This window comes from Muscardinus avellanarius, assembly GCF_963383645.1.
Source record: "Muscardinus avellanarius genome assembly, chromosome: 1".
In the NCBI taxonomy this organism is placed as follows: domain Eukaryota; kingdom Metazoa; phylum Chordata; class Mammalia; order Rodentia; family Gliridae; genus Muscardinus; species Muscardinus avellanarius.
Window position 1 is genome coordinate 232,337,153 of NC_137786.1, and position 101,599 is coordinate 232,438,751.

At 56.9% G+C, this 101,599-nt stretch overlaps 7 protein-coding genes and 1 pseudogene across 23 annotated transcripts; 4 read left to right on the plus strand and 4 right to left on the minus strand.

Annotated features, from left to right (window-relative positions):
* Window positions 1-7,207: 7,207 nt before the first annotated feature.
* SCYL1 (SCY1 like pseudokinase 1) lies at window positions 7,208-22,940 on the plus strand (the record flags this gene model as incomplete). Of its 14 annotated transcripts, none has more annotated exons than XM_080711399.1 (17): window positions 7,208-7,318; window positions 7,666-7,806; window positions 7,980-8,329; window positions 8,736-8,826; window positions 8,920-9,075; window positions 16,276-16,434; window positions 17,242-17,349; window positions 17,702-17,815; window positions 19,862-20,017; window positions 20,491-20,679; window positions 20,789-20,868; window positions 21,242-21,267; window positions 21,499-21,638; window positions 22,192-22,263; window positions 22,350-22,556; window positions 22,636-22,696; window positions 22,775-22,940. In XM_080711399.1, 17 exons carry the CDS (start codon window positions 7,208-7,210, stop codon window positions 22,897-22,899), a joined length of 2,286 nt encoding a protein of 761 aa, XP_080567525.1. In that variant the 3' UTR covers window positions 22,900-22,940. The 14 variants fall into 14 exon arrangements, with proteins under 14 accessions (XP_080567525.1, XP_080567529.1, XP_080567530.1 ...); XM_080711403.1 differs by having other exon boundaries at window positions 20,789-20,864; window positions 21,100-21,286; window positions 21,548-21,638; XM_080711404.1 differs by having other exon boundaries at window positions 20,789-20,864; window positions 21,100-21,286; window positions 21,548-21,638; window positions 22,195-22,263.
* A 365-nt stretch (window positions 22,941-23,305) lies between these two features.
* LTBP3 (latent transforming growth factor beta binding protein 3) lies at window positions 23,306-40,811 on the minus strand (the record flags this gene model as incomplete). The annotated part of the gene is made up of 27 exons (XM_080715975.1): window positions 23,306-23,526; window positions 23,605-23,736; window positions 23,821-23,901; window positions 23,975-24,136; window positions 24,329-24,466; window positions 24,549-24,677; window positions 25,453-25,536; window positions 25,678-25,845; window positions 26,121-26,249; window positions 28,232-28,351; window positions 28,529-28,651; window positions 30,217-30,339; window positions 30,448-30,570; window positions 30,766-30,894; window positions 30,999-31,130; window positions 31,207-31,332; window positions 33,741-33,839; window positions 33,982-34,054; window positions 34,129-34,145; window positions 34,484-34,669; window positions 34,759-34,917; window positions 35,502-35,624; window positions 35,782-35,874; window positions 36,026-36,131; window positions 36,647-36,849; window positions 36,981-37,310; window positions 40,484-40,811. The coding sequence occupies 27 exons, from the start codon at window positions 40,809-40,811 to the stop codon at window positions 23,375-23,377; spliced, it is 3,768 nt and encodes a 1,255-aa protein (XP_080572101.1). The 3' UTR covers window positions 23,306-23,374.
* Window positions 40,812-43,411: 2,600 nt separating this feature from the next.
* Window positions 43,412-44,320, minus strand: LOC308267038 (large ribosomal subunit protein eL8-like; annotated as a pseudogene). Its single transcript has one exon. The product of its transcript is annotated as a large ribosomal subunit protein eL8-like (transcript).
* Window positions 44,321-55,587: 11,267 nt separating this feature from the next.
* Window positions 55,588-57,102, plus strand: ZNRD2 (zinc ribbon domain containing 2; the record flags this gene model as incomplete). The annotated part of the gene is made up of 3 exons (XM_080701461.1): window positions 55,588-55,851; window positions 55,955-56,039; window positions 56,759-57,102. 3 exons carry the CDS (start codon window positions 55,588-55,590, stop codon window positions 57,100-57,102), a joined length of 693 nt encoding a protein of 230 aa, XP_080557587.1.
* A 747-nt stretch (window positions 57,103-57,849) lies between these two features.
* On the plus strand, window positions 57,850-58,673 carry FAM89B (family with sequence similarity 89 member B; the record flags this gene model as incomplete). 2 transcript variants are annotated; one of them, XM_080704078.1, is made up of 2 exons in its annotated part: window positions 57,850-58,131; window positions 58,395-58,673. In XM_080704078.1, 2 exons carry the CDS (start codon window positions 57,850-57,852, stop codon window positions 58,671-58,673), a joined length of 561 nt encoding a protein of 186 aa, XP_080560204.1. The 2 variants fall into 2 exon arrangements, with proteins under 2 accessions (XP_080560204.1, XP_080560205.1); XM_080704079.1 differs by having other exon boundaries at window positions 58,434-58,673.
* Window positions 58,674-61,340: 2,667 nt separating this feature from the next.
* Window positions 61,341-77,607, plus strand: EHBP1L1 (EH domain binding protein 1 like 1; the record flags this gene model as incomplete). The annotated part of the gene is made up of 20 exons (XM_080701714.1): window positions 61,341-61,444; window positions 63,862-63,919; window positions 64,113-64,208; window positions 64,511-64,564; window positions 64,659-64,837; window positions 64,911-65,053; window positions 65,412-65,447; window positions 65,536-65,604; window positions 65,688-65,841; window positions 65,963-66,182; window positions 68,790-68,947; window positions 69,039-69,087; window positions 70,290-71,003; window positions 75,150-75,207; window positions 75,320-75,375; window positions 75,515-75,638; window positions 75,922-76,021; window positions 77,140-77,213; window positions 77,291-77,405; window positions 77,508-77,607. 20 exons carry the CDS (start codon window positions 61,341-61,343, stop codon window positions 77,605-77,607), a joined length of 2,661 nt encoding a protein of 886 aa, XP_080557840.1.
* Window positions 77,608-78,257: 650 nt separating this feature from the next.
* On the minus strand, window positions 78,258-81,101 carry KCNK7 (potassium two pore domain channel subfamily K member 7; the record flags this gene model as incomplete). The annotated part of the gene is made up of 3 exons (XM_080714898.1): window positions 78,258-78,463; window positions 78,681-79,079; window positions 80,783-81,101. The coding sequence occupies 3 exons, from the start codon at window positions 81,099-81,101 to the stop codon at window positions 78,258-78,260; spliced, it is 924 nt and encodes a 307-aa protein (XP_080571024.1).
* A 1,653-nt stretch (window positions 81,102-82,754) lies between these two features.
* MAP3K11 (mitogen-activated protein kinase kinase kinase 11) lies at window positions 82,755-100,195 on the minus strand (the record flags this gene model as incomplete). Of its 2 annotated transcripts, none has more annotated exons than XM_080703262.1 (10): window positions 82,755-83,092; window positions 84,020-84,400; window positions 88,284-88,375; window positions 88,460-88,595; window positions 91,963-92,076; window positions 92,525-92,768; window positions 92,888-93,063; window positions 93,170-93,318; window positions 93,479-93,659; window positions 99,460-100,195. In XM_080703262.1, 10 exons carry the CDS (start codon window positions 100,193-100,195, stop codon window positions 82,755-82,757), a joined length of 2,547 nt encoding a protein of 848 aa, XP_080559388.1. The 2 variants fall into 2 exon arrangements, with proteins under 2 accessions (XP_080559388.1, XP_080559387.1); XM_080703261.1 differs by having other exon boundaries at window positions 93,479-93,715; window positions 99,456-100,195.
* Between the last annotated feature and the right edge of the window lie 1,404 nt (window positions 100,196-101,599).

The window sequence follows — 101,599 nt, forward strand, 5'->3', positions numbered from 1 at the left end:
CGGGAGATCAGCAGAGAGCGGGCGCAGGGGCCTGCGCCATCTGGCAGACAGGGGCGGGCGGGTTTAAGTACGCCAGGTGCAGAGAAGGCATGTGCGGCACAGGCTGGACTTGGCGGGTCGGTGGGGCTGGCGCGGCAGTCCGCGGGGCCGCGGGCCTGCCCCGGTGATGGGAGCGGTGCGCGCGCCGGCAGCTCAGGCCCCTCCTGGGTCCACGGGCGCAGCGGCGCGGTCGGGCGCCCAGAGTGGCGTGGGCGCGGCGCCAGGCGCAGAGAAAGCACAGGCGCGAGGGGCGGGGGTCCGCGGGCAGCGCGGTCTTGTCCCGGTGGTGGCGGGAGTGGCGTGTGGCGGCGCAGTCCGTCCCAGCAGCGGGCGGCGCGGGCGCCCATTCCAGCAGAAGCGGCTCAAGCCGCGGCGTGCTGCGGGCGGGCGGGCGCCGCATATCTTTTTTCAGCTTTTTGCAGAAGTCTGCGGGCTGGGCGGGCGCGCAGAGAGGGGATGGAAAGTCCGAGTCCAGTAAGCGCAGATTCAAGCCAGGTCCCATAAGTCTGGTATGAGTTTCGACACCAAATATAAGATTGAATGAGCGTGTGTGTCCCCCAGTCGCATAGAGACACGCCGAGATCTATAACTGGTCTTACGGATATCTTTATTCGTGGGAGATCGGCCTCCAGCCCCCGCGTGGCCGCGGGGGCTGGTGGCGGGGGAGAGCGTGCGTCCCTCCTCTCTGAACTCTGCACTCTCTTCTTCCGGACCCCGAGGCCTGGTTCCCTCCCGAATCACAAAGCTCCACCTCCTAGCTTCCGGCCCTGCCCCCTGTGGGCCAGGGGGGGCGACTCACACCTTACACTAGTGAGAACCTGTTTCAAAATAAAGAATAAAAAAAGAAATAGGGCAGGGGATGTAACTCAGAGGTTGAATGCCCCTGGGTTCCATCCCCAGACCCTCAAAAAAAAAAAAAAAAGAAAGAAAGAAACAGGGTCTCACTAAGTTGTGGAGGCTGGTCTTGAATCTGTAATCCTTATGAATCAGCCTCGTAGGTACTGGGATTACAAGCATGTGCCACCACACCCGGCTTTTATTTTTTATAGGCTCCTCATTAAGTTGTTGAGGCTGGCCTTGAACATTCGATCCCCTTGTCTCAGCCTCTCAAGGACTGGAAATAGTCATTTACCACCAAGCCTATCTTACTTTTATTTATTTTGTTTATGTATTTGTTTACTTATTGGTGCTGGGGATTGAGCCCAGGGACATTCTACCTCCTAGCTACACCCTCAGCCCTATTTTTTTTTTTTTTAATTTGGAAACAGGGCCTCACTAAATTGCTTAGGCTGGCTTCAAATAGGTAATCTACCTTTCTTGGCCCCCAAATACTGGGATTATAGGTCTGTACCACCATGCTCAGTTATCTTTTTTTTTTTTTTTTTTTTTTTGCAGTACTGGGGTGGAACCCAGGGGCATTCTACCTCTGAGCAACAACCCCGGTTCTATACTTTAAAATAGGGTTTTGCTGATTTGCTGAGGCTGGTCTAAAACCTATGATCCTCTTGTCTTACCCTCCCAAGTCCTGGGATTACAAGTGTGCATCACCACGCCTAGCTTGAATTACTCTACTTTTTTTTTTTTTTTAGGTATGGGAATGGAACCCAAAAGAATTCTACCTCTGAGCTACACCCCCAGCCCTATTTTTTTTTTGTGTGTGTGTGTGTGTGTGGTACTGGCAGGTGGAACCCAGGGCTTTCTACTTCGGGGCTATGCCCCAGCCCTACTTTTTATAATTTATTTGCAAATAGGGTCTCACTAAGTTGCTGAGAGCCTCACTAAGTAGCTGAGGCTGGCTTCGAACTTGTGCGATCCTCCTGTCTCAGCCTCCCAAACTCTGGGATTACAAGTGTGCACCACTACGCCCAGCTTTTTATTTATTATTTTGAAACAGGGTCTCACTGAATTGCAAAGGGCCTCACTAAGTAGCTGAGGCTGGCTGTGAACCTGGTTCCTCCCATCTCAGCCTCCCAAATGCTGGGATTACAAACGTGCGCCACCACGACTGGCTGTGTGTGTGTGTGTGTGTGTGTGTGTGTGAGTGTGTGTGTGGTACTTGGGGGTTGAACTAAATCTCCAGCTGTCACAGACTAATCTCAGTCGGTTTGTAATTGTCCGTTCCCGGTCAAATCCTCAGAAAGATGGGGCAAAAGGCAGGTGGAGTTCTGCAGCCTCTTGTCTGCAGCGATTCTTTCTCCTTTAGGGACTGAATTTTCTTTAGGTCCCTAAATGACGACGCTTTGGAAAGAATCTGAGGTGGACAAAGGCTTCTTGAGCCAATGACACTTTATTACAAAAACCCCAAGAAATTTATACCCTTTACCAGTAAAGTTAAGAAAAAAAAGGGGGGGGGGTCTTTCAGCTGGCTGTTGGCCCTCGAAGAATTAACTCCTGTTCCTCTCCAAGGTCCCAAGGTCTTGTAGATAAGCAGTTCCAGGTGGCAGCCTCCCAGAATAGTCAAGGCTTGGGAGCTTCTCGGGGAATCTTCTTTAACTTTTCCTGGAACTTTTCCATCTTTTGGGCTCAGTTCATATAGCAAGTGTGGGGAAATGTGGTGATTTAGGTGGATGTGATGGAGTTTCTTCAGGTGTTGGTACCTTATCTTCTAAGTCTGAAAGCTTAAGCAAACTCACAACACAGTTTGGCAGACAAAATACCACAAACAACACCACAAGGTTCTTAGTTCTAATTGTCAGATGTATTTCCTTAACTGCTGAGTACTCTTCTTTAAACAACAAACCTATTAAAAGAATCCACTTCCCTGTCACAAACTCTCTGCAGCCTGCTTCTAACTTTCTAATTCCTTTCTTTCCCAGTTGGGACTTTTTTTTTTTTGATAAGCTCTTCTTTATGCAAAAATGCTTTTCTTACTCTTACGGTATTTCCTTTCCTTCATACATATATTTTTAGAACGTCTGTCCTTTATTTAGTCATATTCATTTCTAACTATGCGGTCAGTCAACAGTCTTTTTCTTTGGGTCTATTGTATTTGGGCAGCTAAGTTGTTTCTTTAAGGTCACACACACAAGGTTTCTCTCTGTCTCTAGGCAGGATTTCAAGGGTAAATAATTACTTTGAACTGAGCTACTTTGCCGGAGTTAATAGATAGTGATGAAGGTCAGAGGCCATTTGTGATTGCTGCAGCTGGGGTGCTTATCACAGTACCTGAATTCTGGCCAGTTTCTCGTTATTGTTGAGCAGAGCCAAGGACGTTTAGACAAATTATTAGAAAGTTTTATTTCCACGGACTCGATTTCTTTTTATAGTCCTAATTTCACATCACTGGAGCAATTCGTGTAGAAAGGAATAATAGTGAAGGGTATCTAAAAGTGGGGGGTACTTTGGCCAGAGACGATACCTCCTTCTCGGGGCGTTTTTGCCGATTTAACTATGTGGAGTGGGGTCTCAACACATAGATGCCGAGGCAGCAGGATGTCTTGGCACCCAGCCCTATTTGTTTCTTTGTTTTTTTTGTACTGGAAATTAGACCCAGAAGCATTCTACTTTCACATTATACCCCCAGACTGATTTTATTTCTTATTTGGAAAGAGTCTCACTAGGTTGCTGAGAGCCTTGCTAAATTGTGGAGGCTGGCTTTGAACCTGCGATCTCCTGTCTCAGCCTCCCAAGTCCTGGGATGACAAGCGTGCGGCACCACACATAGCGTCTGAGGGTTTTATGTTCTGTCTTTGTGGATCATTTTCATGGTGCACGGCACCTTCTGATGACTTCTAGGCTTTTTAAAAATTTCTTTCTTCTGATACTGGGGGTTGAACCCAGGGACATGCTACTTCTGCATGAGACAGCCCTGTTCTGTTTTTTATTTTGACACAGTATTTCATAAATCACTGAGGGTCTCCTAACTTGCTTAGGCTGAACCTGCAGTCCACCTGTCTCAGCCCCCCGGGTGCTGGGACTACAGGCATGCGCCACCGCCTGCCGAGGGGCTCTAGGCACCCGGCCAGTCCACGTGGAGCCTGTCCTAACCTCCCTCTTCATTTTGCTTGCATGCCACGAGTCTCTTGCAAGTTCGTTTTCAAAGCCTTTCATTTTCTGTCCCAGTGTGCAATTCTTCTGGGGCTGAATATATTTCCTGACCACAATAGTGAACACCTACATGGTTACTTTTGTGTGTGTGTGTATGTGTGTGTGTGTGTGTGTGTGCGCGCGCGCGTGTGTGGTACTGGGATGGAACCCAGGGGCATTCTACCTTCAAGCTACACCCCCAGGCCTATTTTTTTTATTCTTTATTGTTTATTCTTTATTCTTTATTTATTTATTTTTGCGGTTATGGGGATAGAACCCAGGGGCATTTGACCTCCGAGTTACACCCCCTGCCCTATTTTTTATTCTTTATTTTGAAACAGGGTCTCACTAAGTTGCAGAGGGCCTCACTAAGTAGCTGAGGTTGTCCACGAACCGTGATCTTCTGGTCTCAGCCTCCCAAATGCTGGGATTACAAGCATGTGCCACCACGCTCGGCTTGCTTTTTATTTATTATTATTATTATTTATTATTATTATTATTATTATTATTATTATTATTGTAGTACTGGGGTTCCTGGAAGCCCTTCTACATCCAGGCTACACTCCCAGACCTATTTTTACATTTTTATTTGGAAACAGGGTCTCCTGAGCCAGCGTGCACGGCTGGCTTTGAACCTGCGCGATCCTCCTGTCTCTGCCTCCCAGGCGTGGGGATGACAAGCGTGCGCCACCACGCCTGGCTTGCTTTTTATTTTTTTAGGTGCTGGGGATTGAACTCAGGGCTTTGTGCATGCTAAACAATCACCCTACTACTGAGCTATACCCCCAGCCCGGCTTATTTTTTTTTCCTTATGGTATTAGGGGCAGAGTTCAGGGACATTCTGCCTTTGAGCTACTCCCCAGTCTGCTGTTTTGTTCTTTCTTTCTTTCTTTCTTTCTTTCTTTCTTTTTTTCTTTCTTTCTTTCTTTTTGTTCTGCTGGGATTGAACCCAGGGGCATTTTACCTTTGAGCTACACTGCTGGGCTAATTTTGTTGTTGTTGTTGTTGTTTTTTGCAGTACTGGGGATGGAACCCAGTACTGCATTCTACCTCTGAGCAGCAACCCCAGCCCTATTTTTTATTCTTTTTTTTTTTTTTTTTTTGGTGGTACTGGGTTGGAACCTTTCTTCCTCCGGGCTACACTCTCAGACCTATTTTATATTTTTATTTGGAAGCAGGGTCTCTTAAGCCAGCGGGGCAGGCTTTGAACCTGTGCGATCCTCCTGTCTCCGCCTCCCAAGCGCGGGGATTACAAGTGTGCGCCACCGCGCCCAGCTTATTCTTCATTTTTGAAACAGGGTCTCACTGAGTTGCAAAGGGCCTCACTAAGTAGTAGCTGAGGCTGTCTGCGAATCACGATCCTCCTGTCTCAGCCTCCCAAATGCTGGGATTATAAACATGCGCCACCACACCCAGCTATTCTTTATTTTGAAACAGGATCTCATTAAGTTGCAGAGGGCCTCACTAAGTATCTGAGGCAGGCCTCAAACCTGCGATCCTCCTGTCTCAGCGTCTCAAGTACTGGGATTACAAGTGTGCGCCACCACGCCAGGCAGACCTCACTAGATTGCTAACGCTGTCCTTGCATCTGGGATCCTGGCCTCCCAAGTACTGGACTTGTGGATCCTGAGCACTGAGTGCTCATTTGACCCCCTCTGTCTGACTGTCCCACACAGGTAGCTGGACAAGGAAAGAAAGAATTTAAGCATTTCTTGATGGCTGTCTGTGTCAGGTATGGCTCAGGCTACCATTCATCCCACTTTAGAGATGTGGAAACTGAGACTCCCAGACGGTACTGGATCTGTGTGAATTCCCACAGCCAATGAAGGGCAGAGCTGGAATTTGAACCAGCTTTGCTTTTTTTTTTTTTTTTTTCTGGTTGTGGTGGAGATTAAACCCCAGGCATTCATTCTACCTCCATGCTACACTCCCAGCCATACTTTATTTTTGTGGTACTGGGGATGGAACCCAGGGGCATTCTAACTCCGAGCGCAACCCCCTGCCCTATTTTTAATTCTTTATTTTGAAACCGGGTCCAACTGAGTTGCAAAGGGCTTCACTAAGTAGCTGAGGCTGTCCTTGAACCGCGCTCCTCCTGTTTCAGCCTCCCAAATGCTGGTATTACAAGCATGTGCCACCATGCCTGGCTTTATTCTTTATTTTTTTATTTATTTTTTTATTTTTATTTTTTTTTAATTCTTTATTTTGAAACAGGGTCTCACAAGTTGCTGAGGCTGGCCATGAACCTGCAATCCTTCTGTCTCAGCCTCCCAACTACTGAGATTACAAGCCTGCGCCAACACATTCATAGCTCCTATTTTATTTTATTGTTGTTATTGTTTTGAAACAGGGACTCACTAAGTTACTTAGGGACCTCGCTAAATTGCTGAGGCTGGCTTTGACCTGTGTTTCTTTGGTCTGAACCTCCCAAATACTGGGATTACATGTGTGCACGACCATGCACCAACCTGCAGAAGAGCAATTGCTGGCCTAGCCCCTCCTGCACGGGCTACCCTGCTGGGTTCCCACCAGTGTAGTGGGCAGATCCAGCTTCTAACAGAAGCCCTATTTTTTTATTCTTTATTTTGAAGCAGGGTCTCACTGAGTTGCAAAGGCCTCACTAAGTAGCTAAGGCTGTCAGCGAACCTCGATCCTCCCGTCTCAGCCTTCCAAATGCTGGGATTACAAGCGTGTGCCACCACGCCTGGCTATACGCCCCTTTTATATATAAGGACACAGGTTCGGAGAGTTGGGGCGACCTGACCGGATCGACTCCGCAGCTGCAACGAAGGTCTGGTTCTGATGCCGCCCGCAGCCCTGTTTCCTGCCCTGGCCCCCTGGGGACCCGCTCTTCCACCAACCCCTGCCTGGCCCCGCCCCCATCTCGACAAAGCCCCGCCCAGTTCCTCCTTCAGCTCCGCCCCCATCCGGCCCCGGGCCCCGGCCCAGCGGCCTTCCGCCCCGCCCCGTCCCCGCTAGGCCCGCCCCATCCGTCCAGGCCCCGCCCACCACACCCACTTCCCGTCCCGCCCACACCCAATCAGGCGCGGCCCCGCCCACCTCGGCCCCGCCCCCGCCCCGGCTCCGGCGGCCGGAGGACCCGGAGCACAGGCGCCAGGGCCGGCGGCCCGGAGCGGGCGCGATGTGGTTCTTTGCCCGGGACCCGGTGCGGGATTTCCCGTTCGAGCTCAGCCCGGAGCCTCCCGAAGGCAGCCCGCCCGGGCCCTGGGTCCTGCACCGCGGCCGCAAGAAGGTGAGTGCGGCCCGGCTCCGCAGGCCGCGGCCGACCTCGGCCTCGCCTGGCTGGCGCCGCCGCCGCGGTCGCCTTGCGCCCGGCCTGACGTGGCGACCGAGGCTCCGGGCCGACAGGCGGGAGGGGGTGGGCAGTGCCGACGTGGCGGGCGGAAGGACCAAGGGACCGACGGCCGGACGCTGTGGGCTCACAGGGGCCGGGCTAAGCTCCTAAGGGCTGACCTGGGGAGAGACCTGGCCGGCAGCCCCGGTTTCCACTTTGGGGACCATCTCCGGACCTGCGAGATCCAGGCCGGGCGGCATGGTCAGCCCGGCCCCCACCCGTCAGGCCGATCGGTTCTCCCCCAGGCCACAGGCAGCCCGGTGTCCATCTTCGTATATGATGTGAAGCCCTGTGCTGACGAGCAGACTCAGGTGGCCAAAGCCGCTTTCAAGCGCCTCAAAACTCTCCGACACCCCAACATCCTGGCATACATCGACGGGCTGGAGGTACCTGTCTTTTGCTCCGGTCTCCACTCTGCTGTCCCTCGGTTTCCACACCCCCCCCGGCCTTAGCACCCCCAAACTTGAGTTTTGCTTCTCCACTACCTCTATCCCCATCCTGTCCCTCAGTTCCCCTTCCTCTCCCTGACCTGTCTGGACACCCCTGTCTCCCTCCCCAGACAGAAAAGTGCCTCCATGTAGTGACAGAAGCGGTGACCCCACTGGGCGCATACCTCAAGGCCCGCGTGGACGCTGGTGGCCTGAAGGAGCAGGAGCTGTCCTGGGGGCTGCACCAGATCGTGAAAGCCCTCAGCTTCCTGGTCAACGACTGCAGCCTCATCCACAACAATGTGTGCACTGCCGCTGTGTTCGTGGACCGAGCCGGCGAGTGGAAACTTGGGGGCCTAGACTACATGTACTCAGCCCAGGGCAATGGTGGGGGACCCCCCCGCAAGGGGATCCCTGAGCTCGAGCAGTACGACCCCCCGGAGTTGGCTGACAGCAGTGGCAGAGTGGTCAAAGAAAAGTGGTGGGTGACTGGGGGTGGCATGCCTCAGTCTGCTCTGTTCTGGTGGCTCCTGCAGCTTGGGGACCCTAGACTAGGTGTCATCCCCTGTCCCTTGCTGCCTGGCTGGGTAGCAAACCAGGGTCTTAGGAATGGGTTCTGCTTCGGGGTGCTAGGGCAAGATGGACACAGGCTTAGGTTTTGAGTGGTTCTGAATTTAAAAGCTGTGTGGCCAGGGGCAGATGTCCTTGCTTTTCTGCACCTCAGTTTTATTATCTGTTAAATGGGGCTAATGAAGACAGCTGCTTGAGCTGATGGGTCAGCTGAGGGACACATTGGGGCCTGCCTTGCAGTGGTGCCTGTGGCCCGGCTAGGTTGGAGGCCTGGCACTAGGTGGTAGGGCCCTGAGCAGTTCTGGTTACTGCCACAGGTCCGCAGACATGTGGCGCTTGGGCTGCCTCATCTGGGAAGTCTTTAACGGGCCCTTACCTCGGGCAGCTGCCCTGCGCAATCCTGGGAAGGTAAGTGTCCAGCCCCCAGCTGTCTGCCCCGGCCCAGCCACTCCTTCCCTGCTGGCCACCACCCCTTTCCTGACCCCGAGCCTGTCCCCACAGATCCCCAAATCGCTGGTGCCCCATTACTGCGAATTGGTGGGAGCTAACCCCAAGGTGCGTCCCAACCCAGCCCGCTTCCTGCAGAACTGCCGGGCGCCCGGCGGCTTCATGAACAACCGCTTTGTGGACACCAACCTCTTCTTGGAAGAGATTCAGGTGAGCCCCCCTCTGACCTGGGCTGTGGTCCTGCATTCCTCACCGTCACCCCCAGTCCATTTTTTGGGGGTTTTCTTACAATTGTACTCTGATGACAGGCAAGGATACAGAGTTAGGCCCTGAGGATGCAAACACCAGTTCTCACTCACTGTGTGACTTCTCATGGTGCAAGCTCAGCCCTAAACATAGTGCCCACTTCACAGGAGCATGGGAGGAGTTGGTGAATTTAAAATGCACAGCACAGCTGGGCGTGGTGGTGCGCGCTTGTAATCCCAGCATTTGGGAGGCTGAGACTGGAAGATCGCAGTTCATGGACAGCCTCAGCTTCTTAGTGAGGCCCTTTGCAACTCAATGAGACCCAGTTTCAAAATAAAAAATTAAAAAATAGGGCTAGGGGTGCAGCTCAGAGGTAGAATGCCCCTGGGTTCCATCCCCAGTTCCACCAAAAAAAAAAAAAAATACACACCATAAGCCAGGCATGGTGGTAATCCCAGCATTTGGGAGACTAGCCTCAGCTACTTAGTGAGGCCCTTTGCAACTCAGTGAGACCCTGTGTCAAAATAAAGAGTAAAAAAATAGGGCTGGGGGTGCAGCTCGGAGGTAGAACGCCCCTGGGCTCCATACCTAGTGTCTCAAAAAAAAAAAAAAAAAAAAAGCACAGTCATCTCTGGTATCAGTGAGAGGCTGGCTCCAGGACCCCAGAGAACAGCAGACTCTGATGGTCCTCAGCACCTTATATAAGATGCCACGGTGTTGCCGGCACAGTGGCACATGCCTGTTGTCTTAGCACTTGGGAAGCTGAGACAGGAGCCAAGCCCAGCAGCTTAGCAAGGCCTTCAGCAACTTAGGGAGACCCTGTTTCAAACTAAAGAAATAGAATAGGGCTGGGCGTAGCAGTGTTTTGGAAACTAGAAGAGATTTTATGTGGAACCTAGTTGAGTGATAGTTCAATAGCTCGGAGACAGGACGGGAGCCCCGGCACCAGGAGAGAGAAGCCATGGCACTGAGCAGGTTTACGGGAAGCCTGCTGTGGAGGCAGTCAGTGGTGCCTGGAAAACAACTAGATGTAGGAACTGAGGGAAGGAGAGGAAAGCTAAGGAGATGAGGAGGAGATGATGGTAATAGAATTTTTTGTGCGTGCGTGCGTGTTGCTAGGCATTGAATCCAGAGGTGTACTACCTCTGAACTCTCTCTTTTAATTTTTTTTTATTTTTGCGGGTCTGGGGGTAGAACCCAGGGGCATTTGACCTCCGAGCTACACCCCCTGCCCTGTTTTTTATTCTTTATTTTGAAACAGGTCCTCACTAAGTTGTGGAGGGTCTCACTAAGTAGCTGAGGCTGGCCGTGAACCACGATCCTCCTGTCTCAGCCTCCCTAATGCTGGGATTACAAGCATGTGCCACCATGCCTGGCCTGAACTCTATTTATTTATTTATTTATTTATTTATTTATTTTGCAGGTCTGGGGACAGAACCCAGGGGCGTTCAACTTTCAAGCTACACCCCCTGCCCTTTTTTTTATTCTTTATTTTGAAGCAGGGTCTCACTGAGTTGCGGAGGGCCTCACTAAGTAGCTGGGGCTGTCCGCGAACCGCGATCCTCCAGTCTCAGCCTCCCGAATGCTGGATTACAAGCGTGCGCCACCACGCCCGGCTCTATTTTATTTTTTACTTGGAAACAGGGTCTTGCTAAGCTGATGCAAGACTCACTGAGTTGCTAAGGTTGGTTTCGAACTTGTGACCTTCCTGTCTCAGCCTCCCAAGTACTAGGATTATAGGCATGTGCTACCATGCTTGGCTAATATCAGAATTTGAAAATTGGAAATGTAACAATTTTGGAAATGATTGCTATGTCAAGATGATGAGTTTAGAGCCGGGCGTGGTGGCGCACGCTTGTAATCTCAGTATTCAGAGGCTGAGACCAGAGGATTGCGGTTCGCGGACAGCCTCAGCTACTTAGTGAAGCCGTCCGCAAATTAGTGAGACCCAGTTTCAAAATAAAGAATAAAAAAAAATAGGGCAGGAAGTGTAGCTCAGAGGTCGAATGCCCCTGGGTTCCATCCCCAGACCCGCAAAAAAAAAAAAAAAAAAAAAAAAAAAAGGATGATGAGTTTAATTTTCATTCATACTCTTAAATATTTGTTCTTTTTTTTGATACCGGGGAGTGTGTGTGTGTGTGTGTGTGTGTGTGTGTGTGTGTGTGTGTGTTACTGGGTATTGAACCCAGGGGCTTTCTACCTCTGAACTATACCCCCAGCCCTATTTTATTCCTTTATTTTGAAACAGGGTCTAAGTTGTGGAGGGCCTCACTAAATAGCTGAGGCTGCCTCAAACCCATGGTCCTCCTGTCTCTGCTTCCTATATACTGAGATCACTAGCATGTACTACCACTCCTGGCTGGTACTAGGGATTGAACCCAGGGGTGTTCTACCTCTGAAATACAACCCCAGTCCTGTTTTAAGTTTTTGTTTGAAACAGGGTCTTGTTAGGTTGCTAATAGTCTTGCTAAATAACTGAGGCTGTCTTCAAACCTGTAATCCTCTTTTCTCTGCCGTGTAAATATTGACATTACAGGTGTGTACCACTATGCCTGGCTTATTACTATTTTTTTGGGGGGGCACAAGGGATGGAAGCCAGAGGCATTTAACTCCAAGCTATACCCCTCAGCCCAATTTTTAAAATTTATTTATATATTTATTTATGCGGTACTGGGGATGAAACCCAGGGGCATTCTACCTCCGAGCTATACCCCCAGCCCTATTTTTATTTTATTATTATTATTATTATTATTATTATTATTATTATTATTATTAATTTTTTTGTGGTATTGGGTTTCCTGGAAGCCCTTCTACCTCCGGGCTACACTCCTAGACCTATTTTATACTTTTATTTGGAAACAGGGTCTCTTAAGCCAGCGAGGCTGGCTTCGAACCTGCGTGACCCTCCTGTCTCCGCCTCCCAAGCGCAGAGATTACAAACTTGCACCACCAGGCCTGGCTATTTATTATTATTATTATTATTATTATTTTTTTTTTTTTTTTTTTTTTGCGGGTTTGGGTATGGAACCCAGGGGCATTTGACCTCCAAGCTACACCCTCGCCCTATTTTTTTATTCTTTATTTTGAAACAGGGTCTCACTGAGTTGCAGAGGGCCTCACTAAGTAGCTGAGGCTGTCCGCGAACTGGGAACCTCCAGTCTCAGCCTCCCGAATGCTGGGATTACAAGCGTGCGCCACCACACCTGGCTTGTTTTTTATTTTGAGACAGTGTCACTGAGTTGCAAACAGCCTCACTAAGTAGGTGTGGCTGTCCATGAACCGTGATCCTCTGGTCTCAGCCTCCCGAATGCTGGGATTACAAGTGCGCACCACCCGGGTGTGGAAAGCCTCAGCTACTTAGTGAGACCCTCTGCAAATTAGTGAGACTGTTTCAAAATAAAGAATAAAAAATAGGGCAGGGGCGTAGCTCAACGGTAAAATCCCCCTGGGTTCCATCCTCAGACCTGAAAAAAAAACAAGCAAGCATGCACCAGCCAGGCGTAGTGGCACACGCTTGTAATCCCAGCATTTGGGAGGCTGAGACAGGAAGATCGCAGTTCATGGCCAGCCTCAGCTAGTTAGGCACTTTGCAACTCAGTGAGACCCTGCTTCAAAAAATAAAGAAGAAAAAGTAGGGCTGGGGAGTATAGCTCAGAGGTAGAATGCCCCTGGCTTCCATCATTAGTACTGCTAAAAAAAAAAAAAAAAAAAAAAAAAAGGGCTGGGAGTGAAGCAGCTTGGAGGCAGAACATCCCTGGACTCAGTTCCCAGCACCAAAAACACATACACACACATGAGTTAGTTAGTTAATTAATTTTTTAAAAGGGCTGGGGTGTAGCTCAGAGGTAGAACGTTCCTTGGTTCAATTCCTACTATAAATAATAAGTAGATAAATAAATTCAAGCAAGGAAGCAGGGGCTACAGCTCAGAGGTAGAATGCCCGGTTCCATCCGCGGCGCCACCACACGCACACATAATGGCGCAGTATTGCGTAGAACCTCTGCATCCGCCACAGTCTGCTTCTTCACTCTATCACTGTGCTAGTGCTTTGCAGTTATCCCTCATAGTGAGGCTGAGTGTGATAAAGACAACACACAGCTCTTGGTGCGTCAACCCCACATGCTACCTGTTCCCCGGCCCGAATCCCGTAAGTCATCGTGAAATGACTTAACACCTAGTACGATGCACGTGCCGTGTAAAAGTTATCGTATTGTGTGGTTTAGGGGCTCCAACAAGAAAAATGTGTCTGTACGTGTTCAGTACGACACAGTATTTTCCGCCCTCCTTTTATCCGCTGCTGGAGAATCGCCACTGTGGAACACACGGCCGCCGTCGGGGCTAGCTCACCGCAGTGCTCGGTGACGGACCCTGCTTCTCTAGCCGCTCTCCACCTGTCCTGGCTCTGGTCCCCACGGGTGCCCTGCCCTGCCCTGGGTTGGGAAGGAGCTGGACCTGCCCTCTAGGAGCCAGCAGGGAGTGGCAGGCCCGGTCCCCGCCTTTGGGTGCTCTCGTGAGAGAGACAGAGACATGAGAATATCTGTGCTCCCTGGGTAACTGCTGGCAGGGTCATAGAGGGGCAGGGGCTCAGGAGAGGGCTGTCTAGAGGGTGACATTTGAGGTGGGGCCTGAAGAGCTCCACGCGGGAGCCTGGGGCTGGTCTCGGGCAGCGGTCCGGGCGGAGGGCGCAGCGGGTGGGGAGGTGTGAGGAACCCCTGCTCCCCTGAACCTCAGCGTCCAGGTCTGTCTTGGGGAGCCGCAGCGTCTGCCTGCTCTGACCCTTGTGGAGCACAGAGAGATGGCTGGGAATCAGGGGTGGAGGAGGCAGGCGACAGACACTTCCCCAGACCTCCAGGGAGCAGAGGGGAAGCCTGTTCAGGGCAGGACCGGGAGGGGTGTGGAGGGTGGGGAGCCTGAGATGCACCTTGAAGAAGCCACCGGAAGTGCCGGTACTGGGGGCAGCAGGAACCGTTATGTGGCATTCCCCTCACATGGCTGGCTGGCTCCTCTGGGCCGCCCCGCCCTTAAAGCAGCACAAAGGCCGCGCTGGCCAGTCCCCAGGAGGACAGGGCAGGCCAGGGCCCATCTTCCTGTTTGGGGTAGAGAGAACCCAGTTGTCTCAGTTGTGGTTTGGTCTCCCCTGACCCTGCCTCCCAAACTTGACTGAGCTGCTCGAGGCTACCCAGGTGTCCTTTGCCCCTAGCCAGAGGTCCCCTGTCCTGGGATAAGCAGTACCTATGGCCAGCAGCAGAGGGCACAGGGACTTTTAGGGTACAGAGCTACCCGGCTACTCTTAGTTGGTAACCTTGAGCCCCAGCCTCATCTTTTATTTTGGTACTTGGAATTGAACCCATGGGGATCTACCGTCAAGCTATGTGCCCAGTGTTTTTTGCTTTTATTTTTATTTTTATTTATTCATTTTTTATTTTTTTGGTGGTACTGGGGGAGGAACCCAGGGACTTTTCTACTTCTGGGCTATACTCTGAGACCTATTTTATTTATTTTGAAACAGGGCCTCACTAAGTTGCTGAGAGCCTCACTAAGTAGCTGAGGCTGGCTGTGAGCCATGATTCTCCTGTCTCAGCCTCCCAAATACTGGGAGTACAAGCGTGCGCTACTATGCCCGGTTTATTTTTATTTTGAAGCAGGGTCTTGCTAGTTTCATGAGGGTCTCACTACTTGCTGAGGCTGTCCTTGAACTTGTAGTCCTCCTGTCTCAGCCTCCCTAATCCTGGGATTACAAGCACGTGCCACCATGCCCGGCATGACAGTATCATTTGAATGGTGCAGTGCAGCAGGGGTCTCTGCTTGCTTCTTAATTGTGTGTGTGTGTGGATAAGCTCCTTGCCCTCTCTGTGTCTCAGCTTCCTAGTAGGTAAAAGGTGAATTGCATTAGAACTGCCTCAATAAACTGTGGAGAGAATTATTTGAAAAAAAATATGTGTACGCCAGGTGTGGTGGCGCACGCTTGTAATCCCAGCACTTGGGAGGCTGAGACTGGAGGATCACGGTTCGCAGACAGCCTCAGCTACTTAGTGAGGCCCTTTACAACTCAGTGGGACCCTGTTTCAAAATAAAGAATAAAAAATAGGACAGGGGATGTAGCTCTGAGGTGAATGCCCCTGGGTTCCATCCCCAGACCCGCAAAAAAAAAGTGTAAAGATCTTGCCAGGCATGATGGCACATACTTGTAATCCCAGTACTTGGGAGGCTGAGACAGGAGGATCGCAGGTTGGAAGCAATTTAGTGAGGCCCTCCACAATTTAGTGAGACCCAAATTCTAAATAAGAATAAAAAATCGGGCTGAGGGTATAACTTAGAGGTAGAATGCCCCTGGGTTCAATCCCAGGTACCCCCAGAAAAGATCTTAGCATGTAATTTGTGCTCAGGAAATGTGAGGTGTGGCACATCCTCGGGGAGGTGTGGAGACCAAAGGAGACTGCTGAGCTGACAGCCCAGCCCATGGTAGCATCGGGTGTGGGGTAACCTGGCTTGTAGTCCTCCATGGCTTGTAGGAGTCCACCCAGCCAGGACCAGGGGGCCGACAAGGCCCCACCTCTCAGCCTCATCTGGGCTACTGTGGGCAGCAGAGGCCGTGCAGGTAAAGGTTCGACCCCCAGGGCTGCTCTACCAGCTGGCCAGGCGGCAGATCCAGGACAGTCACAGACAGCCCCCTGCTGGGCGCCAGGCTCCGTGTCAGCAGCATTTTTTTTGGGGGGGGAAATTGGGGATTGAACTAAATGGTATTCTACCTCTGATACAGCCCCAGCCCTTTTTAGTTTTTGCAAAACCAGGGTCTCACTAGGTTGTTGAGAGTCTAAGTAGCTGAAGCTGTCTGGAACCTGCGATCCTTCTGTCTCAGCCTTCCAAGTGCTGGGATTACAGATGTGTGCCCCACGCCCAGCCATGCTGGCAGCTTTTATGTACATTTTTGGGTCGGATCCTCAGAACTACCCCATAAGGGGTAGAGTTATTGTCTCATCTTACACATGGAGGAACTTACCCCAGCCACGTGGCATTGGAGAGAACTGGGCTTTGGACCAGGCAGGCGGGCCCTGGAGCCCACAGCCCCAGGCCTGCTCCTTGAGGCCGGGCAAGCCCTGCCCTCACCCGTGCTGGGGTGTGTATGACTGGTGTTCTCCCTGGGCCCCGTTCTCGCTCCCCCAGATCAAAGAGCCGGCCGAGAAGCAGAAGTTCTTTCAGGAGCTGAGCAAGAGCCTGGACTCGTTCCCCGAGGACTTCTGTCGGCACAAGGTTCTGCCCCAGCTGCTCACCGCCTTCGAGTTCGGCAATGCTGGCGCTGTGGTGCTCACGCCCCTCTTCAAGGTAAGCAGGCCAGATGCCCCCATGAGGGGGCGCCTAGAGTCTCGGGAGCTGAGGGGCCAGAGAGTTGGCAGGGCACATCCCAGCCACCAGAGAGGCGGGCTGGTACTGTAGGGCGTCGGGGTCAGGGCAGACCCCAGGCCACGTGAAGAGGAGCTTCCTGGCCGTTCAGCCAGGGCCACCTGGCTGGCTGACAGAGGCTGTGGGGCTCGTGCCTTGGGGAGGAGAGACTCGGTGCCTTCACGTTCCTTCGTCCTCAGACCCCTTGGCCCTTCCTCCATTTCCCCAAGACATCCTCCCTTGTCTGATCTGTGCCCCCTGGTTCCCAGAGCCCGGGCTCTCCCTGCCCACCAACCCATTCCCTCTCCTTCCCCCTGACCACTCAGGTCCCTGACTTTTGGGGCTTGGATCCCCCTTCCTCCTTAGGCCTCAGCCCACCTTTACCTGGGCACCTGCCCACCCTCCCACCCCAGGGGACCCTGGTCTCTGAAGAGACTTACTGGAGGGGGAAGACAGTCCTCAAATCCCGTGTAGGTAGACTCCCTAGAAATTGTAGGCAGAATTCTCCGTACATGAGACACAGCGGTGACTGTATAGAGAGGGACACAGAGCTCTCGTCATCCCGCTAAGAGGCCTTGACCCTGAGCAGCTAAGGGCCGGCTGTGGTCAGAGGGGCTGCTGGGGAAATGCCTGCCCCCACCCCACCGTCGCCCCATTTCCACGCTGGGAAACGGCGGGCTTGAGCAAGTCACGAGAGCCGAGACTCTGGCCTCCTGTGGCCGTGGCTGAGTCCCTCCCGCTCCTTCTCAGGTGGGCAAGTTCCTCAGCGCCGAGGAGTATCAGCAGAAGATCATCCCCGTGGTGGTCAAGATGTTCTCATCCACCGACCGCGCCATGCGCATCCGCCTCCTCCAGCAGGTGGGGCGCCCGCCAGCCCCTCACCTGAGCCCCAGGCGTGACTCCCAGGAGCCCCGCCGGGGGCCCAGGCTCCCCGGATCCCTGGGCTCATTGGCAGGCCACAAGGCTTAGCGGGCCTCATCTCCTGGGCCCCTAGAATCGAGTACAGTCCCTCCTGCCAACCCCAGGGCAGCTGGAGGCGTCAGACAGGATTGATGGGAGCTAGGGTGAGGATCCTTGTGACCCAGGGAAAAGCTGTGACTCCCAGGTGCCTAGCATAGGCCAGGGAGAGGTGCTCAGGCAGCCCACCTGGCCGGCCAGTGCCGCATGAGAGGAGGGAGGGCGCAGAGTTCTCACGCCCCTGCCCCCGCAGATGGAGCAGTTCATCCAGTACCTCGACGAGCCAACCGTCAACACCCAGATCTTCCCTCACGTTGTGCACGGCTTCCTGGACACCAACCCTGCCATCCGGGAACAGACGGTCAAGGTGGGTGGGCCGGGCCCAGAGTGGCCACCCTCGTTTTCCGAGGCCTGGAGGGGCTCACTCCAGGACATAGAGGCCGTGGTTTGGGCTTGTGAGTGTGAACAGATTATGAGAGGGACGCAAACACATGCTTGTCCAGGTTGTGGGTGTAACCTTGTAGCCAGCCGGGCACAGGGTAGGCTCACAGTTGTCTCAGCAAACACTCACTGTATCCCTCTCTGCGTGGCCTGTGCCCCATGCGGGGATGCCGTATGTGCAAGACAGCCCAAACTCCCTGCCTTGGAGGGCACAGAGAGTGTGCCTGGCAAACAATAAGCAGAATTAGGAAATACATGTTAACACCGAAAAGTGAGAAAGAGCCGGGCATGGTGGCGCACGCCTATAATTCCAGTCCTTGGGAGGCTGAGGCAGGAGGATTGCAAGTTCAAGACAGCCTCAGCAACTTAGCAAGGCCCCCAACAACTTAGTAGTGAGACCCTGTTTCACAATAAAAATAAACCAGGCATGATGGTGCATGCTTATAATCCCAGAATTTGGGAGGCTTAGACAGGAGGATCATAGGTTCAAAGCCAGCCTCACAACTTAATGAGGCTGTCAGCAACATAGTGAGACCCTGTTTCCAAATAAAATATAAAATAGTGTAGCTTGGAGGTAGAAGGGCCCTGGGTTCAATTCCTAGCACCACAATAAATAAAAGATTTTGGGGATTCAGCTTAGAGATAGGATGCCCCTGGGTTCAATGCCCAGAACCACACGTAAAAAAAGAAGAGTACGGAAAGGAGGGTTTGCAGATTTATTTTTACATTTTTTTATGGTACTGGGGATTGAACTCAGGGGCATGCTACCTCTGAGCTACACACCCCATCCTATTCTCTGTGTTCAAACAGGATCTCACTAAGTTGCTGAGGCTGGCTGTGAACCTGAGATTCTCCTGTCTCAGCCTCCAAGTACGGGGATTAATGTGCCTCACCACACCTGGCTCAAAGGGTTTGTTGTTTTATCTTTTTTTTTTTTTTTTTGGTGGTACTGGGGGTGGGACCTAGGGGCTTTTCTACCTCCGGGCCATACTCCCAGACCTATTTTCTATTTTATTTGGAAACAGGGTCTCACTAAGTTGCTGAGAGCCTCACTAAGTAGCTGAGGCCGGCTTCGAACCTGTGCCATCCTCCTGTCTCAGCCTCCCAAGCGCGGGGATTACAAGCGTGCGCCACCACGCCCAGCTAAGGGTTTGTTGTTTTAAAAGGAGAACTACTAAAAGGGGGAGGGACTGCTTTGTGAAAGAGGTGTCCCTTTAAGGAAAGGGGTAAAGGACTGATCTGTGAGGAGATGAGGAAGAATTGTGTTCCCTATGCAGAAGTAATAGCAGGTGCAAAAGCCCTGAGGCTTGAAAGTGCCTGCAGCAGAGGTGGCTCCCAGAGGTCTAGCAGGGCTGAAAGGAAATGTGTGTGGGGATGGAGTCAGAGGGGTAATGGCTGAAAGGAAATGTGTGTGGGGATGGAGTCAGAGGGGTAATGGCTTTGCTCCAGGGCCTGTTGGCGCTCTCATTGGGAGTGAGCCCAGAGCCACATAAGGAGTAGAGGTAGACCTCAGAGGTAGAATGCCCCTGTGTTCAGTCCTGGATCGATATCTCTCTCTCTCTTACACACACACACACACACACACACACACACACACACACACACACACACGTTTGGTGAGGACAGAGAATTAACCATTGAATTAAGGCTCTTGGCGACCTGAACCCAAGCCAGTCTGGTAGTGTGGGGACTGTTCATGCAGAAGTCTGAGTGGAATGCAGGCAGAGAACAGAGCAGAGAAATGGGAGACAGGCACAGAGAAACTCCTGAGATCTTGCTGTAAAGGACACAGGAAAAAGGCGGCGGGGGGGGGGTGTCCTTCCTCAACATGCCGGCAGGGGCCAGGACCAGGCTCGGTGGGCTTCCAGGGCTTTGGCAGATCTGCTTGGAGCTGAGGGCCAGTGGCCTCTGCGCTCTCCCAGGGGGCCCTTCGTGCCCGGGCTCACAGCGCCCGCTGTCCCTCCACCCACAGTCCATGCTGCTCCTGGCCCCAAAGCTGAATGAGACCAACCTCAACGTGGAGCTGATGAAGCACTTCGCTCGGCTGCAGGCCAAGGACGAGCAGGGCCCCATCCGCTGCAACACCACAGTCTGCCTGGGCAAAATCGGCTCCTACCTCAGCGCCAGCGTGAGTGTTCTTCACAGCTGCCACGGCCGCCTCTGGCCGGGAGCCTGGACACGCAGGCCCTCGTCCTGCCAGGCTCCCAGGCCCCGGGCTCTGTTAGCTCATGCCCGGGCTCCAGATGGAGTGGGCTGTGCCTGTAGGGGTGGATCCGGAATCGAATACCCAGGTTTGCTTGGCCCCAAGCCTGCATGTGTCCCCCAACCTCATCAATGTAGACACCTGCTGCTTAATAGGAATGAAGGACTCGGGCAGCAGGGCCTGGAGGAGGGGGGCACCTGCTCTGTCACCCCAAGGCAGCCTGGGGCCAGGGCTCAGGCAGGAGAAGCCTGGATCCAGAGTTTTAGGTCAGTTTATCTAAGTTGTGATACATTCACATTTTCACACTGGGGCCCTCTGTTCTGGGATAAGACCTGGAGGTTCTGGCCCCCACTTTTGACCCTAGTACACTCAGGGGTCCTCTCTCCTGCCCCACCCAGACCAGACACAGGGTTCTCACCTCTGCCTTCAGTCGGGCCACCAAGGACCCATTTGCGCCATCCCGAGTGGCTGGAGTCCTGGGCTTCGCTGCCACCCACAACCTCTACTCAATGAACGACTGCGCCCACAAGATCCTGCCTGTGCTTTGCGGCCTCACTGTGGATCCTGAGAAATCCGTGCGGGACCAGGTGAGGCCCAGCTGGCTGAGCCCCGGGGTCACGGCGGTGTCTGGGCCCGGAAGCCTGGCAAGCGCTCGGAAACTCCAGAGACACAAGCTTGGCCCCGTACTACCCACAGGCTTTCAGGGCCATCCGAAGCTTTCTGTCCAAGCTGGAGTCTGTGTCAGAGGATCCCACCCAGCTGGCAGAAGTGGGTGAGTGGCCCTCTCCCTGCTGCCTGTCCTCTGTCACCTGACCTGTCCCACCCCCTGGAGTGTCAGAGCTAGAAACCCCAAGGAGCAAACTTGGCAGCCTCCCCCACTCATCAAGAGGGGACCAGCCTGGAGAAGGGAGGGGTGGTTACAGGGCATGGTGTCTGCGCATGCCCTCTTGAGCTAAGCCATGGAACCCAGGGCACCCACACCTGCCTCTCTCCTCCATGCTGCCCAGAGAAGGATGTCCACGCGGCGGCCTCCAGCCCCGGGATGGGAGGAGCTGCAGCCAGCTGGGCCGGCTGGGCCGTGACGGGGGTCTCCTCACTTACCTCTAAGCTGATCCGTGCACATCCCACGGCCACACCCACCGAGGCCAGCGCACCCCCGAGACCCACGCCCGAGGGTGAGCCAAGTGTCCCAGCGTAGCCACATTGGGCTGCCAGGCCCGGAGGTGCTGGTGACCAGGGCTGCTGCTGCTGCCTGGTCCTGGGGCGGCAACTAGCACATGGGACAGAGTGGGCTCTCGTCTCCTTGCGGTTTTCCTGTGCCCTTCCCTCTCCTCGAACCCTTTCCCCTCTGCAACCTTTGCCCTGTTCCAAGACTGCCCTGAGAGGTCAGGGGCCTCTGTTCCCAGGACATCCTGCCCCCGCCCCCACACCTGCGCCTGCGCCCCCCACCTCAAGCCACTGGGAGACGCAGGAGGAGGACAAGGACGCAGCAGAGGACAGCAGTGCTGCCGACAGATGGGACGATGAGGACTGGGGCAGCTTGGAGGTGAGCGGAGCTGAGGAGAGCCCCAGACCGGCTCAAAGCTGTGGGCCTGGCGAGCTGGGCCCATTCCTCTGTCAGGTAGGCCTCGGTGGAGGCCATTGCAGGCTAGAGCTAGCAGCTGAGCCCACTCAACCCCAGAGGCCGCAGCAGCAGCAGCGTGGGAATGAGGTGGGGCAGGAGGGGCGGCTGTGCCTAGTCTCCCGTGTGCTGTCTCAGCCCAGCTGGCAAGGACAGGCTACCCGTGTCCGGAACCACACGGGCCGCTGGGGGGTGGCCAAGGATGGAGAGGGCTGCCCTGAAGCAGAGATGGCAGAGCTCTCGGCCGCTCCCCTCTGGCTGGCAGCCATCTCTGGCCCCGTGGGATGTGAGGCTGCGAGCCACGCAGCAGCTTGACCTGGCGCCATGGGGGTGACAGGAGGGCCCGAATGCCCGCTTTACAGACAGGCAAGTGGAAGGGAAGCGAAGGGGAGCAGAGCCCAGCCTGACCAGGCTGCCGCTCCCTTGCCTTCCGGGACTGGGATGCCACTGGCTAAACACCCTCCTTTCCGCACTGCAGCAGGAGGCCGAGTCCGTGTTGGCCCAGCAGGAAGACTGGAGTGCCCGGGGCCAGGCAGGCCAAGCTGGGCAGGTGAGCGGGCAGGTAGGCTGTGTGCCTGGGGGACAGGATCCGGCCCCCACCTGGCCATCCCTACCTCCCCCTGCTGCCTTCTGCAGGTCAGCCACCCAGAACACAAACCCCCTGAGTCAGACTGGAGCAGCTGGGAGGTGGAGGGCTCCTGGGAGCAGGGCTGGCAGGAGCCCAGCTCCCCAGAGCCACCCCCTGAAGGTACGCGGCTGGCCAGCGAGTATAACTGGGGCGGCCCAGAGCCCAGCGACAAGGGTGACCCCTTCGCTGCCCTGTCCATGCGTCCCAGCGCCCAGGTATGGGGCCACTGAGGGTGCAGGCTGGGATGGACCTCAGCCGAAGCCTGCTCCTGTATCACCGCACTTCCCTTTGCAGCCCAGGCCAGACCCAGACTCTTGGGGCGAGGACAGCTGGGAGGGTTTGGAGACTGAGAGCCGTAAGTTCTTCCCCTGGAGGGCTGTCCCTCGGGGCCCAGTGGGTCAGCTCAGCCCCAGCTCACTCCCCCCACCCCCAGGTCAGGCAAAGGCCGAGTTGGCCCGGAAAAAGCGCGAGGAGCGCCGCCGGGAGATGGAGGCCAAGCGCGCAGAGAAGAAAGCAGCCAGGGGCCCCATGAAGCTTGGGGCCCGGAAGCTGGACTGAACCCGGGGTGGACCTTCCAGCCACGGGCGCCCCGCGGATGTATTTATTGTACAAACCATGTGAGCCCGGCCGCAGGCCAGGCACATCTCACGTGTACATAATCAGCCACAATAAATTCTATTTCACACCTCCTGTCCTGGGCTCAGCCAGCCTCTCCCAGGTGGCTGGGATCTGGCGCTGCCCTGTGCGGCCCCTGCCAACCGCAGGTGTGAAGAATTTGCTTTGAAAGCTGCGAGTAAATTGAAGAGGCACGATCTGACTTATCAGTATCTAGGAATTGTCTTCAGGGAAGAGGGCTGACTGCCCTGCCGACCCAGCACCCATCAACTGGGAGGGCCACTGTGGGCACCTGGACTCTCCGGATGCAGAGAAGTCTGTGGGCCCCAGAGGGTCCCTGGGTCCAAGTCCCGGCCAGGGGCGGAGCGAGAGGAGACCGAGCTGGTCCCAAAGTCAGAGGCGACAGCCAGAGGCGGCGTCAGCGGTGGCGCTGGGGCACGCAGGCGCCGTGCGGGCGGCTGCGCGCGAAGCCGGCTTTGCAGACGCAGCGGAAGGACCCGCTGGTGTTCACGCAGCGCTCGCTCTTGCACAGCAGCCCGCGCTGGTTCAACTCGCGGCACTCGTCGATGTCTGCAGGTGGTACACGTGTGGGCTCTTTAGTCCCAGCCAGGGGCCGCCCCGCCCCTCAGTCCCTGCTGCCCTGCTCACCGACGCAGCGGGCACGGGAGGCGTCGAGCTGGAAGCCGCCTGGGCACTCGCAAACCGCACCGCCGGGTCGCTGCACGCACCGACCGTTCACGCAGCGGCACTCATCCGAGTCCTCCTCCGAGCTGTCCTCATCTGTGCCAGCAGGGGGAATGCGGACATCAACACGACCCCCAGCCGACGGCGGCGACCCCCTGCTGGCCCCGGGGGCGCACTCACCTCGTGGGGGCTTCCCCAGCAGCAGGGGGCTAGTGTCCCAGAAGGAATTGCTCTCACTCTGCGACGTCGGGCACTGGGACCCTGGGGGGGGGGCAGGGCGGGGTCAGCTGTGTGGCCGGCCCCACCTCGCCCCGCCTCCAGCCCGCCCGCTCACCAGCGCCGCGCGGCGGGCACGGGCGGCACTGGGCGCCCCAGCCGCGGCCCTGGCGGCAGCAGCAGTCTTCGAAAGTGAGGGCAGGTCCGGCCAGGGGCCCCGCGCACAGGCCATCCTCTCCACGCTGGCCCCAGCACACGTCGCGTCGCTCCGGGGCGCGCTCTGCGGAGGGGACCGGGCGTCGGGGAGGGCAGGGGCGGGACCGTCCACCTCGACCGCACCCACCCCTCCCGGGCGGGGCTCGCCGCCCTGGGCGCTATTCGAGGCAGGCCGGGAGTCGGCCCAGTCCGCTCCGCTCTCCGCGGCCTAGGTCTCCGCGCAGCGAGGGGCCGGGTGGCCGCCGGCCGGGCTCACCCATCTCCTCCGGGCTCAGGCACTGGCGCTCCGCCGGGCTGTACTCGGCCGGGGGCGTGCAGGCGCAGCGGTAGCCCCCGCGCGTGTTCTCGCACACTCCGTTGCGGCAGTTGGACTCATCCAGGCACTCGTCCACGTCTGCGAGGAGGAAGAGTGAGGGTGGCGGGGGCTTCGCGTCCCCCCGCCCCCGCCCCGGCCGCCGGCGGCCAGCTGCGCTCACCCACACACTCCAGCAGGTTCCCGTCGTAGTAGAAGCCCTGCTTGCAGTAGCACTCGTACCCCGGCTGTGTGTTCACGCACTTGCCCTCCTTGCAGATCTCCGCCCCGAACAGCATGCACTCGTCAATGTCTGCGTGGTAACAAGCCGTGGGCACCCAGCGCCCTGCCTACCCGCGGCGGGCGCTGCGCCAGGCTGGGCGGGCTCACCGTTAGGGCGCCACCCCAACTGAGAGCGATTGGGCCGCGCGCCCGGGGGCGGGGCAGAGAGCGCAGTGGGCGGGGCTTATGGTTAGGGCGCCACCCCAACTGAGAGCGATTGGGCCGCGCGCCCGGGGGCGGGGCAGAGGGCGTAGTGGGCGGGGCTGACAGGGCGCCACCCCAACTGAGAGCGATTGGGCCACGCGCCCGGGGGCGGGGCAGAGGGCGCAGTGGGCGGGGCTGACGGCACCACCCCAACTGAGAGCGATTGGGTCGCGCGCCCGGGGCGGGGCAAAGAGCGCGGTGGGTGGGGCTGAGGGTTAGGGTGCTACCCTAACAGAGCGATTGGGCCGCGCGCCCGAGGGCGGGGCAGAGAGCGCAGTGGGCGGGGCTTATGATTAGGGTGCCACCCCAACTGAGAGCGATTGGGCCGCGCGCCCGAGGGCGGGGCAGAGAACGCAGTGGGTGGGACTGAGGGTTAGGGCGCCACCCTAACAGAGCGATTGGGCCGCGCGCCTGGGGGCGGGGCAGAGAGCGCGGTGGGCGGGGCTCAAGGTTAGGGCGCCACGCCAATCAGAGCGATCTGGCTTTGCGCTCGGGGCGGGGCCGGCAGCACAGGGGGCGGGGCCTACTCAGCAGCTGCTGGACCGAGCCGGAACCTGCCCGCCAATCTTAGACACCGGGGGCGGAGCCTTGTCAGGACTTACCACGATGGGCTGGGATGCCGTAATTGACAATGTTGTTGTCCTGCGTGTAGCCCTTTCCGTCAGGGCAGAGGCTGTGGAACTCAGCTGCGGGGAGAGCACGGCCACCGAGAGGGAAAGAAGCAGGACTGAGCATGCGCCTGCTTGCCGGTAGGGTGAGAGCCTACCCAGTGAGGAGCCATGCCCCCATTCAATTTGCTCTGGGAAGGGGCCTGGCCGGCTCCTGACCTGAGCTGTAGACTGGACAAGGGTAGATTTCGCAGTGGTCGCCCCATCCGGCCCCCAGCGAACAGCAGCACTCCTGCTGGGTGACATTGGTGGCCAATACGCTGTCGCAGAACACGGTGTCGTCGAAATTAAGGTAACACTCCTTCTTGTGGTGGGGCTGTTCTACCTCTGAGGGGAGGCAGCGCGAGGTCACGTGGACACACTGCCTTCCCCGGGCTGCTCAGTCTACCCTGCCCACCAACCACATCGCTCTGTCCCCCATTTCCCTGCCACCCCCCTAGAGCCTCCACAAGACCATCAGGGCCCTCAGAGGTCTGGCCCTACCAGACTCTCCCAAGCAAGAGCGATGTCTCTGTTCCCCAAATTCAGGAGGGCGGGAACAAGACACGTCTCTGAACACCAGAGCAGCTGGGGCCAGGTGTCCAGTCGGAGGTGATGCTCACCCTCGCAGCCATGCTCGTCTTGGGTGGGTGTGAAGCCCTCATCGCAGACACAGACATAGGAGCCCTGCAGGTTCTCGCAGGCCCCGTGGGGCAGGCACAGACCAGGGTCCTGGCTGCATTCGTCTATGTCTGGAGGAGCAACAAGGGCAAGAGTGGCTCTGATGAGACCCAGGCCCTCTCCCTGGAGTGTGCCCCAAGGGCCTCACACAAGTTCAGAAGCGGGATTTCCGCTTTAACTTCAAAGTACACACAACCGAAGTCCCTTGAGGCCCTGCAGGTGGGTAGGTGTGTGCACATTCTCTGCCAGCAACCCTCCTAAAGCCCTCAGTGCCTCCACTGACAACTGAGGAGTCTGAACTCTCAGCTCCGCATTGCAGGACCTTCAGCTTGGTCTCACAGCACCCTTTGCCTCAGCCCCCTCCAACCCTATGCTCAGGGCATATTATCCACTCTCCTCTAAAAACACACTTCCACTTGGGAGGCTGAGACAGGAAGATCACAGGTTCAAGGCCAGCCTCAGCACCTTAGCAAGGCCCTCAGCAATTTAGTGAGATCCTGTTTTATTTTTATTTTTATTTTTATTTTTTGATGGACTGGGAACAGAACCCAGGGGCCTTCTACCTCCGGGCTACACTCCCAGACCTATTTTATATTTTATTTGGAAACAGGGTCTCTTAAACCAGCTGAGGCTGGCTTTGAGCCTGTGTGATCCTCCTGTCTCTGCCTCCCAAGCGCGGGGATTACAAGCGTGCGCCACCACGCCCGGCTGAGATCCTGTTTTAAAGTAAATAAGAGCCGGATGTGATGGTGCACACTTGTAATCCCAATATTTGAAAGGGTGAAAGAGGAGGACTGTAGGTTCTGGGCCAACCTCTGCTACTAGTGAGGCCCTCTGCAACTTAGTGAGATCCTGTTTCAAAATAAAGAATAAGAGCCGGGCGTGGTGGCGCAGGCTTGTAATCCCCGCGCTTAGGAGGCTGAGACAGGAGGATCGCACGGGTTTGAAGCCAGCCTCAGCTACTTAGTGAGGCTCTCAGCAACTTAGTGAGACCCTGTTTCCAAATAAAATATAAAAAAGGTCTGGGAGTATAGCCAGGAGGTAGAAAGCCTCTGGGTTCCACCCCCAGTACCACCAAAAAATAAAAAATAAAATAAAATAAAGAATAAAAAATAGGGCTGTGGAGCTGGGCGTGGTGGTGCACGCTTGTAATCCCCGCGCTTGGGAGGCTGAGACAGGAGGATGGCGCAGGTTTGAAGCCAACCTCAGCTACTTAGTGAGGCTCTCAGCAACTTAGGGAGACCCTGTTTCCAAATAAAAATATAAAATAGGTCTAGGAGTATAGACCGGAGGTAGAAAGCCTCTGGGTTCCACCCCTAGTACCACTAAAAAAAAAAATTAAAAAAAATAGGGCTTTGGTGGGGATGTAGCTCGGAGGTAGAATGCCCTTGGGTTTAATCCTCAGTATGGCAAAGAAAAAAATAAATAAATAAATGAGAGCTGGGTATGGTGGCACGTGCCTGTAATCTCAGGACTAGGGAGACTGAGACAGGAGTATCAGGTTTGAGGACCACCTCAGCAACACACCAAGATTCTCAGCAACTTAGCGAGGCTATTTCAAAACCAAAAAATAAAATAGGGCTGAGTGTGTATCTCTGAGGTAGTAGGCCCCTGGGTCCAATCCCAGTACAATAAATAAAAAGAAATTAAAAAGTAAAAACACAACTGCCAGCCTTCCAGGGGTAGAATACCATTCGGTACCTTTCCCTGCCCAGGGAACCCATGTCGTGCTTCAAGACCCAGTTCAACAGTCACCTCCCCCATTAATCACTAGTCCAGAACCTCCTTGACACCCTGCACACTGAGCCCTGGGATGCCATTACTGATATGTACACCACCCCCACCCCAGGGGGAGGGCCGGTCACAGAACCTGGTGAGTACTAGGTGCTCAGGAAGCACCACAACAATACTGTCGTTATTATCGTTATCTTTGTTATTCTGATGAGAGTGGAAGGACGAGTGTAAGATGGACAGACGGAAAGACAGGCCAGCGTGTCTAGGGGATCACTGGGCCTGCCACTCCCCTCAGGAGCCCTTGGCCAGTCCCCCGTACCTTGACACTTCCTGCCGCCCACCAGCCGATGCCCCTGGGGGCAGAGACATCGGTAGGAGCCATTGGTGTTGACGCAGTCGCCCCCAATGCAGGCCGCAGGGAAGTCACATTCATCGATGTCTGCAGGGTACGAGGGGGCAAAGACTCTCAGGGCCCAGTCCCGTAGACACAGCCCGGAGTTGTCCCCACACGCCCGCAGCCCGCACCACATCTGGGATCTGGATGGGGACTAGACCTGGGCAGCAGGGGTCCTGGGATAGGGAGGACAGGCCAGCGCCCCGCTCTAGGACCCCTCACCCTCGCAGTGGCTGCGGTCCCTCGACAGATGGTAGCCGGAGAGGCACTGACACTGGAAAGACCCTGGCGTGTTGGTGCAGATGCCGCCGTTGCACATGTCCCCAGCTTCACACTCGTCAACATCTGTAAGGCACAGGGGTCAGAAGGCCAGGCTGCAGGTGGTCTGCGGCTTCGGCCACACTCTGCCTCATGGGCGGGGCCACCCCGCTCGGGCCAGGGCTGGGCTCTCTCCCCAGGCCGCTCTGGGCTTCCCCAGCTTTTCAGATGATACTGCACAGGCTGCCGGCCGCCTCCCCATGGGCTGAGCCCACGGGGACGACCCCTCACCTCGTCCAAAATGGAGCTCAGCATCTTTCCTCCCAAGTGCCCAGCCCTGGGGAGCCTTTACCAACGTGGAGGCCTTCCTACTGACTCACCAAACCCACACCGGAGAAGCCCTCACTCCCTCGCCCTTCACCATGACGCCAGCCCACCCGGCCAGTGGAGCTAATGTTTCCCTAATGCCACGCCCTCTCCTGGCCACCCTGAGGCCACTGCTCCAGCTCCGTCCACCTCGGTCGGTGCTGTGCCCTGTCAGCCTTCTCTGCTCAGCTCATTTCCTCTTGGTCCTTTAAGACCAAACTCAGTCCCCTTCCTCCCGGTCCTGCTGCTGTTTCCAAGGAGCATCTCGGACCCCACCCTGTGCTCCAGTCTGCTCCCAGTTCTCGGAATCCTAGGCCTCAGCTGACCTCTTAGTGCAGAATAAATATCACCATATGAGGGAGCGACTAACACCATCTATCTATCATCTATCTAGGTATTGGAGAGCAAACCCAGGAACAGTCTACCTCTAAAGTATACCTCTGGCCCTGTTTTATTTATTTTATTGTGCTGGTGATTGAACCCAGGGGCATTCTACCTTTGGACTTTACCGCCAGCCCTATTTTTTATTCTTTATTGTGAAATAGGGTTTCAATAGGCAGCTGTGGTGGCACATGCTTGTAATCTTAGTACTTGGTGGGCTGAGACAGGAGGATCACGCCGGTTCGAAGCCAGCTCGAGCTATTTAGTGAGGCTCTCAAAAACTGAGTAAGACCCTGTTTCCAAATAAAAATATAAAGTAGGTCTGGGAGTGTAGCCCAGAGGTAGAAGGCCCCTGGCTTCCATCCCCAGTACCACACAAAAAATAAAGAAAGAAGAAAAAGAAATAAAAAGAGTTTCACTAAGTTGTGGAGGGCCTCACTAGCTGAGGCTGGCTGTGAACCTCCAATCAATCCTTCTGTCTCAGCCTCCCAAGTACTGGGATTACCACTATACTCGACTTTTATTTATTTTATATTCTGAAACATGGTCCCTAAAGTGTGAGGGTTCGCTAAAATTTCCCAGACTGGCCTTTAACCCGTGATCCTCCGGTGTCAGCCCCCCCCCCCCAAGTACTGGGATCACAGGCGTGCGCCATCGTGCCCAGCTCTTTTTCCCTTCAAATTTAAGTAACCTGCTTTGCAAAGGCAGATTCAAGCTCCACCTCCCAAGACCCTTCTTATATAGAAACTGCAGCCCCTTCGCTGAGAAAATGAGCGACCGGATCAGTGAGCCGGGGGGTGCGTTAGTCACCTCTCACCCACTCGTTTCGCTGACGGGACGACCCACTCCCCGGCCAGCGCCACAAGGCTGGCGGGTGGCACCCGGGGGCCGGGGCTGGAGCTCACCCGCGCAGCTGCGGCCGTCCGGCGCGGGCGCGTAGCCCTGGGCGCAAGTGCAGCGGAAGGAGCCCGGGAGGTTCTCGCACCAGCCGGGCGAGCAGGGGCTGCCCTCCGAGCACTCGTTGACGTCTGCGGCGGAGAGAGGACGCCTCAGCCGCGGCCCGGAACCCCGAGGCGCGCCCGAGCCCCGCCCACCTCAGGCCCCGCCCACTCCGCGCCGGAGCGCCCCGCCCTCACCGCGGCAGGCCCCGCCCCCCTGGCTGCGGTAGCCGGGCTGACAGGCGATGCACTTGAAGCTCCCGGGTTTGTTCTCGCATTTGCCATCTGGGCAGGAGCTGGGGTCCCGGCACTCGTCAATGTCTGCACAGGAGGGAGGAGGAGGAGGAGGAGGACCCGTCTGGGGACAACGTGGCTGCCCTGTGCTCAGAGTCCTCCCTGTGTCACCATCAACAGGACGCACAGGGTCCCGGGCCCCCACCGAGCGCCTCCGAGCTGGGCGGAGACGAGTGGGACCTCCCGCCCCCACCCCAAGTCGAGGGAGCGCCGCGCCCCCACCTTCGCACACGGGCGGCCGGGAGGCTTTGAGCCGGTAGCCGGGGTAGCAGTTGCACTTGTAGTGACCGGGGAAGTTGAGGCAGAAGCCGCCGTCGCCGCACAGGTGGGGCTTGGCGCACTCGTTCAGGTCTGAGCCGGAGAAGGGGCGCCGAGGGGGAGGGGGGAGGGGTGACGCCGGGGCGGGGAGGGAGGCCCGCCCGCCCCCCACGCCGCGGGGCCCGGCGGAGCCTCACCGACGCACGAGCGCCCCCCGGCGCCCACGTGCAGGCGGTACCCGCGGTTGCAGTGGCAGTTGTAGGAGCCGCCGGTGTTCATGCAGATGCCCCTCCCGGGGCCGCACGGCTCCGCCTCGCACTCGTTCACGTCTGGAAGGACCCGCGGCCGAGACGTCAAAGGGAGCGTGAGCCCGGCGGCCCCACCCCGTGTCCCCGCCGCGCTCACCCACGCAGTAGCGGTGCTGCGGGTGGGACCGGTAGCCGGGGTTGCAATGGCAGGAGTAGTCCGAGGGCCCCGGGACGCACTCTCCGTGGCCGCAGATGTTCTGGTTCAGCCGGCACTCGTCCGTCTCTGCGGGAAGCGGCGGGTCGGGTCAGGGAGCCAAGCAAGGGGCCTTCTACCCGTGCCGCCGCTGACACCCCAGACCCACGGCCCCCACACCTGAGCCAGGTCACAGGGGCCTTCAGGTTCCTGCATACCCATACTGCAGATCCTAGGGCTTCCCACACTCCACCCTGATAGCCTGGATGTTATGATCCCAGTAATCCCACACCAGGATCCTACGTCCCTGCCATCCCATCATCTCCACACCGGAAGCCTTGACACTTCCACTCCCACTCCGAGAGCCCGACCCCCCGGCCACCTCACACCAAACCATGCCCAGGGGCCCGGTCATCTCAATGCCCTTTCCCAAGGGTTCTGAAATCCCATCCTCCCTAGTCACCTCAATACCTTAAACCCTGCAGCCTAGCCAGGCGTGGTGGCCCACGCTTGTTATCCCAGCATTTGGGAGGCTGAGACAGGAGGATCTGGGTTCACAGACAGCCTCAGCTACTACTTAGGTCCTTTGCAGATCAGTGAGACCCTGTTTCAAAAATAAAGAATAAAAAATAGGGCTGGAGGTGTCACTCGGAGGCAGAATGCCCCTGGGTTCCATCCCCAGTATTGGAAAATAAATAAATAAATAAATAAATAAATAAATAAATAAAGCAGCCTCAGCCAGTGATTCCAAACCCTCTTGCCCCAGGGACCTAGGACCCCCATTCCAGAGTGATGGGCTACCGCCCCCTCTGGAGGCAGGCAGGAGCCTTTTCCTGGGAGTGGGTTTCAGTCACTACTGCAGGCAGCCAGGAAGCCCACATGCCCACCGGCTTGCATCTGGCCCAGCTGTGTGATCTGGGGCACGAGACTGAGCCTCTCTGACCCACAGTTTTCTTAGCTGGAAAATGAGGCAAGCTAACTCACTCCACAGAGGATGAGAAGGTTCAGTGAGAGTTGATATGTAAACTCTTTAGACACTGCCTGGCACACAGGGCTTTCTCAGTCAGAGCTAGCAATTCCTATCATGCCTAAATCCTTTTAGACATGTCTCACAGCCTCTGGTGTCAAGCCTCTTTTGTTTGTTTATTAATTTATTCGTACTGGGGATTGAACCCAGCCCCCTGGGTTCAATTCTACCTCCAAACTACACCCCTAGCCCTTATTTATTTATTTGTGGTACTGGGGATGGAACCCAGGGACATTCTATTTACCAGCTATACCCCCAGCCCATTTTTTTTATTCTTTATTTTGAAACAGGGTCTCACTAAGTTACTAAGAGTCTTGCTAGCTGGGTGTGGTGGCCCACGCTTGTAATCCCAGCATTCGGGAGGCTGAGACTGGAGGATCGTGGTTCATGGACAGCCTCAGCTACTTAGTGAGGCCCTCTGCAACTCAGTGAGACCCGGTTCAATCCTCAGTACCAGGGGAAAAAAAAAATCCTGTCCTTGCAGACAGACACACACACACACACAAATCGATAAAAATCTAGTACATTTATAAATGCTATGAAAAGTAAATAGGGAAGGAAAGAAGGAAGTCTGGGGGTTGTGCTAATATGTAGGGCAGCAATAAGAGACTTACTGAGCTGGGATTGATTTTTGTGATTCTGGAGGGTGAATTCTACCTCTGAGCTACACCCCACCCCTCTTTTCTTTTCTCTTTTTGTTTTGAAACAGGCTAGCATCAAACCTGTGATTCTCCTGTCTCAGCTTCTACCTCCGAAGCTGTCTGGCACATTCTACCTCCAATCTACACTCCTATCCCTATTTTTTATTCTATATTTTGAAACAGGGCGTCACTAAGTTGCAGAGGGCGGCAAACCTGTGATACTTCTGTCTCAGCCTCCCAAATACTGAGATTACAAGCACGGACCACCACGCCCGGCTAGGACAGGAAGTTTTCTTTTTTTTTTTTTTTTTTTTGTGGTACTGGGGGGTGGAACCCAGAGGCTATCTACCTCCAGGCTATACTCCCAGACCTATTTTTTATATTTTATTTGGAAACAGGGTCTCACTAAGTTGCTGAGAGCCTCACTAAATAGCTGAGGCTGGCTTCGAACCTGTGCGATCCTCCTGTCTCAGCCTCCCAAGCGCAGGGATTACAAGCGTGCGCCACCACGCCCGGCTAAGTTTTCATTTTTTTATTAACTGCCAAATCTCCAGAACCTCATCAGTGCCTAGTAAGGTAGGTGCTCAGTACGTAGATGTCGAAAGCCCCGAAGCTGGGCCGACCACCACCTTGCTGCCTGGGTCTCTGGAGGGCAGGGCGGGGCCCCTGCTGCTCCCCGGGACTTCCTCAACACCCAGCCCGGGGCAAGTGTTAGCCTGTTAGCTCTGGGGAATGTTTCAAGGGTGGAGAGGAGGAGAAAAAAAAATAAACAACAACCTGAAGCCGGGGCGTGGCCTGTCCCCGGTGCCGCCTTGCTGGGCGGGCCTTACCTGTGCCGTGAGTCGGGGCGATCTCCACCGCGCTGCGGGACGGGGCCAGGTCCGGCTGGAACCAGCGCATGGTCGGTGGCGAGGGCCGAGATATCAGCTCTGCAGACAGCAGCACAGGGTCGTGGGCGACTGAGTCCGCCCACAGGTCACACCCCAGCTTCAGTGCCCCCTCAGTCCTGAGTCCCTCCACCCCCACCCCGACTTGGGCCCTGAGGATGTCTCCCTGCAGGGCCCAGCTTACCCGGGTAGGGCCGCGCAGGCGACGTGGTGACCGGGGCTTGGCTCTGGGACACCAGCCGCTCCTCGCTCACTGGCTGGGGGTGACAACTGCATGAGCCCTCCCTGAACCCCACCTCCCCTGCCCCTCCCACCTGGATGGCATACTCACTGGGTCCGTGGTCACCCCTAAAAGGGAAAACAGATGGGGATAGTAAGTGCTGGCAAAGGAGAGTCTGACCTGATCTGGGGTCAGCAGCTGAGCCCTGCGGGCAGTGTGGTTAGGATCTCTGAGTTCAGCAGCCTTGTCTCTGGGTCAAGGGTCTAGGGAGTGTTGGCTTAGTTCAGGGACCAGATCTGGGGGGCAGTGGTTAAACAAGGTCCTTGGCTACAGATGACAGCTTAGGAGGTCCTATCCCGGGGTCGAGTTTCTGGGTCAGGTCTGGGGGCCAGCGGTTGGATAAGGATTTAGGAGTTGGGGGTTCCTCTGCGAGGCTGTATCTAGGGGCCAAGGGGGTAAGCAGGACCTCTCTCTTCCTCTGTGTCTTCAGCTGGCGGCGCCCTGCTGGGGCTCTCAGGGAGCTGCTGGGGCTTGGGTGGCCCGTCAGGGTGCAGGAAAAGGGAAAAGTCACTTTCGCCCTGAATGGTGAGCGTCTGGTGGGAGGTGAGGATGTGGTACCCCTTCCCAGCTGGGCAGATCTCCTTGAAGGCAGCTGTGGTGGCGGGAGCAGACACAGGAGGGGTGAGTGAGGCTTGGACCGGCCACCGGCCCCGCCCCTCCCGCCCTGCCGCCCCTGCTTACCCGTGCCATCTGCCGGGCAGCGCTGACACCGAGCTCCCCAGGCCTTGCCCACGCTGCAGCAGCAGAGCTGGCGGGTGAGGCGCGTGGTCAGGGGGTGCTGGCACTGGTGCTCAGGGCTCACCAGGCGGAAACACAGGCTCTTCTCCTCTGGCTTGTCCGCTGCAGGGGGGAGTGGGGGGCGTGGGCGCCTGGGCCTGGCCACTGCTTGCATCCCCTGACCAGCTGGTGAAGACCCTGCTTCATTAGCCCAGATAACCCTTGACCCCCATAAGGCCCTTGACCCCTGTTTTTTTTTTTTTAAAGAATAAAATAGGGTCTGGGGGTATAGCTCAGAGGTAGAATGCCCTTGGGTTCCATTCCTAGTACCACACACACACACACACACACACACACACACACACACACACACTTGGAAGCTGACCCATCTAGGAAGTAGAATTGTCTGCTTGAAAAACCTCCCCATGTGACTCCTGAAACCTAGGAGACCATCAACCCCACTGACCCCTGATTTTAGCTGATCCTGGACTTCTCTCCTCCTCCCCATCAAGCCCCTGGTCTGTGGGACCCTGCCTCATAGGCACCTGGACACCATATGACCTCTAACCTCAGGCCTCATGTGACCCCTGACCCCACTGATCCCTGATCCTGTCTGCTCCGGGCCGTGTCCCTCTGCTCTCTGGTGACCTGACTCTGGCTGCTTGGAGCTCTCCCCCTCCCACCCATGCCTGACCCCCCACTCTCACCAATGCACTGTGTTCTCGAAGGGCCCAAGCTGTGGCCAGGGGGGCAGACACAGCGATAGGAGCCGGGGTTGTTGAGGCAGTCACCGTGGCGACACGTGCCTGGCATGGCACACTCGTTGATGTCTGCGGTAAGCAGAAATTTGGTACCTTTAGTGTGGGACCATTGGTTCCAAGGACCCCCGGCGCACCCCAGCCCTGCCTCCTCCCTCGCTTTGGAACCACCCCCGGTGGCCAAGGCCTGCCCCGCTCCCCAGCCCACAGAATCGCCCACTGGCCATACCCTGGCAGTGGGTGCTGTTGAGCCTCTTGTAGCCCTGGGGGCAGTCGGCACCCACCTCCCCACGCACCGGCCCTGGCTTCTGCACCCCTGTGTCTGCAGAGAGAGGGTGTCATGGTGGGGGGGACACTGTAGGTCTGCAGAAAGGCACTGGGGCAGGTTGGAGGGCTGGAGATTCCTCCGGCAGGCCTGGGAGGAGGATGGCCCGCAAGGCCCTGGGGGCAGCCCACTGCGCCCAGGCACTCACACTGCAGCTGGGGGCACTTGTGGCACTTGCTCTGGCCCCAGGCGGTGCCGATGCTCCCACAGCAGTCTTCCTGCTTGGTGAGGCCAGGCAGGGGGTTGCTGCCACACTAGAAAGGGGGTGCAGAGAGGGAAGGGGTCAGAGCACCCCACTCCACTGGCCTCCCTCCTGAGGCCACTGCCCCTACAGCCTGCAGACCCCCAGTTTTGTTTTGTTGTTAGGGATTGAGCTAGGAATGTTGTACCTTTGAGTGATACCCACAGCTCTTTAATTTTTATTTTATTTTATCTATTTTTTAGTGGTACTGGGGATGGAGCCCAGGGGTCTTCTACCTCCGGGCTACACTCCCAGATTTTTTATTTGATAACAGGGTCTCTTAAGCCAGCGGAGGCTGGCTTCGAAACCTGCATGATCCTCCTGTCTCAGCCTCCCAAGTACTGGGATTATAAAATACACCTCATAGCCGGGCGTGGTGGCGCGTGCTTGTAATCCCAGCATTTGGGAGGCTGAGACCCGAGGATCATGGTTCACGGACAGCCTTAGCTACTTAGTGAGGCCCTCCACAACTCAGTCCACCCCCAGGGACCAGAAGGCCAGTCTCATTGGAACCGTGGATGCACTCACTGGCTGCTTGGGCAGCGTGTCCTGAAAGCAGCGGCCCAGGGGCTTCTGGGTGGGTGGCCGCGGGTGTGGGGGCTTGGGGTGCGGCAGCAGGTGCTGGGTCGCTGCTGGGCCCTCTGCGTTGGACCCCTCGATGCGGTGCACCTGGACCGAAGCCTCAGGCGGATGGTGGACGCGCACGTTCACCACGGGGGGCGGGGCCTGCACTGGGGGCGGGGCGCGGTGGCCTCAGGTCTACCCTGCACCAGGGTCATGGGGGGGAGCTCCTCCAGGGACCGCCCGGCCGAGGTCCATCCACCGCCCCCACCCCCACCCCGGGTTTGTCCATCCCTGGTACCTTCAGCTGAGATCTGTCCCGGGCCCAGGGGCACCAGGAAGGCCGCGTGCTGGGCAGGCGGCCCCTCCCCCGGGCTGGGAGGATCAGCGATCACCTGCACCGCGTAGATGGCATGCTTGCTGGCCACAGACTCGCCCTCCGGAGCCAGGGGTGGCAGCGCGCCCGTGGACAGGGCCCCGGCCCGGCCCGGCCCGGGACCTGAGCCGCCGGTGCTCCCGCCAGCTCCTCCAGCAGGCACCTGGCAGAAGCGCCCGGTGAAGTCCGGGGGACACAGGCACTGGTTCCGGGAGGAGCACTGGCCGCCGTTCATGCAGGGCAGAGGGCACACCACTGGGGGGTGGGGGTGCGGGTCAGGGCCGGCAGACCCCCGCCCCCCCACCTTCCTTCCCTCCCACCGGTGGTTTTGGTAAGACGCCTCACAGGGAAGCCGCCATCTCTAGACCCCAACACTCCACACCAGGACCGCTTCAGGAGTCAGGTTTCCAGCTTAACCCCAGGCTTTGTTACAGGCCAGATGTGTGACCCTGAGCAACTCCCCCTGCCTGAGCCTCGGTGCCCTCATCACCCGGGAGGCTGCCCAGCAGTGAGCTGACGACTGGACAAGTGCTTAGCCCAGTGCAGGACACCGGCACAAAGATGACCGCAGGAGCACCCTGCCGTCGGCTTCCCCTCCAGCTTCCCTGGTAATAACATCTGTCCCTGCCACGGCTGCCTCCTCCTCTCTCGCACTCTCCCTCTCCCCATATTCTTGTGTGTGTGTGTGTGTGTGTGTGTGTGTGTGTGTGTGTGTGTGTTACTGGACATTCTACCCCTGAGCTACACCCTCAGCCCTTTCTCTCTTTCTTTCCTTCTTTTGTGGTACTGGGGCATTCTACCTCTGAGTGTCACCCTAGCCCTATTTTTTATTCTTTATTTTGAAACAGGGTCTCACTGAGTTGCAAAGGGCTGCACTAAGTAGCTGAGGCTGTCCGCGAACCCTGATCCTCCTGTCTCAGCCTCCCAAATTCTGGAATTACAAGCATCCGCCACCACGCCTGGCTTTTTTTTTTTTTTTTTTAATTTTGAAACAGGGTCTCATTAAGTTGTGGAGGACCTTACTAAAGCTGTCCACGAAACTGTGATCCTCCTGTCTCAGACTCCCAAGTACTGGGATTACAAGCATGCACCACCATGCCTGACTCCCCCAGGCCCACCTCTCTCTCCCTCTCTCTGCCCTTCCATCCTGGGCCCATACCTCACCACTGCCATTTCTGGTACACCCACAGCCCCCAACCTCTTCAGAACCTTTCCTGACCATCTCCTCTCGGACGCTGCCAGAAATCAGCACCTCTCTCTCTACCTGGGCTCGCCATTCAGAATCCCTGCTGGCCCAGCCATACATAATGGAGCCTCTCCAGCAACTGCCCACCCCCCTTACAGCCTCCGATTTTGGGGTATGCATGTGTCTTTTTACTGAGGATTGAACCCCTGAGCTATACTCCTAGCTTAAAAGAAAACCTTGAAACATAATCTTGCTAAATTGCTGAGGCTGGCCTCACACCTCCTATCCTTCTGTCTAAGCCTCCCCAAGTACTGGGATTACAAGTATGTGCCGGCATGCCTGGCTTCGTAGAGCCTCCCTAACATTCCTTGCAGGACTGTCTCGCCTCCCCTGCCTCTGCCCCTCCCTGTCTCTGGCCCGGCTGCCCAGACCTTCACTGGCTTCCTGCCTCCCTCCACTGGCCCCAAATCCCAGCATCCTCAGGCAGAGCTGGCTCTTGCGCCTCTGGCTCCTCTGCTCACCGCTCACTCTGGAGTATCCACCTCTGCTCTTTCCACCTCCCTCCTGCCAACGTGCCAGCCTTCTCATGGCTTAATTCCCGCCTTGCCTTCCACATCACATGGAAGCCCTGCCCCCATCTCTATATCCCCATATCTGATCCTTCGGGGTTCAGCTTCTCCCCAGGAAGGGAGTCACCACCCTCTGCCCAGACTGGCCTGGTACTTGCTTGGTGATGGGCATGTCTGTCTCCTTCCCAATAAAGGGTACTTTGGAGGGCAGGGCCTGGTGGGCCCCGCTCTGGGTTCCAGAGGAGGTGCAGGGTGCGGCTGAGTAAGAGCTGAGACCTCTCTGTGCCTGTCACCCCGACACCTCCTTCCAGCCTGGGACCCTCAGTCCCTACCAACCCCGGGCCCTCTCCTGGACACCTGAAGGGCTTCATAGGGACTGCCCCACCCCTGGCCACCAGGGCTGGGCTAAGAGCAGCCCAGCCCATCCTGCACGGCCTCTTGGGGCCAGGCCTCGGAGGGCAGGAGAGGTGTGTCCTGGGCAGGGGGAGGCAGGATTCTCTCCTTCCTGCCTCCCGGTGAGTCACCCACAGTGGTGGGGTGACCTCCCAGTGACACCCGCCCACTGTGGCCTGGGCACGGAGCCCAGGGGATGTGGGCAGCAGGCTGGAGACAGCAGCCTGCACAGGATGGCCGGGGGGTCTGCGAGGCCAGACTCGCACGCACAGTCATCAGATGCCCTCGGACACCAACACAGGCTTCCTACACAGGCGCTCCCAAATACACCCTGCCGCGACTACAGACACACCGGAGACAGCAGGCTAATCACAGCGTGCCACTCCAAAGCTGTGTGCCCCCAGACACAGGGACCATGGGCGTGTGCACGCATGCACACACACGCATGCAGGGCACCCCCATCTCGTGGGAACTGTGAACCACATGAGTAGGTTCCCTAGGCCTGGAGTGGGGTGTGAACACAGGACCCAGTGAGAGGGGCTGTTTTGCTGGTGCCATTCTGGGCTCGGCCTAATTACCCTGTCCAGGAGGGTAATTACTACTGGGACACCTCCCCCAGCCTGGCCCATGGGCCCTGGGGAGGAGGCCCAGCCCCAGGCCTGGCCCTGTGAAGAGAGATGCCCCAGGAGGTCCTGAGGGCTTGGGGAGGGTGAGGCTTTGAGGGCCTTTGGGGCAGCGAAATAGGGCGCTAACGGGGAGGCTTAGGAAAAGAAGGGACTGAGGACCCAAACTAGCCGTCCCCTCCAGGCCTGCACTCCATTTCCTGTCCTCCCAGTCAGACTCCTCAGTAACTGCCTCGCCCCCTGCCCTGCCCTGAGCTGCTGCTCCCAGAGAATGCAGGTGTCTGCTCCTGGCAGGGCCTAGACATTTTTTAAAGACGGGGAAATATTTACCCCTTCTTTGAGACTTCCTGCGCCTGCTCACATCCCTGAAAAACCCATGTGCCTCCTCTCGGAACCCAGCACCTTCCAGGAAACTTGGGGCAACCAGGCCCCAGCCCTAACCCAGAGCTTCCAGCCCCGGCCTTCCTGCAGCTCCCCAACTCTGGCCTCCAAGGGCGCCGCTTCCCAAGCTCCCTGACGGCCCCGCGCCCCCGGAGCGCCGCGCTCTGCACCGCGGCTCCCCATCTCTGGTGCCCCGGGCTCCGCCATTAGCCCCCCTTGGTCTGCCCCGGCCTTCCCGCCCGGCCCGAGCCCCCGGCCCGAGCCCCCGGCCCTCACCCACGCGGAAGCCGGAGCCCGTGAGCGTGTCGGTGCTGTGGCCGTTCTCTCCGATGAGCGTCATGTTGGAGCCCTGTTGGCAGCTGTCCCGACACTGGCCCTTGAGACAGGTCCGCTTGCAGATCACCGGCGCGAAGACCACCTTGAAGCGCTCGCGGGCCAGCGCCCCGCCCCCGCCGGCGCCCCGCTCGCCCGCCGGCCCCCCCTCGGCCCCGCCGCCCGGCCCGGGCGGCAGCAGCAGCAGCAGCAGCAGCAGCGGCGGCGCCAGCAGCCCCGCCGCGCGCATCGCCGGGGCCAGGCCGCCGGCCGCCCCTCGGGGCCCGGGCATCGGGGGCGCCCGGGCGGGGCTCGGGGCCCGGGGGGCCGGCAGCCGGCGCCGGGGTGCAGGGGGCGCGGGCGGGCCCGGGGCGAGGCCGGGAGGTGGAGGCTGCACCGCGGGGCGCCCAGGAGCTGCCCGGCCCGGGAGAGCCCAGCCAGGCCCCGAGCGAGGCCGGCGCGAGAGGCCGGGCAAGTGGAGGCGGAGAGGAGGAGCGAGGCGAGCGGGGCCGGCCCGCGCCCCCCCGGCCGGCTCCCCTGCCGCGGCCGCGGGGAGCAGGGAGCGCGCAGGGCGCCGGAGCCGCGAGCAGTTGTTTTCCCTGGCTGGAGCGCGGCGGCGGCGAGGGGGCTGGGGCCTGGCCCCGGGCCAGGGAGGCTTTTTTTTTTTTTTTTTTTTTTTTTTTTTTTCTGTTTTAAGCGTCGTCGCCGCCGCCCGGAGGAGCGAGGGTGTGCGGACCGGGGGCAGAGGCCGGGTGGGGGGCGCTCCGGCCCAGACGGCCGCCCCCGCCGGGGCCGCGCTCACCTGGGACCCCGCAGCCCCGCCGGATTCCTCCGGGCGGGGCGGGGACCTCCGCGCCGCGCCTGTCAAAGCGGGAAACTGAGGCTGGCAGCAAGATGGGCCCGAGCGGGGGCTCACGAGCGGTCGCAGGCCGGGGGGAGCCGGGACCCCGGCCGGCTTCGCAGCCCTTCGCCGCTGGCCCCGAAGTCACTTCTCCCCAGCTCAGGTCCACTCGCCTCGGGGAAGGTCCCGGGAGGGGCACCTCTGGGCCAGGGCTCGGGAAGAAGCCCGTGGGGTCCGGAAGAGAGGCCGAAAGAACAAAGCCAGACACCCGGCCTGCCTGCCAACCCCCCTCTTGGAGGGCTCCCTGGTGCCCACCCTGCCACCCCCTCCTTCCCCTCGTCTGGCCGGGCTGGTGGGGCTGGCTCGGGGCCTCAGACACTCTGGAATCGCCAAGGTCTGAGCTCAGGGCCTGGCCCCCTTCCCAGGCTAACAGCCGGGAGGAGGGGGGCGCCGTTCTAGGGCCCAGGGGGCCCCCGGGCAGGGGTTGGCAGGGGCTGGAGAGGGGTCTGGAGTTTGGACCAGGCAAGCGAGGGAGGGGGCAGTGGGTCTCGCAGACTGGGAGGGAGGCTCCTCTTCTGGGGCTCTGGGCCCTAAGGTGAGAGCCTGCCAGGAGACCCCAGGATCCAGTGTGTGACTCAGAGCTCAGCAGGGGCGGGTGACCGGGGTCAGGATGTGCCAAGACCTGCACCAAACCCTCTCCCAGAGGGCACCACGGTTGGCAGTCTGTGGGCAGACGGCTTTAGGCTTAGCTTCAGGCACACCTGTCCAAGGCTTTTACTTTGGGGGTGACTTTTGGGGGACCCTTTGGTGAGCCCGGCTTGAATAGTGGCTCAGGCTCCGTGCTGGGCGGGCCGGCCCCACACCGCAGCGAATGCCCGCTGCTGGAATCCAGGCGGGCGTGAGGGGCCCCTCCCGGCCCTGGCTCCCGGCACACTCTGAGGCAGGGACTCAGACGAGTGTTTACCACCTGCCAGGCGTGACTTTATATTCATTTTTTCCCTCAGACTCCTCTGAGCCTGACCCTCCCCCGCCCCAGCAGGCCATGGCGCACACCTTGGAGCACTGCGTGAACAACAGTCCAGACTGCAGCCGTGGGCCGCTCAGCCTCAGTTTCCTCTGAGAAATGAGATCTCTTCAGTCACCGAAGTGAAAACCCACTGCACGCGCGCCCAGCTCTCACAACGGGGAGCAATCGTGCCCACCTGGGGCTCCTACACTGGGGAGAGGGATGTGGGTGAGAAGTCATTTCACACATATTGATGGCCATCACATCACGGAGGTGCTGTGACAGAGAAGAGCAGGGACCCAGAGGGAGGGAGGGTGGTGGGACCTGGGGGCCCAGGAAGTCCTCTGACAAGGGGACTTTTATTTGGAAACAGAGTCTCACTGAGTTGCTGCGAGCCTCGCTAAGTAGCTGAGGCTGGCTTCGAACCTGTGTGATCCTCTTGTCTCAGCCTCCCAAGTGCAGGGATTACAAGCGTGCGCCACCACGCCCGGCTAACAAGGGGACTTTTCCACCAGAGGTTGAAGGTTGTGCAGGGAAGCCTGCCGGAGGCCAAAAAAAACCGAAGAAGAGACTTTTTTGGGGGGGGTACTGGGGATTAAACTGGAAGGCATCTTACCTCTGAACTACAACCCCAGCCCCACTTTTTTTGTGTGTACTGGGGTTCCCGGAAGCCCTTCTACCGCGGGGCTACACTCCCAGACCTATTTTACATTTTTTTAAATTTGGAAACAGACTCTCTTAAGCATGCGAGGCTGGCTCCAAACCTGCGCGATCCTCCTGTCTCTGCCTCCCAAGCGTGGGGATTACAAGCGTGTGTCACCATGCCCGGCTTCCCAAACGTATTTTATATTTTATTTTGAAACAGGGTCTCACTAAGTTGCTGAGAACCTAAGTATCTGAGGCTGGCTTGGAACCTGTGTGATCCTCCCGTCTCAGCCTCCCAAGTACTGGGATTACAAGCATGCACCACCATGCCCGTCCCACTTTCTATTTATTTATTTATTTATTTATTTATTTATTTATTTATTTATTTATTTTGGTGGTACTGGGGTTCCTGGAAGCCCTTCTACCTCCGGGCTACACTCCTAGACCTATTTTTACATTTTTTTTGAAGTACAATGTTTTTTATTATTTTTATGTACAGAAAACGATAGTGTACATTTAGCCCAGTTTGGTGGCAAGCTCTTTAGCCTTTGCCTTTTCCAGCTTGGCAATGCGAGCCACAGATTTCGGACCCAGGATGTCGCCTCCCCAGTCACGGCGGATCTCATAGAATCTGTTGGTCCTGACTGATAGCCTCCACCAGCTTGGCCAGGGATCCTTTATCTTCCAAGTTAACCTGTGTGAAGGCAACAGTGGTGCGTCTTCCTGTGGACCAGGCGCCCCAGCCTCGCCTTCCCCTTGATGCTGCAGTAGGGGGCCCCCATCTTGCGGCACAGGGCAGGCAGGGAGACAACCAGCTCGATGGGGTCCACGTCATGTGCGATCACCACCAGCTGCGCCTTCTTGTTCTCCACCAAGGTGGCGACAGTGTTGACGCCTGCTTGGAGGACTGGTGGCCTCTTGGTGGGGACGCCCCCTTTGCTGGTAGCTTTCTTCTCAACCCGGGCCAACAGCCGCTGCTTCTTCTCCAGCTTCGTCTCGGGTCTGTACTTATGGGCAAGCTTGAGCAGCTGGGTAGCTGTTTGGCGGTCCAAGGCCTGGGTGAACTGTTTGATTGCCGGAGGCACCTTGAACCGCTTGTAGAGTATAGCCCTCTGTCGCTGCATCTGGACGTAGTGGGGCTATTTGACAAAGCGGGTGAGGTCCCTCTTGGGCTGGATGTCCTGCTAATGCCAAAGTTCTTGGGCCTTTTCTCGAAAAGCGGATTCACCACCTTCTTGGCCTCCTGCTTCTTCACGACCGCAGGGGCCGGGGCCACCTTCTTCCCCTTGGCCTTCTTTCCTTTCGGCATCTTGGGCGGCTGGAGGAAAGAGAAAAGCCTATTTTTACATTTTTATTTGGAAACAGGGTCTCCTAAGCCAGCGCACCAGCTGGCTTCAAACCTGTGCGATAGCCGGGCGTGGTGGCGCACGCTTAGAGGTGGAGACAGGAGGATCGCGCTGGTTCGAAGCCAGCCCCGCTGGCTTAAGAGACCCTGTTTCCAAATAAAAATATAAAATAGGCCTGGGAGTGTAGCCCGGAGGTAGAAAGGCTTCCAGGAACCCCACTACCACCAAAAAAAAAAAAAAAAAAAAAAACCTAAAAAAAACCCTGCGTGATCCTCCTGTCTCTGCCTCCCAAGCGCGGGGATTACAAGCATGGCCACCACGCTGGGCCCACTTTTTATTTTGAAACAGGGTCTCAGTAGGTTGCTTGAGGGCATCGCTAAATTTTGGGGGTCGGTCTCATACTTGTGGTCCTCCTGTCTCAGCCTCATAAATACTGGGGTTGCAGGTGTGTACCACCATGCCCGGCAAAGCTTTTGCTTTTAACACAGGGTCTCGTTAAGTACTGAGGGTCTTGCTAAATTGCTGAGGCTGGCCTGGAGCCTAGTCTCAAGCACCCCCTTCCCACGCCTGGCTCCTGGTTTGCTCTGGGCTTCCCTTCCCCCACTGCTCCTTCTGGGTCTTTGGCTGACTGCCTCTTCTCCCAGACCTGGGGACGGCGTCCCACTTGGTGGCCCTGGGGCTCCCTCTCTTCCTGCTGAGCCATCCCTTGCAGCATGGACTGTCCCCTGTGCTGCCACATGTCCTGTCTGATCCAGGCTTAGGCGTCTCCACTTGGATGATTCAGAAAAATCTCAAACTCAGCAGGTCCAGCAGAGAGCTGTGGACCCTCTCCGTGTGCGCTGCTCCCCTCCCCCACCCACTCCGTGTGCGCTGCTCCCCTCCCCCACCTGGCTCAGGCCAGGACCCGGGAGCCCTTGGTGTCTGCCTCCCTGGCACCCTCTGGGGATGAAGGCAACAGCGTCCCTCTAACTCCGATTCAGCCTCAGCTACTTAGTGAGGCCCTCTGTAACCTGGTGAGACCCTGTTTCAAAATAAAAGAGAATAAGCCGGGCGTGGTGGCACATGCTCGTGATCCCAGTGCTTGGGAGGCTGAGACAGGAGGATCGCACAGGTTCAAAGTCAGCCTCAGCTACTGAGTGAGGCTCTCAGCAACTTAGTGAGACCCTGTTTCGAAATAAAGTATAAAATAGGCCTGGGAGTATAGCCCAGAGGTAGAAAAGCCCCTGGGTTCCACCCCCAGTACCACCGAAAATAAATAAATAAATAGTGTGTGTGTGTGTGTGTGTGTGTGTGTGTGTGTGTGTGTGTGTGTGTGTGTTTTACTGGGATGGAACCCAGGGACATTCTACCTTCAAGCTACACCCCCAGCCCTATTTTTTTATTTTGAAACAGGGTCTCACTGAGTTACAGAGGACCTCACTAAGTAGTTGAGGCTGTCCGCAAACCCCGATCCTCCTGTCTCAGCCTCCCAAATGCTGGGATTACAAGCGTGCCACCATGCCTGGCTTTCATTTGCTACATTCTTTACACTGTTAACCACTTCATCCAGCAACATTGCAAAGGAGAATTCAAGGTTCCAAAAGGCAAAACCATTCACCTGGTGAATTCTGTGCAAGGATTGAACCCAACACTGCCTGCCTGACTCCAGGCCCTACAAAGCCCCCAGGTGGAGAAATCCCACACGTCCTGTCCTCCAGATGGGGCTGTGGAGCCCTGAAGGCAATGAGGGCTTTTTTTTTTTTTTTTTTTTTTTTTTTTTTTTTTGCCGGGCTGGAGATGGAACCCAGGGGCATTTGACCTCCGAGCTACACTGCCTGCCCTATTTTTTATTCTTTATTTTGAAACAGGGTCTCACTAGGTTGATAAGAGTCTCCCTACTTGCTAAGGCTGTCATGAACCTTCAGTCCTTCTGTCTCAGCCTCCCAAGTACTGGGATTATAAGCATGTGCCACCATGCCTGGACCTTTATTTTATTTATTTATTATTTACTGCGGTCCTGGGGATTGAACCCATAACCTCTGAGCTATACCCCAATCCGATTTTAATTAATTACAATTAATTAATTGTGGTGCTGGGACTTGAGCCCAGGGCATTTTACCTCCAAGCTACACCTCTAAGCTACACCCCCCCAACCCTTTTTATTTTTTATTTGGAAACAGAGTCTCACAGAGGCTGGCCTCAAACCTACAATCCTCCTGTCTCAGTCTCCCAAGTACTCGGATTACAGGTGTGTGCCACCGTGCCTGGCGAGTTTCCTCATTTTTCAACAGGACCCAATGAAATGATAATTTAAAGCCCCTAACAGGTGCCTGGCACATTTGCTTTTTCCATTATTGTCTGGGTCTGGGAGCCATGATGGCCGGGTGGCTGGAGAGAGGCTGCCTGTAGGAAGAGAAGCAGCAGGATCTCTGCGGGCTCTGTGCCGCCCTGTGGGTCTATCTCTCTGAGTTCTGAGTTCTGGGAAGTTTCTTGGCTCTGAGGAAGATAAGGCTCTGGGTGTGTACAGAGGGTGGGGGTGGTAGAGGATGGGGCTCCTCCTCAGGTGTAAGGAGGGATGGGGTTACGGAGGCCTGGAGAGGACGGTTCTTCCCAGGAGCATCTCTTTCCAAAGGTACTGTGCCAAAAATAGCTGTGGCTGATGTCCTCGGATGAGCCACTTCCCGTGAGTACCAAGATGGATCGCAGGTTCAAAGCCAGCCTTGGCAGTTTAGCAAGGCTCTCAGCAACCTAGTGAGACCCTGTTTCCAAATTAGATACAAAATAGGGTTGGGGGTGTAGCTGGGAAGATAGCATGCCCCTGGGTTCAATCTCTAGTACAAAAAAAAAAGTCTGTGGGTGTTGCTGGGTTTATTCCCTAGTAACACACGCTCACGTGCACGCGCACACACACACACACACACATACATACCTCTGGGCTATACTCCCAAACCTTTTTTATATTTTATTTGGAAACAGGGTCGCACTAACTTGCTAAGAGCCTCACTAAGTAGCTGAGGCTGGCTTAGACCCGTGCGATCCTCCTGTCTCAGCCTCCCAAGTGCGGGGATTACAAGTGTGCACCACCACGCCCGGCTTATTTATTTATTTATTTATTTATTTATTTTTGTACAGGAGATTGAGCCCAGGGGCATTATAACTCTGAGCTATACTCTCAGCCCGTGTGTGTGTGTGTGTGTGTGTGTGTGTGTGTGTGTGGTACTGGGGGTGGAACCCAGAGGACTTCTACATCCGGGCTATACTCCCAGACCTATTTTATATATTATTTGGAAACAGGGTCTCACTAAGTTGCTGAGAGCGTCACTAAGTAGCTGAGGCTGGCCTCGAACCCGTGCGATCCTCCTGTCTCAGCCTCCCAAGCGCGGGGATTACAAGCATGTGCCACCACACCCGGCTCTCAGCCCATTTTTAATTTTTTTTTCTTTTTTCTTTTTTTTTTTTTTTTTTTTTTTTTTTTGCCGGTCTGGGGATGGAACCCAGGGCATTCTACCTCTGAGCTACACCCCCTTCCCTATTTTTTTATTCTTTATTTTTAAACAGGGTCTCAGTAAGTTGCGGAGGGCCTCACTAAGTAGCTGAGGCTGTCTGCAAACCACAATCCTATAGTCTCAGCCTCCCAAATACTGGAATTACAAGCATGCACCTCCACACCCAGCTTTATTTTTTTATTTTGAAAAAGTCTTGCTAAGCTGCTGAGGCTGGCCTCAATCCTGAGATCCTCCTGTCTTAGCCTCCCAAGTACTGGGATTACAGGTGTGTGCCGCCGTGCCTGGCTTCCCCGCTCTTCTGGACAGTTGGTAAATTAGAAAGTCTCTTCTGCCTGGTTCTTCTCCCCTTCCACACCTCAGCATAGTCTACTGGGGAGAACTCAGGCCCTGGAAAAGCTGTGACTTCCAGGGCGGAGTCGGGGTGCCCCGGCCCCGCCAGAAGCCAGAGAGACCAAGAACAGTCTCTAATCTGTCTCCAGCCTCAGCTTCCTCATTGCTGAGGATGACAGGATCTAGCTCACGGTGATGTCCTGAGTATTAAATCAGGTGCTCCCTGCAGAGTTCTCAGCTCAGTGCCTGTCCCAAAGAAAACGCATGCCAAAAGTTGGGCGTGATAATTTAATTTATGGTATCATCTAGCTCTTTCTTGTTTTATAGGAATGTCTCTTCAATTCACATTGCAGTTAGAAAAAGTGCTAATTGAGCCGGCGTGGTGGTGTACACTCATAATCTCCGTCCTTAGGAGGCTGAGAAAGGAGGATCCAGGTCCATGGCTAACCTCAGCTACTTAGCGAGGCCCTCGGCAATTTAGTGAGATCCTGTTTCAAATTAAGAATAAATAATCAGGAGCCGGGCGTGGTGGCGCACGCTTGTAATTCCAGCATTTGGGAGGCTGAGACAGGAGGATGGCAGTTAGAGGCCAGCCTCAGTAACTCAGTAAGGCTCTTTGCAACTCAGTGAGACCCTGTTTCAAAGTGAAGAATAAAAAATAGGACTGGGGTTGTCACTTGGAGGTAGAATGCCCCTGGGTTCCATTCCCAGTACCGCAAAAATACCAGACCCATTTTATATTTTTTATTTGGAAACAGGGTCTCACTAAGTTGCTCAGAGCTTCACTAAGTAGCCGAGGCTGGCTTCGAACCTGCGCGATCCTCCTGTCTCAGCCTCCCAAGTGCGGGGATTACAAGCGTGCGCCACCACGCCAGGCGGAAAAATAAATAAATAAATAAATAAATAAATAAATAAATAAATAAACAAACAAACAAATAAGTAAAATAAAAAATCAGGCCGGGCATGGTGGCACATGCTTGTAATTCCAGCATTCGGGAGGCTGAGAAAGGAGGATCGCAGTACGTGGCCAGCCTCGGCTACTTAGTGAGGCTCTCCGCAACTCAGTGAGACCTTGTTTCAAAATAAAGAATAAAAAATAGGGCCAGAGTTGTAGCTCAGAGGTAGAATGTCCCTGGGTTCAAACCCGAGTACTGCCAAAAAAAAAGTACTTATTATTATTATTTGTAGTAGTACTGAGGATTGAGTTCTGAGTCATTCTACCTCCAAGCTACACCCCAGATAAATTTCATTTCTTATTTGGAAACAGTGTCTTGCTAGATTGTAAAAGCCTCACTAAATTGCTGAGGCTGTCCTCAAACCTGTGATCCTCTTGTCTCAGCCTCCCAAGTACTAGGATTACAAGTGTGCACCATCACCCCCTGTCCTGTCCCGATTATTTATTTATTTATTTATTTATTTATTTATTTTTGCAGCACTAGAGATGAAACCCAGGGGTATTCTACTCCCAAGCTATACCTCCAGCCCTATTTTTTATTCTTTTATATTGAAACAGGGTCTCACTGAGTTGCAAAGGGCCTCACTAAGTAGCTGAGGCTGGCTGTGAACCTGGGATCCTCCTGTCTCAGCCTCTCAAGTACCGGGACTACAAATTTGGGCCACCACAGCTGGCTGAAAAAAATGCCTCACAGTGTGAGAGTGCGCGGTGTAGTTACGTTTTGCGGCCCCCAGTGTGGCACAGGCCACTGGTTGCCTGTGAACCTGCCAGCGGCTGAGCCGGCTCCTGTGACCATGTGCGCACCATCACCCAGCAAAGGGTTAACCATGCCGCGTCAGCCGTGCCTCAGGTTGGACAGATGTCGGCCTTGCTCACCCCACGTGTGTTAAATTCTGTTGACAAGAGGATAGGAAAGAGGCCAAGTAGCTGCTTCCCAGGCCTCGGGTCTGCCCACCATGACGGCAAACAGAGGTGATACCTCTGAGATCATCTGTGGGTATCCATTGGCCCCCTGTGACTGTGCTGCCTCCGGGAACCAACCAAGACGCTGGCCTGGGAAGAAGCAGCATGTCCAGGCATAGGGAGCCTGAAACCCAGATTTTTATTTATTTATTTATTTATTTATTATTTATTTATTTTTTTTTTTTTTTGCGGTACCGGTACTGGGGATAGATCCCAGGGGGATTCTACCTCCAAGAGACACCCCCAGCCCTATTTTTATTCTTTATTTTGAAACAGGGTTTCACTGAGTTGCAGAGGGCCTAAGTAGCTGAGGCTGTCCTTGAACTGTGATCCTCCAGTCTCAGCCTCCCGAATGCTGGGATTACAAGCGTGCGCCACCATATCCGGCTTCCCAGCCTTATTTTTTATTTTTTAATTTTTTTTTTCCCGGTACTGGAGGTGGAACCTAGTGGTATTCTACCTCTGAGTTAACCCCCAGCCCTATTTTTTATTCTTTATTTTGAAACAAGGTCTCACTGAGTTGCAAAGGGCCTCACTAAGTAGCTGAGGCTGTCCTCCTGTCTCAGCCTCCGGAGTGCTGGGATTACAAGTGTGCGCCTCCACGCTGCCACCCTAATCTTTATTATATCCCACCTTCAGCTCGTTTTTGACGTGTTCTTACCTCTTTTCTTTTCTTATTTTAAACCTTCTATTCTTTTTTACTTACTGATGCGTTATCATTCATCATTCTGAGGGCGCTGGTGGATCACACATGCACAGGTCACTCATTGAGCCCTTCCCCAATTCCCACCCCATTTCTTCCCCTGTTCTTGTTTCCTAAGGTAAAATATTAGGTTATTGATTTGAAGGGTCTTTTTGTTTGATTTTCTTTCTTTGTGTGTGTGTGTGGGGGGGTGCTGGGGATTGTACCCAGGAATATTCTAATTCTGGACTACATTCCCAGCCCAATTTTTCTTTTCTTTTTTTTCTTTTTTCTTTTCTTTTTTCTTAGTACTAGGGATGGAACTCAGGGGCATTCTACCTATTTTTTTTTTTTGGTTGTACTGGGGTTCCTGGAAACGCTGTACCTCCGGGCTACACTACCTCCGGGGTACACTCCCAGACCTATTTTATATTTTATTTGAAAACAGGGTCTTTTTATTTTTTTTTTTTTTGGTGGTACTGGGGTTCCTGGAAACCCTTCTACCTGCGGGATATACTCCCAGACTTATTTTATACATTTTTAAATTTGGAAACAGGGTCTCTTAAGCCAGCACAGCTGGCTTCGAACCTGCGCGATCCTCCTGTCTCACTGAGTTGCAAAGGGCCTCACTAAGTGGCTGAGGCTGTCTGCAAACCGCGATCCTCTGGTCTCAGCCTCCCAAATGCTGGGATTACAAGCGTGCACCGCCACGCCCGGCTGCCCAGCCCTATTTTTTATTCTTTATTTTGAAACAGGGTCTCACTGAGTTCCAAAGGGCCTCACTAAGTAGCTGAGGCTGTCCTAGAATTGCGATCCTCCTGTCTCAGCCTCCCAAATGCTGGGAGTACAAGCGTGTGCCAGCACACCCCGCTTCGCCCAGCCCTTTTTAAATATTTATTTTGTCATACTGGGAATCCATACAAGAGGCATTCTATCTCTAAGATACCTCCAGCCCTATTTTATTTTATTTTATTTTTGTTGTACTGGAGATTGAACACAGGGGCATCTTACCTCTGAGCTACACCCCAGGTCCCTTTTATTTTTTGTTCGAAACAATGTCTCGCTATGTTGCTAAGAATCTTATTAAATTGCTGAGGCTAGCCTCGAACCTGCAATTGTCCTATGGCAGCCTCCAGAGTCCTGGGCTCATGGGTGAGCACCACCTGCCTGCCTTCCCTCACCTTGCTCTGGTTATAGCTACAAGCCTGGTGGGTTTGGTGGTGTACCTAAGTAGGACCCTGTGTGGTGGCTCAGGCCTGAGACAGGGAGGATCTCAAGTCTGAGGCCAGCCTCAGCAATTTATTGAGCCCTTTCTCAAAATAAAAAATGAAATAGGAGCTGGGTGTGGTGGCAAATGTTTGTAATTTCAGTACTTGGGAGGCTGAGACAGAAGCCTCAGCAAGAAGACGCTAATCAATCTAGTGAGACCCTGTTTTCATATAAAAATAAAATAGGGCTAAGGTGTGGCTTGGAGGTAGAATGCTTTGGGGTTCTATCCCCAGGACAAGAAAGAAAGAAAGAAAGAAAGAAAGAAAGAAAGAAAGAAAGAAAGAAAGAAAGAAAGAAAGAAAGAAAGAAAAGAAGACTTTTATTTTGCAGTACTGGGGAATGAAACACAGGTTGTACCTCTGAGCTACACCTCAGCTCTATTTTTTATTCTTTATTTTGAAACAGGGTCTCACTAAGTTGCAAAGGGCCTCACTAAGTAGCTGAGCAAACCCTGATCCTCCTGTCTCAGCCTCCCAAATGCTGGGATTCCAAGCGTGCACCACCACGCCTGGCTTCTTGGTTCATAACCTTTTAATTAGCTCCTGATAGCCTCATGTTCTTACAAAAAGTCACATGTCTTTCACCATTCCACCCTCATTCCAAAACTGTCAAGAACTATGAAGGGCAAGGCATGGTGGTACATGCTTGTGATCCCAGTACTTGGGAGGCTGACACAGGAGGATTGAAGGTTCGAGGCCAGCTTCAACAATTTAGTGAGGCCCTCCATGACTTAGTGAGAACCTGTTTCAAAATAGAAAATAATATAGGGCTGGGGATGTAGCTCGGAGGTACAATGCCCCCGGACTCAGTCCCCAGCATCATACACAGAATTTTTAGTTTCTCCCTCTGTAAGATGGGGATGCCCGGCCTGGTGGTGCACGCATGTAATCCCCGCGCTTAGGAGGCTGAGACAGGAGGATGGCACGGGTTCAAAGCCAGCCTCAGCTACTTAGTGAGGCTCTCAGCAACCTAATGAGACCCTGTTTCCAAATAAAATAGAAAAAGGTCTGGGAGTATAGCCTGGAGGTAGAAAGCCTCTGGGTTCCACCCCCAGTACCACCAAAAACAAAACAAAACAAACAAAAAAAGATGGGGATAATAGTAGGAACTTCAAAAGTTTTTAGGCCAGCATTTGGGAGGCTGAGACCGGAGGATCGTGGTTCTCAGCCAATCTCAGCTACTTAACGAGGCCCTTTGTAATTCAGTGAGACCCTGTTTCAAAATAAAGAATAAAGAATAGGGCTGGGGGTGTCACCCAGAGGTAGAATGCTCCTGAGTTCCATCCCCAGTACTGCAAAAAAAAAAAAAAAAAAAAAAAAGTCTGTTGGTAATGGCAAGTGAAGGGGACACAGGACTCTAAGTAAACAGGAAGCAAAAAGAAGGAGAAAGTGGCCCCGCCAGGTGGTCTAGTAGGAAGAAGATGGGGCCAGGTGAAGGGCCCACTTTTTTTTTTTTTTTTTTCGAGTCTGGGGATGGAACCCAGGGACATTCGACCTCCGAGCTACACTCCCTGCCCTATTTTTTATTCTTTATTTTGAAACAGGGTCTCACTAAGTTGTGGAGGGCCTCACTGTAGCTGAGGCTGTTCGCTAACTGTGATCCTCCGGTCTCAGCCTCCCGAATGCTGGGATTACAAGCGTGCGCCGGCTTTCCAAGTACTGGCAATTTTTTAAAAATTTATTTGTATTGGTGCATTGTAATCATACATCACATTGGAATACAAGACTTGAGAGGATATACAAGCACACATCATCCAATTAGCCCTCATCCAGCCCCATCCCATTCCCTCCCCCTCCCTCGATCCCATGCTTGTTTGGTGATTAACTTTGATACATTTGTTTATGTACCTCCTGCTTTTTAAAGAGGCTCCATCCTCCCCTATTCCATACCCTCTGATTGGTCACCTTAGTTGCTTCACTATAGGGCCCTTTCTATAGCTCGACCACTTCCTGTTGCCCGTTTCCTCCTAGTTATTGCTGATTAGGGGAAGCATCTGGTTTTAATTTTCTGCGATATTTCTCTGTGCATCCCGCGTTGCAAATACCGATCCCACTCTTGACGGCCCCAGTTGTGGCCTGGCTACCCGGTGGACTGATCCAGACCTCGCTGGCTCAAGCAGCGGCCTTGCCTCATGGGAGGCCCCAGTTCTGGCCTTGCTGGCCCCGACACTGGCCTAACCCCTCAGCTGGCTCCTATCCCGGCCTCGGAGGCCCCAGCACCGGCCTTGCCTCACGGCAGGCTCCGACGTTAGCCGATGGCCCCGGCATCAGCCTAACCCCTCGGCAGGCTCTGATCCAGGCCTCGGAGGCCTCAGTAGCGGCCTTGCCTCACGGAAGGCTCCGATGCCGGCCCAAGTACTGGCAATTTTAACTTGCAACCCAACCAAGAAGAGATTACCAGTCACAAGTATATATGCTAAGCCCCATCTCCACGCTCCAGCCTCTCATAGCCACGGTTTCATAGCTGAGACCCGTTGTTTTGCGGTACTGGGGATGGAACCCAGGGGCATTCGACCTCCGAGCTACACCCCAGCCCAATTTTTTTATTCTTTATTTTGAAACAGGGTCTCACTGAGTTGCAGATGGCTTAAGTAGCTGGTGCAGGTTGCGAACCCGGATCCTCCTGTCTCAGCCTCCCAAATGCTGGAGTTACAAGCATGCGCCAACATGCCCAGGGCCAATTAAATTAATTAATTAATTTATTTATTTTTGGTGGTACTGGGGATGGAACCCTTCTACCTCCGGGCTGCACTCCCAGACCTATTTTATATTTTTTAAATTTGGAAACAGGGTCTCTTAAATAAGCGAGGCTGGCATCAAAGCTGCGCGATCTTCCTGTCTCCGCCTCCCAAGCGCCGGGATTACAAGCGTGCGCCACCACGCCCGGCTCCAATTTTATTTCTTATTTGGAAACAGAGTCTCGCTAGGTTGATATGCAAGTTTCACTACTTGCAGAGTCTGTCTCGAATCTGCCATCCTCCTGTCTCAGCCTCCGCAGTACAGAGATTACCGGCGGGCGCCACTACGCGCAGCTGGGGGGGGGGGGTCGTGAAATACAAGTGACAGGTGACAGTGATCGCGTCCTGGCCGGTCTTGCTGGCGTCAGTGAACACCGAGGCTTTCGGTATATTCCAGTAGTTGAGTAGTTGTAATGACGTCACTGCCCTGCAGGCACCGGGTTCGGGGAGTGGGTAAGGAAAACCCCAAGGCAGGCAGAGGCCAGCCGGATTTCTGAGCAAGCAATCCCCTCTATCAACGGCGAGCAAAAAGGGCGACCCTGTAAAGCCACTTCCAAGTCCTGCGATTGGAGCAGAGTTACGACGGAGACGCCCCTCGGGTCCAAAGTTTCAGTGCTCGCGCCCCAGCCCGCGCTAGGCGCTCCAGAATCCCGTCCGCAGCGGCCCCGCCCCACTCCGGGCGGAGCGAGGCTCCAGACGCCCTGGGCGGCGTCACTTCCGCCCTCACCCTCGGCCTGCGGAAGGGCCGGGGGCGCGGCCGGCGCGCTGCGTGCGTCACTTCCGGCGAGCCCGGCGGCGACAACGGCAACATGGCCCTGAACGGCGCTGGTGAGGACTCGAGCTGCGCGGGCCTGCAGCTGCGGGGCACCGGACGCTGCTCGCTCCGCCAAGACCCCGTCCCCTTGTCCCTCTCTTCCCCAGAAGTCGACGATTTCTCCTGGGAGCCTCCGACGGAGGCGGAGACCAAGGTGCTGCAGGCGCGACGGGAGCGGCAGGACCGCATCTCCCGGCTCATGGGCGACTACCTGCTGCGCGGTTACCGCATGCTGAGCGAGACGTGCGCGGACTGTGGGGTGAGCAGCGGCTCGGGCGAGTGGCCGGGGATGGCCCGCGGCGCTCCGACCGGACCCCATCGCGCAGCTTCTCTCCCTTACCCCTGTGCCTTCTGGTCCCCAGACGATCCTGCTCCAAGATAAGCAGCGGAAAATCTACTGTGTGGCTTGTCAGGAGCTGGACTCAGACGTGGATAAAGATAATCCTGGTGAGGGCCGGGTGTGCTCTGTGGGTAAGCAGCACGGGGACACACGCCCGGAGCACAGCCTGAGGTGACAGGAGTCTGGTGGGACCGGAGAGAAGTGCTTTCTCCTTCCAGCCGTAGAGGGCTTTTCATTAGGAGTACTAAAGCACCCGGCACACACGCCTGTGATCCTAGTACTTGGGAGGCCGAGATAGCATAGGAAGTTCAAGACCACACTCAGCAAGTTACTGAGATTTTCTGCAACCTAGCGAGACCCTATTTCAAAACAATAAATAATAAATAAATAAAATAGGGCTGGAGGTGTAGCTCGGGTGTAGAAGTCCTCTGGGTTCAATCAACACACACACACACACACACACACACAAACACACAGGCTTGAGGTGTAGTAGCTTGGAGGTGGAATGCCTCTGGTTCAATCCCTGGTACAAAAAAAAGTATTAAGCACCTGCTGCTACCACTGGGAGAGTCTGAGTTCAATCAGGCAGATGAAGCCAGGGTTTAAACAACTGACAGGAAGTAGATTGGTACCAGATGGAGCTCCATGGTAGGGCACCTGCCTAGCCTGGGCCAGGCCCTGGGTTTAATCCCAGCACTAAAAAAAATAGAAAGTGTATTAACTCTATTATAGACGAGCAGGGAAGTGACAGAACAGAGCAGTAAGAGCAGAGGGCTGAGGTGGGCCAGGCATTCTGACCGTCCCATGTACTTTCTTCCCCTTTTAGCTCTGAATGCCCAGGCTGCCCTCTCCCAAGCTCGGGAACACCAGCTCTCCTCCGCTACAGAGCCCCCCTCTGGTTCTCGTCCCCCATCTCAGCCCCCAGTTCCTCGGCCGGAGCACTGTGAGGGCGCTGCAGCCGGGCTCAAGGCAGCTCAGGGGCCACCCCCTGCTGCTGCTTCTCCGAGTGCAGATGCAGTGGGCTGCACACAGGCAGCTCTCCTGCAGAAGCTGACCTGGGCCTCAGCCGAACTGGGCTCCAGCACCTCCCTGGAGACCAGCATCCAGCTGTGTGGCCTTATCCGGGCATGTGCGGAGGCCCTCCGCAGCCTGAAGCAGCTGCAGCACTAAGAACACCCCCACCCAAAAAACCCTCTAGAAAAACAGCCGTTCCTCTGTGTGGTTTGTTCTTCCCTCGGTTCTGAATGTGCATGCCAGCCCAGCTCCACTCGCCTTTTCCCCACTTGCCGCCTGTTCTTTCCAGTGGCCCGCCGTCCCCACGCCCTGAGCAGATGCTTTTGCTGTTTCTGCAGTCAGATGAGGGTCGGGTGGAAGGCCACCTGACGCCTTTTCTGAGACGCGAACCATGCCTCCTTAAAGGCCAGAGCAGGAGGGCTGGGCCTCTGCCGCCTGAGCCTCACTGGGAGTGAGCCTTGGGTTTCCAGTCCTGGCAGCTTCCCTTCCTCCCCCTGAGCACTTGATTCTCTCATCCTGCCCCGCCTCGCACCCAGGACTCAGACACTGACAGAGGTGGTGGGGACCCCGACGGTGCACGCTGAGCCAAGCGTGACCCCCACTTTTAGATCCTGTTCCTCAGGAGGGTGGTTGTGCAGAACTCAGTCTGTGGGGAGGAGCAGCAAAAGAACAGCCAAGGAGCCGCGCCGCCCCTTCGGGCGCTCCCTGTCTTCCCGCTCCCCTGTCGTGGGTCGCTGCCGCCCTCTGCGCGGCGGACGCGGGCCCACCGCCGCGGCCCCTTTAAGAGCCCCGCCCACGCGGGGCGGGGCCTGGGACGGGGCAGGAACAAAGCGCGGCGGCGGCGCGGCCTGGGACCGGCCTGCGGGCCTTGCGGGCGGGAGGCGGCCGCGCGCCGGGCTGGCCATGAACGGGCTGCCGTCGGCCGAGGCCCCGGGCGGCGCGGGCTGCGCCCTGGCCGGGCTCCCGCCGCTGCCGCGCGGCCTCAGCGGCCTGCTGAACGCGAGCGGCGGCTCGTGGCGGGAGCTGGAGCGCGTCTACAGCCAGCGCAGCCGCATCCACGACGAGCTGAGCCGCGCCGCCCGCGCCCCCGACGGGCCCCGCCACGCCGCCGGCCCCGGGCCCGCCGCCGGCCCGCGCCGCCCGCTCAACCTGGACTCCGCGCTGGCCGCGCTGCGCAAGGAGATGGTGAGTGGCCGGCGGGCCGCGAGGCCGCAGAGCGGGTAGCGGAGGGGCCGCGGGACACGCTGGTAAGGTGCCTGCCCGTGTCGCTTCGGCCCATCCTACTGGGCGTGGCCATTGCGCAGATGAGGGGCAGGGACTTGCCCGGAGAGCCTCAGCTCGCGGGTGCTTTTGTCCCCAGAACTTGGGGACGTTCGGGAAGATTGCCAGGGTTGGGACCCGGGCTGCGGCCGGGGCCTCCAGGAGAGCCCACTGTCAGTTGTCTGCAGGTGGGGCTTCGGCAGCTGGACATGTCCCTGCTGTGCCAGCTGTGGGGCCTGTACGAGTCAATCCAGGACTACAAGCACCTGTGCCAAGACCTGAGCCTCTGCCAGGACCTGTCGTCCTCCCTGCACTCCGACAGCTCCTACCCGCCGGACGCCGGCCTGTCTGATGACGAGGAGCCTCCTGATGCCAGCCTGCCCCCCGACCCGCCACCCCTCACCGTGCCCCAGACGCACAATGCCCGGGACCAGTGGCTGCAGGACGCCTTCCACATCAGCCTCTGAGGAGCCGGGTGGGTGGGATCGCACCCATGCCAAAGGCTCAAAACTGGCCCTTGAGCAAGTCCTCAGAGGACAGTGCCTGCCCCTCCGCCTGTACCACCTCACCGTACCTCTCAGGAGGGCGAGGCTTGTGCCCCTCATGCAAAAACGCCAGCCCCTCCTGGCTGACTGGCACTGGGTGGGCACCTAGGCAGCAGCATCAGTGTGGTCCTGGGGCCTCCGCCTCTCCCAGTGTGCACCCCCAGCCTGGCCGACCCTCTGTCTGGCGATGGGGCCTAAAACATCTTGCACTCTTCTTGGCATCTCGGGTGGGTTGAGTGCCCGCCCGGCTCTCATCTCTTCTTCGCCTTTTTGCTGCTATCAGCAGCTGCTGGCTCAGGGGCAAATCCCATCTCCCGGTCCCCGGATTCCAGTGCCCTGGGTAAGGGCTTCAGGACCCATCCCTGCATCCACTCATGGCCATAAAAGGCTAAGGCCCCGTGCTGGATATTTAAGTTTAGGGGCCAGCCTCCCGGGCGCATAGATAAATAAATATTCTCTCTGCGGTGTCGTGTTCTGATTGCGTTCTGGGACTGTGGCCGCTTCTAGCAAGTGCAGCCCGCGCTCCGCCGGCAGGTGGCGCCGGGGATCTCGAGTAAGTTAGTGGGCGGGTGCAAAGCCTGCCCTTGCGGTGGGGTTGGGAGTGCTGAGGCCTGGCGGCCGGCTCCGCAGCTGTAGGGCTGCGGTGGAGTCACTTCCCCTCTGGCTGGCGGCCTTGGAGCCCAGCCCCCCTTCCCACTCGCCCCGGGCTTTCCTGGCCCGCCGGGAAGGAAGCAGAAGGAGCCGCCCATCTTGAGAGAAACTTTCCACCTCGAGTGGGGGCGGGGTGGGGGCGGCACAGGAAATGGGTGGGCCGCAGCCGGCGGGCCGAGGGGCCCCGGGGGCGAGAGGGGAAGCTAGTGTCGGTGGGTAGGAGAAAAGCGCTGCAGAGGAAGAAGGGAGTGGAGTCTCGGCCTCCCCAGAGGCCTGGCTAGTCCGGGAAAGAGAGAAGGGATGAGAGTCCCGAGCTTCGGCCGTCGGTGAAGAGTGTAAGGGGGCCCAGACCGCCGCCCTAGGGTGTGTAAAGGGCTTCCTCCTACCGAGGAAACCGAGGGCCACGCGGCTGGGGCTTCGAGGACCTGTCAAGCCCGCCGGAGGACGCCTGCACATTGACGAAGTTGGCGACCGCGTCCGGGCAGCTCATCCCCACCCCCTGCAGCACCATCACCTGCCTCCCGGAGTTGCAACCCAGCTGGGACTCAGTCTGGCAGATCAGACTTCCTGTTCAACCCCAGTGCTCAGCACGCCGGGCTTTGATCCGCCGCAAGCCGCACAGGGCGCTGGCAGGGAGGGAACCGGCCGGTTAAGTGTTGCTCCAGGACAGTTGTCTAGCTCTCTGCCTGCCACCTGCAGTGCTCATTGCCAAGCTGGGCGATGGGCAGGCGATAAGGACTCTGATCTAGGTGTTAGCTCGGCAGACTTCCCCGGGGAGGGCGTGTAAACATTCTGCACGTGCACACACTTTCCCTGGCCACTGTAACGGTTTCCAGTTACTGAGACCTGCTACAATCAGCCAGTCGGCTAAATGCCTTCATCCTCTCAGTGACTGTGAAGGGTAAGACCGTAATCATCCCCATTTAACAGACGTCTAAACTGAGGCTCAGAGCCCAAGGTTACACGCCCTGTCGGACGTGGGGATTTGAAACTCCTGCTTTGGGGGAACTTAGGGGTGTATCTCTCTCTCTCTCTCTCTCTCTCTCTCTCTCTCCTCTCCTCTCCTCTCCTCTCTCTCCCTCCCTCCCTCCCCGTGGTGCTGGGGATTGAACCCAGGGACCTTTTACCTCTGAGGTATACCCCCAGCCCAATTCTTTTTTAATTCTTTATTTTGATACAGGGTCTCATTAGGTAGCTGAGGCTGCCCGTGAACCGCGATCCTCCTGTCTCAGCCTCCCAAGGACTAGGCTTACAAGCTTGCGCCACCGTGCAGGGCTCCATCTTTGACAGCCGAGTCTGGTTGTGAGCGATTAGGGCATGAATGCTGCTCCCTGGAAGGGTCGCCTGGTCCCCGCCTCTGCTCCTTCCTGCTCTGGTCAAGAGTTGAGGTCCAGCCTCAGAGGGACCCTGGGCAAATCCTTCCCTCTTCTGTTTTCCTAGCCTGTGAAATGGGGTCACGAGTACCAAAGGGCTTTGGCAGGAAGGGAGGCGGCCCGGGCAGCACTCTCAGGGGCCGAACCAAGCTGCCGGTTGCCCGCGGTTCGGACCCACGTGCCCCCGCGGCCGCGCGTCCACCCTGCGGCCGGGATCGCCACCCTGCCCGCCCGGGCGTCCGCGCGCGGCCCCGGAAGCCGGCGCCCCGCCCCCGCGCTCGCCGCCCCCGCCCCGCGCCGGCCCCGCCCGCTCCGACGGGGGTGCGGCTCCAGGAAACCGCGCCGGCCGCTCGGCGCTGGACCTGCCCCACGCGCCGGACCACCGGCCCGCCGCCCCGGCCGGACCACCCGCCCGCCCGCCGGCTCCGCGCCCGACACCGCCGCACCGACGGGGCGGGCAGCGCCGAGAGGAGCCCCGGAGGCCATGGGGACGCGGGCCCGGCCAGCGATCGCGCGCCAGCGGGGGCCGGGGGCCTGAGAGGCGGGCAGCGAGAGCGGCGGGGCCATGACCTCGGTGTGGAAGCGCCTGCAGCGTGTGGGCAAGCGGGCCGCCAAGTTCCAGTTTGTGGCCTGTTACCACGAGCTGGTGCTGGAGTGCACCAAGAAATGGTGAGTGAGAGAGAGGCCTGAGGGACGCCCCCATGGCCGCGACCCCAGCCCGCCTGGAGCCTGAGAGAACCGTGCCCTCCGCCCACTTTAGTCCCCACTCCGAAGTGACCCCTCGAGTTGGGGATAGATGGGGCCTCCCCAGAGTGCGCTCAGGACTCCTAGGCCCGAGAGTCTGTGTCCAGTTTTCTTCAGCTGTGGTCAGGGCTGGGGGAGGGCAGCCACAGGTCTTGGGCCCAGAGGTGGATGATTCAGGGTGTGCTCAGAAAGCCAGTTTTGAGATCTACAGGTGGCTGCGGCTGGGGCAGAAGCCTCGGGACTTTGGTCCAGCACAGGGTTGCCCCCTCTTCCCCTGCCCTCTTGTTGAGCCAAAGGACGCCCCCTCCCGCTTCCAGCCAGCGGGCCTGCGGCTGGAAACGTCTCCAGATGTCCTTAAAAGGGGAAACTGAGCGCTTGGAGTGATGAGAAGGGAGGCGGGGAGAGGCTTAAAGGGGCCCCGGCGCCGCCAGGAGGTTGTGGGTCTGGAGAGAGGACCTGCGGAGGACGAGGTGGCGGGGTGGGGGGCGACGCAGGACAGGGTGCGGGCCCTAGGCTGGGCTGCCAGAGGGCAGGGGCATCTGGTTCACATGCCCCCACCCTCAGCTGCCGGGCCCCTGCGTCACACCCTAAATATATGTGCTCGCCGGTGTCAGCTTGCCTTGGCTGGATTAGGGCACAGCTGTGGGGGCCTTGCCAGCCAGGCGGGGCTAAATTTAGGTTCCCTAGGGGAAGAGCTGGGGCAGGAAGAGACCATGGGGTCCGGATGCGGGGGAATGAGCAGAGGCTGGGGTCTGTGGGGCAGCTGCCATGCCTTTGGTCCTGCTCACACTAGACCTACGCGGAGGCCCAGAGAAGGATGGAGGCTGGCTGGTGTCACACAGCACGGAGCTCTCACTTGAACTGTGGCCTCTGGCTTCTGTCCCAGCATCCTGGGTGAGGCTGGGGGACACTGGGCATGGCCCTGGAGAACAGACGGAGGGTACGAGCAATGTCAACGCGGCTGAGTCACGGGCAGTGGGTAGGGCCTTCTGGGCTCCTTAGCCCAGAGCCCAGGACAGGAAGCTGCCTCTGCCCAGGTCGCAGCTCCCCCGGAGGGCGTGCCCGGCTTGAGTCAGGCTGCCCAGGCTCCGAGGTCCCGCCCTCCCTCAACACCCTCTGGTTTGCTTCCCCTTTCTGGGAAGGCGCCATGGCTGTCCTTGCTTGGCCATTGCCTGCGGTTTGGGGCTGGAGAAGGGAGCTGAGCTCTGGGCCTGAGGTTCTGGGCCCAGCTGTGTGACCCGAGTTGGCCAGCCTCTCTGGGCCTCAGGGTCCTTCGGGGCTAACAGGAGAGCCAGTGATCTCGGAGAGGCTTCCAGAGGGGCAGTGAGCCGGCATCGATGCCAGGCATCCCAGTATGGAGCTGGGAGCGGGCAGGAGGGCTCTTGGGCCCCTTGGCCTGATTGTCCCCTCAGCCATCCCTAGCCTCTGGGCAGCAGATCTTGGGATGCGGACCCAAGGGGGCCCTCTCCCCTAGACCCAGCCACATGTCGGCTTGTCTAGACTTGGCCTGAGGAGCCGTCTCCCTCCTTGGGCCTTCTCCCTGCTTCTCCTCTGAGTCTGCCTGGCATGTGCTGTTCAGCTCCGCCGCCATCTCCTAGGAGCCTTCCCTGACTTCCTCTGGGCATCTCCCTGCAAAGCTGAGGTCCAAGACTCCAGGTCCTGGCTGACCCTCAGAGCCCCTAAGCCCAGCGAAGGGCTGAGCACAGCAGGCCTCTGTGAGGGTGCCTCAGCGGACCTCTCTAGCCTTGCCCGCCCTCTGCCCCCTCCCAGCTGCAGGCCCTCCCACACCACCCCTCTGCCCCCACCCCCAGACCCAGATCCCCAGATGGCTCCTCCTCTCCCACCCAGATACCCAAGCCCAGGGAGACCCCAGTGGAGCCCTCACAGCCTCCCCACTCTTCCCTACCCTCCTGTCCTCAGCCTCTCAAAGGGTGTCGCCTGTCCTTTTTTCTGCTCTGTCCCCTAAACTGGGCTGGGTTCACAGTGGGCACTCCACAGATAATGTGCAGGAGTGAATGGGCTTCTTTTACCCCAAGGCTTTGCATCTCTCTGTGTCTGCCTGTTTGTTTCTGCCTCTTTTGTGTCTCGGTCTGTGTGTTGTCTTGTTCCTTCATGGTTCCTGCCCTGCTGGCCCTCGCGCCTAGGCCTTTGCCCTTCGCCTTGGCCCCAGGCCCCACCCTGCCTGGGCAGCTCCACCCTGCACCCGGTGGCCTCAGATAAGGGGCTGCCCAAGCCCTCCTGGGGGAGGAGGGCCAGAAGAGAAACCCTGAGGGGAGGGGGAGGAAGAGGAGATGAGGAGGCAGGTGCGCCTCACTGAACAGCCCCCTCCCTGCCCCTCCCAGGCAGCCCGATAAGCTGGTGGTGGTATGGACCCGGCGGAACCGACGCATCTGCTCCAAGGTGGGGAGGGTGGCACCTGGGCCCAGGTTGGGGCTAGGGCCAGAGGGGCTGGAGGAAGGCTGGTTGGGCTGGTGGGGTGCAGGGTTGGGTTTAGTTCAGACCAGAGGGAGATGGGAGCCCAGGCTGGAGGGAAGGGAGAGGGCGGGCGAGGGGAAGGAGCTCAGGCTGGGGAGGACTCCATTGCCTCTTGCAGGCCCACAGCTGGCAGCCAGGCATCCAGAACCCGTACCGGGGCACGGTGGTGTGGATGGTGCCTGAGAACGTGGACATCTCCGTGACCCTCTACAGGGTGAGCCTCTGGCCCTCTGGTATAGACAGATGATTATATACGTCCCTGGGCCACTGTGGGGTTCCCTGGTGGGGTTCCCTGGTGGGTGTCCATCCAAATAGGAGAGAGTGGGGTGGGACCAGGGAAGGTCCTGGAGAAGGGCCCAAGTACCCGCAGCAGGAGAGGCGGCTGGGGTGAGAATCTGGGGTGCAGGCCAGAGGAGGACCAGCAGTGTGAAGGCCCCGGGCAGACTTCCCAGCCCGCCTCCCTTGCCCTGCACGGCCTTCCCTGCCACCCACACTCACTCCTGCGCTTCTCCTCAGGACCCCCACGTGGACCAGTATGAGGCTAAAGAGTGGACCTTTAGCATCGAGAGTGTGAGTGCTGGAATGGGCTGGGGCCTCAGGAACCGCAGGGCCCCCAGCTCTGGCGCTGCTGACACTCCTCGCTCTGTCCCTCACCTGCCCACAGGAGTCAAAGGGGCAGCGGAAGGTGCTGGCCATTGCCGAGGTGAACCTGGCCCGCCATGCAGGGCCCGTGCCAGCCCAGGTCCCGCTGCGGCTGCGGATGAAGCCCAAGTCGGTGAAGGTGGTGCAGGCCGAGTTGAGCCTCACCCTCTCGGGGGTGCTGCTGCGGGAGGGCCGTGCCACGTAAGTGCCCACCCACCTGCCTGGCATGGCTGTGACCTCTGACTCAGCCTCACCCCTGATCTCTGACCCCCAGGGATGATGACATGCAGAGTCTGGCCAGCCTCATGAGCGTGAAGCCCAGTGATGTGGGCAACTTGGACGACTTTGCCGAGAGTGACGAAGACGAGGCTGATGGCTCCAGGACCCCTGAGGCCCAGGCTCGCGGCCCCCAGCCAGGTGGGCCCACAGCCTGCCACGGGTTGCGACCACTGAGGCTGGGGGCCTTGGGCTGGGCCCAGGATTGGGAGCTCATGCCTGCCCACGGCCCCAGTTTGCCTCCTGGCCCTGTGGTGGCCTCAGTCCTTTGCTGTGTCCTGCAGGGTGGCTTCCCAGGCCATGACCTGGCTCTCTTGTCCCTGGCTACCCCGGGGTGGGTAACTGCCCAGCCTGTACCTGACCTGGCCCAGGTGGCTGCAGGCCAGTCTCCCCGCCCCTCACAGCCATCCCTCCCTTCTCCTCCTCAAGACTTTCTGTCTGTCTGCTTTTGTGGTTTGCTTTCTTCTCTCTGCATCTATGGGCCTGTCTCTTCTCGTAGGCCGGGGCGGTGCCCTGAGGCTGGGGCGTTTCCCAGGTAGGCCCAGCACTCTAGTGGGGCGGGGGAGGCCCAACCTGCACCCTGTCCTGGACTGACTCTGCCCCTCCACCTCCATCCACCCCAGATCCCCCTCAGGAGCTGAAGCCGCTTTGTGAGGAGGAGGCTGAAAATCAAGGACGGTCCAGGCCGGCAGGTAAGGCCCTGGCTGGGGTTGGAGGTAGGGACTGGACCCTGGTCACAGGCCCAGGCCTCAGCATCCCTTCCCTTCCTCCCCAGTTGCCAGCCCTGCTAGTGCTGAGAAGACCTGCCCAGTCCCTGTGAGTGTCCCTGCGCCCCCGGCCAGGGCCTCCCGGGGCCAGGGGTCAGAGTCAGTCGGGGGCCAGATGGGGCCTGAGGCCCCAAGGCCCCCAGGAACCCTGCCGGAGACAAGGTGAGCCCCACTCTGCTCCTGCCCCCTGCTAGGAGCTCTCTTCGCCTTGCCTCTCCAGTACCCAGCAGGCTGAAGGGGGGCCTACAGAGGCCCCACAACACCCCTTTCTCTCTCTCCTCAGGTCCTCGAGGCAGCCAGGCCAAGACGCCCCCACTCCGGCCCCTCGGCTCCGGAAAGGCTCTGATGCTCCCCGGCCCCCAGCCCCCCAAGGGGAGGATGAGGTCCCCAATGCTTCAGAGGCTCCCCCAACAGGAGGGGGTTCTTCTGGGAAGTCCCGGGCTTGGACAAGCCCTCAGGAAGGGACAGAGCCCCAGGGAGCCAGGGAGGGCCCCGACATTGAGGACGGAGGCTCCGGAGCCTCCCTGAGAGGGCAGAGACCCACAGCTGAAGAGACAGACACTGGGGACAGGCCCGAGGCCAGTAGGGCGGACACTGAGCAAGGCACAGATGTGACAGAGATGAGCACTGAGAGGCTAGGGGCCCCAGCTGTGGAGGAAGAGAGTCCTGAACTTAGTCAAGAGGGTGCTGAGCAGAAGTCAGAGGTAAGACATCTGGACAAGGGACCAGAGGCTGCAGGGCCGACGCCTGAGGCAAGATTCAGGGTAACTCCTGAGGCCCCTCCACGGGGCTCGCAGGGGAGGATGGGGGTCAGGACCCAGGCAGAGGCTTCCACAGGCCAAAGGCTGCCCCCCACAGAGCTTGCAGGACATTGTGAGCAGCTTGGAGCCCCCGAGGAGGCCAGGACTGCTGCAGGCCAGGAGAGAGAGGGTGCAGAGGTGAGGGGTGGAGCCCCTTGTATTGGGAGGACAGGCCTGGAGCAGGGCCCCTCTGCTGGAGCAGCAAGCACTGGGCCCCAGGTGAGCAGGCTTCAGGGGGCCCCATTGTCGGCTGATCTGGGCGCAATATCTAGGGGTCTGAGGGTCTGGGAGGCAGAAGTTGATGAGTCAAGGGTTCTGGGAATAGAGGTGGAACCAGCAGAGTGGGAGGAATTGGGGACCCAGAAGGCAAAAGCAGGGGCATCTCTGTTCCCAGAGATGCAGACTAGGACAGTGGAAGCTGAGATCTTGGAGACCCAGGAGACAGAGGCAGGAGCGTCAGGGCTCCTGGAGTCACAGGCTGCTGGGATAGCAGAGTTGGGGGTACTGGGGACGCAGGAGAAAGAGGCAGGTGTTTCAGGGATACCAGGGGCAGAGGCTGGGATGGCACAGTCTGAGGTATTGGAGACCCAGAAAACAGAGGCTGAGGGTTCAGCAATTCTGGGAATAAAGACTGGAACAGAAGATACTGAGATATTGGGGACTTGGGAAATATCTAAGTGTTCTGGTGTACTAAGGATAGAAGCCGGGATGGCAGGATCCGAGATATCAGGGGCCCAGAAGGCAGGGGTGGGAGGTTCTGAGGTATCAGAGACGGAGGCTGGGCAGGCAGAGGCTGAAATATTGGGATCCCAGGAGATAGCTGCCCCGTGTTCAGGGTTTCTAGAAATTGATGCTGAGATGGCAGAGTCTGGGATATTGGGGACCCAGGAGAGAGAAGTGGGGGCTTGTGAAATCCCAGGGCTTGGGACAGCAGAAGCTGAAACATTGGAGGTCCAAGAGATAGCACCTGAAGGTTCAAAGGCACCAGGGATACAATCTGAAATATTGTGGACCCAGGAGACAGAACTAGGAGGTGTAGAGGTTTCAGTCACAGAAACTGAGGCAGGTACTGAGATATTGGGGACCCAGGGGACTGAAATAGGGGTTTCGGGGATCCCAGAGATTGAAGGTGAGATAAGAGAGTCTGAGAGATTGGGGGCCCAGGAAACAGAGGTAGGAAATTCAGAGGATCTGGATATAGAAACCAAGACAGCGGAAGCTGAGATTTTGGAGATCCAGGAGATAGTATCTGGGGGCTCAGGGGTTCCAGGTTTAGAAACTGAGATATCAGAACCCCAGGAGACAGAGGTGGAGAGTTCTGGGGTCTCTGGGCCAGAGGCTGAGGTACCGAGGGCCCAAAGGATGCAAACTATAGTTTCAGAGTCTGAGGAGGCAAAGGCTGAGAATTTGGGGGCCCAGGAGGCAGCGACTAGAGTCTGGGGAGCTCTTGAATATGAGGCCTTAAAGGCCCCAGGTACTAAGGAAGGAGTTTTAGGGACCCAGGAAGTAGAGGTAGAGGTTTCAGGAGAACGAGAGAGAGAGAATAAATCTTTGAGGGTCCAAGGGGCAGAGTTTAGGGTTTTAGGGGTGTCAGAGGCCCAGTCTAGGGCTCACGGAACCCAAGAAGAAGAGATAGTGGCTTTAGAGCCCCTAGAGAACAATTTTGGTATTTTTGAGGCTCAGCAACCTGGGGTCTCGGGAACCGAGCCAGGGAAAGCAGCCGAGGGAAACCTGGAGGCCCACCTGGTTGAGGCACGGGCCAGTGGGGCAGGGGTTGGGGTGCCCAGGCCCTCGGGGGCCTCTTCCCCAGAGGACCCTGAAGAGGACAGGAGGCTGCCGGGCAGCCAGGTAGGGATGGGGGCCGCCGAGGGCCCAGCCTGCTTCTTCCCACTAACCTGGGGCTGAGCGCACGGCGGCTCTGCATGGACCCAGCTGGTAGACTGAGATGGGGCCGGTTGGGGGCTCAGCTTCAAGGAGCCCCCTCATCACCTCCTCCCTCGGGATTCCCTCCCTGTCTTCCCTGGGCCGCATGGAGCTGAAAGCCCCTAAGCTGACTTTCTGGGCTGACCTTGAGATGTGGCTGTTGGTGACCTCTGATCTTGCCTGGGGGCCACTGACCTTTTAGGTGACCTTGGTAGATAAAGTCCCCAAGCTGGAAACCCTCTGCCTGGCCCCAAGGCTCTGGCCAGCGTTTTCTGAAGATCCCTGCAAACTCAGAGCTTGGGCTTTTTTGTGCCAGGTCTGAGCTTCCCCAAGGGACAGAGGGCACGGGTCCAGGTGCACACGCCCTAAGCGCCCCTCCGTCCCCAGGCACCACCTGCCCTGGTCAGCTCCAGCCAGTCCCTGCTGGAGTGGTGCCAGGAGGTTACCACTGGCTATCGCGGTGTCCGAGTCACCAACTTCACCACATCCTGGCGCAACGGCATGGCATTCTGCGCCATCCTTCACCGATTCTATCCGGACAAGATGTGAGTTGTCGGAGTGGGTTGAGATGGAGTGGGGGGAGCTTGCAGGTGAGTGGAGTGGATCCAGCCTCTGACTGGCACGCTTCATCTGCAGTGACTATGCCTCCCTGGACCCACTCAACATCAAACAGAACAACAAGCAGGTGAGATGGGCCGGGACAGGACCCAGCGCCGGAGCCAAGGCCAGAGGGAAAGAGGCTTCCTGAACCAGGCTGCAGAACTGGGGGACTGGGCTGCTGGGCCCCAGCCTTGGCTTTTGGACAGTTTACCCTTTTGGTCATTAAATTGTTTGTATTCCTTATTTTTTATTTTTTGCTGTACTGGGGCAGTGCACCTCCAAGCTACACCCCTGGTCCAATTTTTTTTTTTTTTTTTTTTGCGGGTCTGTTTGGGGATGGAACCTAGAGGCATTTGACCTCAGACCTACACCCCCTGCCCAATTTTTTATTCTTTAATTTGAAACAGGGTCTCACTGCGTTGTGGAGGGCCTCACTAAGTAGCTGAGGCTGTCCTTGAACCACGATCCTTCTGTCTCAGCCTCCCAAATGCTGGGATTACAAGCGTGTGTCACCACGCCCGGCTCCAGTCCTATTTTTTTAGTCTTTTTATTTATTATTTTTTTGTGTGTGGTACTGGGAGTGGAACCCAGGGGCCTTCTATCTCCGGGCTATACTCCCAGACCTATTTTATACTTTATTTGGAAACAGGGTCTCACTAAGTTGCTGAGAGCCTCACTAAGTAGCTGAGGCTGGCTTCAAACCTGTGCAATCTTCCTATCTCTGCCTCCCAAGCTCTGGGATTACAAGCGTGCGCCACCATGCCTGGCTAGTCTTTTTATTTATTTATTTGTTTATTTATTTATTTATTTATTTATTTATTTATTTATGTGGGTCTGGCGATGGAACCCAGGGGCATTCAACCTCCGAGCTATATACCCCCTGCCCTATTTTTTATTCTTTATTTTGAAACGGTCTCACTAAGTTGTGGAGGGCCTAAGTAGCTGAGGCTGTCCATGAACCCCGATCCTCCAGTCTCAGCCTCCCGAATGCTGGGATTACAAGCGTGCACCATCACGCCGAGCTAGTTTTGGTGTTTTTAATAAAGTACACTTTCCCTAGATGTTATTTTTCCAAAACCACCCTTTGGTAACAGGGGTGGATCCTGTGCGGTTGCTAAGAAACGCGAGGGCGGGCCCTGTTGCTAGGTTTCCCTCCACAGGAGGGTGAAGGCGTTGCTAGGCAAATGCCAGTGGCTGGGACCCCCTAGGCGGGCTGCTGCTGGGCTGCGGTTGCTGGGAAACGCGGGTTGCCACCGCCGCCACTAACCCAGAGTGCGTCCTTCCTAGGCCTTCGATGGCTTCGCGGCTCTGGGCGTGTCTCGGCTGCTGGAGCCCGCGGACATGGTACTGCTGTCGGTGCCCGACAGGCTCATCGTCATGACGTACCTGTGCCAGATCCGCGCCTTCTGCACCGGGCAGGAGCTGCAGCTGGTGCAGCTGGAGGGCGGCGGCGGCGCCGGCACGTACCGCGTGGGCAGCGCCCAGCAGAGCCCGCCCGACGAGCTGGACGCCAGCGGCCTGGCGCAGCGGCTGCGCGAGCACGGGGCCGAGGTGCCCAAGGAGGCTGCGAGTCCCGTGGACCCCGTGGCCTCCGGGGGCGCGGATGCGGGTTGCACGTCCAAGGACCCCGAGGCCGAGGCCGCCGGCGAAGCGCGGCCCGCAGAGGCCCCGGCCGATGGCCCCAGAGCCCGCGCGCCCACGGCCCCAGCGCCCCGGGCCGAGGGGCTGGTGAACGGGGCGGGGGCGCCGGGCGGCGGGGGCGGCGTGAGACTGCGAAGGGCCTCGGTCAACGGCGAGGCCGGGCCGGTGCCGCCGCCCAGAGCGCACGGCTCCTTTTCCCACGTGCGCGACGCGGATCTGCTGAAGAAGAGGCGTTCCCGGCTGCGGAACAGCAACTCCTTCTCCGTGGACGACGCGGACTCCGGGGCTGCAGGAGCCGCGGCTGCGGTGAGTGCCCGCCCCCGAGCTGAGCAGAGGGGTCCCCGGGAACCCAGCTGCTGTGTGGGTGGCCGCTGCAGAATGGCGGGCCACAGCTGGGTGCTGGGACGCCCCGGAGGAGCAGCTCCCTGGAAGGGTGTGTGTCCGAGCCAGTGACCACGAGGCCGAGGCTGGACTTTGCCACCAGCCTGGGATGTAGCCAGCTTGCTGGTGGAGTTTAATTTTGTCACCTAGTTTGGGGAACCATGGGCCGTGCTAGGAGGCTCCCGGGAGGCTCCACGTCAGCACGCAGCGGAGCCCTTTGTGAACTGTAAAGTGAGTTTGGGTCTTCCTCTCCCCGTGAGTGGCCCAGGGGTCAGCCGTAGCTGACGGCAGTTTCTGTCCTCACGGGACCCTCCCGATCCCCTGAAATTTCCTCACGAGGATCTTTAGTCCCAGATGCGAGGGATCAACATTCTCTTTTCCTGTGAGGGGAGGCTGGAGGTGGGAGACTGCCGGGCTGTGTCCCCGCTTCTGCCCCTCGCAGCCCCAGGTCAGTCTCCTGGGTGTCAAGTCTCTGCTGAGGGCCCGTGGTTCTGGAGAAAGCAGGGGCTCCCAGCCACTGAAGTCCAGGCCACGGCCATCAAGCTGGGGTCCTCGACAGCAGGGCCAGCTTGGTCAGGCTGTGGGGTGTCTGCAACGGCCCAGTGATGGCCTTGAGCTTGGAGGCAGTAAGTTGGGAAAGGCTTTGGAGCTGCAGCACCCTGTGAGCTAGCTGAGGAGAAGGGTGGACTTTCCCCCCCCCCGGTGAAAAATGGGAAGGGATGGTGGTTTTCAAGCTGGGAAGTTTGGGGTTCATTTAAGGAACTGCCAGTCACTCCCAAAAGGCAGGCTGAGAGCTGGAGCCCTTGAGTGTGTGGGGTCAATGGCACAGGGATGAGCCTGTGAATGAGAAAGAGAGGGCACAGGAGGGACCCGCCAGCCACGCGGTGGGTAGGCATCGGTGGACCGCAGCCACCTCTCGCCCCCGTGGCTAATGTGTGTCAGGGACTCTTTAAATTCTAAAGAGGAGGCTCTAACCTACTCCCCTGTGGGCCCGCTTCCCAGCATCTGGTCCTTCCAAGCCAGGTCCTCCTCCAGGCCTTCCCCAAAGGAGATATTTGACCCATGGGGCTGGAGGAGATGCCTCCTCATTGGCTGTGGCCGGGCCTGGCCCCGCCCTTGGAAGCTCCCAGAGGCCTGGGGGGGGGGGGATGAGGTCAGGCACCTTGAAGTTGGGGTGGGACAGAAGCAACTGCAAGAGAACAGCAGGAGATTTCTGCTGGCCCAGAAGGCTCCCGGAGGAGGGGCCATGCAGGCGGGGTAGAAAGAGGAATTCGGGTCAGACAGGAGGAGGAAACGTTGGAAGTCTCATCAGGGCTGGCGTAGGCCCAGTTACTGCTGAGCTTGGCTTTCTCTGCCTCCTGCCTCTGCCTGCCCCGTAGGTTGAGCCCTCTCCTTATGCTGGACCTCTGGACTCCTCACAGTGCCCCCTCTAGGGGACAGTGAGGACCCCGTTGTACAGGTGGGAACATTAAAGCCCAGGAAGATGTAGAAAGAGGCCAGGATGCGCCACGTTCTGAGCCTGAGCTCAATGGCGCCCTCTGCTGGGCCCACGCTGTTGACGGGCTGTGTGTTTTGTCAGGAGTCTCATTCCGGGTCTGTCTGTCTGTCTGTCTGTCTGTCTCTGTCTCTGTCTCTCTGTCTCTGTCTCTCTCTCTCTCTCTCTCTCTCTCTCTCTCTCTCTCACACACACACACACACACACACACACACAGAGTAAGCTGTGAGCAGGGCACAGTGGCACACACCCATAATGCCAGTACTTGGAAGACTGAATAACTTTAGTGAGATTTTTTTTTTCCAAAATAAAAAATAAAAGTCTGGTGCGGTGGTGCGTATCTGCATTCCCAGTACTTGGGAAGCTGAGAAAGGAGGATCACAGGTTCAAGGACAACCTTAGAAAAATAAAAATAGGGCTGGGGGTGTAGTTTGGAGGTAGAATGCCTGTGGGTTCAATTCCCGGTACCACAAAAAGAAGGGGGATAATGTTCCCCTAGGCCTTTCTGGAGCCCCGCAAGTCCTAGGCCACACAGGTCTGGGGTTCCCTTCCCGTTTTACATACCGGGACACAAGTCTGGTGGGTATTCCAGCTTGGGAGCAAACTTAGCCCTGGACCCTAGGCCACTCCTTGTATGAGCTTTACCTCTGACCCTCAACTTCCTTCTCTGTAAAGAAGGGGTAGTAATACTCCCTGCTTCACGGCATTGTTGGGAGAACTGAATGAGGAAGTTTACGGAAGGTACTTTACTGTGCTCCAAATGCTTGGTAGGTATTAGTAGTTGTTTATTATTATTATTATTATTATTATTATTATTAATTACTTATTTTGTGATCCTAGGGGTAGAACCCAGGGGCATTTTACCTCCAAGCTATACCCCCTGCCCTATTTTTTATTCTTTATTTTGAAACAGGGTCTCACTGAGTTGCAGAGGGCCTCACTAAGTAGCTGAGGCTGTCCTCAAACCATAGTCCTCCTGCCTCAGCCTCCCAAATGCTGGGATCACAAGCATGTGCCACCACGCCTGGCTGTAGTTGTATTATTGTTATTATTATTATTATTATTATTTATTACTATTATTAATTATTATTATTTGCAAAACTGGGGATGGAACCCAGGAGCATTGTATCTCTGAGCTATACCCCCCAGCCCTGTTTTTTTTAATTTTTATTGGTGCATTATATTCATACATCATATTGGGGTAAAAAACTTGTGCATACATACATGTACACATCACCAATTTAACCCCTACCCAATTCCCACCCCATTCCCTCCCCATCCCTCCTTCCCTTGCTTGGCTTTGGTATGTTTAAGTACATTGTGTGTTTTAGAAAATTTCCTTCTTCCCCCCTCCCATCCCCTCATTTAGGTTGTCTTGTTTCCCAGCCCTGTTTTTTATTCTTTATTTTGAAACAGGGTCTCACTAAGTTGCGGAGGGCCTCACTAAGTAGCTGAGGCTGTCTGCAAACTGCGATCCTCCTGTCTCAGTCTCCTAAACGGGATTACACGCGTGCGCCACCTCACCCAGCTTTGTAGTTATTCTTAATCAATGTATACTAGTTGCGCCCTCTGGGCCCAGCCCTATCTTAAGAGACTATCTCTGGAGGGGTGTGTCAGCTGTCACAGGGGTGGGGGGTGGGGGTGCAGCGTCTGCTCAGCCCGGGGAGGTTTCAGGAGACATGTAGGTTGGGGAGGGAGGCAGAAAAAAAGAAGCAGGGGAGTCTTGGGGCCTTCGCAGGAGGTGTGCCACGCTGGGTGTGGGGCAGCTCAAGATAGAAACTGATTCTAGACTCAGAGCATTTTAGGGAACTGAAAGTTCACCACTGTGGCCAGGGGCTGGCTTCTAGGTGGGGCTCAAGGTGGTGGGAGAGTTGAGGCCGGAGCCCAGAAGGGTTGTAGATAGTTATGTTGTTGGTGGAGGCTTCGCAGAGACCTCTGGCTGACCCATAGAGCCAGGCTGGAGAGGATGGCACCTGGGCCAGGGATGTCCAGGGCTGCCTCTCAGAAGGGCATGGCTTGGGGCAGCCAGGAGGGTGGCTCGGCCCCCTTCTCCCTACCCTGTGACCCAGAAGGGTGCCCTGAGCAGCATCTGTCAAGGGGTCAGGCTGTCAGCTGACTCAAAAGTTGGAGGCCCCCAGGATTGCCAGTCCCAGCAAGTCACAGGGAGTGGGGCACATGGGACCAACCCTGGCCCTTCCAGACTCAGCAGGCCCACCCCACCTAGACGTGGGAGCCAGTGAGGTGGGAGGGCGCCTTCTTTTGGCAGGGAGAGGGAAGTGCTGGTGCTGGGTGGCACAGGTCGGGAGGTAGGGTGCCTGGAGGCAGCTCTGTGTCACCTCCCTGCAGTGAGGTGTCCTGAGGAGGCTCCGTGGAGGAGGGGTGGGAGGGACCCCTACGGGCACTTCCCAGCTTTCAGCACTGACTCTAAGACCAGCCCAGTCCCAGGAATGAGGACTGGTGTGATGTGTTGGGGCTAGGTGTGATGTACCCAGGATGGCTTTTTCCCCAGAAGGAGGGGTGTGTGCTAGAGAAGACCCCACCCTCCCATGTGTGAGTCGCTCTGGTTGGCGCCAGGCTGGAGCTGTTGGGGAGCCCCTCCCATCCCCCCACTGGCCTCTTTTTTCCCACAGGAAGGCTCCAGCCCTGACCCCGGCCCACCCACAGCCACAGCCCCGCAGCAGCTCCCTGGTGAGTAGTTGGGGTGTGACCCAGCTCAGCTTAGGCTGCCCACAATCCTGGGCCGGGAATCTCCTGGGGGGACGTTTGGTTGGAGGTGCTTTAGCCTGGTCTCTGTTTGCAGGGGGGAGTACCCCACCAGAGGAGCCGCCTCCCAGTCCAGGCGAGGAGGCTGGACTGGTACGGACTGGATGCATGGGGGGGGGGTGGGGGGTGGGGGGGTGGGGGGTGGGGGTGGTGGGGGGGTGGTGGGGGTGGTGGTGGTGGTGTTTGCATGGGGGGGTCGCTGATGAGACCCCCTGCCCCTTTCTGCCTCCAGCAACGATTCCAGGACATAAGTCAGTATGTGTGTGCAGAGCTGCAGGCCCTGGAACAGGAGCAGAGGCAGATAGATGGGCGGGCTGCCGAGGTGGAGACGCAGCTGCGGAGCCTCATGGAATCAGGTGGGGCACCCTCTGGGGTCCACTCCTAGACACCCCACCAGGTCTGCCCAGCCCTGCAGCTCCCCTCCTGTCCTGGGAAGGAGCTGGCATTGGGCACAGCTAGTCTTCATCCCCGTTTTTGTGGCTGGGTGTGCTGAGCCCAGAATGGGGAAACAGCTTGCTGGAGCCCCATAGATAAGCCTCCCAGGATGCCTTGAGGAAGCAAGCCCCTCCCCCAGGGCCCGGCTGCCCTGTTCCAACCGCAGCGGCAGGCCTGGTGACTGACTGCCCTGGTCTGGTTCAGGTGCCAATAGGCTGCAGGAGGAGATGCTGATCCAGGAGTGGTTCACCCTCGTCAACAAGAAGAACGCTCTCATCCGGAGGCAAGACCAGCTGCAGCTGCTGTGAGTGTCAGCCCAGCCGCCCAGGCCCCGCCCTGCCCCGCCTAGCTGGCCCAGGAATCTTAGCTACTTTGTTTTCGATTTTTTTAAGTGTGTGTGTGGTGCTGGGGATTGAACCCCAGGGGCATCTTACCTATGAGCTACACCTCTAGACCCATGTGCTGGGGATTGAACCCAGGGGCATCCTACCGCAGAGACACACCCCATCCCTTTTTTTTTTTTTTTTTTTTTGCGGTACTGGGATCGGAACCCAGGGGCATTCTACCTCTGAGCTACATCTTCAGCCCTATTTTTTATTCTTTATTTGAAACAGGGTCTCACTGCGTTGCAAAGGGCCTCACTAAGTAGCTGAGGCCGTCCTTGAACCACGATCCTCTTGTCTCAGCCTCCCAAATGCTGGGATTACAAGCGTGCACCACCACACCCGGCTACCCCATCCTGTTTTTATTTTTATTTTGAAACAGAGTCTTACTAGATTGACGAGAGTCTCACTACTTGCTGAGGCTGTTCTTGAACCTTCCATCATCCTGTTTCAGCCTCCCCAGCACTGGGATTACAGACGTGTGTGGCACCACACCCAGCTCCCAGACTTACTTTATTATTATTATTTGGAAACAGGGTATTACTAAATTGCTGAGAGCCTAAGTTGCTGAGGCTGGCTGCAAACCTGTGATCCACCCTTATTTTTCATGGTACCAAGGGCTGAGCTCAGGGCATTCTACCTCCAAGCTATACCCCCCAGCCTTTTTTTTTTTTTTTGGTACTGGGGATGGAACCCAGAGGCATTCTACTTCTGAGCTACACACCTAGCCTTATTTTTTAGTCTTTACTTTGAAACAGGGTCTCACTGAGTTGCAAAGAGCCTCCCTAAGTAGCTGAGGCTATCCAAGAACCAGGAACAAGCATCCTTCTGTCTCAGCTTCCCAAATGCTGGGATTACAAGCCTGCGCCACCACACCCAGCTCTCATAGGAGAATTCTTAGTGGGGACTGGGATCTGTAGCTCAGAGGACATCCCAGCCCTGTATGAGAAGTGGCAGGGCAGTGGGATAGTGCCATGGAGGGGTCCTTGGGCACTCCCTCCCTGTCCCCCTTTCCCTGACTGGCACCCCCGCTTCTCAGTATCGAGGAGCAGGACTTGGAGCGGAGGTTCCAGCTACTGAGCCGGGAGCTGCGGGCTATGCTGGCCATTGAAGGTGAGAGATGGGGCTGCGGGGCTGGAGGCAGGACCCGACCAGGGCGGGCGCCCCTTGACTCAGGCTCCTTGGCTCAGATTGGCAGAAAACGGTCGCACAACAGCACCGGGAGCAGCTCCTGCTGGAGGAGCTGGTGTCACTGGTGAACCAGCGCGACGAGCTGATCCAGGACCTGGACCACAAGGAGCGGATGTGAGTGGGCCGCGGGGCGCTGGAGCCGGGCTGTGGGTCTGGAGTGGGGTCGGAGTGCGGGTCTGTGACCCGGCGGGGACTGACTCGACCCTTTGCTTGCAGAGCCCTGGAGGAGGACGAGCGCCTGGCCCGCGGCTTGGAGCAGCGACGCCGTAAAGTGAGCCGGCAGCTGAGCCGGCGAGAGCGCTGTGCGCTGAGCTGAGCGCCTGCGAAGACTCACGGGCCAGGGCGCCGCTGAGGGCCGGTGGGAGCGGCTGGACACCCTGCAGTATTTATTTGTCTGTATGAGTGTGAGTGTGTGTGTGTGTGTGTGTGTGTGTGTGTGTGTGTGTGTGCGCGCGCGCGCGCGCGCGCGCGCTTGAGCATGTGTGCGGCCCCTGGGGCCGCAGTGTGCCATGCAAACCCCTTCCTGGCTGGCCGCCACGGGAGAGGGATGGCTGGGTGCCTGTCGCCTGTGCCCTCCTTCCTTTCCTGTTCCTTGCAAGCAATAAAGTTGGACAAGAAAACTCCAGAGCTATATCTGTGTAACTTGGACTTGGTTATGCAGGAGGGGGCGGGGCTCAGGCCCCTAAAGTGGTCTGGTGGACCGGGTGGGCGGGGCTTATGATTCCCAGATGCCCACTGAGGCGTGAGCCTCGGCCCTCTAAGAAAGATGGCTGATGGCCACAGTGAAGTCCCTTTTAGGAAGGAGACATGGAAATACAGTCAAGTTTCATTTACTTTTATTAACATGTTATTCCCTTGAAGTCCTCACCCCCACGCATGTCCAGGTTCTAATCCAGCACTCTAGGCCACCGCTGTGGCATCTCCTCCTCCATCTTACAGGAGCTGAACCGGGCCACCCGACACCCATCAGCAAGCTGGGGCCTGTTCCGCGGCCGGGGCAGGGGGAGGCACGGGGCTCAGCGCCAGCTCACTCTGGCCTAGGATGCCACCCTGGTCCTCAGGAGTCATAGGGCTGCTGGGCGCGAAGAACATCACCACGGCACGGACTTGTGGCAGATCCGAGAAGGTCTCCACGGCCAGCAGCACGGCCAGGAGCCCCAGGAGCAAGTAGCCTGAGGAGAAGAGGTTCCTAGGGCAGTCCTTAGGTTTCTACCCGCTTCCCGTGTGATAGCCCACCCTGACGCCTGGTCCCACTCCCACCTCTCTTAACCCTGCCACCAGGATCCTGGTACAACACCTTCCAAACTTGGGTTCCTCCAAGTCGGAGGGGCAGCCCCCAGTGGTTTGTGGGAGTTGTAGTTTAGACTCCGGTTCCCTCCTGGGACTCACCAAGAAGTGCCAGCTGGCCAAGGTGGTAAATCACTGGGTGTAGGCCGCGGCCATGGCCGGGCAGCAAGTCCCCCAGGCCGATGGTGCTGAGCGAGGCAAAGCAGAAGTAGATGGCCTCCAGGAGGCTGCAGTCACCCTGCAGACCCCACAGCACCAGCGCCGGCAACAGCACAAAGATGCCGGCCACCGTCAGGCCCAGCCCTGCTGCCCGCAGCAGGGCAGCTTGGGCTGCGGCCAGCGGCCAGCGGGCAGTCACCCAGGTCCCAGGGCAGCTGAACGCTGGCAGCAGGCAGTGGCGCAGGGCAGCCACGAGCACCAGGGAGGCTGGCAGCCCCAGGGCCGCGTAAGCCACGCAGAAGGCCTTTCCACCTGCAGACAGAGGGGCCATGTGGCCATAACCTGGGGAAGGAAGCAAGGGCAGCAGTGAGCTCCCCCAGGGGGGCCTGCTGGGGTCCCCTTTCCCCAACTCTTCCCACAAAGGCTGCCCTCTAGTGGCCAAAATGGCGAGCACGCCTCAGGCCCTGCAGAGTCACGAGATAGGCAAGTCCCTTAGCCTCTCTGGGCTAATTCTTTTCTGGAAAATGAAAGGATTAAAGAAGATAATCCCAAACCGGGGGTATCGTAGAGGTAGGATGTGCCTGTGTCTAAATTCCCCCTCCAAACACACACACACAAGATAGTTCCGGCCAGGCACGGTGGCATACCTTCACAACTTAGAGAAACCTTGCCTTAAAAAAAAAAAAAGATGGTCCCTCAATGGTCCTTCAGGCCATTTGCTGAAATAACTCAGAGTACTATCCTTTCCCATAGAGACCCTGTCCCTTCCTTAGTTCTCTTTTGTAGTTTTGGGGATGGAACCCAGGGCCTCCTAAGTGCTAGCAAACTCTCCACCACTGAGTTCCAGCCTCAGCCCAGTCCTGGCTCCTGAGAGATTCCTCAGCTCTAACCTCAACTGATACTTCAGATTCACAGCCAGTGGAATGGTACCCACACTTTTGTTACCCAAAGGTACATCACATCTTCCAATGTGCCCGGTCTTGTGCTGGAATCAGAGTCGGCCTGGGCCCTGACTTTTGGTTGGAGAGGCAGGTAGGAAAATCAGTCATGACAGTTGACCTGAAGGGCTGCAAGGAGGCAGGATACAAGAGGGAGAGAGAGGGAGAGGGAGAGGGAGAGGAGAGAGAGAGAGAGAGAGAGAGGAGAGAGAGAGAGAGAGAGAGAGCCCACACTTTTGAGTGGGGCAGGAGAACCCTGTGCAAGTGTGCAAGGCGGGGGGGTGGGAGATGGGAGAGCAAGGCATGCTGGGAGAACAGGATCAGCTGGTCCAGAGGTTGCCCACAGGATCCAGAGGTGCAGTAAAAGGGAGAAGTGGGGACTAGGGAGCCGGGCGTGGTGGCGCACGCTTGTAATCACAGCATTCGGGAGGCTGAGACCAGAGGATCGCGGTTCACAGACAGCATCAGCTACTTAGACCCTCCGCAACTCAGTGAGACCCGGTTTCAAAATAAAAAGAAAAAATAGGGCAGGGGCTGTAGCTCAGAGGTCAAATGTCCCTGGGTTTCCATCCCCAGACCCGCAAAAAAAAAAAAAAAAAAAAAAAAGGGGCTGGGGAGTAGCTTGGAGGTAGAATGCCCCTGAGTTCCATCCCCATAAACCTCAAACAAAACAAAACACCAGGGCTGTGTTCCACTTTACCTAGTTCTCTGGGCCTAAGTACATGCTGTTCCTTCAATCAGGAATCCTCCACCCCTCACCTCTGCGCCCTCTTGCCCTGGCTAATAGCTCCGCAGGACTTCCTGCCCTCCTTACTCCCCTGAGTCCGTGGTCCTCGTCTGTGCTTCCTCTCTCCATCCCAGAATCCATTGCACACTACTGTCTCAGGCCCATAAGTCCAGATACCTCTCCTGGGGCTCGAAGGGTGCCCGGGGAGGCCACACCCCTCTGGCAGCTGAAGTGGAGGCACCAGTTGGGGTGTGTTGGTGTGGAGCCCCAGTCGTGATGCCAGGCCTGATAGGGCCTGGGCTCCCTCCGGCGCCAAGGGGCTGGGGAAAGGATGCACTGGGGACCTCAGTGCCTCCTGGTGGGCTGCCTGGCCGCCTTACCAGTGGTAGTGAGGATGCTGGCAGTGAAGAGCAGGGCTGAGGGCAGATCCCAGCTGCTGGCGTCTGAGCTGTTGCCCAGGCCGGAGATGCCGTGGGCCTGTGCTCTCAAGGCTGCGCCCAGTAGCTCCTCCAGCGCTCCAGGTGGCAGGCAGGTCCCATACTCTGCCTGGAAGGCGGCCAGCTCAGCCCTGAGCCCAGCCTGGAGCCGGTGCGCTGGGGGGCCCTCCAGGGCCTGGAGCACCACCGCCCCGAGCCCCATGGCCACCACATGGGCCACAACCAGGAGGGCATATCGGGCCCAGGGCTTCAGAGCCCCCATAGCCTGGCACTAGCTGGGGCACCTGGGAGCCGGCTGCTCCACCGCAGGCTGCTGGGAGACGCCACACAGGGCGGGGCGGGGAGGAGGTGCTGTGTGGGTGGTTGGGACAAAACTGGGGTGAGTGTGAACAGAGGAAGGTGAGCCCGAGGACTCCTCCCAGTCTGGGGGCAATGGCTGCCCACTGCAGGACAGCCAGGGGTGGAGGAGGGTGAGTGAGAGACCAGAGCACCTCACGTTCTCTCAAGGTGCTGTCATAGGTGCCCCGTTTGTCATTCAGATACTAGGGGAGAAGCAAAAGACACATGACACCCCCACAGTCAGAAGTTCCATGGAGGGGACACCCAGGTGATGGGGGTGTTCGGGGGGGGGGGACTGCCTTCCTAGGAACGCTAGTTTAAGGTGATATTTCAGCCGGGGAATGGGAAATGGCCAGTCATGGGGGAACGAAAGCCTGGGGTGTGGAAGGAACAGGCGACTGGCCATGGGAGGGGCTGAGACAGGTGTGGCCCAGAGGGACCTGGCGGGGGGGGGGGGCACTGCAGCATCCTGGGTGAGATGATGGGGGTGCAGAGGGCTGGGGGAGGAGTGGTGGGATTCAGAATGGATGCTGTGGGGGCAGGGAGTTGTGGACAGAAGCCACAAGGGTGCCCAGAGTCACCTGGGAGGTGGCTGCCCTCTCCCCTCAGTCCTTCCTGAGGCCCCCTGCCTCCCCGCCCGGCTCAACTGAAGGTGGAGCCCAGCCGCCTCGGCCTGCTGGGGCAGGAGGGAGCCTGAGCCACACTCCCATCCTGGAGGGAGGTGGGTGGGCTCATTCTGCAGGCACCTGGACCAGGGCTTCAGACACACCCAGGGCCATCCCACAAGACCCCGGGGCTCCTGAGGTCAAAGGTCTGCTGGGGAGTGAAGAGGATGGCCAGGGAAGGTGTTGGCAGCTGGACCCAGAGGTCCGGCAGGGGCCACCCGTGGGAAAGGTCTGGCAAGAGGCCAGCACTGTGGGCGTCTGGAAGCTGAGGGCTGAGCAGGCTGGCGGGCGTGGGCCCCGGAGAGGGGTGTGGTCAAGCCGCCTGCCCACTGCTAGCGGCTTTAGCACACCAGGGTCCCCGGGTACCTCCAAGAAAGGTGACAGGCTGCATTTGGGGAGACAGCTTAGGAGTTTATTTGGCTTCATTGCATCCCGAGGCCAAGCCCCCAACCCTGGCCGGGTGGTGGGAAGGCACTCAGAGAGCCCTGGTCCCTGCTAACCCCCAGGGCAGGGGGTCCGGGCACCGAGCCCTGGGGCAAGGGCCACAGTAGTAGGACTTGGTCAAAAGTGCTGGTGACAGCGGGGGCCGGCCCTCTCCCCTGCACCTCCCTTCCTCCCTGCGCCAGCCCTGGGGGCAATTCCCTGAGACAGGCCTGGTCCTCCCAACCAGCTGGGTACAGTGTGGGCCCCAGTGGGGCAGGTAAGTCCAGGGGACATACAGGTTGCAAGTGGGGGGATGTAGGCCCCCCATCCAGTGTGAAGGCTTCTGTGCAGTGTAGTGTTCCTGACCCCCAAGGGGGCGGGGCTCCTGGGGGAAACCGAGGCAGCCACCCAGGCTGGCCTGGCTCCTGTTCCAGTGTACGCTGTGGCTCCTGTAAGGCGGTCGGAGCATGGTGGGGTGGCCTGGCCACTCAAGGCCCCGCCTCTGGGGCCCATGGGGCCTGGGCACCCATGTCTTTGGTCTGCGCCCTGCAGTCCTGGGGGGCTCCCCGGAAGGGATTGGCAGGTGGGGAGTCCCAGAAGGGATCTGAATCTGGGAACAAGGTCCAGGGTGCCCGTCGGGGCGCAGGCTGTGGCGAGGGCAGGGGCGAGGGCCGTGGCCCAGCTGACACAAAGCTCCAGGGGTCGATGCGGCTGCGCAGGGGTGAAGGGCGAGGTCGGCTGATGAGGCCCAAGGGCGGCGAGCGTGGGGTGCCCGGGGTGCCGGGAGCAGAGCGTGAGATTCCTCGCGGGGGTGAGACGGTGCCTCCTGTGGGGGAGCAGGAGGGGCACGGGTTAGGCAGCTGGCATCTCCTACATGTCCCCAGGAGGCAATGCCCTGCCTCAGTTTCTCCATTCACGCCATGAGCTACTTGACTCATAATTATAACTTTCCTGGCTGTTTCTTTCTTCCTTTTTTTTTTTTTTTCCTTTGTGATACTAGGAATTAAACCCAGGGGCATTCTATCTCCAAGCTACACCTCTAGCCCTATTTTCTATTCTTTATTTTGAAACAGGGTCTTACCGAGTTGCGAAGGGCGTAAGTAGCTGGGGCTGTCTGTGAATTGCGATCTTCCTGTCTCAGCCTCCCAAATGCTGGGATTACAAGTGTGTGCCACCACGCCTGACCTTTATTTAATTTATTCTGTGTGTGTGTGTGTGTGTACGCGGTACTGGGAATTAAGCCCAGAGGCATTCTACCTCCAAGCTACACCCCTAGACCTATTTTTTTTTTTTGTGTGTGTGTGGTACTGGGGATGGAACCCAGGGGCATTCTACCTCCGAGCTACAACTCCAGCCCAATTTTTTATTCTTTATTTTTCAAACAGGGTCTCACTAAGTTGCAGAGGGCCTCACTAAGTAGTTGAGGTTGTCTGCAAACCCGGATCCTCCTGTCTCAGACTCCCAAATGCTAGGATTACAAGCATGTGCCACCACGCCGGGCACTTTTTATTTTTTATTTTGAGACAAGACCTAAATTGCTCAGGCTGGCCTTGAACTTTCCATCCTCCTGCCTCAGCCTCCAAGCACTGGGGCTCCTGGGGTGCACCACCGCTGGCGTCGCCAGCTCTTTCCATTTGTCCCCAGCGCCCTGAGGGCCTGGCTCCCTCCAGCAGCCCGGGGTCCTGGCCTGGCCGCCCTGTGAGCCCCAGGCCTCCTCCCTCGGGTGGCCGCCCTCCTCCGCAGGGACTCTCACCGCGCGTCTCCTCCCGCCGCGGACTCTTGGCGGACGGCTGGCCGGCAGGGACCCCCAGGTCCAGCAGCAGGGGTGCAGGGGCGGGCAGGTCGGGCGTCTTGGGGGAGAGGCGGGCGAGCGGGGCGGGGGGCGACTCGGCGGGGCAGGGCAGGGGCCCGGGCGAGGGGGTCGCTGGCGGCGGCTCCCCGCGCTCCCGCTCCCGCTCGCGGGCAGGGGTCCCTGGCGGCTGCAGGTCGCGGCCGAGGCCCAGCGAGGCGAGCAGGGCGGTGCCTCGCAACAGCGCCCGCTGGATGAGCTTGGGGGTCCCGGAGCTGCTGCCGCGCTCGGCCAGCCCTGGCTTCCGCGGCTCCTCCGGCTCCGGGCTGGGCCGTGGGGGGTTACCTGTGGGCACAGCACAGGTTAGAAGTGAGGCCCAGGGCCAGCATCTTCCCTGGCACGCCCCTCCCTTTCCAGGGGCCTCCCCATCCATCTCACACACTCCGGCCTCACCAGAAGGCCCCCGTGGAGGAAGGTGGGTACAGGCCAAAGTCCCAGCTGCTGCCAACCTGGGAGATATATTCAGGCACCCGACAGGACACGGGCCCAAAACATAACCTCCGGGGTGCCAGGAGCAAGGCAACCAGAAACCTGTGCCCACTCCCTGCCTGGCAGCCTGCCCCCCCTGCTCAGCCCCTCCCCCTGCAGTAGCTCTAAGGAGTCCCTGAGTCAACTCTAAGGCCCACGTCACTGTCCCTACTCCAGAAAAGAGGACAGGGAGGCTCAAAGAGGCCTTGTGCCTTGCCTAAGGCCGTGGCTAGTCTACAGAGCCCCTGCCAGGCCTCCGCGGGGGCCCCCCTGCAGCATTAGGTTGTCTGATTCTCCCTGGAGGCTTCAGGCCCTGAGAGGTTAAGTTGGGCGTGCAAGGAGGCTGCCCGGGGGCTGGAGCCGGTGCTCTGCAGGACTTCCAAGCTGGGCCCTACTCCAGCGCTCAAGAACGAGCTGCCTGCCTTCCAGCCTAGTGGGCCTGACTTCACTTTAGCCCACCCAATAACTGGTCATTATAGGGGACGGGGACACCAGGAAGAACCTCCCACAGTCCTGACTGCTGGCAGAGGCCTCTCCAGCCTTGTCCTTGGGCCCTGCCCCTCTTCCTTGGGTCACGTAGGGAGCAGGACTGTCCTCAGCGAAGCTCTGGGTAGGAGAAAGGAATGCAAAGGCTGGGAAAGGTGAGCTACTGCAGTAGAAGTCTGTTCTCAGCCACAATCCCTCCTGCCTCTCTGCCTCTTACTTTTCTCCCAACCACGCTTGACTCCTGCCACTCAAGTCCTTCTAAAATACAAACCAAGCCGGGTGCAGCGCCAGCTCGTGACCCTGACTCTTGAGAGGCTGAGATAGGAGGATTGCAGCTTCACAGCCACCCTCAGCTCCTTAGTGAGGCTCTCAGCAACCTAGCAAGATCCTGCTTCAAAATAAAAATAAAAGCTGGGCGTGGTGGCGCATGCTTGTAATACCCACGCTTGGGAGGCTGAGACAGGAGGATGCACAGGTTCGAAGCCAGCCTCAGCTACTTAGTGAGGCTCTCAGCAACTTAGTGAGACCCTGTTTCCAAATAAAGTATAAAAAACGTCTGGGAGTATAGCCCGGAGGTAGAAAAGCCTCTGGGTTCCACCCCTAGTACCCTCCCACACACCCACCTAAAAATCACTATTTTGCTTGCATTAAAATAGCCTCCTTTATAAAAAAAATAAAAATAAAAATAAAAGCCAGGTGTGGTGGTACATGCTTGTAATCCCAGTACTGTGAACCTGAGATAGGATGATCGCGGTTCACAGCCAGCCTCAGCTCCTTAGTGAGGCCCTCCACAACTTAGGGAGACCTTGCTTCAAAATGAAGAATAAAGAATAGGGCTGGGGTTTAGCTCAGAGGTAGAATGCCCCTGGGTTCCATCCCTAGTACCTCTAAACAAACAAACAAACAAACAAACAAACAAACAAATGGCTGGGGATGTAGCTTGGATGTAGAATACCCTTGGGTTCAATCTCCAGTACCCAAAACAAAACAAAACAAAAAACAAAAAAACTCCCCATCACTTCTGGGCCCTTCCTGAGCTAGCTCTTGCTTACTTTCCAATACCATTTGTTCATTATTTTCTTTCTTTCTTTCTTTCTTTCTTTCTTTCTTTCTTTCTTTCGGTTCTGATTGAACCCAAGGTATTCTACCTCTGAGCTACACCCTCAGCAATCTTTTACTTTTAATTTTTTACTTATTTATAATTAATTAATTATTATGATTAATTTTTTGGTAGTACTGGGAATTAGACCCAGGTGCATTCTACCTCTGAGCTACACTCCCAGCCCTACATTTTTCTTGTTTTCAAACAAGGTCTCACTGAGTTGCAGAGAGCCTCATTAAGTAACTGAGGCTGGCTGCGAACCTGTGACTCTCCTGTCTCAGCCTCCTGAGATTACAGGCACGCACCACTATGCTTGTCTACTTTTTATTTATTTATTTTTAATTTTGTGGCTTCAAACCTGAGATTCTCCTGTCTCAGCCTCCTAAGACCCAAGACTGGGATTACAGGCGTGGGCTGCCACCACGCCCGAGTCATTCATCCATCAAACGTGTACTGGCTGGAGCCGAGCCTGCTGCCTTGGGCCGGGACTCCCTGGCTCCCAGCTCCCTGGCTCCCAGCTCGGCTGAGTTTTGCCAGGTTTGCTCTATGGCTGGGGCCCACTGCTCCTTCCAGCTGCACGCGTCTCCCACATCAACCTTCGGTGACCTCTTATTCACCATCCAAGACCCCGCAGAGATGTCTCCTCTGAGAAGCAAGCCCGAGCCTGTGCGGTTCTTGCCCCCGCGAAGCTTTCGGCAGCCCTCGCCCCCAGCACGTCCTCCGCTATCCTTGCTTATTCACCAGTCTGCCGCCCCATCAGGCGAGAACGTTCCCGAAGCCACAGGAACTGCTGCTGAATGGCTCATAAGGTATTAATATATATTCGAGGGAAGAATTTTTGTGCCGTATGTGTGGTACTGGGGATTGAACCTGGGGGCTTCTAACTGAGCTACAGCCCCAGCCCTTTTCTAAGTGTGTGTGTGTGTGTGTGTGTGTGTGTGTGTGTGTGTGTGTTAGTGCTGGAGATTGAACCAAGGCATTCTACCTCAAGCTACACCCCTAGACCTATTTTATTCCAAAATAGGGTCTCACTAAGTTGCTGAAAGCCTCACTAAATTGCTGAGGCTGGCTTTGAACCTGTGATCCTCCTGTCTCAGCCCCCCAAGTACTGGGATTCTAGGTGTGCACCACCATGCCTGGCTATTTCTGTATTTTGTAAATTTTGAAACAGGGTCTCTCTAAGTTGCAGAGGGTCTTGCAAATTGCTGAGGGACTCCTGTCTCAGCTTCCCAGGTACTGGGATTGCAGGCATATACCACCATGCCACGCTAAGAATATGTTCTTTATTTTTTTTCAGTTCTAAGGATTGAACCCAGGGGAATTCTACCTGTGAGCAATACCTCCGGCCCTATTTTATTTTTTATTTTGAAACAAGGTCTTGCTAAGTTGCTGAAGGCCTCTGCTGATTTACTGAGGCTGTCCTCAAATCTATGATGATCCTCCTTTTTTTTTTTGCAGAACGGGGGATGGAACCCAGAGGCATTCTATCCTTAAGCTACAACCTCAGCCCTATTTTTTTAGTTTTTATTTTGAAACAGGGTCTCACTATGTTGCGAAAGGCCTCACTAAGTAGCTGAGGCTGGCTGCCAGTAACCCAGCTCCTTGGGAGGCTGAGGTAGGACGATTGTGAATTTAAGGCCAGCCTGAGCAGCACAGTGAGATCACCACCACCACCACAGAAGAAAAACGTCAAAGCCATGAAAGGAGACAACTGCAAAGGGCCTCACTAAATAGCTGAGGCTGGCCGCGAACCTGCGATCCTCCTGTCTCAGCCTCCCAAGTACTGGGATTACAAGTGTGTGCCACCATGCCCGGCTCCCCTGCTTCCTTTCTCCCACAGAACCTGCAGAGCGTGCAGGCTGCCACAGGTCGAGAAGAACCCTCTAGCAGGCCAGGCCTGAATGGGGGACTGGTCTCTGGGCGCCCTGAGGCCTGGGCGGTATCCAGCTTGGCTGCGGGCCTGACCCGTGTCCTGTCTCAGACTCAGTTTCCTTGTCTCTAGGATGAGAGCTCTCGGGGCAGGATTCCTGCTCCACCTGCTGGCTTCTCGCGGCCTCTCGCAGTGCCCAGAGAAGCGTAGCAAGCTCCTGCTGGGGAGACGAGGCCACTCACCATTGAGTGTTGGGGGTGTAGAAGGAGAGCCTAAGGGGGACGAGTCATCCGAATCCAGGTACCACGTGGCTTCGTCCATGCGGGACCTTCTCCTGGGGAGGGGAGTGGGGCTCAGTGAGTCTCAGGACTGCGGGGAGGCAGGGATACTGGGGTGGGGTGGGGGCTCAGTCACTCACCTTCCATTCTGGGCCTCTCCAGGTTTGGGGGAACTCGGCCCCCAAGCCCAGCATGCTCGCCGCTCTCCATTGCTGGAGTCTTCCAGACGTCGGGGGGACTGGCGGCCCCAAGCCTGGCCGGGCTCTGCAGGTTCCACTGTGGAGAAATCCAATATAGTCAGGATTTAGGGGTGACTCTGGGGGGGCAGGCTGGGCTTGGGGGGACAAGTGGGTCTAGGTCCTGGGGCCGGCAGTGAGGTGGGCATCTCCTTAGTCCCTCAGCTGGCATCTGCTGCTCAGGAGATGGTACAGGTAGTGGCCCAGCTGCCTGGGTTTGAACTCTGGCTCTGCCACTTATTAGCTGTATGGCAAATGACTTTTTCCACTTTTCTCATCTATAAAACGTAGTGCTTAGTACAGTGGCACATGCCTGGAATCCCAGTACTTGGGAGGCGGAGACAGGAGGATTGTAGGTTTGCAGCCAGCTTCAGCTTCTTAGTGAGGCCCTTTCCAACTTAGTGAGCTCCTGTTTCAAATTAAAGAATAAAAAATAGAGCTGGGGGTGTAGCCAGGAGGTAGAATGACCTTGGATTAAATCCCAGGTACCACACACACAAAAAAATTTCTTTAAAAGGGGTGGGAGAGCCGGGCGTGGTGGGGCACGCTTATAATCCCCGCGCTTGGGAGGCTGAGACAGGAGGATCGCACGGGTTCGAAGCCAGCCTCAACTACTTAGTGAGGCTCTCAGCAACTTAGTGAGACCCTGTTTCCAAATAAAATATAAAATAGGTGTGGGAGTATAGCCCAGAAGTAGAAAGCCTCTGGGTTCCACCCCCAGAACCACCAAAAAAAAAAAAAAAAAAAAAAAAAAAAAAAAGGGGGTGAGAGAGCCAGGTGTGGTGGCACACACTTGTAATTTCAGTACTTGGGAGGCTGAGACAGGAGGATCTTACAGGTTCAAAGCCAGCCTAGGCTACTTAGTGAGGCTCTCAGCAACTTAGTGAGACCCTGTTTCCAACCCTTCGGGTTGTAGCCCCGAGATAGAAGACCCCTGGATTCCATCCCTAGTACCACATAAACTAACTAAATAAACAATTAATAAAAAAAAAAGGGGCTGAGAACCAGGTGTGGTGGAACACACTTGTAATCCCAGTACTTAGGAGCCTGAGACAGGATGATGGAAAGTTCTCTGCCAGCCTCAGCTGCTTAGTGAGGCCCTCTGCAACTCAGACCCTGTTTCAAAATAAAGAATAAAAATAGAGTTGGGGTGTAGCTTGGAGGTAGAATGCCCCTGGGTTCAATCCACAGTACCACAAGCAAACAAATAAAAGAATAAAACAGGGCTGGAGGTGTAGCTCAGAGGTAGAATGCTCCTGGGTTCCATCCCCAATACTCCCCTCACACACACAAAAAAGGCTGGAGACAGGAGTGGTGGTGCATGCTTGTAGTCCCAATACTTGGGATCCTAGATTTTTTTTTTTTTTTTTTTTTTGGTGGGTCTGGGGATGGAACCCAGGGGCATTTGACCTCTGAGCTACACCCCCTGCCCAATTTTTTATTCTTTATTTTGAAACAGGGTCTCACTGAGTTGCGGAGGGCCTCACTAAATAGCTGAGGCTGTCCACGGACTGCGATCCTCCGGTCTCAGCCTCCCAAATGCTGGGATTACAAGCGTGCGCCACCACGCCCGGCTAGATTTTTTTGTGTGTGTGTGTCTGAGGATGGAACCCAGGGACATTCTACCTGAGCTACTCGCCCTATTTTTTATTCTTTAATTTGAAACAGGGTCTCACTAAGTTGCGGAGGGCCTCACTAAGTAGCTGAAGCTGTCCGCAAACTATGATCCTCCAGTGTCAGCCTCCCAAATGCTGGGATTATAAGCATGCGCCACCACACCAGGCTTAGGATCCCAGATTCGATGCTAGTCTCATCAAATAGCGAGACTTTCATCAACCTACCAAGACCCTATTTCCAAATAAAAATAAAAAATAGGGCTGGGAGTGTAGCTCGGAGGTAGAAACAAGGTCTCACTAAGTTGCAGGGGACCTCACTAAGTAGCCAAGGCTGGCCATGAACCTGCGATCCTCCTGTCTTTGGCTCTCAAGTACAAGAATTACTAACATGCACCACCAGGCCTGGCTTGCCTTTTTATTTGTTATTTTATTTTTTATTTTTTGGTGGTACTGGGGGTGGAACCCAGAGGCTTTCTACCTCCTGGCTATACTCCCAGACCTTTTTTTTAATATTTTATTTGGAAACAGGGTCTCACTAAGTTGCTGAGAGCCTCACTAAGTAGCTGAGGCTGGCTTTGAACCCGTGCAATCCTCCTGTCTCAGCCTCCCAAGCGCGGGGATTACAAGCGTGCGCCACCACGCCCGGCTTATTTTTTATTTTGAAACAAGGTTTTGGTAAATCTTTGAGGCTGGTCTCAAACTTCCTGTTTCAACTTCTCAAATTCTGGGCTTATAGGCATGTGTCACCATACCTAATACATACACCCCCCCCCATGGTAATGGGGATTGAACCCAGGGGCATTCTACCTCTGAGCTACACTCCCAGCCCTATTTTCTTTTCATTTTGAAACAGGGTCTTGCTAGGTTGATGAGAGTCTATTTGTTGAGACTATCCTTGAACCTGCAAGTACTGAGATTACAGGCACCCGCCACCATGCCTGGTTTAATAAAAACATTTTATTTACTTAGTGTGTGTGTGTGTGTGTGTTACTCAGGATTGAACTCAGAAGCATTCTATCTTTGAGCTACACCCCAGTCTAATTTTTTACATTTCTTACTTAGAAACAGTGTCTCACTAGTTTGATGAGAGTTTCACTACTTGCACCACCATGTCTGGCTTCTAATAAAAACATTTTAAAAAGTAAAACTTGTAAACATATCAAAGTCAACCACTAAGCCAAACAAGGGAAGGAGAGATGGGGAAGGCATGGGTGGGAACTGGGTGGGGGTTAAATCGGTGATGTGTACATGTATGTACACACAAGATTTTTACCCCAATATGATGTATGAATATAATGCACCAATAAAAAAAAAAAGTAAAACTTGGCCAGGCATGTGGTGCATGCTTGTAATCCCAGTACTTGGGAAGCTGAGACAGGAGGATTGTAGGCTCACCACCAGCCTCAGGGACTTAGGTCCTCTACAACTTATTGAGACTGTGTCTAAATAAATAATAAAAATAGGGCTGAGGTGTAACTCAGAGGTGGGATGCCCCTGAGCTCAACCCCTAGTACTGCAAATAAGGAAATAAATAAATAGTAACAGTAGTGATATCTGCCTAGTAAGTTATTGTAATTACTATTAGCAAAGCACTTAGGAAAATAAAAAGTACATGTTATCCTATCAATATGTGACTAAAAAGTAAAATAAATGCTTTTGGGGGATCTCAGAATCAACAGACTAAATGGAGAGGGGAGGGAGACTGGGAAGAGATGGTGGGGCCTCTCCAGGGATAAGGTTTGACAGAAGGATTAGGAGCTGGGGGAGGTGTGGGGAGGCCAAGTTTCTTACACTGGATGGCTCGGAAGCGGGGGAAGGTGGGCGAATCCCCAGCTCCAACCTCAAAGACGTTTTTCCTCCGGTCAAGGCCTGGTGAGGCCTGCACGGTGATGCGGTGCTTGAAGTCTGGGTTTGGGCGAGGAGAGAGCGTTTGTGATGATGGAGAGCTAGAATCCCAGACCTCACGGGCACTCTGCCGGCTCCCAGGCCACGCAGGCGGTGGCACAGTGGCTGGGTGTCGGAGGCAGCCTCGCCGCCTTCCCGGGCCCCAGGTTTCCAAAAAAGAAAGCGGAGAGCTGGGACTCCACCGGCAGCAGAAGCCGGGCAGAGTCGGAGGTGCTCCAGCGCGCGCCCCGCCCCCTCGGCCTTCCCAGAACTTTCTTGAGCCCCGCCCCTTCCCGGCCACAGCCACTCCCAGACCGACATGCAAATACTTCCGCCAGGGCCCGCCCACAGACGCCAAACACACTCCGGGCCCCACCCCTCCAGCCTTCCGCGGAGCCAATAGGCTTCTCGGCCCCGCCCCCTAGGCTCTGCAGCCAATGGCCGGGCAGCAGCGGGCCCCGCCCCTTACCGAGGGGCATGCTGATGCGCTCGCCGGCGTCTCGCGCCCGCAGCTTGCTGCGCTTGAAGGTGCCGCGGCGACGGCGGACGTGCGGCCGCTCGCGGTCCACCTGCTGCAGCAGCAGCGTCAGCTCGCGCTCGAACACCTCCAGCTCCCACTGCGCCAGCTGGTGCTCGCGCCGCCGCAGCTGCTCCGCTTGGGATCGCTGCTCGCGCGCCGCGCGCGTCAACTCCTCCTCGCGGCTCAGTAGTTCCTGCCACAGGGAAAGCTGGTGGGGTCGTCCCCGTGCTGACCCCGGAACCCATCCCTACTCTGTCCCACAGAGACTGGGGAACACTTTTTCCAATCCTGGGTCCCCCGACTCTTTCGCACCTTTTCCTTGGCCCGCAGCTCGTCAAAGAGGCCCTGGATCTCGCGTTTCCAGCCTTCTTGCATGGAATGGAAGGAGTCCCGGGGCATTTCCCGCAGGACCTGCGCCTCTAGCGCCTCCAACTGCTGCAGGATGGAGGCGAAGTCGGGCCTGCGGTGAGGGTCCTGTGCCCAGCAGTCTACGGGCACGGCAGGGAAGGGGACAGAGTAAGAAGGGGGCTCTGTGGGTGGGTATGTCCTGGGCCAGGGAGCTCTGCCCCTAACTCCCCTTCCCGGTCTTCTTACCGGCCATCAGCTGTGCGAAGGGCTCGGGGCAGGTGGAGGGGATGGGCAATGTGAGCTTGTTAACCGCCACACCATAGGCCACAGCAAGGCAGTCAATACCACGGTAGGGCACCTCCCCGGTCAGCAATTCCCACAGCAGCACCCCAAAGCTGTGGGAGAGAAAAGAACCTGCATGCCCTCCTCTGCCTACGCACTGCCACTTCACCCCAAAGCAACAAGGAACTTAGTGGTCTGGATCCTAAGGCAGAGGCAACCACCTCTGCCCTTGGGGCCCCATAAGCAGACCCTGTCCGCCCCCTCAGGCCGCACCTCCAGACATCGCTGCCCTTCGAGAAGGTGGAGGCCTTGATGACCTCGGGAGCCATCCACGCATAGGTGCCCGCAGCGCTCATTTGCGTGGTCTTGTGCCACTCGCGGGCCAAGCCGAAGTCGGTGATCTTCAGGGTCTTGTGCTCCATGTCGTCACCCTCGATGGGCTGCAGCAGCAGAACTGGGGAGTAGAACAGGATTGTGGGTGTCCCAGGGCAGGTGGGGACGAGGGAAGCACTGGGACCAAACGGGCATCTGACAAATGTGGCCAGGTGCTGGATGCACGGAGAAGAGGGCCTACCCTAGACTGCTCACAGCTGGGGTGGAATCAGACAAAAAAGAACAATTCCGGGACACATTTTCCCAGGATCTACAGTACGGGGACACTTTCCAGAGGCTATATATATATACACACAGATACATATATATCTGTGTGCTGGGGGGGGTACTGGGGGTGGAACCCAGGGGCTTTCTACCTCCAGACTATACTCCCAGACCTATTTTATATTTTATTTGGAAATAGGGTCTCACTAAGTAGCTGAGGCTGGCTTCGAACCTGTGCCATCCTCCTGTCTCAGCCTCCCAAGTGCGGGGATTACAAGCGTGCGCCACCACGTCCAGCGATGAGGTGGGATATTTTACAGGTGAGGAGGCAGCTGGGAAATGAGTCAGCCAAGGTCATTTAGCAGTAGAGCCGAGACTTGCTTATGTTCTAACCTTTCCCTAATATTGCACAGAATAAAAACTGGCAACATGGCGGCTTCCTAGCACTTGTGGCTCTGATATCAAGAGAAACCGTAAGTACCTTGTCATTTTGCTGAGACAGAAACGTGAATGAGAACCCTGCTGGGGGTAGGAGCAGCGGGGAAGCCCTTGACCAGGGAAGCCTAGCGGGCATCACAGGCCCCTGGTGCCCACGTCCCATCGTGGGTAGGTCAGCAACACCCAGGGGAAAGACTCCAAAAGATGCCTACTGAGGCAGCTGGGTGTGAGGAGAAAGGGAGGGGCGGTGGTTCTTGGCCACAGAGGAGGAGCCCGGGGCAGATGCAGGAGTGGATGGTCAGACTTGGCAGCGACTCCTGGCTTTGACCCAAATGGGGCCACCAGACTTAGTACAGGGAGAAGCAGCAACTTGCAGATCTCTTGCCAAGACAAAATCGGCTCAAGTGAGAGGAGTTTTGGAGGAATAGAAAGAGGACAAAGTCACAGAATGGTCGAGGGCCTGAAAGGGCTCCTCTATTTTTTTTTCCCCCCCGGTACTGGGGATGGCATCCTACCTCTGAGCTACACCCCCAGCCCTATTTCTTATTCTTTATTTTTTTGAAACAGGGTCTCACTGAGTTGCAGAGGGCCTCGCTAAATAGTAGCTGAGGCTGTCCGCGAACTGCGATCCTCGGGTCTCAGCCTCCCAAATGCTGGGATGACAGGTGTGCGCCACCACGCCTGGCTCCTCTACTTCTCTAGCGATAACCCAACTGCACTGGAGAGAAGTGACATCTATCTACGTTTGCACGTGTGTCGGGGCACACCCCTTACTCTCCTGCCCAGGGCAGCAGCACGCAGTGTGGGCAGCACAGGTCCCGGGGGTGGGGCAGAGAAGAAGGCACCTTCCACAGCCAGGTGAATCGGGGAGGCCTTCTCAGGGGAGGTGGCAGACCAGGTGTTCATCTTTGCGGGCCTGAAGCCCCAACTCCTGATCCTGTTCTAGCCAAGCCCCGTGGGCCTTCTTGGGGATCTGGCCCTGCTGCCTCATCCCGCCCCACCATCCTCGGCTCCCAGGGTCTCTGCTCTGTGGTTCTGCTTCTTTGAGGCCTTCCCCAGTTCTCAGCTGCTTTGGTTCTGGTGCACCTCAGAGCCAGCTTCTCCTAGACCTCTGTACCTAGGCAACAGGTGTCTCAGCCTCCTCCAGGGACTAGCCCCCACTGGGTCTTCCATACTTAGACCTAGAGGCCTGATGGAGCTGTTTCAGTGGCCTGTTAGCTGCTACCTGGCATCAGTCCACCAGTAAGCCTCTATTGTCCCTCGGTGTCTTACAAACTTTCCTGCAGCTTCTCCTAACTCGGAGGATGGTCTCAAAGTCCACCCACTTCTCTTAGCCAGACTTACACAGTTAATGGAGCTAAGGATAACAAAGAAACGAACCTCAGGGTCATCGCAGTGGTAAGCCGGGTCACTTTGGTTTGGGAGCCTAACCTGGGAACCCTTCACTATGGAGCTACATTGTTCAGCCCTTTTTGCTTCTTTTTGAGACAGGGAGGGTCTCACTCAGTAACCCAGGGTGGCCTCAAACTTGCTATTCTCCTGCCTCAGCCTCCAAAGTTGCTGTGATTACAGGCATGTGTCACGGGGCCTGGCTAAACCAGTTCGTATTTGTGTGTATTTGTGATAGTGGGAATTGAACCCAGGGACGTTCTATCTCTGAGCTATACTTCCAACCCTATTTGATTTATTATTTTGAAACAGGGTCTCACTAAGTTGCTGAGGTTGGCCTCGAACCTGTGATCTTCCTGTCTCAACTTCCCAAGTACTGGGATTAGAGGTGTGCACCAGGACACCTGGCTCCACCTCATACTTCTTAAAGCCTCTTCTCAGGGTCTGACATCTGGCAGAAGCGTTCTAAGAGCCAGCTACCCTAGAGATTCTGTGCTCACACCTGTCACATCCATTCTCTCTTTTTTTTTTTTTTTGTGGCACTGGGGATGGAACCCAGGGGCATTCTACCTCCAAAATACACCCCCAGCCCCATTTTTTAATTCATTATTTTGAAAGAGTCTCACTGAGTTGCAAAAGGCCTCACTAAGTAGCTGAGGCTGGCTGTGAACCATGATCCTCGTGTCTCAGCCTCCCGAATGCTGGGTCTCCTTCCTTCCTTCCTTCCTTTTTTGTTACTTGGAATTGAACCCAGAGGCATTCTACCTCCAAGCTATACCCCAAGCCCTGTATTATTTTTATTTTTATTTGTGGTATTGGAGGTGGAACCCAGGGGCTTTTCTATCTCTGGGCTATACTCCCAGACCTATTTTTTATACTTTATTTGGAAACAGGGTCTCACTAAGTTGCTTAGAGCCTCACTAAGTAGCTGAGGCTGGCTTTGAACCTGTGCGATTCTCCTGTCTCTACCTCCCAAATGCTGAGATTACAAGCGTGCGCCACCACGCCCGGCTTTATTTTCTATTTATTTATTTTGCGGGTCTGGGGGTGGAACCCACGGGGATTCGACCTCCGAGCTACACCTCCTGCCCTATTTTTTATTCTTTATTTTGAAACCAGGTCTCACTGAGTTGCAGAGGGCCTCACTAAGTAGCTGAGGCTGGCCACGAACCGCTATCCTCCGGTCTCAGCCTCCCAAATGCTGGGATTACAAGCATGCGCCACCATGCCCAGCTCCGGCTTTATTTTTAAACAAGGTCTTCCTAGATTAATGAGAGCCTCGCTACTTGCTGAGACTGTCCTTGAACCGGTGACCCTCCTGTCTCAGCCTCCAAGGGCTGGGATTAAAGTGTGTGTTAGTGTTACCAGGTGTGCACTATGGTGCCTGGCCCATTCTCTCTTTTCCACCCTCCATCACTTCTCACTTCGGCCTCACAGCTGCCTCACATCTGGCCACTGGGGGCTCAGCACCAGACATGATGAGCCCTGCGCAAGCGCACCCAAGGAGGAACATCACCCGGCCGGGGCAGGAGGGGGAGTGGGCATGCGCACCTTCTCTGAAGCCAGGCTCACCTCTCCTCTCCTCCTGCCCGGTCTCTAACCACCAGACCTGATGCCCTTTCTGTACCCGTATCTCAGATAGGGTGAGCAGTCTCCCCCTTTCCCTTCAGAGATGCTCTGAGAAGGGCAGCAACTTACTCCTGGTCTCAGGACTTCTTTTGTCCTCCTGGCCTTTCTGCCCCCTCCCCCTCCTCCCTCTGACACCTGCTCCTCCTCGCCCTGGCCCACATCGCCCACACTGCCCACTTTTCCTCCAAGGTCCTGCCACTTGCCTGGGCCTTGAACTTGTCCCAACCCAAGTCGCTGATGTGGTGTTTGCTAGCAACCCTGGGCATGGGAGATTGGGGCCACCTAGAGAAGGGGCTGGACAGCCCAAGTTGGGGGCAAGCCTTACAGCCCCCCAACCCCACCTAGGTCTCCCCTCTACAGGGGCCTGGCTACCAGCACCCCCACTCCCCACAAGCTGGCCTCTGTGGAGCTCGGGAGTGGCCTGGGCAGCTCACACCTCTTCCGCTTCCTTCCCATGGTCCCTACTTCTCCTTTTGGAAGGCTCAGGCCAGGTCCCCAACTGGGGTGGGGGTCCTCTGGGGAGATTTGGGGGAGGTCAGACCCAGGCCGGGCTGGCTGGTCAGTCCTGTGACTCGTGGGCCTGGAGAATTCCCTTCTCTCCCCGCCAGGCTCCCTCACAAGGCCCCCATTGTCCAGGAAAATCACGCCATTGTTTCCTGCCTGTGCCCCCCCCACCCCAAGGACTCCCCCCACCCCAATCCCGCAGACAGCAACTCGGGCCTAGGACTGGGGTCTGTGAGGCTGGATGCCGGGCTCAGAGAGGCTGGGGGCACCTTGCCTGGCCTTCACCACCACCATGCAGACTTGGAGGGAAGCAGGGGAACTGGGGGGGGGGCGATCCCCGGCTCCTTCCTCTCTGGCAGTCCCCCCACCCCCAGCTCTTTCCTCCCTGGCAGGCAGCTGGGCTAGGGAGGGAGCAGGGGCTGGAGCAGGGGCAGGAAGCCAGCCCAGGGGCAGCAGGAAACACAGGAAGCTGTGGGGAGGGTGGGGAGCAGGGGCCTGGGCTATTGTTCCATTTTTTCTGGAAAGAAAACGGAGGAAAAACAGAAGACAGGAGCCCCCCACCCCGTGGGCCTTCGGGGAATCCCCATCAGGCTGCAGCAGGGAGTTGGGGGTCCCTAGATAACTAGAGGGTGAGAGGTGGGACCTGCTCTCTATATGAAGGTGTGGGGGTGGCTGGCGGGCCGCCCGCCCTGGCCTCTCCAACTCTAACAAGGGCTTAAATATCAATTCCTGGGGCCCTGCTCCCCCCCATCCATGGTGAGCCAAGGCCCAGCAGCTTTAAGAAGCATTGTGCCTCTCCAGCGGCCTGCTGAGACCCCCCTCCGGTTTCCTACTGCCCTTTGTGGAGCTGGGTTCTTCCTCCTTCCTTTTGCCCCCATCAGGCCATGCTGGACACCTGGACAGGGGTTCTGGCCCAGTATGGAGAGCGCCTGCTTTGGGAATGCCCTCTCAACCTGTCACTTGCTTGTCTTGGGCTCATGATGGACAGCGTGTGCAGGGCCTGAGATAGCCAGAGATGGAGTCTCCCTTAGCCAGGTACCCCAACCCCAAAAGCCGATCCTGGCTGGGCCCCCAGAGATGCTGTCCTAACTGTGCACATCCACGGCTCCACGCACCAAGGCTCGCCCAGGCTGTTGGGCTGTCTCGGCCTCCGGGTCGCTCCCTTTTTAGAGAGGCTGAAATTGAGGCTCTAAGGTGAAATAGCCACGAGAAGTCATGCAGCCAAGGAGGGGTGAGGCCGGGATTCAGCTCTGACCCCAGCCTGACCTCCACAGGGGGCTCTCCCTGGTGAGATCTGTGTCCCGGAGGAATGCCTACCATGAGGGGAGTGGGGGGGGGCAGCCGAGAACACCATGAATGTGAACCCCAGGAAACGAGGAGCATCTCGAGGGGACTTCCTTGAAGGGTGACCACAGTCAGGCAAGATGCTGACCACCCAACTGAGGAATCTGAGTCTCTTAATTTGTCCCAACTGCGGCTGAGGGCTGGAGCAAGGACTTCTTTTGGGGCTGGGGCAGGAAGATGCTCAGGTGCCAGGGATTCCTGCTTTGGGGCCAGCATGGGATCGTGGGTACCCCGGTCAGTTGGAACTTTCTTAGGGCAGGAGCTTCTTCCTCTGGCAGATCCCTGGCTAGACTCAAGCTGAGTGTTGGGAGGTGTGTCTGGGCCCCCCACCCCCCATGCCCCTTGAAACTCACTGTTGTTGGACTTGAGGTCGCGGTGGATGACAGGCACCAGGGCCTCGCAGTGCAAGTAGTGCATCCCACGGGCGATCTGCACAGCCCAGTTGACCAGCACGTGAGGGGGCACACGCCGCCCAGCCAGGGCGCGGCTGAGGGGCCCACCGGCCGCATACTCCATCACCAGGCAGAGGTTTGGCTCCTCCAGGCACACGGCTTTGAGGGCAATGATGTTGGGATGTGCCAGCATGGCGAAAAGCCGGGCCTCCTGGCGAACGCTCTCAGCTGTCACGCTGATGTCCTCGTCGGGGTCTTGGCGAGCTGCCTTCACGGCTACCAGCTCCCCTCGCCAGCTGCCACGGTAGACCTTGCCGAAGCCACCAATGCCGATCACCTCCTCCAGCCGCAGCTCCTGGAAGCTGGCCATCTCACAGGGGGGCGGGCCGCCACCCCGAGACACATAGTTGGATGGAAAGATGCCCACCTGGCCACCCACCTGGCCTGCCCACCAGCCCTCATCTCCTGAGATGGCCGCATCCCGGGACAGCACTTCCACTCGGTCGCCCTTCCGTAGGGCCAGCTCGTCCTGCCCATTGGGCTCATAGTCGAACAGGGCTGTCCACACAGGGTTGGCATAAGCCGCTGCCTTCGGGGACCCCTCCTGTCGGCCTCCGCCCCCACCCCCGCCCCCACTGACACCGGCGTTCCAGGACCCCAAAGGGCTCTTGAGGAAGAGATTCTTCAAGGGCTCCATAGCCAGGAGCCGGCGCTGGAATGTGTGGGGGATCTTCTCCCGATGCCTGTGGTCCCCACCCCAGCTGGCTGCCAAGGCCCTAGTGCCTGAACCTGGGCATCCAGGCTCTGGCCCTCAGCCCCAGACCCACGCCTCTCTGGGGAGCCAGGAGTGTGGCCTCCCGGCCCCCCGCATCTCGGGCTTCTGAAGGAAAGCACCCAGGGCGGTGTGGTCAGGCTGGAGGGGTGGGGCCCAGGGGCCTCGGCTGCCTCACCATGGCTGTTTTGGAGGGGCCCGAGTCCCTCAGTCCTGGAGTACTCCTGGGAGGCTGGCTCCAGCGCCTGCCAAGTGTAAGGTGCGGCCTGGCAGGGGCAGTGCCTGGATTCCGGTTGGGTCTTTACGTGTAGCAAGTGGAGAGAGAGTCCCCAGTGGGTGAAAGCTACCTCTTCTCGGCTCCGGTGCCTTCGGCTCCGGCGGCTCCGACCCCGTTCCCTTCTTCCTCCTCCCTTTGTACTTTGGCCCCGGGGGCGGGAGGCAGAGGTGGAGGGTGGAGTTTCACTTTTTTCCGCTCTTCTCCCTCCTGCAGGAAACAGCATCAGATGACGCGGTCGGGTTGTACCGCTCCCCTCCCGCAGGCTCCGGGCGTCTGGGCTGGGGAGTTCCCGGGGAGGCGGGCCAGGGGAGGCGGAAGGAGGGCAAGGGTAGCCCCGGACCCCCATCACAGCCGTCTTTGGGATCTAAGGAAAAAAGCCCCAGGCTGGGTGCTCCGTTGCCCAGGGTCGAAGTTGGTCTCAGTTAAGGACAGGTCACGCCTGCCCTCAGCATCTGAGTCCACATCAGCAAAATGGGCTAGAGGGTCGCGCTGGGCAGTGCGGAGAGTCCGAGTCTGGTTTGGGCTACGAAGGTGTGGGACTGTGTGATCCATTCTCTCCAAGCTTGGTTCTTTTCATACGTAAAATAGGGACAAGAAGCTGTTTTGCTGAACGAGTGGGATGGGTTGACGTTGACGAAGACGAGGCCAGGCGAAACTGGCTGCACCTCAGACTCTTGGAACGGGCCAAGGCTCTCCTTTTCCTCTCACCTGGGAAACAAGCCGCTTCATCTGTGCCCCTTCCCCAGTGGATAGAAACCTGAGACTGTTGTCCAGAAACCTACCCAGGACTGGATTCAGAATAACTAAGCACTCCTCACAACCGCTGGGGAGGTAGGGTTGACCCCAATTGCCTTGAGCATATCCCTTTAAGAATGACGATGCTATCCTACTCGACTATTCCTGCCTGTTCTGGAGGGTCGCGCTCTACCTACTAGGCCTATCTCTGACCCGGAAGTAGAGGCGTTCAGGGTGAGAGACGCTCGTGACGTCTGAGCTCTAGCAGCAAAAGGGGCGGCCCAAGAGGGGCGTGATTCGGTAAGGCAGAATCTTAG